At 42.9% G+C, this 144179-nt stretch overlaps 3 protein-coding genes across 5 annotated transcripts; 1 reads left to right on the top strand and 2 right to left on the bottom strand.

Annotated features, from left to right (window-relative positions):
* Positions 1-28362: 28362 nt before the first annotated feature.
* UQCRB (ubiquinol-cytochrome c reductase binding protein) lies at positions 28363-44192 on the bottom strand. 2 transcript variants are annotated; one of them, XM_006130571.5, is made up of 4 exons: positions 44068-44192; positions 40101-40172; positions 37671-37837; positions 28363-28595 (listed from the first exon to the last, which is right to left on the bottom strand). In XM_006130571.5, the coding sequence occupies exons 1-4, from the start codon at positions 44084-44086 to the stop codon at positions 28518-28520; spliced, it is 336 nt and encodes a 111-aa protein (XP_006130633.1). In that variant the 5' UTR covers positions 44087-44192; the 3' UTR covers positions 28363-28517. The 2 variants fall into 2 exon arrangements, with proteins under 2 accessions (XP_006130633.1, XP_006130634.1); XM_006130572.5 differs by having other exon boundaries at positions 44021-44106.
* A 2200-nt stretch (positions 44193-46392) lies between these two features.
* MTERF3 (mitochondrial transcription termination factor 3) lies at positions 46393-81763 on the bottom strand. 2 transcript variants are annotated; one of them, XM_075920342.2, is made up of 8 exons: positions 81636-81751; positions 79525-79876; positions 77498-77650; positions 74632-74821; positions 57914-58061; positions 56503-56574; positions 52398-52559; positions 46393-46838 (listed from the first exon to the last, which is right to left on the bottom strand). In XM_075920342.2, exons 2-8 carry the CDS (start codon positions 79853-79855, stop codon positions 46644-46646), a joined length of 1251 nt encoding a protein of 416 aa, XP_075776457.1. In that variant the 5' UTR covers positions 79856-79876; positions 81636-81751; the 3' UTR covers positions 46393-46643. The 2 variants fall into 2 exon arrangements, with proteins under 2 accessions (XP_075776457.1, XP_075776456.1); XM_075920341.2 differs by having other exon boundaries at positions 46433-46838; positions 79525-79879; positions 81636-81763.
* A 48-nt stretch (positions 81764-81811) lies between these two features.
* On the top strand, positions 81812-140557 carry PTDSS1 (phosphatidylserine synthase 1). The gene is made up of 13 exons (XM_006123930.3): positions 81812-82143; positions 89969-90060; positions 95587-95631; positions 100823-100947; positions 101861-102019; positions 110034-110185; positions 112119-112260; positions 116882-116994; positions 119031-119096; positions 129651-129750; positions 131376-131444; positions 131950-132019; positions 133513-140557. Exons 1-13 carry the CDS (start codon positions 81965-81967, stop codon positions 133620-133622), a joined length of 1422 nt encoding a protein of 473 aa, XP_006123992.2. The 5' UTR covers positions 81812-81964; the 3' UTR covers positions 133623-140557.
* The last annotated feature ends 3622 nt before the right edge of the window (positions 140558-144179 follow it).

The raw sequence follows: 144179 nt of genomic DNA, 5'->3' as shown, positions 1-144179 counted from the left end.
TACATGATTTCCTTTCTTTGAACCATCCTCTCTCAAGAATGGTTCAGCCTAGAAATGCCAAGTTTGGTTAATTTTAACCCCATTACCAAGGATTTGTGTCTTTATTTATATTTAGGAAGTTTGTGCTAATTAATTTTACAGGTGATTCCATCTTTAGGGAGATTTTCAGATTGATCCGTGAAATCTCACGAGAAGGTTGTAATCTCTTTGAGGTGCAGTGCACATATTTCTGTGTCCATCAGCCTAGATTATGGACAGTATTATAATATCAGAGGGGTAGTCGCATTAGTCTGGATCTGCAAAAGTGACAAGGAGTCCTGTGGCACCTTATAGACTAGCAGATGTATTGGAGCATAAGCTTTTGTGGGCAAAGTATGCATCTGATGAAGTGGGTCTTTGCCCACGAAAGCTTATGCTCCAATACATCTGTTAGTCCAGGGGTTCCCAAATTTTTTGACACGGGGACCAGTAAATCCATTCATGAGCTTTCGGAGGACGGATAACATTCATGTACATATTTGCATATTCATTAAGCAATTCATGAATATGCAAATACGGTGGTTTTGGTCCTCCCAAAGCCCCCAGAGCCAGCTTTAGCAAAGCTTTTGATACGGCCACCCACAATATTCTTACCAGCAAGTTAAGGGAATATTGATTGGAAAAATGGACTGTAATCCAATAAAACTCTGCACCACCACATCATGTATTGAAAAGGGGCTCATTTATTTTCAGAAAGCTGACACCATCTTTGGAATTTTTTATCCACAGTCTCATTCCGGATGGTGAATGCACCAGGTTCTCCATTCTGACACATTGCAGTGCCTTTAAACCTCACTGTCAGCAGTGGGGATATTTAAAAGGCACTGCTTTTACATTTTTATTTAGGCTCTGCATGCGCCCTGAATTGTCCTGCTCACTGCTGGCCGATTCTCCCCACCCGCCCCAGCCCTGCTGTCCTCACCAGCTGATTCTCTCCCGATCTCTCCTGGCAAGCCCTGCTGCCCCCGTGAGCTGGTTCCTCCCCCCCCCCCACGATCTTCCCTGGCCCAGCCCCACTGCTTCCGCCCCCCCCCCCAGCCAGCCCTGCTTCTGCAAGACGGTTCCCCCCCCCCCCCGCGATCTCTCCTGGCCAGCCCCACTGCCGCTCCCCCCGCCCCTCCCCCACCAGCCCTGCTTCTGCCGGCCAGTTCCCCAGCCAGCCCCAAGGTCTCCTCCAGCCAGCCTCACTGCCCCCGTGAGCCGGTTCCCACCCCTGCGATCTCCCCTGGCCAGCACCACTGCTCACCCCGCCCCCCCCGGCCAGCCCTGCTTCTGCCAGCTGGTTCTCCCCTCCCTTCCCCTTCCCCCCCCCCCCGCACGCGATCTCCCCTGGCCAGCCCCACCACTCCCACCCCCCAGCCAGCCTTGCTTCTGCCAGCCAGTCCCTCCCCGCGCGATCTCCCCTGGCCAGCCTCACTGCCCCTCCACCCGGCCAGCCCTGCCCCGCGATCTCCCACAGCCAGCTTCACTGCCCCGCCAGCCGGTTCCCACCCCCGCGATCTCCCCTGGCCAGCCCTGCTTCCGCCAGCCGGTTCCCCTCCCCCGGGCATCTCCACTGCCCCGACCCTGCTTCCTTGTGGCCCATATCCAACCCCTCCTCCCCCCTCCACAGCCAGCAATAAGAGCTCACCTGGTAACCCTCACTATGCCTCTGCCTGGAGCCTGAAACATACAGCTGCATCCCGCCCAGCCCAGCTGAGGGCTTGGGGAACCCGGCGCTGCACGGACAGTCCGGGAGCCCGGAACACCCTGGCAGCCACGCTGAGGCCCGGTATTTTTTTCCCGCGGCTCGGTACTGGGCCGCGGCCCATAGTTTGGGAAACGCTGTGTTCATCTATAAGGTGCCACAGGACTCCTTGTCGCTTTTGCAGTATTATAATAATTTCTTTAAGATATGTTGTACAACTTCTGTGATGCTGAGACAAAACAGGACTCAGGGGTGGCAAAATAGATATGATGCAGGTGCAGGGAGGCCTGTGCAGAAAGGAAGAGGTGTGATATTGCAATCAGTGAGCAATCAACTCAGACTTTACAAAAGCTGGCCTATAATCTCTGCACTGCTGTAGATCAGGCATATAAGGTAAAACACTTGGGTGGTCCCTGGAGGATGGAATCCCAGACCACATCCCAAAAGTCACTTTGATTGTTAGATGTAAAGAGTTGTGCTGTTCTTGGTCTAGAAGGTATTGCTTCTCTATCCACTTGATGGCAAGAGAAGAAGTGCCTCTATTGAAAGTGCTTGTGTCTGGAGATGCAAATGTAAGTGAGGGGATAGTCTTGAAAACTCTGCCTGATCAGGACTATGTGTCTCAAGACACAAAACAATGAAGACCATGAACTCACATGCCTGGAGTTTCCATTGCAGAAAGAAATATTGTGCTTAATAAATAAGATTTAAGACTAATGCAGCTGTAACTATAGTAATTTCAGAGCTACGTGCTGGTAAATTTTTATCACACAGTAATACATATGGCACCAGCAAAGAGAGTCTCTGATTTCTTTAGCATATAAAGTACCACACATTTATAAAACCCTGTTCATATTCTATAATGCTACTCGGCATGTGCTTGAAAAGCACATTAAAGTGTGGGGACGTGTCCAAAAAAGTTGGACTGGCCTGTTTTATGACTGACAGGAAAGGCCAAGCAGTTATTTGAACTCCTGACACAACAATTTTATTCAGGTGCATTTTGGGGCCACCAGGCCAGGACTGCATCAGAAAGACTACATTAAATGCACAGGATGTCCAAAACAAGGTCTGAAATCAATTAGGCTCAAGTATTTAAAAGCAAACAATGTACATGACTGGCATAGAATGTATTGTCTTCATACTGAAGTGTAGCCCAACAATACTGAGATAACTTACTTACAATAACATGACATACCAATAGTGTGTATGCATCCCTATGAGTCAGGTGAAAATATAGGACCACCAGGACCTCAGCTGGTGTAGATCAGCATAGCCCCATTGACTACTGGGACCAGTGGAGGATCTGGCCCATAGCTTCTAGATGGGCTGCAAGGCTTCTTTCCATCTGGAATGTTATTATGGTTGATTGGTTAGTTGGTTGGTTGATTGGTTTGCAGAGGAGGGGTGAGAGTTTCTGTAGAGTTTTCTCCTTTGCACTCAGTCCTTCAGTGGGCAAAGGATTGGGTCCAGTGAGTTCAGTGGAATTACTCCAAAGTTAGACAAATGTAACTCAGATAAAAATTTGTCTCAGAGGGGGAGCACTTGTTTCCTTTTGTAGCTAGTGAAGAAGCATGCGGCATTTTTTCTCCAATGCAGACTTTGCCACCGGTAGCCAAGTCTTTGTCACCTCCTTGCTTTTATGTCGAGTTCCCTCCAAAACTGAAACTAATGCAGACTGTGGTTGTCTATCTATTAAGCCTAGTCTCATGTCAGGAGACTGCTCTGCAATCTGCCTTGGATGCTGATAAGTTTGTAGGTGAAATTCTAGGTATTGATTTTAACTGCTAGAGTGCTAAATGGTTGAGAACCTGAGAGATCACCTCTTTCTACATGTCATACTGCTAAAGCTGAGATCTGCAGAGGTGCTTGAGCAGGAATGTCTTTGCTATAAATAGAAAGGGTCTTCTGGCACAGCATTTTTGGTGAGCTTTCAAATTCTCTATCCCCTCAGAGCCCAGATTTACTAACATCCAATGCAGACTACAAGAGCCTCTTTTCCCCCCACATGCTTGTGAAGGACTGTAGAGGGTTTGGTGTTTGCGGTGTGGGTTATCTAATCTGCATTATTTTACACTGAAGGGCACTGACAGGCAGCCCTTTGTATATGACATTTTATTATGAAACTGAATGTTATGTTAGCTCTGAACTTGATATGGGCTCCCAGTTATATACTTCCACTAATTGTAAAATAAATATTGCGCACGACTAGGTGAACAAACGTATCTTAAAGGCTTGAGGAATGCTTTTAGATATGGCATCCGGGCCTGGCCACTTGCTACTTTTCATTTACCAGGCGGTTCCAGCACTTCCTCTTGTGACACCTCCCTTTTGACACTCTTCATCTTTATTACTTGGTATAGGCCTTGTACCAACTTCCTCTTTGGTAGAGATCAATACAAGGAGCTTGGTTAGCTTTTCTGCAGGGTCCTTTGTTTCCCCCTTCATTTCCTGGTAGTTCAGCAGACACACTGATTCTTTTACAAGCTTCCTGCTTCTGATAGTTTTAAAGAACTTCTTGTTTGTTTAGATAGCTTTTTCTCTTTGCTCTTCACATTCCCGAAGGCATGTATATTATACTGTGAAATGGTTTTAAATGGCAATAATAATCACGATATTTAAAAATTAAGGTATATTAAGTTTGACACATGCTAATTATGCAGACTTCAAAGCCTAGGTGTGGTTTCTTTCTGCCACCTTTTTGCAGAGGAGTTGCAAAGGGTCCAGAAGTTGCATCAGGCTTTTAGTAGGACTCTATTGCCTGCTCCAGATTTATTACCAGTTAAAACTTAATCAAGGAGCCAAGAAAGGCTCGTTTTTCAGCCTTTTCCAGCATCGTCACCTGAGAGGTTCGGCTTCATTAAATCTTACTGGCATACCACTGAGAACGATCCCAATTTTTCACAGACTCCCAAAATATTCTGCATTGAGGTGGACCAGAAACCTGCTTTACTTCTTCTTCAAAACCAAAAAGAAATAAATTTGAGATCTAAATCCTCTATATGCTCATTTAATCTATGACAGATGTGCCCAAATATTCACATATCATCCAAAAGCAGGTCTTTCTCCCAGTTCATTTACAGAACAGATGCATAACAGAAACGGATTTATCAGTTGTCTTATCACTGATGGGCTTTATATCCTGAAGTGCCTCTGTGGACTAGTCTGCATGGGTAAAACCAGCTGTTAACTCAGCATTGGCACAAGTAAACAGAAAAATGCTGCTCCAAAGGAAGAGAGAATTGCTAGCAGTCATTCACCTCATGGAGATAGTGATGCATCAGGACATGAAATCAAATCTATTCTGTGCATTTCAAAGCACAGGGGACAAGTGCTGGCACACACACAAAAGTGCACTGCGTGGCCAGACTATGTGGTTTGTTTCTATGCAATAGCTTGAGCTGGAAAGGTGTCCTGGGTATGCAAATGATTACACAGCAGGCATCCCGTTTTGCTCCAGAATTCCCGTCTCCTTTACTGACAAGACTTTGCGGAGTGAAATCAGCTCTAGAGATCCTTTGGTTGAACAAATCAGTATGGTGTTGGCAGTGGAGAAGCAAGTCTAACGTGCCTCAGGCCTGACAGGAGAGACCATGTTAAGAAAGCAGGGCAGGATTCATGCGCAGGCATTATCCTCCTCTGGTGAAACAACCAACATGGGTGCTAATCAGTGCCATTGGGGCATGGGATCTATGCTTGAAACTGCATTGAGACCCCACACTCATTTCATATAAACTACAGAAGAGTTATCAACTGGTTCAAAGCTATTTGACTGAGCTAGGTTAGATTTAAACCATCAATCTGAAAGTAAAAGGCTCTATTGCCCATTCCCAGTCCCCGTAACATCAAGGCCCACACAATTCACAACCTCATACGTTGAGGAAGGATTTGCACATGCCAGGTGAGCATTCTGAAATAAAATGAAGGGCAGCATAATGTAGTCACTTACCGGCCAACACCCATTCCAGTGATGTACAATACAAGTTGACAAATGCCTGTGAAACAGCCAATCTTCCTTTGACATATGCTCAGAACTGAGATCAGTGGAGGCAACCAAGCTGGATACCCTTTCATATCAAATCCCTTGCCTTTAAGTGTCACTGTCCCCCTTCTGCTGAAACAGTCTGAATGGGTCAGCCTTTCAATAGACTGCAATGCCCATCCATTTGAGCAGACATTTAGGGAAGACTGAAGTATTTGTAGAGGACATGTTCCTGGTGGAGATGTGAGACATCATGTGAGGTTCAGATTCATTGCATGGCTGCTGATTGGGGATCATCACATGTTGGTCGGGGACGAGAGGGAGGGAGAATTGTGCGGATGTTTTTGCAATGATTTTTTCATTCTGTTTGCAATGAATGGGAAAAGGCAACTAGAGCATCTGATAAGTGATCTTTTAAGCCCTACATAAATTCAAATGAAAGGAAAAGCTGCTCTTTCCATACAAATGAGCACTTAGAGAGAGAGAAATATTTGTAAAACAAACCCTCAGAATTCATACATAATCCCTGACTTTCCATCTTCCCCAGGGTTGCAGAGGTGGGAAGGGCATAAAAGTGCTAAGTCTGAGTAACATGGGGAAAGGGGGCATCTTAAGGGTGTGAAAGTAACTCCAAGGTGTGATGGCCATTATGAGTTCATTTAGTGTACTCAATCCCCTCTAGGTTCTCTTCTCTCTCTCTCTTTTGTGGCTTCTTCTTACAAATTCTTCAGCCCCAGTAGGGGCACTAATCAGTGATCCCTGACCCAGCGTTCTGCACTGAGATTCCAAAGGCAGAGTGTGGGTGTGATAATATGTGTACTAATAGACACACAGACATCCATGCAATGTGAAGTGTGTTTATGATCAGAAGAGGGCTTCTGTACAAATAACGTATCATGGCTCCATATTTATTCACTCAGTTACATTTGTATCAAATGCACTCAAGTGTAAAAGGCAAACTCCATTTGTTCTGCCTCCCAGCCTTGCCAGCTCAATCTGAGATCTGAAAATCAAGTCACATTATTTCCATTCCACATATAATTATTCATCATCAGTAATAACAATTTGGAGGTGCACGAGAGAGAAAAGTGCATGGCTTCTTTCCCTGTATCTCTTCAAGCTCTGTGGGACTGACAGTAGTCCAGTTGGCTAGTAAATAATATAGAAACATGTAACAAGAGGGAAACAATATCAGTATTGGCTCCAGGTTAATACTGAGTGCCTAAAGATAAAACAGGGCAATATATTACTGTTGTTGTCTTTAGCTGCATTTAGAGACAGGCCAAAATAAGAAAACTGAATCCAAATCCCATGGAACTCTGAGGAATTTTGGATCTGGACATGGATCTGAAATTCACAGCTTGGAACCATCTCTGTAAGAATAAGAACATAAGCTATGAACCTTCTTACATAAGGTTCCAGATCTAAATCCAAATGCTGAGCGCTGTGACTAGCTATATCCTGACTGTTTGTTCTGTGTAGTATAATTAATGGTCTCGGCACTAAAGTGCTTTCAGTTTGGCCACTGTTACCAAACCAATTGTATGTGTGAGCTAACCAAGTGATTGAACACTACCATTCAGCCGTTCTGCTAAGCAAAAGGCTTCTTCTAGCCTGAAAGCGTTTGCACTGTTTGGGGAACAGAATGATCACATTGTTTATGGCCAAGACTGTGCCACCCTTATTCATGTTAAATTTACCTTGTTCTGAGTCCTGTATTTTCATTTACTGCAATGGAACTGCAACTGTATAAAGGCTTTCAGTGGGCACCTAACTCCCTTTTATGTCTTAGGTAAGACTCCCCTTAAGCAGCTGGCACATTCTGTCTCATAGGGTGTGTCTAGACTACTGAGTTTTGTCGACAAAAGTGGACTTTTGTCAACAAAACTATACCTGCGTCTACACTACCGCTGAGTTCTGTCAACATAACGTCGACAGAACTCAGCAGTTTTGTCGACGCTGGTAAACCTTATTTTACGAGGCATAACACCTTCTGTTGACAGAGTTCTGTCGACAGAAGGTGTTATTGCCTGTAGGGTTGAGTCTAGACTACAGGGTTTTGTCGACAAAGCAGCTTGCTTTGTCGACAGAACTGAATGTGTCTAGACGCTCTATGTCAACAGAAGTTTTGTCGACAGTATCTGTCGACAAAACTTCCGTCGACAAAACCATGTAGTCTAGACGTACCCTAAGAGGGTAGGTAAAGACTCGTTTGTATATTTCTCACATTTGAAAACCTTTTTCCAGGATAAAATAAAAAAAAGAACTGTAGCAATACTATAGTGACTACCTGTGCCAACTGGTATAATTAGGAAGCCTTTTTTTCTTTTAAATCAATATAGAGAACAATTATCACTCTGACCAGCAATATCAGCCTTTTTTGCTGGGCCTGCCATGCTGCTGAGTCAGAGGGTATGTCAACATAGCACCCTTAGCTCAAAATAAGCTGTGCAATTTGAGCTACAGAAATTACGAAGCTTATTTCAAAACCGTATGTTTTGAAATTTGGCACTGTCTACACAGCACCATATTTCAAAATAAACGGCTATTCTGAAATGCCCCTTAATCCTCATGGAGCAAGGTTTACCGGGACATGAGAATAGCAAGCCCTTTATTTCAAAAGATATTTCAAAATAACAGGTGCACTGTCAAGATGCGAAAAATCGCTATTTCAGGATACCGGAAGTATCCTGAATTACCGCCACACTGTAGACGTACCCATACAGACTCTCCCCCGATTCTCTCTACAAGTCATTTCCATGATGATGAAATCTTTGGATCAAATTCTACTCCGTTAAAGGAATGCAACTCCATTAGGGTAGCACTGATTAGAGGAGCCCACAGCAGAATTTAGCTTTTCTGGTAAAGGTATAGTGAAAAGACAATTCTGAAGAACAATTCTGAAGATAAAATTTAATTTCACTTTAGCTATGTAAGTCCTGGCTTTGTGAAGACGTTTTAAATTGTTGCATTTCTTTAAGCAAGTCAATATGCCAACTCCAATGATCAATGCAAAATCCTGAGATCATTATTCTCTTCTTGTATTTTAATGGCTGGAAAGTTCAATTCTGTTTGGATGGGATATAGTCCAAAATCCCATGACCACCCTGCTGCTGCAGAATGCTGAATTAGGATGTTCTTAGAAATATAAAATATAATTTAACTTTTACTGATACTGACGAGATAAAGTTCACAGTGTCTTTTCCTTGAATTGTTTATGCCTTCACAGTCATTTTTCCTCTGTGCTTGAAAAGTCTCTTGCTGTTCATTAATACAACAGTGTGGGGTGCACTGTGACACAGTCTATTTTTGTAATTATATTTCACGTCTGCAAGCCAGGTTTATACCCATGCATGGTGCTGTGCAAACTGCCTCGGTCCTGACCAGCATCAACCATGCTATTTCAATCCTGGCTTGTGCCTTAAAGAGACTGCCAGTGAGGCCAACTTTACTTCACTCTTCAGAAGTGAACAAATGTCCACTGGAAACTAGGCTGAGGGCATCAGACTGATTTTTGCTAGTAATCTAAATTAGATTATACCTGAGATTTCGAGAGCTAAGAGGTTTACTCCTCCACCTTCCTATACAGTTGCAAGCCTCGTTTAAACTGGTAATGGGGTTGTACAAAACACCATTTCATATTGGTGTAAGCAGGGTCTGAATGAGCTCCTCCCTTTCCCCTGCCCCCAGAAGGCAGGTGGGAGGAGAATAGAGGCTTCATAAGCAGACAGTGATCATCAAGATGCCCTCTCTGCCTGGTGTTCAGCAGACAGGCCTGCTTTGCTAAAGTGATAATTTTGGCCTGGTGTGGGGTTAGAAATCACGTGAGTAGAGTGCAGGGGTATTGGAATACCATTAGCCTTATTATATGAGTAAAGGGCAGCAGAACTACATTTAGCCAACCTTGATCCCACAGGGCATCCTACACTGAACCTCACTTGTTAAGATGGGGGCAGCAGCAAGATCCAGTGCCAGCAAGATCCTGACATTCCACCACCCAATACTGGGTGACGACCCGTAGTCTGAAAACCACTGCCCTAAGCTATTTAAACACTGAGGTAAGGTCCCCCACCCCATCTACTCTGAAGTTTGAACAGTTTCTGGAGCCTTTTCTCATGGGAACAATTTAACCATAGGACTGAGGTTATAAATTCAGTCAGTCCCCAAAGAACAGTGTCAAATAAAAAAATAAAAATAAACCATCAAATGGCAAATGTAAAGCTAACCAAGCCACATCGTAATTTAAAACAGTTGCATTCTGGCAATTAATTTCTTTCTCATTACTCATTTTTCAAAGAAAAAACTGGGTTAAAAAACTGGAGGAAAAATACCCAAATAGTACCATTTCTTTAGTGTTACACAATCTGGCCTGAACTGTGAGTTTTCTATGACAATTTATTATGAACACTCCTAGGTTATTTAAGTAGATAGAATTGCTTTATATAGACAGAAAAGGAAAGTAAAAATTATCTACCCAGTGAAAAATAATTGCTCCTTATTAAGCCCACTTGTTATCACCACCTAGGACTAGATATTAATAGCAACGCAGGGCAGTAACAAAGTATTGTTTCTTCAGCTCCCTTGCATCACTTGTACTACTTATGGTAGCCTTGTCATTGTCTGTTCAAGAAGGAGTTATCCCCTGAAAGAATTGGAATAATTTCCAACCCTTTAAATGTCAAACGCTGCGGGGATTTTACTAGCTTATGTAATTGACTTTAACAAGTTTGATATACTTGCACATTCATTTTACTCCTCCTTGCCTGTGCAACTGATGTGTGATTTTGTCATATTGCTTCTGCCATCATCCCACAAGATCAGAGCAAGAGTGTCTACGCTGACCCTGGGTGATTGGTGAAGCTTCTATTTGGGGAGGCAGTGGCTTCCCAGCCCAGGCCCCACCCTCTTCCCATTTTCTCCCTCCTCTCTTCCCTGTGGTTCCTGTGTCCCTGTTCACTGTGTGCTTGTCCCCTTCCAGCCAAATCTCTGAACCCAAGCAAATTATTTTTGAAAAAAACCTTCCACTTTTCTGCAATTTCTTACTCAACAAAATGGAGCATGTTTTGTACGATGTGCCAGATATGCAGAAGGTACCTAATTAACAGCACTAACTTTGGAAATAAGATATAGAAGGCCCCCGAGATGTGACCGCTCAAGTTCCAACCCCTCATACTTACAACCATTTTAGTAAGTGAGGAAGGGGCCAGAAAGCCCCGATTTACATCCTCGGCCTGTATTGACGACGGCGGATGGTGCCTACCTTAAATGTAGGTTTGAGTTACAACACCCCCGACTTGCGACGCTCCCTCTGGAACCAATCGTGGTGCAAGTCGAGGGCCTCCTGTACCCTCATAGCTGACATGCATGCAGCTTGTAAATGCCCCAAACTCCTCTCATGGATCTTGGGGAACACAGAATGGCAAGCACCAGTTAAAGCTAATTGAGAAATCTTTGTCCTTGCTTCACACAATCAAACAAAGTGTCAGGCCTCATCCTCAGCTGACATTTGTCCCCTGAAAGGAAGAAGATGACTAGAATCAGACTGCAAAAGTTGCTACCTCATTTTTACTTCTTCACACAAACAAGTGAGGGCTTCTTATGTTGATTCTTTCAACAGCAGTAAGCTCCTCAGATAATGAATAAGAATTGTCAAGGGACATGCCAGTAAAATACAGCGTTCACATATTCAGCTCACAAAACCAAGAAGGTAAAATATCCCACTGAGGCAGCATGATGGTGCCAGCTTTAGGTATCAGACTGGTAGTCCCAATATCCCCAGGGGTGAAGGAACCAAATCCCCAGCCCTGTTCTTACCAGACACATGTAATCTCCCAAACACTGAAGCGTTGAGACTGAAAAGAACTGAGACCTATCCCACCAATAACTTCTCTCTTCCTTGCCACCATCTCTCTCCTCCCTCTGCCCCCCCTTTTCTTCTCTCCACAGCCCTCTCTCCCCAGGCTCCCACTGTTCAAGATCACTACCCTCCCCAACCAAGTGCTCCCCCTGTCCTGCCCATCACAGAATTTGAACAAGTAAAACAACAAACAAACAAAAAACCCCAAAACAAATGGCCACTGCTTACCCGTGGGAAAGCTCTGAAGGGCTCTTCTGGCCCAGGTGGAAGGGGTAGGAGTGGGTTTGGGGAGTCTGTTGGATGAGTCCAGATGTAGGGGAGCAGGGCTTGTCAGGGTGTGGATTAGATGGACTGGCTTAACCAGGGAGCCCCAGCTGGTGCTGAGGGGATACTGCATGTCAGACTCCTGCTCCCCCCCAATTCCTCATCCCCTTTCCTTCTCCATCCCCCTCTCCTCATTCCCTTCACTCCCCATTCCTTCCCCACTGCCTCTTCTCCCCCTTCCCTCATTCCCATCCACCCACCCACCCAGCTCCTCTGCAGGGCACAGAAAACAGGGAAGCCTGTGGGGAGAGGACAAGGGGAGGGACTGGGCAGCTATCTCTGCAGGGCTTATTGGGCTAGGCAACCTGCCCACCACACTGCACACAAACAAGGGGGAGAGGGACTATGGGGAGCACATGTGGGGAGAGGGCAAAGGGAGAAGCGTTCCCAGCAGCAGGCTCAGTAGCACTTTCCCAACTGGTCTGGGAAAGTGAAACCAAACTCACCCCCACTCCATACACTAGCAAGGGGAAGCCAACTGAGCAGGGAGAGTGCAAAGGAGGAAAAGAGGGATCAGTAAGGAGACAGCCCACTTTACTCACCCTGGGCCGCAAGGTGCAGGGGGGAGGGAGAGGAGGGCTGGATGGGGTAAGGAGCCAAGCAGGGAAGGGGCTGAGCAGGAGCAGAAACCAGCAAACAGAAGAGGGAGCAGGAACACAGCAAGCTGGGTGGGCTGGTCTACAGAACAGGGCTAGCAACCCTCTTGGAGCCGGTGAGACGAATGAAACTGAGGCTGCTGCAGCAGCAGGAAGAATCCTTGTGACTTTAGTTGGAGCCTTGTGTCTGTGCCATGCAGGTTCAGGGGCAGGGTGCTAAGGAGGCTCCCTGCTACTCTTCCTTCCCAGCCACCCTGGAACCTGCCTGAACCACACTAAACATTCCACAGCAACCCCACGTGGCAGTTGGAAGCAGAGAGAGGCGGGGCAGAGCCAGCACAGCCCCAGCTTTGGGTAGGCTGCGCCTCTCTTTGCCTTGCAGACCAGAAGCCCATGACGCTGATGCTCTTATAACTATCTCGATCACTATCAGAACATGGATTCTGATTTCAGACTCTTCATGATTGTTTGCCAAACAGTACAGTACAACTTTAGGCCTTGCTTCTGCTCCCAGAAAAGCCAATGGCAACTTCTCCCTCCCCCTTGATTTCAATGAGACTGGAAGGTCTTTGTTTTGTACAGTATCTCATTTACAAACCCTATTATATTCCCAAATACTTTACAGAGTTAAATAATCAAGTCGCAGCATTCATGAATAAATAAAAGCAACAGGAGAGGGACTTGAGCTGTCAATTACCTAAAGGGATATGGCCAGGCTGTTGACAGGAGAAGAGAAGGCTCCCATACAAGAAGCATTAGACAAATGTGTCCCAGCTCTGTATACCTTCCCATGGAACTGTCATTGTGGTGCTGAAAAGCTTGGTTCAAACAATGAGATTCCTCCAATTTGTTCACTCAGCAGCAGAACAAAGTAATATTGTTAATGATAGTGGAGCAAATCCAGGCACAAGATCTAATATTTTCAGGACAGTTCTACTCCACCCTCACTGGCGTGCGTACAGGGTGTGCCGGGTGTGCCCAGGCACACCCTAATGTGTTAGGGTTGCCAGGTGTCCGGTTTTCTACCGGACAGTCTGGTTTTTTGGGGCTCTGTTCTGTAAAAAATTTAGAAAATACTGGACAGGTGCAATGTCTGGTATTTTCTGGTTTTCCGACTGGGCGCCCGGACGCCTGGTGGGGGGAGTGGCTGGTAGGCGGGGCACGATCGGCGCTGGGAGCCCTGGTTACATGTGAGGAGGAGGGGCAGCCTGGTCCATGCTCCTGCACGCAGGTCAAGCGCGTGGTGGAGCCGCAGCCGGACTGACTAGCGCTTTGCCTGGACAGTGTGGGGGGTAGGATTGCCCTGGGATCTGCACTGCCCAGGTCAGTTCCGCTCCCCACCAGCTGATACGCTCCTTCCCCCCCCGCCCTCTCCTGGCCGTCCAGTTGGTTCTCCCCCCGATCTTTCCCAGCCAGCCCCACTGCACCTGCTTCCAGCCCTGCTTCCGGCAGCCAGTTCTCCCCTTTTCTCCCAATCTGCCCCAGCCAACCCCGCAGTACACAACCCCCACCCCCACCGCCAGCTCTACCTCCCGCTGGCCGGCTCCTCCTCCCGATCTTCCCCAGCCAGCCCTGCTGCACCCCCTGCCAGCGCTGCTTCCAGCGGCCAGTTCTCCCCTCCTCCTCCTGAGCTCCCCTGGCCAGCCTCGCTCCGTTGGCCGTCCTCCTTTCCCCCTGATCTCCCCTGGGCAGCCCCACTCCACCCGACCCCCTCCCTCCACCAATCAGCTCTGCTTCCCGTCAGCCCCCCCTCCCTTCCCCTCTCTCCCCCGACCAGCCCCCGATCCCCCTCCCCTGCCAACTCTGCTTCCTCCCGGCCAGCCCCGCCCCCGCCGATCCCTCCCCCACCCAGCTGATCCCTCCCCCGCCCCCATGAAGTGTATCCGGTATTTTTTTTAAGACTACCTGGTAACCCTATAATGTCTAAAAAAAAAAGTGTCTTTGCATTTTAATTTAATCACATGATATGCTCTTTTCGTTTTAAAGTATGGATTGCTGTATTATGCAATAAGCACCGAATTGCACATGTAAAAAACAAACTAAGAATTACAATGTCCCATACTTAAGTTTGTATTTTTTAAGTAAAGTTTAGTTAAGTTTTAGTTTCTTTAGTTTTGTTTGATGAATAAAAATAATGTCCTTTATGATTGAGTATTCAATAAATGTTCGCCTTTAAAAAAATAAAAAATAAAATTCCCTGAGTGCACACCCTAATGAAATGTGCTGCGCATGCCTATGTCCACCCTCCATGCATCACATCCACAGTTTCTGGGGTAACTTTTGACTGTTTATGGAATGAAAGGACATAATTTGGGGTAAATGAAAAGTAGCTTCATAAAACTCTGCAGTAATAAAGCTGGCATACGTGAGAAGAGAATCAGGACCAAAATTCTGTATGCAACTGCTTAAATTGAAGGTGGCATTTACATAAAAATGGTTACAATTCCCAATCAATGATAATGTGATAGGCCAACTAATATTTATTAAATTATATATTCAAGCAATCGCTACTTAACTTGGAATATTAACACTTTAAACTTTTCACACAGTATTGTTGCAAGTACCACTGGCTGATTTATTGACTGGCCATGACAGAGGCAGTCAGTCATGTTATTTGATAGCTACGGTATATACTGGTTGATTCTGAGTTAGAAAATGGAACAAGAGAAATAAAAAATTTCAGTGCTAGTAGGATGTCTTAGGGAGACAAGATAGATGAGATAATACCTTTTTTGGACCAACTTCTTTAGGCAAGAAAGGCAAGTTTCCAAGTTCACACTGAGCTCATCTTCAGCTTAGAGCTCTGTGTAGCTTGAAAGCTTGTCTTTCACCAAGAGAAGGTGGTGCAATAAAAGATATTACCTCACCCACCTTGTCTCTATAATACCCTCAAACTGAAACAGCTTCATCGACACTGCATATTAGGATATCTTATTACGTGACCTTCCTGGCAAAAGCTATGCTAGGTTTCTTGAGGAAGGCTCGGTAAGAAAAAAAAGCAAACTTGCATTCAATGTAATTTGAGGAGGAGAATCAAGTCTGGGAGAAAGAGAATCTTTGATTGACTTCTAAGTTAAAAAAAACAGCAAATATTAAGTCTTACATCCTCTGTAGAACTTATGGAGAGCACAATTTGTTTCCTCTCACTATTTGCAAATTACAAGTAATGTTTGCACTTATTCTGTAAGATGTCTCAAAGGCTACAATTTTATGGGGAATGTAAAAAATACAAAATAAATGTATAACATATTTGCCAGAACATGTTTTTGAATGACATCTGTTAATAATACATAGCCAAAAACAGTTTTAAGAGCTATGTAATACCAAATGTAATAGTCATTTATTAAGGACCTAAAGGGTAAAGGGATGTGAATTTCAGTTACTCTGCTTTGTTTCAACTTTTCTTACATACAGAGTTATGGCAGGTCAGTTCAAAGGCATGTTCCCAACTATTGATAAATTGCCAAAACACTCTTAATGAAGTTAAACTCTGCCTTGTAACTACACAGAAGACATATTTTAAGTATGCTGGCCAGTCATTTCAAGTGCCATCTCCCTCTATAAGGTATGTCTACACAGCAACACTATTTCAAAATAACTTAGTCCACGTCTACGCAGCGGGCAGTTATTTCAAAATAATGTCAAAATACTGTCAAGCTAGAGAACTTCTTACTCCAATTCCTGTAACCCTCATTGTATGAGGAGTAAGGGAAGTTGGAGGAAGAGTGCTATATTTCAAAATAAGTGCTATGTAGACGCTTCAAATTTAAAAATATGCAATTCACGCAGCTCAATTTGCGTAGCTTATTTTGAGTTAAGCACTGCTGTGTAGATGCACCCTATCTGAATTGCCTCAGATTTGTCCCCAGGATCTTTCTTCAAAGGTAATATAATGCTCTTCATACACACCTCTTTTAAGTTCTTTAACATTTTATAAAAAATACAGACAGAGATAAGAACTTAAGAACGACCATACTAGGTCACACCAAAGGTCCATCTAGCCTGGTATCCTGTCTTCCGAGAGTGGCCAATGCCAGATGCCCCAGAGGGAGTGAACAGAAACAGGTAATCATTAAGTGATCCATCTCCTGTCATCCATTTCCAGCCCCTGACAAACAGGGGCTAGGGACACCATTCCTACCTATTTGTGCTAATAAGAATTGACAGACCTAAACTCCATTAATTTATCTAGTTCTTTTGTGAACCCTGTTAAAGTTCTGGTCTTCACAACCTCCTCTGGCAAAGAGTTCCACAGGTTGACTGTGCGCTGCACGAAGAAAAACATCCTTTTGTTTGTTTTAAACCTGCTGCCTACTAAATTTCCTCTGGTTACCCCTAGTTCTTATAAAAAATAACTTAAAAAATAATGAATAGTCCTGCAGCACCTTAAACTAACAAAAATAGATGGCATCATGAGCTCTCGTGGGCACAACCCATTTTTTCAGATGAATGGATTAAGGGGTCCAGGTTGCAAAATAAATAGCAGCGAAAGAGACGGCATAGGAAGGGAAAGAGAAGGAAAAACAGGGGGAAAATTGTCAGTGTCCCTGCTAAATGAAGCTGATAGAGTGGGTTCTAAGTACTATTAAGTACCCGATGCTTGCCTTTTTATGTCATTAGGATGTGGAATGTAACAGGTGTAATACAGTTAAGGTCTATGTTTAAACCTCTATTGCAGGTATCAAACTTGTAAATGAAATAACGTTCTGCAGCTTCCCTTTCAAAATGGTTTTTGAAATTTGCTTGTAGTAATATAGTAACTTTGAGATCCGGGCAAGTTAAAACGTTCACCAATAGGTTTGTGTGCGCTACCTTTTCGAATATCTGATTTGTGTCCATTAATCCTTTGTCGTAGAGCAGTGGTCCTTTTGGGGCTGCTGGGCGCCCGGGGGCGGGGCCGCTCACGTGCTGCACGTACAGGGCCAGAGCGGCTCACATACTGCGCATCCAGGGGTGGGGCCACTCATGTGCCACTCGTCCGGGGGCGGGGCCATGCATGCACCGCGTGCCGGGGGTGGGGCTGGCCCAGATCATTCCGCAAGTGCACATAAATACCCTGGCCAATATACATGGCAGAGGGGCATTGCTGATACTTGATAGTATAGATCACATCAGTGGATATGTGCAGTTATGTGGGTTCTGGATGAGTAAAATGGAAGTATGCTGCATAGTTGCTGGAAAGAATATGTTTGAGGTTAGGGGGTTGTTTGTTGGCAATGATTGGCCTGTCCCCCAAGACCTGTGAGAGTAAGGGGTCATTTTCTAGGATACATTGTAGATTGTTAATGTGCTGCAGGGGGTTATGTTGGGGGTTGTAGGTGATGACAAGCAGTGTTCTCTCTCTCTCTCTCTCTTTTTTTTTTTTTTTTTTTGGTAGGGCCTATCTTGAAGAAGCTGATGTCTAGTTACTTGTCTAGCACTGTCAATCTGTTTTCTTACTTCTCTGGGTAGGTATTTTAGTTTTAAGAATGCTTGATATAGCTCCTGTAGGTGTTTGTCTCTATCTGTGCGACTGGAGCAAATCCGGTTATATTTTAGGAGCTGGCGATAGACAGTTGATTGGGAAATGTCTTGGACGGAAGCTAGAGGCATGTAGGTAAGTGTAATGGTCAGTAGGTTTCTGGTATAAGGTGATGAAAATGTGGCCATCATGCAATTGTACTGTAGTGTCAAGGAAGTGCATCTCTTGTGTGGACTGGTTCAGGCTGAGGTTGATGGTAGGGTGGAAGTTGTTGAAATCCCAGTGGAATTGTTCAAGGGTCTCATTCCCATGAGTCCATATGATGAAAATGTCATCAATGTAGTGTAACTACAGTAAAGGTGCTAGGGGGCGAGAGCTAAGGAAATGTTGTTCAAGGTCAGTCAAAGATGCTGGCATATTGTGGGGCCATGTAGGTGCCCCATAGCTTACTTGAAAATATAAATTGTCCCCAAATCGGAAATATATGTGCGTGAGGACAAAGTTGCAGAGCTCTGTAACTAGGGGTACGTCTAAACTACATGGCTCCATCGACGGAGCCATGTAGATTTGTTGTTTTGGCAAAGTCAAATGAAGCCGCGATTTAAATGATCGCGGCTTCATTTAAATGTACATGGCTGCCGCGCTGAGCCGACAAACAGCTGATCAGCTGTTTGTCTGCTCAGCGCGCTAGTCTGGACGCTCCCCTGCCAACATCAAAGCCCTTTGTCGGCAGCCCCGTTATTCCCACTGTTTGTCAGCTGTTTGTCGGCTCAGCGCGGCAGCCATGTAAATTTAAATGAAGCTGCGATCATTTAAATCGCAGCTTCATTTGACTTTGCCTATGTGTCTAATCTACATGCCTCTGCCGACAGAGGCATGTAGTCTAGACACAGCCTAGGTGTGCAGTGGGAATCCATTATTGTGTGGAATGTTGGTGTAAATAGCTTCTACATCCATGAGGCCAGGATGGTGTTTTCAGGAAGATTACTGATGTTCTGTAGTTTTCTCAGGAAGTCAGTGGTGTGTCAGAGATAGCTAGGAGTGTGGGTAGCACAGTCTGAAAGAAGAGTTAATATAGACAGATAATCCTGCTGTAAGTGTGCCAATACCTGAGATGACTGGTCATCTGGGATATCCAGGTTTTATGGATCTTGGTTATCCAAGAAAACTCCTGGTCGGGGATGTTATGGGAACAAATAAGTAACTTTTTCTTATTCACTTTCTCTATACCTGTCATGAGTTTATAGACCTCTATCATATCCCCCTTTAGTTTTCTCTTTTCTAAACTGAAAAGTCCCAGTCTTTTTAATCTCTCTTCATATAGCACCCATTCCAAACCCCTAATCATTTTTGTTGCCCTTTCCTGAACCTTTTCCAATGCCAATATATCTTTTTTGAGATGAGGCGACCACATCTGTACGCAGTATTCATGATGTGGGCGGACCATAGATTTATAATGAAACCATGTTAATGAAAGTGAGAAACCAGATGGGCTTTTGGAGACACATCTTGGCATACAATCATACTGAAACAATTTTTTATTTCTACTTTCCAAGACCAGCAGGAACTTCTGTGACCATCTAACATGACCTCTTGTACACCATAAGCCGTAGAACTTCCCCTTAATAATACTCTTTAAATGGTTACATAATTTTCTATTGGAACTATTTTAAGGTGGGAAATCTAATCCCCAAACACTACAAGTTGGTTTTATGGGCAGTTACAATGCTAACTAAACAAATACAAAATGAAAAATTGAGACATCAGATCATGGGATAATGGAAACTGGCAACATTCAAAGGTTTTAGAGGGGCAAAACGAGAGGGTGTTGTAATTTTGTCATATTAGCTTATTGGCATTTTTCTAAGCTAAACAATGGAGCTGGAGGGATGATCTCATAGGGCAGTCATGACTGATATACTTGGCTGACCCCCCTCGGTAGGTACTCGGGTGATTAGTCCAAGCTACCTTCTGTGGTGCCATGCTATTTTTAATACAGGCAGTCCCCGGGTTACGTACAAGATAGGGACTGTAGGTTTGTTCTTAAGTTGAATCTGTATGTAAGTCGGAACTGGCGTCAGCCGCTGCTGAAACTGATCAGTTTCAACAGCGGCTGAATCTGGAAGCCAGTTCTGACTTACATACGGATTCAACTTAAGAAACCCAGGCGTCCCCAAGTCAGCTGCTGCTGAAACTGATCAGCGGCTGATTCCAGGAAGCCCGGGGCAGAGCAACTCTGCCTCGGGCTTCCTGTAGTCAGCCCCTGGTCAGTTTCAGCAGCGGCTGACTTGGGGACGCCTGGGGCAGAGCAGCTGGGGTGCTGTTGGGTTGCTCCAGTAGCGCCGAGGAGTGGCGCTACTGGAGCAACCCAGCAGCACCCCAGCTGCTCTGCCCCAGGCGTCCTGATTCAGCCACTGCTGAAACTGACCAGCAGCGGCTGAATCAGGATGCCTGGGGCAGAGCAGCTAGGGTGCTGCCGGGTTGGTACTGCCTGTATGCTAGCCTGGGTAGGGTTAGCACAAATATGTCTGCCTGAGCTGGGAATCACACCTCCTGATCTAGCTGCTGGTAACATGTATCCTAAGATGTAGGGCAGATATTATTATAATCTTTTTATTAGAGCTTCTTTGTCCTGTTTTTCCCTTGATATACTATAACTTCCCTTTCATTTCAGTGGGGACATATTTTTGCATAGCAGTAGCATGATATTGCCATATTGTAGCTGCAGGCTTTATGAAGTACAAGGCATCTATACTCACATATCAGGGCAGAAATTTACATTCTAACATCTCCTGATTATATTAGGTGTTCTCTATAAAGTCATCTGGTATGTTTAAAGAGTGACCAACCATATAAAAGTAAATATAGTCATAACTGATTGAAGTAATAAAATATATTAAAGTGGACAAAGGTCTTACACTTTGATATTTTATTCCATGGAGTTTATTATACGAGCTATCATAAAACCAATTTTAGACAATTTTCCATGAAAATTCATCACAGATTATAAACACACAAACAATATTAATAGGGAAATTTCAAATACTGATTATAATATAGTTTAAGATGGTTAATGACGATTTTATAATTGAATTATGGAGGCACTAGTTTGATCATATGTCTGTTACTCCACTTCAAGAGAGCACATTTGTGTAAGACCACATAGCTCTCTACATGTCAAATGATAGCCTTTTAAATGTAATGTAAGAATTGGTTTGGGGCAAAACTTAGGAGGAAATTCCAGGAGACTATGGTGACAGTTTTCATACCTCTGATTTTGCTGTAGCTTACACAACATGAAGGCTGATTTCCCTTTCATTGACAGTGGTATAAATCTGGAGTGAATTCAGTGAGTCACTGACAGTTCATGGATATAAATGAGAGGAGAATCAGGACAATAGTTTCTATCATGAATGGCATGTTTATAGTCTTTCCAGTTTCCTATTTAAAAAATGAAAACTATTTTCCCTCTTCACCTTTTTATCCCCAAACACTATTACTACCAATTAATAAGGTTTCTCAGTTGACATAGTTAAGTAGTACCATCCAATTATTTTCTATCAAAGATCTGACATGAAAACAGTATATACCCTGTTGGCATTAATATAAACAGCTAGCATTGCTACAATTAAACCAAATTTATGGCAAAAAATTAAAACATTTACATTCTAACATCTGATTTTATTAGGTGTTCTCTATAAAGTCATCTGGTATGTTTAAAGAGTGACCAACCATATAAAAGGAAATATAGTCATAACTGATTGAAGTAATAAAATCCTGAAACTAAGTAACATCTCATAATTCATTACACAGCATATATTAGATTTCATTACATCAGTATATGACTTAGTAGTATATTCTCTTGATGGTCATAAACCTCTCAGGTGTTGTCATCTGAAAAATTAAATAAAATAATATACTAATAATAAAAAGACAAAGTCAGGATATTTCTAGTAGTGCTTTGTAAGATTATGGTATAGATCCACCTAGTGTCAGGGTGAAGAACTAGTATGTAACAAGACACAGAAATGTTAACATAACAGCATGTTTATATGTTTGGGTTTTTTTTTTAAGTTCATGTTTAAATGCTTCTATAAATTAAAGATGATAATTGGAGGCTGATGGCATCACTGCTATAAATTATTAATTGGTATATTCCTGATGATTAATCTTGTCATGATCTCTGCATTTTAAAATATCTACTACAGTTTGAACTTTTCGTAGAATCATAGAACTGGAAGAAACCTCAAGAGGTCAACAAGTCCAATACCCGGCAAGACCATGTACAATCTAGATCAGGGTGAGCAATAATTTTTGCTGGGGTGGCCATTCCAAGAATTTGGAAAGTGGTCAAGGGCCGCACTCTTCCATATTAATAGAGGAGATGCGGGGTCTGGGATGGAGGTTGGGTGCAGAAGGAAGCTTGCAGTAAGGGAGTGGGGTGCAGGAGAGGGTGTGGGATCTGGGAGGGAGGTAGTTGTGACCTGGGTTAGGGGATTAAGGTGCAGGGGTTTGGGTTGTGACTTTGCGCAAGAGGGGGCTGTGAACTGGGGAATGGACTAGGGTGTAGGAGGGGGTGGAGGATTTGGGCTGTGACTTGGGGCAGGGGATTGAGGTGCAGGGGTTTGGGTTGTGACCTGGGGTAGGGGATTGAGGTGCAGGATCTGGGATAGGATATGGGTGCAGGAGGGAGACAGAGGGTTTGCGTTATGTGGAGTAAGGTGGCAAAGGGTTGGGGTGCCAGAGGCAGCTCTGGCTGGGAGAGACTTACCTGCTTAATTCTTAGCCAGCAGACTTCTCAAGCAGATTCCCTGTCTGCCCAGCCCGCACACTGGCTGCAGGGGCCAGGTGGTTTTTGAACAGCTATGAGCCTGAGGAGTGGAGGGGAGAGTGCTTCACAAATTGCCTGTTGACAACAGACAGCTCCCAATGGCTGGTTTCCAGCCAATGGGATTGTGCTGGGGGCAGGAGCAGCACCTGAAGCCACTCCTCCCTCCCCATGGCTCACAGCTGTTCAAACAGAGCCCTGTAAGTTCACTTCCGCCACCTCTCTCAGCAGTATGCGCAGGCAGACAAGGAGTTTGCATGAGGCTCTCCGCAGCATCTGCAGGCTGGATCTGGCCCATAGAGAGTATTTTGCCCATGCCTGGTCTAGACTTTTACCTGACAGGTTTTTGTCTAACCAGTTCTTAAAAATATCCAATGATGGAGATTTGACAGTTTCCCTGAGCACTTTATTCCTGTGCTTAACCACCCTGACAGTTAGGAAGTTTTTCTAAAACCTAAACCTCTCCTGCTACAGTTTACACCCACTGCTTCCTATCCTCTCATCAGAGCTTAAAGAGTGCCCCACGGCTCTGTCCTGGGGACAATTTTATTCAACATATTCATTAATGAGCTGGATGATGGGATGGATTGTACCCACAGCAAGGTCATGGACAACACTAAGCTGGGGAGAAAGGTAGATACATTGAAGGGTAGGGATAGGGTCCAGAATGACCTAAACAAATTGCAGGATTGAGTCAAAAGAAATCTGATGAGGTTCAACAAGGATAAGTACAGATTCCTATACTTAGGATGGAAGAATCCAATGCACTGCTACAGGGTGGGGTCCGACTAGCTACAAAGCAGTTCTGTAAAAAGAACCTGGGTAGATGAGAAGCTGGATAGAAGCACCACAGGAAAGATGAGGGGAAATTGGAAAAGGTCTCCCAGAGAGGCATAAGGATCTTGTGCAAAACGGGTTTTTTGCGCAAAAACCCACCGTCTACACTGCTTCTTTTTGTGCAACAACCCTTTGCGCAAAAAGAAACAGCAGAAAATACGCTAATGAGATCGCAACTCATGCAAATGAGTCCCTCATTAGCATATTTTTTGCCAGAAGATCTTGCAGTGTAGACAAAGCCATGGAGTACTGCATCCAGTTGTGGGACTTCCACAATGGAAAAAAAATGTGGAGAAATTGGAGAGCCCAGTGGAGGGCAACAAAAATGATTAGGGGGCTGAAGCACATGATTTATGAGTAGATGCTGAGGGAACTGGTCTTATTTCAACTACAGAAGAGAAGAATGAGGGAGGATTTGACAGCAGCCTTCTATTACCTGAAAAGTGGGGGGAGGTCCAAATAGGATGGAGCCAGGCTATTCTCAGTGGTGGCGGATTTCAGAACAAGATGCAATGGTCTCAAGTTGCAGTGGGGAGATCTAGGTTGGATATTAGGAAAAAAAACCTATTTCTGTAGAAGGGTGATGAAGCACTTGAATGGGTTGCCTAAGGAAGTAGTGAAATCTTCATCCTTAGAAGTTTTTAAGGCAAGACTCGACAAAGCTCTGGTTAAAATGATGTAATTGGGGATTGGTTCTGCTTTGAGCAGAGGGTTGGACTAGATGAGCTCCTGAGGTCTCTTCAACTCTACTCTTTTATGATTACAGTAAATCCAGTGAAGTTCTGGTGTCCCAGTGGCAAGGAGACACTAACCAGTTATCCTATTTAGTCCTTCTCTGATGGATCTATATGCCAGGACATTAATAGTTTTAGAGATTTAACTGGAGAATTTTATTTGGTTTCCCCACAGATTTTATAAATTCGTTTCCTTGGAAGTGTGATGTAACAGCTGTCACTTAGGACCACAATGTAATGATATGCTGTTAAATGTCTAATGATAGGGAGATTCTAACCTTAATTACCTGGATAGAATTTGGTTTCTTTTGCTATTTGGGGGATTGTCCATCATATTTCTTCTGTGTACTTGTAGTATGCTAGAAGAAATGTTCAACATAACCTGTGAGGAGTCCTGTGGCACCTTATAGACTAACTGAAGTGTAGGAGCATAAGCTTTCGTGGGCAAAGACCCACTTCGTCAGATGCATGTAGTGGAAATTTCCAGAGGCAGGAATAAATATGCAGGCCAGGATCAGGCTGGAGATGACGAGGTGGATCCAATCAAGGAGGATGAGGCCCACTTCTAGCAGCTGATCTGGAGGTGTGAATTCCAAGAGAGCAGAAGCTGCTTTTGTAGTTAGCTAGCCATTCACAGTCTTTGTTTAATCCAGAGTTGATTGTGTCAAACTTAAAGATGAACTGTAGCTCAGCAGATGCTCCTACACTTCAGTTAGTCTATAAGGTGCCACAGGACTCCTCGCCGCTTTTGCAGATTCAGACTAACACGGCTACCCCTCTGATACTCAACATAACCTGTTAGTTTATTAATGACAGTGTCATAGGGCATCCTACCTGGAGCACTCTTCTTCTGCAGGCCACATCATGACAGGTGTAGCTGCTTCATTTTCCTTCCTTCAGATTCCACAGAGTGAGTCTGGTGGGGTTCATTATTTACCAAAGTCCCATAACCACAGTCCAGAATTCCACCAGCACAGTGCACTCAACACACAGTGCCAGCCCTCAAGCATTGGCCTTATATCAGCACAGTTCTCTAGCATCAGCTCTGAGAGCCAACAGGCTTCTCCCTCCGCTCCTCTCAGCCTTCAGCCCTCTCCACCTTCCTCTGGTCCTGGCGCTCTAGCCTAGGAAGAACAGCAGGATAGCCTCAGCCACTTGGAGACTCCCAGTTGTAGCTTTGACTGTGGAAGGTCAGCAGGCCAACCTGTCCCTCCACTGGCTTCTTGATAATTTCTCTTTCCACTGGAAGACTAGAGTTTTCTGTTCTCAGGTATGTTCCCCAGAGATCTCCTCACTTATCCTAATTCTCATCACAACTCCTCCCTGCCTGAGTCTCTCCTGGACCCTTTATATAGCCTCCAAATGCTGTATGAGAGCACCTGCGCTAGCATGGGGGTATTGGACCAGCTTCATATATTAGGAGCCAATGAGCCTGTGACAGGCTTTATTATCCTGCAAGCCATCAATCTGCTCAATAGAGAAAGTTGAGACACTTTTCCTTTTCAACTAAACTCTTGAGAGAGATGCAGTGACATAACAGGATATTTTAAAATAGAAAAAGGCCATTGATTTTTCCCCCCAATTGAGACTATTTAGATTTACTTGTTTAAACATCTATTTTAACAACTTAGAACTTTTAAAAATATTAGATGGTCAGAACACCAATCCCACTTCTGAAACTCACGGAAAAGCAGACTAGACATTGCTGATCCCTAATATTTGAAGCCTGATAATCTTTAAGGTCTTTTTTAATAGAGGTATAAGGTGGCACATTGATCTTTCATTTGCAGATCTGTAACAGCAGGAAAGATTTAGTTAATACATTTTACTGTGACTTCAGTGAAGCAAGAAAATAGATCCTTTGTTGAAAGAATTTGTGTGGGATTGTGGCAGATGGAATTGCGAAAGCAACTTCTTCAGACTCCTAGTCTGAGAGGATAGCCACCATCCATCTGCAAACTGTGCGTGCCATTTATCCATCCACTTTTGAAATTATACCTAGCTCTTATACAGTGTTTTCATCCACAGAACACTTTACAAAAGGAGCATGATTACCTATGTTAAGATGGGGCAACTGAAGCACACAGATAATGTGACTTGCTAAAGGTCATACAACAGGCCAACAGCAAAACTGTGAAAAGAATCCAGGACTACCAAGTTCCAGCCCTGCGCTCTAGCACATTGGCCAAACTAAGTATATCACCAGCAGACTTGGCTTGCTGCAAGATTTCATAGTTAATGCCACTATAACTCAGCAACATACTGTAAAATTTAAAGAATCTAGACCAGTGGTCTCCAACCTTTTTAACCACAAGGTCACTTTTCCAATTTAAGTGCAATAAAAGATCTCTCTCAAACCCAAATACCCTTGTCCCACTTCCTTCCTGCCCCTTCTCTGAGGCCCTGCCACTGCTCAACCCCTTCTCCAAGGCTTCACCCTGCTCACTCCAAGTCACCAGGCTGGGATAGAGGGTTGGAATGCAGGCTTTGGTCTTGGGCCTAGGGGTTTGGAGTATTGGAGGGGCTCCAGGCTTAGCCCAGTGTGGGGGCTTGGGGTCCAGGAGTGATTTCAGGGTGCAAGCTCTGGGAAGGAGTTTGGGTGCAGGGGGACTCACATCTGGAGGCTGGGTATAGGAGGTTCAGGACTAGGACAGGGATTCAGGATGCATCATCTGGCTGGGCACCATTTACCTGAAATGGCTTCTGGCTGGTGGAGCAGGGGGGTTAAGGCAGGCTTACTCCTGCGCTGGCCTTACATCACTCCTGAAAGCAGCTGGCATGTACAACAATGGCTCCATGGTCCCATGTGCTGCCCCTCATCTAAAGGCACTGAGCCCACAGCTTCTCCTGGCCACAGTTCCCAGTTATTGTTCAATGGGAGTTGCAGGAGTGGTGTCTGCAGGCAAGGACAACATGTGGAGATCCTCTGATCTGCGTCTCTCAGGATTGCAGGGACATGTCAGCCACTTCCAGGAGCAGCAGTTACCATAGAAACAATTACTCCAGTCACAACAGGTTAGGTATTTCAGAACTCACTACCCAAATAATTACATTTAAGCATGAGAGAGAAAGGAAAACTATGAAAGGCACAGATCGTCCAAATCCAACATACTCTGCAAGCAGTAAAAGTAACAACAACAACACACCATGGATGTGTTGGGTCGGGAGATGAGTGAAAAACAGTGTGTGTTTGTGAGAATGACACACATATAATGTGTGAAAGTGACAGATTTGCACTGCATTGCCAATCTCCCTCCATCCCCTTCTCTCTGTGTGGAGATAAGGTACAGGAGTGGGGAGAGGCGGGACACCCAGACATCAGCATCTCTTCCCTCTTCGCCCTTCTACACCCTGCACATCAAGCAGGAGGCTCCCAAGGGGGCAGCTCTAAGGCAGAGGGCAGGAGCACCATGAGAGTGGATGGAGAGGCACCTGAAGTGCCAGCACTTGATAGCTTCCTGGCCAAACCAGTTAGGTTCACTTGTCAGTGGCTCCAAGATCTACTGGTAGATCCTGATCTACCGGTTGGTGACCATTGATCTAGACCCACACATTGTTACCAATCACAGAAGACAGTTATTCAAAAGTGTAGTTTAGCATTTAGTACATGAAGGGAGCAACTAGGACATTAATAAAACTGAGGCAATTATCTTTATTCTGTGATTAAATAGCATTCCATGTGCTTGGGTACACAGTTACATAATGCTGCTGAAAATCAAGCATGCATAATAGTATTCCTGTCTCCAGGGAAGAGATGCGATTGAAGGGTGTAAGCCTATCACTCTGTGCATAAGTATTCCCCTTTATAAATTAACTAGAAGAGTTGGCATAAACACTCAAAGACTTTTGCTTACCTACCCTCCCAGCTGCAGGAAGCAGCTGTTCTATGACAAGAGTATGAATCAAGAGGCTGGAATGAAGGCTACACATTCATGTGGTGATATGCAATATTTCTGACTGTAGGAAAGGTCTGAACGCTGGTTTGTTACAATTTGTAAAATAAAATCCCCAGCTAGATTTTGTACTTCAATATGTTTATTTTAGTTGGACTGAAAATTCAGCGAACAAAGTGTTTCTTCAGCCTCAGATTTTCCTCTTAGATTTTTACAATAACTTTCAAATATTTGTTAGAAAGAAATTTCAGTATTTTGCATGAAGCATCTTCCCAGCAATTACTTCTTGTCCCACTCTTCTCTTTCAAGTCGTTCACGGATTACCTCTTTCAGGTATGGCTCAAGATACTTGTGATCCTGAAAAAGAAAAGACTTTTAAACACCCAAGAAATTGCACACTAAGTGCAGCTCTAACTCTAGAAGTGAATCTGAAAATGGCATGGAGGGGGAAGGGGGCTCTGTGTTTCTCAAGTTTATATCAAAGTTTTCCTACTTTACAGGGCAAACACCACATTTTCTAGCCGCAATTCTTGAATATTCAACCTGTCAAGTTGTGTTTTACTTTTTCAGGCCACAGCATAATTAACAGGCCAAATAATGCTTTCAGCTACATATGTGCACTCCAAGCTATGCCCTGTTGCAGGACTTCCACAGCAAAGGCTCAGGAGTTTTTCAACTCATGGCTCAATACCCTAAGTGCTCTAGTGATATAGAAGGGTTTGATCATCATCCTACACTTTAGAGACTCCCCTCTTATTCAGATGGTTTTAGCTATTTTAATGGATAAACTTGAGTTCTAATCATTCGAAGGCCAATTCAAATAGAATAAAATTTCTTTGTATTTTACCTTCCATTTCTCCTAATCCATTCCTTGAGCTGTAGAGAGTGTCCAAGAAATAATTTCATAATTACATGCAACTGTTGTGAATCTATCCAGCTATGTTTAACCACTTAAGCAATCCATAATCTGTAGGAGTGTATGAGTTTAAAATATAATAATGTTGTCCATAAGAAAGATTAGAATTGCCTTCTCCATACCAAGTTATTTTCCCCTTGGATTACTATTGCACTGAGTGGAGAAGAAGTTATCAGTCTTGCACACCTTTCCAAATTGTGACAGCATTGCTTGAATCTCTTCTTTTGCTGAAAGAAACTCCCCAAAACTCTTGAAAGCAGGTCATGAAAGACCTGCCCATATTGGATAAGACCCACACATCTCAGATAAAATCCAACAGCTCCTATTGTTAACGAGAGATTCCAAGGCCAGGAAGGATCACTATGATCAATAATGATGATGTCTGCTACAGACATTTGGAGGGCATTTATTTTAAACTTTAAAAGTCATTCTCAAGCTGGTGTAACAACTAACTCTGGTTTCCTAGCCAATTGTTTTGGAACGAATTACCCTAACTAGACCATGCAACACAACGTTGTACAATGAACAGATCATTATTATTGGTAAGTATGCCAGGTGATTTGACTTTGACAATTAAGCTTTTTACCCTATATATATATATATATATCTATATATATCTATCTTATCCAGTACAGATCAGGAGATAGTATAATACTATGTGATTATTTTACTTTTAGACTTAAAAGAATAACCCTGCAAAATATAATGTCTTGTATGAATCTGGGTTGCAAGGTACTTTATAAAACATTTTAATTGTAGATGCAGAGCTACTTAAGCATTAAGAATTATTAGGTAAGTCACTGTCCTTCACTAAAAAGATCAGACTTCTGTTAAAACGCAGCAATAATACATAACTATTTATGACAGAAAGTGAAATATACATATCCAGTTGAGACTGAAAGGGAAATTTTGGTAGGCAGAATATAGACTTAAGTTGAAATTTAACGAAGGACAAGCAGCAAGTCACTACTAAATCACTGTGTCTTGTTCAAGTATTGACCATATTAGCTAGTGATATTCCAGAGCCATGGTCCCCAACCTGGTGCCCGCGGGCGCCATGGCGCCCGCCGGGCTCTTTACATGCGCCCGCGGAGCAATCTGGGCTGGCAGATGCCAGCCCCGGGCGCATGGCCGGTCCCGGCCCCGGGGGCGCCGCGTGTACCCTTGCCAGCTCCGGCCCCGGCCTTGGCCCCGCAGCGCTCACGGGGGGGGGGCCGGCCCCGGGTGCGCGGCGCTTACGGGGGGGGGGCCGGCCCCGGGCGCTTGCCAGGGGGCGCCTTCCCCAGGCGTGCAGCTATGGGGGGGCCCCCAGCCCCGTGGCTATGGGGGGGCCCCGCCCCCGGGCATGCGGCGGGGGGGGCCGCCCCCGGGCGGGCAAGTGTCCCCGCCCCCTGGCGCCCGGCCGGCGAACGGCCATGCCCCCTGGCACCCGCCAACCTGAAAAGGTTGGGGACCACTGTTCCAGAGGATTATAGCACAAGGTGGTATAAATGCAGTTGGCATAATGGCATGGTCATATGGACCATGTGTCCATATTGTGAATTGAAGAATTTGACATTATGACCTTTTAATAATTACCAATACCAAGGACAAGCTACATATTCAAAGAATGCACACAGTTTTAACCTCAATCATACAGGTGCTGACTCCATGGGTGCTCCAGGACTAGAGTACCTACAGAGAAAAGTTAGCAGGTGCTCAGCAATCACTGGCAGCAGTGCTCTCCTCTCTCCCCCTCCACCTACCCACTAACAGTTGTTTTGTGGTATGCACAAAATGCTGGAAGGGAGTGGGAGGAACAGTGATGGGAAGAGGTAGAGCAGGTATGGGGCAGGGAGTGACACTGAGTGAGAGCAAGATCAAGCATTCCCCAGCGAGGCTACATCTACACTGCAGAGTATTTCAGGATATTTATGGTATCACGAAATAGCTGCTCTGCGTCTTTTAAGCAAACCCGTTATTTCAAAATAATGTGCTTGCTAGTCCAATGTGTCTGTAAACTCTGTTCCATGAGGATTAAAAGACATTTCAGAATAGTGATTTATTTTTAAATAAGTGCTGCGTAGACACCGCCAAATTTTGAAATAAGCTATTTTGAAATTAACTCGAAATAAGCTACGCAATTTGCATAGCTCAGACTAGGCAGCTTATTTCGCGCTATAGATGCAGTGTAGATGCACCCCTAGAGGGGAAGTTGGCACCTATGATCTCAACTCTGTGTACATGTTTGCTCATTTAGACTGCAAGCAGCTTTGTGCAAGGATTTCTCTTCTACAGCAAAGAAACAATCATGTTTCAAATCATTTGCACTTGCTGGAAGACAAAATATTAACTTCAGAACTCTGCTGGAATTTCTGTTCCGAATTTTGGGATCTTTAGAAAATTCCAAAACGCAGTTACAGGTATTCTTCTAATTACTACACAAGTACAAAAATATAAAACAATTTTCATAACAGTTTCCCAGAATATCTGTCATTGTCTTAAAAGCTTCACATTCATTGCACAATCATGACTCTTGAAAAATTAAGCCCATCACTGCATTTCCTTTATGCTCCAGCTGACAGAATCCTGCACAATTGTAACAACCACCAGTGCCAAGCTGAGATATTTTGTTCCCTCTCAAACAAACTCAATGGCCAGTCATCTAGCCTAATGGCTTCTATTTAGGGTTGTGACACTACCCTCTAAATTCAAGCTTGCCTATATGCCATGCAATGTGGATAGGGATGCACGAAAGTCCAGTATGTAAAACTGGATAAAGCAGTGAAACAAGACTAAACTAGGGTTTCCAGCAAGGTAAACGCTGCATTTAAAAATGGGCTGAATAACTACTTTGATTTTTTTCCCTAAAATAATAAAAGCAAACATGCTTTAACAGGAGTACTGTGAGCAAGACAAGAGAAGCCATTCTTCCACTCCACTCTGCACTGATTAGGCCTCAGGTGGAATATTGTGTCCAGTTCTGGGCACCACATTTCAAGAAAGATGTGGAGAAATTGGAGGAGGTCCAAAGAAGAGCAATAAAGATGATTAAAGGTCTAGACAACATGAGTTATGAGGGAAGACTGAAAGGACTGGGCTTGTTTACTTTAGCAAAGAACACTGAGAGGGAACATGATAGAGGTTTTCAAGTATATAAAATGGTGTTACAAGGAGGAGGGAGAAAAACTGTTCTCCTTGGCCTCTGAGGATAGGACAAACAGCAATGGGCTTAAATTGCTGCAAGGGAGGTTTAGGTTGGACATTAGGCAAAACTTCCTGTCAGGGTGGTTAAGCACTGGAATAAATTGCCTGGGGGAGAGGGGAAGATGAGGAATCTCCATCACTGGAGATATTTAAGAGCAGGTTAGACAGATCATCCTGACAGGTGTCTACACAGTGCTTGGTCCTACTGTGAGGGCAAGGGACTGGACTCGACCTCTCGACATCCCTTCCAGTTCTAGGATTCTGTAATTCTTTTTCAAAACCAGAACTGACTTCTACTATTTTCAAATGCAGAAATTCTTTAAGTCTTACTCTGACTCTTGATAGTGGAAGCTTTCTGATTGCTAGTTCCTTTAGTATAGGGGGAACAGGTAGCAACTTCACAGTACTAGATTGTGATTCAAAAGCTGTAACACCTACACTGTCTAACAAGCTTTTGAAATTCTGCAGCAAGAAAGCCTCTATCTAGAGCAGTGTTTCCCAATTTTATTTGGCCACAGAACCCTTTTTAGCTTGAAAGAATTTCAAGGAAACCTTAGGTTCCAAACAACAAACAAACAAAAAGCCCTGCTGCGATTTTCTGTGGTGCACCAATTGGGAAATACTGATATTGAAGTGTTTTTCCACATGAAATTCCAAGTCACTTTTTTCTCTATTTGCATTCCTCTGGAAAGCTTGGGCAGAATGCCAAAGTAGTAGTAACAATCAACTTCTGGAACTTCTTGCCAGAGGATATGGTGAAGGCTAGGGTTTAATTTTAACAGGGTTCAAAATAGGGATGCAATAGTGTAGTCGATTAACCAATAAGCAAAAGCTTATAGGTTAACCTACAGACTACATGCATTCTCTCTGCCCCCCCCCCCAGTAAATTTTTTAGCAGGCTGGCCAGCAGCCCTGCCCAGTCCCAGCTTGTGCCGGATCCAGGACCTACCCCCATTGCAGCTCTGTATTTAAAGTGTATTAGCAGCCAGCTAAGTTCTGGCTCATGCCAAGTCGGGGAGTTCAGACTTCCCGTACCCCCAGGCAGGGCCTGCTGCCAACCCATGCTGCTGCCTTTGATAGAGAGGCAGCAGCACGGAATGGCGGGGGGCTGGAGCGCACAGGTTGCCAGCCCCACTCCCAAGGACTAGAGAATAGTTGACTGACATAAGAATTCAGTTAACCAATATTTAACATCCCTAGTTCAAAAAAGAGCTAGATAGATTCATGGAGGTTAGGTCCATCAATGGCTATTAGCCAGGATGGGTAGGAATTGTGTCCCTAGCCACCGTCTGGAAATGGGTGACAGGGGAGGGATCACATGATGATTACCTGTTGTGTTCCCTCCCTCTGGGACATCTGGCATTGATACTGAGCTAGATGGACCGTTGGGCTGACTCAGTATGGCCATTCTAAAGGCCAGCAACCATGCTGAGATAGAGGAGCTCTCAGAACAGATGTAGCACCAGAGAAAGGAGGACACACCCCACATTCACTCTGGCCACCAGCTGCTATAACTCTAGAACAGGGGTCGGCAATCTACAGCATGCGCGCCACTTAGGGTACACAAGCCAATTTTCAATGGCATGCAGGAAGGAGGTCAGCCCCACCCCACCCTTCTTATCCCATGGAGCAGCTATAGAGCACTCCCTCCTCCCTGCAACAGGTAAGACTGCAGTGGAAGAAGGCAGTGCTGGGGCTGAAGCTCCTTAGTGGTGCCTCAGCCAGGGCTGCTTCTGGACCATGTGGCCGTGGCAGCAGGGCCTCCAGAGCCAGTCCTGGCAGTGGTAGCGGAGCCCCCCTTTGTGGTGGCCCAGGACAGCATGGCTGCAGCCACTGCTACAAAGGGGTACAAAGCCAGGTAAGGTCCCCCCTCATGCCAAGACCCCCCCACACACACGCCCCAATCTCCTCACTCCCCTCTCTCTGCCCCTGCCAAGACCCCACACCCTAGCTTTCTGACTCTTTCCTTTGGTCCTGCACGCTCCCTTCTGACCAGACACCCCACCCTGCTCCTGCACCTTCCCCCCCGGCCTGGCAAGACCAGACACCCCCACCTGCATCCACTGTTGCTGCTACACCTTCTTTCCTGGCCATATACTGCACCCTCCCTGGCTCCTGATCCCTCCACCTGGCCAGACACCCCACTGCCAGCCTGCTTCTGTACCCTACCTCCCACACAGACCTCGCAACATCTCCCCCTTTTGCACCCTACTTCCTTCCCAGATTCTGCATCCCATCCCTGCCCTACTTATCATGGAATCATAGGGCTGGAAGAGACCTCAGAGGTCATCAAGTCCAGCTCCTTGCCCAAAGCAGGACCAATCCCAACTAAGTCAACCCAGCCAGGGCTTTGTCAAGCCAAGACTTAAAAACCTCTAGGGATGGAAATTCCGCCACCTCCCGAGGTAACCCATTCCAGTGCCTTACCACCCTCCCAGTGAAAGTTTTTCCTAATAGCCAACCTAGACCTCCCTCACTGTAACTTGAGTCCATTGCTCCTTGTTCTGCCATCCGTCACTACTGAGAACAGCTTCTCTCCATCCTCTTTGGAGTCTCCCTTCAGGAAGCTGAAGGTTGCTATCAAATCCCCCCTCACTCTTCTCTTCTGCAGACTAAATAAGCCCAAATCCTTCAGCCTCTCCTCATAGGTCATGGGCTCCAGCCCCCTAATCATTTTGGTTGTCCTCCGCTGGACCCTCTCCAATGCGTCCATATCCTTTGTATTGGTGGGGGTCCAGAACGGGATGCAATACTCTAGATCCGGCCTCACCAGATCCGAATAAAGGGGAATAATCGCTTCTCTAGATCTGCTGGCAATGCTCCTCCTAATGTAACCTAATATTCCATTCGCCTTCTTGGCTACAAGGGCACACTGTTGACTCATATCCAGCTTCTCATCCACTGTAATCCCCAGGTCCTTTTCTGCAGAACTGCTGCTTAGCCATTCAGTCCCCAGCCTGTAACAATGCTTGGGATTCTTCCATCCCAAGTGCAGGACTCTACGCTTGTCCTTGTTGAACCTCATCAAATTTCTTGTGGCCCAATCTCTAATCTGTCTAGGTCACTCTGGACCCTATCCCTGCCATCCAACATATCTACCTCTCCCCTCATCCAGGTCATAACAAAGATATTGAACAAAACCAGCCCCAGAACCAATCCTTGGTGAACTCCGCTAGAAAACGACCACCAACCTGACATCGAGCCGTTAATCACTACCCATTGGGCCAGACAGTCTAGCCAGCTTTCTATCCATCTTCCAGCCCATTTATCTAATCCACATTCTCTTAACTTGCTGGCAAGAATATTGTGGGAGACCGTATCAAAAGCTTTGCTAAAGACAAAGTATATCACATCCACGACTTTCCCATATCCACAGAGCCAGTTACCTGGATCATAGAAGCTAAACAGATTGGTCAGGCATGACTTGCCCCTGGTGAATCCATGTTGACTATTCCTGATCACTTTCCCCTCTTCCAAGTACTTCAAAATGGGTTTTTTGAGGATCCCCTCCATGATTTTTCCAGGTACTGAGGTAAGGCTGACTGGTCTGTAGATCCCTGGATCGTCCTTCTTTAAAGACGGGCACTACACATTTGCCTTTTTCCAGTAATCTGGGATCTCTCCTGATCTCCGCGAGTTTTCAAAGATAATGGCCAAAGGCTCTGCAATGACATTTGCCAACTCCCTCAGTACTCTCAGATGCATCAAATCCAGACCCATGGATTTGTGCATGTCTAGCTTTTCTAAATAGTTCTTAACCTGTTCTTTCCCCTCCAAGTGCTGCCCACCTGCTTCTCATACCACATTACCTAGTGCAGTAGTCTGGGAGCTGATGTTGTCTGTGAAGACTGAAGTAAAGAAAGCACTGAGTGCTTCAGCTTTTCCCACATCATCTTTCACTAGGTTACCTCCCTCATCCAGTAAGGGCCCCACACCTTCTCTTGATAGGTTTCTACAGATATGTTAGCAATAAGAAGGTTTTCTTGTTACCCTTCACATCCCTTGCTAGCTGCAATTCCAGTTGTGCTTTCATCTTCCTGATAACTCCCTGCATTCTTGAGCAAGATATTTATACTCCTCCCTAGTTAGCTGGCCAAGTTTCCACTTCTTGTAAGCTTCCTTTTTGTGTTGTATACTTGCTGACAGCCCTGGACCCCTCATTTTTGTCCCAATCCCAGAGTCTAAGGGGGTCCATAAAATCCACTAACTCCAGAACCCCCAAAAAGTAAATCTAGTCTATGGGAAGCCCTGAACCTCAGTCCCCTCCCTCCTTCCCCATGGACGCAGGGGCACCAGAAAAGTGAGGTGTCTCAGTTGGGGCCACATCAGTGTAGGCTGTTTTTTTTGCTTCTCACTTGTGTGGTCCCCAACTGATTTTTCTGAGAGTCAGTGAATTCCAACCACAAAAAAGTTCCCACCCCCTCAAAGAAAACATTGAAACCTTGTGTGTTGGAAATAATATTTTTCTTTTATTTAAAATGAAGTTTGATAAACTAACATGAGAAAGTTAAAATGCTTAATCTGTTTCATACATTTTAATTAAACCATTCTCCCTAGCTACAATTGGTTCAGAAAATATGGTCACCCTACCCAGCCTGCTCTTGCCTCTCTTCGCCCTCTTTCTCCCCCTCCCCCCGACACACAGATCCGTGAACAAGTTAAATCTTGGTACACTGCTTCTGAAAGGTTGCTGACCCCTGCACTGAAAGGTACGATCTGCATCTTTCTTTATTAATGAAGCTGCTGTAAGTAGGATCATCATTGACTTTAAAAAGTATCATCAGCACCCAGACCTGTACATAGAGGTGAATAAGTCAAATCTCGGCACTCTACCTCTGAAAGGTTGCTGACCCCAGCTCTAGAACCAGTAAGTGGTTTCAGCAGCTCATCACCACCAATGAAGAGTGGGGGTTAACACTTGGGGATGAGGGGAGTGAGATTGCCTGTTCAGGTTCTCCAAGATATACCACGTGGTGCCAATACTCTATCCCTCCCCCCCCCCTTTGGGGTAAAGACTTCAGTAACTCAGCCACAGGTTAGGGGATCTATTACAAGTGGGTGTGGTTTTGTGACCTGCAATATGGAGTAGATCATACTAGATCATCACTAGGGTCCTGTATGACCTTAGAGTCTATGATAACAGCCTTTTCCTGCTGCCTGCTAATGTGGTTATTTCTGTAGGTGAAGCATGCAGCCTTGCTGAAAGTTCAGGATTCAAACTCGAACACATGATTGTGATGGATATTACAGTTTCAACCAGAATTTGTGTTTACCTTTAGAAAAGGTTAAAATTATACTAAAATACAATAAACAATCACTCCTACACATACCTCTTCATATTTCATCCATTGATCTTTGGGAAGAATTTGATGTTTCATACTCAAATCAAGGGCTCTCTTTATGCGAAATAGTCTTTCATTATACATTTTTTCTGGAAGCCTCTTCAGTGCTGCTTTTACATCATCATCTTCATACAATGTATCATCTCGCATTAATCCTGTAACATTTTTCAATATTATTGAATTGCCAGTCGTAATATTAGTAGCTGTCAAAAATCTTAATTTTACTTGATATTTAAATGATTTGAGTTTAGAATGCAGTAGATGAATATTAATACTTAGAGTGTAAGTTTGATTAGTAGTAGTAGTAATAGGGAAGACACTCTTGTACGAAGCAGGTTATTAAACACTGATCTCTAGACACAAATTGCAATTTTGCTTTTTCTTAAGAATGAAAAGGAAGAAGAAAATAACTGGCTCAACGAGGAAAGTCACTAGAGTCTATTAATATGTAGTATTTCTCAAAATGAGCCATGAGCCCACTCTGATAAAGCTGCTAACAAGCCATTCCGGTTTGTTAACTTAATGGCTCCGCAGCCATGGAGCTTCGCAGCTTTCATGGGCCACAATTCACCGTGTTCAGACAAGGAGAGCCACGGGAAGTGGTGAACAAACTGGAGCAGCCTGTTAGATTTCTCAAAATGGGCCATGAGCCCACTCTGAGAAACACTGCTCAACAGTAACATTTCAGCTTCCTATTTTGTAACTGAACTTATCTTTTAAAGACCCTTTTGTTCCTGTGCTATGCTGTATTAAAGATTCTCCTGTATTTCATTTATTACGTAGTAAGCCAGGTCACTGAAGAGCGAAAGATGTTACATAATCAGACCATAACAAAAAAAAGGCAGCATATCAAGTTGATTCAATTACTCCCTTCTGAGTACAAACTAGGAGTTTGCAAGGTCTCATACCGTACAGGGACATAGTTTCCAATATTTCTAGGTTGATGCATCATGAAAGGTAGAGCACAGGATATCTCAGCAAGCAGCATGGCAAGCCAATCAGTTTTAATAAGGGGGAAATGGACCAAAAGAATCAAGCATAAATAGCAAAAACACCAATCCTTAGCATTGTCTCAATATTGCAAAAGCAAGAGATCTGATGAAAAATAAATTAGGCTAAACAAAGTTGTTCACTTTCAAGGCAGAAAGGATTACCCCGTGACAATATATTTATATTCTATATATAATCACTATTTTAATTCTATTTGAGACAGTACCCAAGGAAACATTTGCCTACTGCATCCAAGTAGACTGGGATATTTCTTAGCTTCAGTAATGTAACAGCAGTGTAAAAATCAGTAGTTTATTAAGGACCCACTAAACAGGGTCTACATAGCTTAATGGATTGTTGAGATATGTGGTTTCTTCTATTAAGGAGGTAAAAATTTATTCCAAAAGGTAATCATGTAACTGCTACAGGGCCACCAACCCTTGCCTTCTTGCTTCCGGGGAGGAGGCTTTACTGCTGCAGGATTCACTAACAGAAAGAACCTTGCAAATGCAGGGGCTTGACTTTCAGAGCCCTGAGGGGTAAGAGGTGGGGGAAGGTTATTCTGATCTGGAGGCTATTATGGCTTCTTCCATCTGGACTCGTTTCCTCCATTTAAATAACAGAGCTAAACAGGCATCATTAGATGCCTCTTTTTATGTTAATTGTGTTAGACTTGTGTTTTCTACCCTGCTAGCTAAGAGTTGAAATCACTGGGAGCTGAAATTGCTTGAGACTGATGGGCAGAAGTCACAGCCAAAAAATATATGGCAGCTATGGTGACAGAGCCAAGAGGTCAGCAGCAGAAAAGTCAGATGAATGACCAGCAAGGCAATGGCAGAGAGCAGTGAGCGGGTGAATGGTGAGTGACCAGCAGAGATGCTCCTTTATCTTCCTTTATCAGGATGCACCTCTGAACTCTGGGTCTGCACTGACCAAAGGCAACAACTGAGAGTGAGGTGCAGAGAAGGGTTGGGAATGTGAAAGGGACATTTACATTGCTGGACATAAGAACCTGAGAGAAAAAGGAAATTGCCCAACCTAACTGAGGTGGGACTTTTACTTGTGGCTTTTGTTTATGAACTCTATTTGTGGTGTTTTCCTAAATTATTTCCCTCTTTTTTAATAAAAGTTTTTCTACATGCAGACTCTGTGCTTGCAAGTGGGGAGGCACCCAAATGTGGTGTGAATTTCCCAGTTTATTGGGTGGGGACTCGAACCAGTTTTGTGTTGGATGGATGAACAGGAACACCTAGATATTGAACCTGGACTTAGCTGCTGCTGGGTCTACCTGGTAGAAGGATTACACCTGAATACAAATACATTGATTTGGAAATTAATTTTTAACATGTGGAAAGGTTCTTTACAGAGGAAAAGGATGCACACAAATGTTCACTGTTTTGGTCTTTAAAAAAAAATGAAGACACCTACCAAGTTGGTTGAAGCCAGCTGCATTGTAGTACCATTTGCGAAAGCCCTCTAACAGTCGACTGCTTGCTGAAACTGAAAGTGATCTCTATTAATTCTGGAATAATACAAAAAAACTCAACATTGGTAGATAACTAGCAGCAGGTTAACAGCAAAGTAGCTATTCAAATATTTGCATATTAATATTTATACTTTAAATTATGCCCTTAATCTAGAGTACACCATATCTAATTTTGTTTCCATCTTCCATGATGGAATGATACTGAGCACATAAGATTATAGTACTTCCACATTTGGACATCTGCCTTTATTAAATAAAGGGCCTGAAAATTATATTGACCCAAGTCCTGGACCAATATTAAAAACCTCCACAGGCTAATGCTGGGAACTAATGACAATATTAAGATTCATCACCTGACAACACACCAGGAATAAAACTATACACTAGACCGCTAAAAAGCAAAGACACACTGTTTTCCCGATATTACTTGTTTATATTTGTGCATCTCCTCTAAGCTTTGTGCTAGGAGATAAGTGTGTATGCGGGAAGTGTCTGCTTCCACGAGCAGTACTAGTTAAATATCTGAAAACTTAAGCAACTGCTTTCAACTTACAGTATAAAGACATGAGACATTTTAAAGCACTGATATTGTCAAGAAATTTAGCTGATTTTTACACAAGCCAATCTACAATCACAAATTAAGATTTCTGATAAGATAAACTAGACTGGTTTAAGTAGTGGTTAACAGAACAAAATTAATTATTTCAGGTGTTGAATAAAACTGGGCAATCATTGCTCTCCTCCAGCTCAAAGGAGGGTCAAACTGCAAAATGGAAATGGTTAGCCTCCAATTTCACTGGGAAAGAGAACAATGTTGAAAGTAAATATTAATACATTTTACTCAGAGTTTGGGAGACAGTTCCTCTCCTACAAAGTTAACATTGCACAATATATAAAGAAAATGATCAAGTGAGCCACAGGTGAATCAGTACAAGTATTTTTCTACAACTGTCTTCCTATACAATTTGTGATAGCTTGTTATACCACCCTCACATTGAGCACCTTCCAATAGTGCATTAAGCATTTACTTTCATCATGTTTGTTCTCATTCTCTTATGAGAGGCACATGTAGTTGAGCATTTTATTTTGGTAGGCTTGGATTTTTATTTTTTGTTCCTGAACCAGTAATGAGAACCTAACAGGAATCACAATAAGTGATATTATAGAATAGTTTTACATACTAGACCTGTACCTGACTCACATATATGACTCCATCTTTTTGGCACTGCTCAGTGGAAAGATTTTAGTGCTTAAAGGGATACTAGCAATTTGAAACTTAATCAGTTTCACAAAAAACAGTTTTAGGTACTACATCCATTCCTGACATTCTCTGCAAATTTTTGTGATTTTACAGTCAGACTTGTACATCATTTTTGAGTTTCTCTTCCCTATGCTCCTCTGTTGAAAGTCCCACTTGAAAACCAAATATACAAAGTAAACAAATGGAAAATGTGTGTCTAATTCTAGAGAGAGAGAAAAATCATGGCTCTTATGACCCTAGAAGAATTTTAAATATAACATGCCAATAGAGAAGCTTCCAAGGAAGTTAAGTTTGTGTGGTACAGGCAAATATGAGAGAGAATGCTGATGAGTGCCTTAAAAATACATGAAAAACTTGTGTTGCAGAATATGCATGAGCCTTTTTGAAGAAACCATGAGTAATAGAAAAGCAGAAAGTGTACTGTGGTAGTTAACAAGATGAGTTCCCTAGCAGAGGAAGGCAGATACACTCTCCCAAGTAGTCTACAAGGAAGAGCCCACAATGTGAGGAAAACAATATGTCACCAACTCCACTGATAAGCGGTTTCTCTGCCTGCACCTGGCAGACAGGGATCTAGAGGCTTCTATCTGGGTCCTGGTCTTGACATGCTGGGAATATGGCCTGTATATACCCACCAATAAGTCAGGCAGGGGACACCTCCCAACATGAGATGTGCCTGTTGGTGTACTCTCTTAAAGTGGTAAGACATACCGAGAAGGAGATGGCTCATCTGAAACCACAATGCTCATGAAGACATTAAGATGATGAGCATAGCTGACTGGAGAAAATTACAGCCATGCCAGAGGAGGAATGAGAACTAGCTACTGGCCAGCTCATGCAGTAAACAGTGCACCACTCCCCACCTGGGTCCTCTATACATCAAGGTCAAGAACCAGTAAGCAGTGCTTGCAGCATGAAGAGAGGAACAGACCCCACTGGGCTGAGGGAAAGGAGCCACCTGTTCCCAAAGCTGAAAGGCTTACAGCCACCACACTCAAAAGGAGGCTACAAAAGGCGGTGGTTGGGGGATTCATTTTGGAAGGGGATGGAGGCCTCTATCTACTAACCTGACTCAGTATCCCAGAAGGAACACTGCTTGTCTGCAGTCCATGTCTCATGTTATGGAAAGATTGCTAAGGTTCATCTGTACTTCTGACTGCTATCCCATGCTCCTTATTCACATGACACTAATGCTACCACAGGTATCACTGAAAGCATCAGGACTAACTCAGGGAGCAAAGATGAAGAAGTCTAAGTTGCAGGTGGGTATTCTTGTCCACCTTTCAGATTAAGGGTAAAGGGCACAGTTAGGGACACGTATACGCTGCAGATGAATGCATGGCTGTGTAGACAGCAACGACTGGAGAGTTTTGGCTTCCTAGACCATGGGATGTTATTCAGGAAAGGAGGACTGCTAGAAAGAGAGAGGGTTCACCTGACCAAAAAGGAAAAGGGCATTTCTGTGCACTGATTCACCAACATAGTGAAGTTAAGTTTAAACTAAGTCCAAAGGCGAACCATGATAGAAGCCTATAGGTAGGCACAAAAATGAATTGTACAAGATATGGAAACAGACAAAAATGAGTACAAAAGAATAGCACAGCAAAATGAGAAGAGCTAAGCCACAAAACGAGTTACATCTAGTAAGGGACTTATTTTTGCAAGAAGAGGAGGCTGCTAATGATTTACATAAGAGAAAGACAGGGCAGTGTGAAACCATTACTTAGCAGGGAAGAGGAACAATTAACATCCACAAGGGTGAGGTAAATGCCTATTTTGCTTCACCCCTCACTAGAAAATCCCTGACTACACACTTAAGACAATTAGTATTAACAAGGAGGAACACAGTTCAGATTAAAGAACACAGAAAGGTTAACACATTTAAATAAGTTAGAAAAAGTCAAGTCAGCACCATTTGACAAATTTAGCCCTAAGGTGTTTCGGGAGGAACTAGCTAATACAATCTAAGAAGATTCAAGAACCATTGGAGAATAAGTGAGGTTCCAGAGGACTGGTGAAGGGCAAATACAGTACCTACCCAAGGAATTTTAGACCAGTTACCTTAACTTTGTCTTTTCAGTTATCAAATATATTACAATCCATTTGTAAGCACCCTAATCACGATCAAATCGTATCAAACCAATTTTCTCTTACGACAGGATTACTGGCATAGATGAAGGGGCAGCTATGGTTGAGATCAGGTTGATTTTAATGAGGCTTTTTTAAACATGATATTTCCTAAGCAAACTAAGGAAATGGGAGGAGATGATATTACTCCACGGTGGGCGCACAATTCCTTCAAAGACTGTTCAATCATGGCTCGTTGTGCTCGTACTCCAGACGTTCATTAGTGACTCGGGTCCCGGGGCGGAGTGTACGCCCCGTGGCTGACACCAAGCTGGGAGGGGTCGGGAGCTCCCTGGCCCCTGCCCCCAGCGACGCCTGCTCGGGGATCACCAGGCAGGGCTGCCCGGGGCCGCGGATGGGGCCCGGCACAGAGAGAAAGGAGCCGCCGCCGCCCCCCGACAAAACGCCCAACAGCGCAAGGAGCCCGGCGCTGCCGCGTCCCCAGGCTCGCCCACGGCCTAAGGCCAGACGCACCCGAAGCCGGCCGGACACGCAGCTCGCGGGGACCAACGACTCCTCACCTGGTGCCCTCGCCGCCATCTTGGTCTTGACCTCAGAGAGGCGCGCAGGCTTCTGGGTAAACAGATTTCCCAACGGTACGTGAGGCGCAGGCGCGCTCACGTGACCTTCACGGGCTCTGTCACCGTGTGCACAATGCGCATGCGCAACGGGGCACGTAAGGCTGACCTTGTCCACTGTAGCGCTGTGGGCTGGGTAGAACGTTGAGGTCTCGGCTGGGCCTTTACCCCCAGGGGATGCTACTGCGCTCGTGGCCCAGTGCAAAGCTGTTTTGTTGCCGGCCATGTCACTCACATTGTCATCCGCATCCGAGTCTTCCTCTGCTATTCAATGCATAAATAGCTTAACGGCAAGGGGTGATGTCCTGAGCATTTGAACACAACGCAGGAGAGCAGCTTAGGATTCTTGATTTATCTCAGCAGATGCTGGAGTTTTCAAAGATTTAAAAAAACTTAAAAAGCAACAAGGGGTTTATCTGAAAAAGTGGATTGTGCCCATGAAAATTCATATTATATATAGTTTGTCTCTAAGGTGCTACTACACTACAGGACCATTCGTTTAATTTTTTTTTTTAAGTTACAGACTAACATGGCTATGAGATTTCCAAACACTGTCATTCAAGTGATGTAGAAAGTAAGCGTTTGGAAGCAAAGACATGACCGAAGGGACGTTTTGCACATTCCCACAATGCTTAGCACTGCATTACACCTTGTCACAATGCTTAGCAACTGAAGGCAATCCTAGGCACTGTAGCATGTATACCTACACTGCTTTACTGTTTCGGAGGGGGAGAGAAACCACTAACAATGTGATCATGATATGTTAACAGATGTTGGCAGCGCAAATATGATTCGTTGACTTTCTTTTTGGAAACTTATGAATACTAACATTTTCATAACCAAATCTTTCCAGGGTAGACAGTAAAAGCAGTGACACTCAGCCTATTAGGGAACATAGGTTAAAATGTGAGCCTTTTAAAAATATAAATATCAGTGGAAATATTTTCATTGTATTTTAATAAATTGGAATTAAAATGTCTAGTTTTTAAACTTTTCTTAAAATAATTTAAGACAAACTCTACACCACTGTGCAAGCATGAAGAATCATACTTTCTGATCTTGTTTAGTGAGTACAGGCAGTCCCCGGGTTACTACAAGATAGGGATTATAGGTTTGTTCTTAAGTTGAATTTGTATGTAAGTTGGAACTGGCTCCAGATTCAGCCGCTGCTGAAACTGATCAGCGGCTGACTACAGGAAGCCCTAGGCAGAGTTGCTCTGCCCCCGGCTTCCTGGAATCAGCCGCTGATCAGTTTCAACAGCGGCTGAATCTGGACTCCTGGGACAGAACAGCTGGGGCACTGCCGGGTAGGTCCCCGCAGGACCAACCCGGCAGCACCCCAGCTGCTCTACCCCAGGCGTCCCGCAGCAAAAGCCTGGTCTGCGGGGGGGGGGGGCGCACTAGCTGACCCCCCTTTCCCCCCAGCAGACTAGGGAGACCAGAGCAAAGCCGCGGAGGCGCAGAAGTCCCGCCGCCTCTGCGGCTTTGCTCCGCGGTAAAGGAGCAAAGCCGAACGGGCAGCGGGGTCCGCCGCCTGTGCAGCTTTGCTTGGGTCTCCCTGCTGTGCTGGGGAGTCCCCCCCCCCAAGCACACCAGGGAGACCCGGAGCAGCTTTTCTCGCCCCGGAGGACGCAGTGGTGGGACTGCTGCGCTCTGGGCGGTCCCGCTGCCCGCGAGCTCCGGGGCGAGAAAAGCCCCGTTCGTAAGTGCGGATTCGACATAAGTCGGATCCGCGTAAGTCGGGGACTGCCTGTATCTAATAGTTTCATTTAATTTATGTATTCAATTTGGCAGGTAGCAATGAAAGTGTTTTGTAATTCCGTATTAATGCAGTTACAATCACTTCCATCTGATTATTTTATATTACATTTTCCAACAACTGAAAGTTGTGGAGAAATACTTGTTTTTCACGTAACGGTATGCACACAACACCATTGTACATCTTTCACGCAGCAAAATGGAAAAGACAAAAAAGAAAAGGAAAATGGATGTAAAAGTACACTTATTGGCAAGTGAAGTATCAAGGTATTGCTACCTATTTTGTAAGTAGATTTAATTTGCTATCCTTTAAGAAGTCCCTTTGGTGTGAGAACCACCATATATAGATGATGCAATGGAATGGAATCAACCACTAGTGAAGAATTAATAATTTTGCTGCTTCATCATTATTCAGCTCATTCAGAAGGTTAAAATATGTCCATCCAAGCAAACTAAAAAGAGGATCAGTTTTTCATCTTACAATCTTGTGTTCTTATTTGGCTGCATTTACAATCATGAATTAGGATTTCATTTCAAGAATATCAGTTATTATACAAGTATTTGCTTAACCCTGTACTACTAAGAAATCCATTTTTAAATCAAATTAAAATACATATTAGTCTTTATACTTACACAATGCAGTAATTTCATAAGCAATAACTTTTTAAACCAGAAAATAAGCAGTTAAGAGACAGAAGAGAGACCATTTTTTGTAAAATACATTTATTTCATAACATTCTCTTTTTAACATGTGTTACTAATTAAAGTGTTTTTAAGAATTTTTCAAAGTCCTTTACCGAGGCCTTGGCAACCTCTGTACAAAACACCTCATCGGGCATGAATACTAGTTTGTCCAGAGAGATGTAGCTGTGCTGTGCTGGGTCATACTGTGCTCTTCCCAAAAAAGCAAGAAACATATGTCTTTCTTTGACTCTTAGTAGCTTTGAATTGAAAACCTAGGAAACAAACAAACAAAACAGTTGAGTATTATAAGCTTCAGGCACTATAAATACATCTAAAACTAAAAAGTTTTGCAACAAGAAAATAAAGTTCTAAATAAAAATGAACGTTTTGCACCTTCCCCATCCATTTTTTAAAACCATTCCTTATTAAGCATATGAGCAAGATCCTATACTACACCAGATTTTTTCTTTAAATTAACACTGTTGGAAGCAAACAAAGAATAACTGATAACTCTCTAAAAAGTAACTTCACAGTGGATTCCACTTATTAGGAACTGCTTGATTTCCAGCAAAAAGTTATTATCTGGAAGTTGCCAATAAACAGACGGCAGAATTGCAGAGCTGCAGCTAGGGAAAAAGCATTGGGACATGCCTTCCTTGTCTACAGCATTGCAAGCCTGTCTGCAGCAGTAAATGAGGATCAGAAACAGACAAGGGAATAAGTAGTAAGGGTGTGATAAATCTATTTTATTGGTTATGTTAATAATGGTTTTTTTTCTCCCCTCATTTCTTGTAAACAAGATGGCAAAACAGAGGTTTTTAGAAGAAATTTAAATGATGTGAGGGAAGTGGCTTCGTGAAAGATTTGTGGAGGTTGTTTCAGCATAAGCAGCAGCATAATAGAAGGAAAGTAGGTGTGTCTTGGGGTGCGTCTACATTGCAGGGCTTAACTAGAAACAACCTATGGAAATTGAGCTACGTCAATTGCAGCTTATTTCAAAATAGCTTATTTCGATATTGGGGGCATCTATATAGCAACTATTTCGAAACAGAGCAATTTTCCCCCGACTTCCCTTACTCCTCATACAATGAGGGTTACAAGAGTTGGAGTAAGAAGTCCTCCACCTTGACAGTATTCCAGCATTATTTCAAAATAACTGCCTGTTGTGTAGACGCGGACTACGTTATTTCGAAATAATGTTGCTGTGTAGACGTACCCTGAGATGAGAAAAAGAGGCAATAAGGCAAATGATACTGGCAGAGTGGACAGGGCAGAGAAGACCTAAAGAGAAACCAGGTCAGAGATGCATCTTCTTTCATGTGATATTGCAATGCTTTTTTGTTATTAGGTAATTGAGGACATCAGCTTTCTGTTTGCATAGTAGCTTGGTCAGCTAATCACATTTTTCAGGAGAAAGGCCCTTTCTACACTGAATTGGAAAACAGACAGATACAAGCCAGTATTTCAATGTTTGCCCTGAAAAGGGACATTTCACTTGAGATGCTTTTTGGACTACAAGACTGTCAGTGGTGTTTGGTTACCATGTTGATAGCTCTAAAGCACTTAACAGGTAGAACTGCAGAAGGTTGCCATCTTCCTCCCTAGAGGAATGCATGATGAAAGGCATTAAAAGCAAAAACATGACACTTGAACATTATGTCCAGCACAAGGAGGAGGCTGTGCAGCATTTTAACAGGGGGATTACGTGGTGGAAGCTATGAGATAGAGAACGGATTTTGGTTGCACTAAAAGCAGCTGCTAAATAGATCTGAGAGAAGACGACTAGTAATCGAGTGAGTAGTAAATTAGGGAGTGAATAAATCTGGATATCAGGACAGAAGAAGCAGATTTTGGCACACGGTTTACCTTGTGCGGGGGGAAAAGGGGGAGGGAGAGAAAGGGATGCATCAAAGGTGAGCGCCTGGTTATCATCTTAGTTGGCGGGGAGGATGGTAGCATCAATTGTGGAAAGTAGATAGCGGAGAGGGCTTGCGAGAAAGTTTGTATGTTCAGTTTTGCATGATACTTTAAATGGTGATGATCCATTATCTCACGAGATATTAGAGAGACAAAGAGGAGACTCAGCTACTGGAAACTGTATTTGTGACTCATCAGCAAAAAGGCAATAGTTAATAATGGAGTACATGGACAGAGCACAGGCAGAAAAATTAATGGATCAAAAAAACTGAGCTTTCAAGGATCCATAACAGACAAAAAGCCTTCAAAATGTAAGCAAAAAGTGCAGGGCTAAAGATGTAGTTAGGGGAAGAACCAAGAGGGATGGAGTCGTGAATCCAATGGATTTTGTGAATTTACCAATGGTAGCAAACAGGTCAAGGAAGATGAATAGGGAGAGAAGTCCAATGGCTGTAGTGTCTAAGGCCATGGTCGCCAACCGGTCAATCACGAGGCCTTCAACCAGTCGATCGTGAGGCGTTTGAGCCCCCCCATTTCCCCATCCCCCACCTACCTCCAGTGAAAATGGAAGTAATGCTGGCTTCCCGCGGGGTGGACGGAAGTCCTGCAGCTTTGCGCCACTTCTGGGTGTTCCGGAAGTGCGCTGGCTGCTCCCCTCCCTAAGTTCTTTGGCGTGCCAGGAACTTGCCTGGAGGGAGTCCCCAGAGGAGGCGCGTGTGGGGGCTTCCCTGATCTGCGGGAGGAGTGAGTTGGTCCCAGAGGAGGCGCACACAGGGGCTTCCCTGCTCCTCAAGAGGGGGAAGGGGAGGGGGAGGGCGAAGTCCAGGGCACCCTATCCCTTCCCCTGGCACCCTGTTCCCTTTCTCCTGTTCCCCACTGGCACCCTGCCCCCTGCTGCAGAACCCTGTCCCCTCTCCCCAGCACCCTCTCCTCTCCTGCAGTTCCCTGCTGCAGAACCCTGCCCCCACCCCAGCACTCTGTCCCCTGCCCCAGCACCCACTAGCACCCTCCCCCATGTCTCCTGCTCCCACCAGCATAGCTGGGGCCACATTAGTGAGGCGTGGGGTTTTTTTGGGAGGAGTTTTTTTTTTTTTTTTTTTTTTGCATCTCCCTTGTGTGGCCCCAACTGACTTGTCTGTGCATTAGTGACCTCCGACTCAAAACAGGTTCCCTGCCCTTCTCATAAATAAAGACAATGCAGAAACTTTTTGTGTTTAACACACTATTTTATTAAAAAATATGAAGCCTGGCCAAAAAAAAGCCCAGTTGGGGCCAAGACCCCATCTGGCCACGGCATTATAACACTCCTGCACCCCTCAGACCCTAGATCTGAGCCGATCATACACTGAAACCCTCTACCCATAGCCCCTCATGTGCCCCAACCCAAATTCCTGCACCCTCACAGCCACAAGTCTGTCTCTTGCTTAGTACCGCAACCCTCCATCTGACCCCAACACTTCCCAGCCCGGAGCCCCCTCCCCAAACCCACATCCCCTTCTCCACCTCCTCTCCTGCATCCAGATTTCCTCCCAGAGCTTGCACCTCTCACCGCTTCCCACACCCAAATCCCTCATTTCCACCCCAGAGCTCTCACATCCTGTCTCAACCCAGTGAGGGTAAGGCTAGACTGCAGGAGTTTTTCCAGGATTCCAGAGATATCCTGGAAAAACTCTTCCGCATCCAGGGATGCATTTGTTGTTCTGCTTTTTTTTTTTAGTGGAAGAGCAAACATGCTTTTTTGGTAACCCCTATATTCCTAGTTCCACGAGGAATAAGGGGGATTCCAAAAGAAGGGGCTTTTCTAACATTTGGTCCAGTCTAGACAGGCCAAATGTTGGAAAAACCTCTTCCTACATAGGAATTGGGAAAAAAAGTGGCAGTGTAGAGTGTATAAGGGCTGGGGATAGCAAGTGATGGAGAGAAGGAGAATAGAGAGGGCAGGGCTTCAAGAAAGGGGTGGGGGGTCTTGGGGGAAGGGTGGGGCAGTAGATCTTCCCTTGTTCTGAGATTTAAAAAGTGATCTTGGGTGTAAAAAGATTGGAGACCACTGGTCTAAGGTGTTAGAGAACGTTGAGAGAAAGAGAAGGGTGGAGATACAAGCTGTCATGAGAGCGCACACATGAGATTTTTCCCTCCAAAGAAAAGTGACAAAGGTCATCAAGATTCAGGGTGGAGAGACAGAACCCCAACACTGTCAGCTGATCTTTTCATTTGGTCTTGATTTAAGTTTAGTTATCCCATAACTTTGAATTAACATTTAGAATGTTAGACTCAATGCCATGGCTACAATCATTTCATTCCTTCATAAAACTGCCCCTTGCAGTTTTAAATGGTACATATTTTTCTTGTGAAAAGTTGTCATGTTCAACTCAGAGGTGACTGCATATTTAGGTAAAGTAAACCCTAAATATGCTGTTTACTACTGTTAGGATGAAAGGCAGTAAGGTCTAAAATAATTTAAACAAGGTACTGTAGTAGAAAGAAAGTTAATTACCAGGAACAGAACCATTTGTGCAATATCTCAATGAAAATTTTAAGATGTGTAAAGACATTTTGTTACTTACTTAATTTTGTTAAGTTCTAAAGCAGGGCTACTCAATACGTGACCCGTGGGCTGCATGCGGCCCAGATTTACATGGTGCTCAACACAACACGTGGCCCACAGATGGGAGCCAAAACAAAAACATAGTCAATATAATTGTCTTATGTTGATATGTGTTTTAGTAGTTAAATTCCTGGGCTGTCATTGCTCATTAAAAGTGCTGCAATATGGGTGGAAATCAGGTAAATATTGCTTTTTATTAATATCAGCAGAACTGACTTAAATGGGGCCTGTGTGTTGTGTAGTCTTGCCTTAATCTTTGTTTCATGCCCGTCAGTGTGAAAGAAGCTATTTGCATATATATTTGCATGTATATGCAGCCACACTTAAGTTGTGGCCCTCGGCATGTGCTGTAAGTATCATTGTGGCCCCCAGGGCTTCCAAAGTTGAATAGCCCTGTTCTAAAAGCAATACAAAAAATTACATTCAAGCTTATGTAATAATATTAAACTTCTGCCAACTAAGATACTTAACTTATAAAATGGGCAAATCTGAAAGGAGTCATTGGAAGAACTGCATTTTTAGATACTGGATAAGACCTGGATTTTTTAAATTGGATTTTCCAATAATTTAAAATGAACTCTCTCCAGTATCCTATTTTCCTCCTCAACTGATATGAAAACCTTAGGTCCAGTGATACTCAGGCCTTAGTGGTTTACAAGTAAAATTAGCCATCAAAATTATCCAAAAGAGCCACAGTAATGTACATTCATTGTTTCATTTGCTATTTTATACGTAAGTATTATTCTCAAAGCAAAATGACCAAGTATTCTATAATTGGTTAACAACACAGTAAACGCATCCTGATTGGTTAATGATTAAGTCACACTGTTTTAGTATCGTGATGAAAAGAGCCACAGAAGACACATTAAAGAATCACGTGAAGCTTCCTTGCCTCAGTCTAAGTATCGGAGATACAGATGATGAAGGCTCCAACAACAAACAGTGTTGCTGGAGGCACTTTAGATTGCACATCAGCCAGTAGAGGTCACCACTAACAACCACAGCAAACAAAGTTATTATATTGACTGAAGCAAGGAAGAAAATTGTGCTAATGAGCTCCCAAATTGAAATCTTTGGCACAGCTCCCTGTTGCTCCACTGGGCTAGTCCATGGGTAAATTTTTACTGATAAAAATGGTTCTAATTTCAACAAAGCCAAAATTGTTTTTTGCTGCCAGAGATCATTTGAAGAATCCACGTGGATTCTAGAGGCTGTATAATTTTGCTCTTAGTACAGGCCCAATGAAGAAAATCAAACTGCTTGTTTTGATAACAATTACACTTTAACCCACAATTCTTAAATCTCTTACTTGAGGAAAGTGAGTAAGGATGTGGTGGGGAATGCCCATTACATTGTGCAGGTAGTCAAAAGTTTCTGTAAGCTTTCTTTTGTTTGCAGTTAAAATCTTGGGGATTTTACATATGATCTGCTGAATTTCATTTCGTCGAAAACCAAGTTCAACCTGACACACCTGAAAAAAGAAATAATAAATCAGCTATAAAAATTATTTTTTCTTAACATACTGAAACTTGTTATTTTTGTAAAATAAGTTATCTATACTACTTAGATATTTTAGTCACTGGTCATCTAGCTGTGGGTACTAAAGCACAGGATGACAGGAAAGGGATCACATGAGGATTACGCAAAATGCAGGACAATGTAGCACTTTAAAGACTAACAAGATGGTTTATTAGATGATGAGCTTTCGTGGGCCAGACCCACTTCCTCAGATCAAATAGTGGAAGAAAGTAGTCACAACCATATATACCAAAGGAAACAATTAAAACTTTTTTTAATTGTTTCCTTTGGTATATATGGTTGTGACTACTTTCTTCCACTATTTGATCTGAGGAAGTGGATCTGGCCCACGAAAGCTCATCATCTAATAAACCATCTTGTTAGTCTTTAAAGTGCTACATTGTCCTGCATTTTGCTTCAACTACCCCAGACTAACACGGCTACATTTCTATCACTATGAGGATTACGGATTGTGATCCCTCTTTCTGGGACATCTGGTATTTGCCACTGTCGGCAGACAGGAAACTGGGCTAAGTGGACCTTTGGTCTGACCTAGTATGGCCATTCTTATGTTCTTCAAGTTCAGACTGTAAACAGCTTAGGGGTAGAGACTGAGTTGCTTTATGTTATAGATCACCATGAACACTGTTGGTGTTCAACAAGGGTATAAAAAGGCACATGATCTGGTAGGTTGTTGAACAACAAAACTTGCACTTTCTTACTGAAGTGTAACCAAACTGAGGATCTCAAAGCACTTTATAACCATAGTAAATGTAATCTTAACTCATGTCAAGTAGAAGAATTATTATTCCCATTTTACAGATGAGAAAACTAAGCACAAAGATCAAAAGATTTACCCAAAGTCACATAATAAGTCTGTTGGAGAGCCAAGTAAACATTCCAAGTGATTTAACTGTATTCATATTTACATTCTCAGATTTTTTAAATTGTATTAACTGTGTTTACCATCTGAAGCCTGTGATGCACAGGTTCATTAACAGGCAACTTTTTATGCCTCCACTTCCATCCTGATTAGTGGTTGATGACACAAAACAAAACAAAGGAAACACAAGAAACAATATTTTTTTCTTTTAACTTCAGAAGGTTATCAGTTGGGTGATAAGGAATGAATAAAAATTAGAGGGAAATGGTAAGACTTACTTCCAGATATACTATCCCTGTACAATATAACCACCTCCACTAGCCCAGAAGCAGAGTTCACAAGGCAAAGCATAATTCACAAGGTCAGGTCTACACTACAGACTTATATAATTGCATTGCTCAGTGTGGATTTTTTTTGTTCATCAACACTGTGAGCAATGTAGTTATATTAAAGAAGGCTAGATTAGTATTCTTCTATGGACATTATCTGTGCTCTGATTTAATCCCAATAAACTGTTTGAGTTTTACTTCCAGCTTTCATATAATAATTTCTACCTCCATGTCCTTATTTCCATTAGCCACCCTGCCATTACCTCCAATATCTTCATTAGCCTTATTAAAAACTGAGGCAATGTATTTGATGTGGCAGCGGGCCATGCCTAGATTATTTTTAACTGCCATCCCTCAGTGGATAGTGGAACCGCTTCTTTCCTAGTTTTTATTTATATGGCTATAGAACCTTTTAATATTGGCTGTAATTCCCTTTGCAAGGTCCAACGCTGTTTGGCTTTTTGCAGTTCTCATTCTATCCTTAACTTTCTGACCTCCAAGAGGTAGTTTTCCTTCCCATATTCTTTTCCCTGTAGGCTTTCTGCTTTCTTCTAATCATCTTACGTGTTTGTTCTTCCAGGTTGGCCTGCAACCCTTCCACATGAGTATTTCCCCCTTGCTTGAGATGTAAGTTTCAGACAATTACTGCAACTTTGACAAAATAATTCCAAGCCTCCTCCACATTAAAATCCTTAAGACCTTTGGCATAGTTCACATATCTAACTAAACTCTCTTAATTTTTTCAAGTCAGTCCTTCTGAAATCAAGGATCCTAATTATAGATAATTGTATTTATTCTCCCATTTAGATTACACTGAATTAACTCATGATCACTAGAACCAAGGCTTCCCCTTACCAGCTCTTCTATGAGGTTCTCATTACTCACCAGTAACAAATCTAAAATAGCATCACCTCTTGTTGGTTCAGTGACTGTTTGGTGAAGAAATCTGTCAGCTACCACATTCTGGAAAATCTGGATTCTGCTATTATTAGTAGCACTTGTCTTCCAGTCTATATTGGGGAAGTTGAACTCTCTCATAATCACACAATTCCCAGTCGTATTTATTTCATTAAAACATTAAAGAAGTCTCTATCATATCCAAATTGGATTCCAGGGCTCAGCAGCATACCCCAATCAGTAGCATTCTTCCCCAAAGTGATTTTGTCCTAATAGACTCTGTCTTATCTATTCCCTCACTTCTAATTTCTTTACATTCAATCTCATCAATAATATATACATATTCCACGACGTTTGCCTTTATTTCTCTTTCCTTAACAGAACATTTTTGACCACTAGTACTTCAGTCATGACTACTATTCCACTAATTTTATGTTATCACTATACCATCTGGTTTTACTTCCTGCACTAACAGTTCTAATTTCTCCATTTTGTTACTCAGGCTCCTGGCATTTCTATACAAACATCTTAATTGTTGCTTCTTAGCTTCACCAACATTCCTTACCCAATTGGGTACACAATCTATTACAAGTATTGCTACTTGACTGTTAGCATCATTGGTATCAATGCTATTTTTTTTCTTTAATGTTTATTCTTCTACCCACTACTGTTCCTTTCTCCATTGTTGTGTCTTTTCTTGATTTTTCTCCCTTGATGTTAAAATCAGCCAGATGACATAAGCATTCACCAACCATCTCCCCTCAGTTTCTACTTTAAAGCTCTTTTAATCAGTTGTGCCAACATCCATTCCGGACGTCTATTTTCTACCCTATTCAAGTGTAGTCCATCTCATGAGAATAGTCCCCTGTTCATGAATGCCTCCCCTTGTTAAAATATCCCAAAGCCCTCCTTATAGCACCACTGCCAGAGATATCTGTTGATTGTAATGTGGTCTCATTTCCTCTAAGGAGAGAGAGATTCTCAATGAAGATTACCTGAACCTCTATTTCGTAAGTGTCTTCCCCAGTCTGGTAAAGTCTCTCTTGACACTTTTCAGCAAGAATCCAGATGTATCATTTGTTCCGACATGAAGGAAATCAGTGGATTTTTTCCTGCTCTCATTAGGGTCCTCTTCAGCCTTAGGTTCACTTCCTGTATCTTAGCTCCTGACAGCACACCCTTCTATTCTCTGGACCAGCCTCATGAAGGAGAAATAGAGCTCAGGAATAGGTTTGCCGAGTTGGAGAATAAAGAGGGGGCAGAACAGGCTGGTCTTTTCCTCCAATTGGTTCCATGCTTCAACATGCCTCTTTTCTCATTCAGAAGTCTCCCCTTAGAGTTCTTCAGTCCAGCTTCCTTCTGCCAATCATGACTTTTCCCTTTAGCCTCCTCCTGCCTTCCCTCCATCAGTTGTGATGGATTTTCCATCACTGACAAGGTTTAAATAAATATGGGATTTTTTTGAGAGAGAGAGATTCTGGCAATTATTTCGAGGAAGTTCTGTGGCCTGTGTTGCACAGGAGCTCAAACTAAAGGATCACTGAGTCCCTTCTAGCCTTAGAATCTATGAAACTCTTGATCAGTAGGTTGGTAGTGGATAAGTTTTTACTATTGGACAGTTGTTAGATAGCCTGATGGTTATTAGGGCATCCATAACTGAAAGTCGCCCTGCCTCTGCCATGAAGGTTTCTTGCCTGTGCCTACTATTTATTAGCTTTTATGTCTGTGTATTTCTAATTAGAACAGCTATACAATATAGTGACTTCTTAGATGCTTTTTAAACTTACCTGCCAATTTTCTTTTATAGGCTCAAGACTGCCAGTCAGTAGCCTTGGAAGACTAATTACTAAATCTCTGGTCTGTAATTTAGAAATGGGAAAGATGATAGGTATAGAAAGCAAAACTGTTAGAAATCCATCCATGCAAATCAGATACATATTTTGCATTCACAAATTTTGTTTGTGTTTTTATGTACATATGCGCCTGAATTTCAATGTTAGTCTAAGGAAATTAATTCACATTTGAAAATCCATTACATTTCTAGCACCAGCATTAGAGAGTCTGAAGAAAAATGAAAAAAAATGAGAAAGAGGTACAATAAATAGTTGGAGTCACATTTCACCTTTTGGAAAAGGATGGGATTGAAAGGTAAGATAAAACAGCAGGAAAATGAGATTAAAACAGGCCTACAGACAAAGGCATTTTGAATTCCACATCCTTTGACTGTTCTTAACAGTTGTTCTTTTGTTAAGATAGCCAATCAGTTTTGAGACATTAAGGTGCAGGTACGTGTATGGACTTTATCAACTAGTACACTTTATTCCTCTACCTCAGTGGAGGCTTTTAGCAGCATATCCTGTATTGACTTGAAGACCATAAAAAGTAGGGATGGGAAACCTTCTTTGGGTCAGGGGCTGCTGACCCATAGAAAAATCAGTTGGGGGCCGCAGACAAATGAGAAGAACATAAAACAACAAAAGAAAACCCCCCTCTCTGATGTGGCCCCTGACTGAGAAGCAGAAAGACACTCCCTACATGCCCCTCACACGCAAAAGCCTAGTAGGGCCCAGGCTAGTAGATTCTGTGCGTGCCAGCCCCATAAGGAAGGTAGTGGGGTGGCGGGGATAGCAGAGGGCTGGAGAACCAGAATGAGCTCCCCAATGCTGGGGGGCAAGCCCTGAGCATTGGGGGCCACATCCAGCCCCCGGTCTTTAGGTTCTCCGCCCCTGCATAAAGCAAAGGGCCAAACATCTCATTTGGTCTCCTGTGCAACCATGCAGAATATATCCAATACAATTCTAGGCAAAGCACAGCACTAGAAGTTAATATTGGTATGGTATGCATATACTATGTGATGTACTTATTAAGGCTTTCAATATATTGCAGCATTTAAAAATGATGAAGTCAGTTGTCTTATTTATTGCTCTAGCACTAGGATTAAGCCTCTGATACGGCATCAGATAATAAAACTGTATACACATTTTAGTGGCAGTATTTTGGGATCCTTAGAGTGCTAAAGATTCATGGTACCTGCCTGGGGGTTAATGTCATAATTTCAACAACAGCATGAGTGTGACAATCAATAACCTTGAACCTACACTATAGGAGTAACTTGAGGTTATCTATGGGCATCTTTATTTCAGGTCTTGCCTATTTTCACTGACAAAATATCTAAGTTTGTAGGGGTATATTATTTACCTTTTGCACACTTAGTCCAAGTTCTTTTTGGAAGAAACCCAACCTATTATCCAGTCTTTCCACTGAGAAAGACAGTAAAAATGGAGCTCTGGAGATCATCCGTGCAATTGCTTCTTTACCAAATTTTTTTGATTTTAGGTAAGCCACTCTAGGAAAGAACAAAAAATAAACCCAGTGATAAACATTTTATCGTCTCCATTTATTCCTCTAGTTACTCAAATTCCTCAGTGATATCTTGCAAACAGACAGATGTTTTAATATTAACATACAACTATGCCAAAAATAATTAGGGGGGGAAATCTGCAGTTATCATAAAAGCAAAATACCATCCCTTCCAATTATCTATAAGCAAAATAACATGAGACCAAAATGTCAATACTGAAGACAGATTTTAATTCTTTCCAGCTGTACTTAAAATACAGGTTAACATAGTTATCTGCTTAAGTATCAGCCTGTCTCACAGATTAAGAATGCACTAATGAACATCATGGCATGTGGATATGACTTGCTTTAACAGAATCCATTTTCATTGCTTTGATCAAGCTGAACAAGGAGCTCAATACAATCCTCCCTCACACAATCCTATTATGCTAATACAGGCAGTCCCCAACTTACGCAGATCCGACTTATGTCGGATCCGCACTTACGAATGGGGCTTTTCTCGCCCCGGAGCTCACGGGCAGCAGGTCGCCACCTGTGTCCTCCGGGGCGAGAAAAGCTTCTCCCGGTCTCCCTGGTCCGCTGCGGGCGTGCTCCAAGGCTTTGCTCCCCGTCTCCCTGCAGACCGGGGGACAGGAGCAAAGCCGCGGAGCACACCCGCAGCGGGACAGCCCAAGCGCGCCTGGGCTGTCCCGCTGCGGACGTGCTCCGCGGCTTTGCTCTCCGTCTCCCTGGTCTGCAGGGAGACGGGGAGCAAAGCCTTGGAGCACGCCCGCAGCGGACCAGCAGACCAGGGAGACGAGGAGCAAAGCCTTGGAGCACGCCCGCAGCGGACCAGCAGACCAGGGAGACGGGGAGCAAAGCCTTGGAGCACGCCCGCAGCAGACCAGGGAGATGGGGAGCAAAGCCTGGGAGCACGCCAGCAGTGGGACAGCCGCGGCGCACCTGGACTGTCCCGCTGCCCGTGTGCTCTGCAGCATTGCTCTGCATCTCCCAGGTCAGCAGACCAGGGAGACGGAGCAAAGCCGTGGAGGACTTGGGTGGTCCAGCCACCCCCGTCTTCCTGGTCTGCTGGGGGGGGGGGGTGCAGCTAGTGCCCCCCCCCCCGCCAGCAGACCAGGCTTTTCTTGCCTACCCCTGGGGTAGAGCAGCTGGGGGCTGCCAGGTTGGTCCCGCAGCGCTGCTCCGGACCAACCCGGCAGCACCCCAGCTGCTCTGCCCCAGGCGTCCCTAAGTCAGCCACTACTGAAACTGACCAGCGGCTGACTACAGGAAGCCCGAGGCAGAGTTGCTCTGCCCCAGGCTTCCTGGAATCAGCCGCTGATCAGTTTCAGCAGCAGCTGACTTGGGGACGCCTGGGTTTCTTAAGTTGAATCTGTATGTAAGTCAGAACTGGCATCCAGATTCAGCCGCGGTTGAAACTGATCAGTTTCAGCAGCGGCTGACGCCAGTTCCGACTTACATACAGATTCAACTTAAGAACAAACCTACAGTCCCTATCTTGTACGTAACCCGGGGACTGCCTGTACACCAGGAGTAGAAATATCATACAATGCTGCACAGAGATAAACCTTCCACACAAAAAAAAAGAAAAGAAAAGAAAATATTTTTATAACAGTTGAAAATTATTTTTGTTGTAACAGATCTCTGCTTTTGGTCACTGGTTCCAGGATTTAGTTATAAAAACACCAAGCTGTCAGAAAACAGAAAGAATTGATCAACAGTCTTCCAAGGGAGCTGAGGTGGAAAAACCTAACTGGCTTCAAGACTGAGCTTGATACATTTATGGAAGGGATGGTATGATGAGGCTGCCTACAATGGCACATAGCTGACCTGCAACTCCTAGCAGCAAGTATTTCCAGTGATGTGATATTAGATAGGGAGGGTTCTGAGTTACAATGGAGAATCCTTTGCCAATTGTCTTGCTGGGGGATTTTGCCCACATTCTCAGGGTCTAGCGGATTGCCCATTTGGGGCCAGGAAGGAATTTTCCCCTGGATCAGATTGGCAGAGATCGTTGGGTTTTTGCCTTGTTCTTCAGCAGGGGGTTACAGGTCACTTCTAAGGGTTTAAACTAGTGTAAATGGTGGAGTCTCTGGAATTTGAAGTCTTTAAATAATTATTTGAGGACTTCAGTAACTTAGCTAAAAGGTAGGTATATTGCAGGAGTGAATGAGTGAGGTTATGTGGTTTGTAATGTGCAGGTGGTCAGACTAGATTATCATGATGGTCCCTTCTGACCTTAAATTATAAAAAAATGTTATTCATAGACTTTAACAGAGGTTTATGTCCTCTCCAACTCTTACCCTCCATCCCAGTTTGCTAAAGTTAATGAAAATGAAATTTTATTTAAAATCCTACCCAAACTCATGGTCCAATTTTACAGTTTCAAATGTTTACATCTGAAATTTTCACTGTCATATAACCTCGGGGATCCCAACCCAAAAGAAGATTGTGGGAAGTTACAAGGTTGCTGGGGGAAGGAGGGGTTTATGGGATTGCAATGTTCATTTCTGCACTACCTTCAAGAACTAAGCTCAACACAGTAGCCAGCTGGAGGAGGTTCCAGGGGTAGGTCTTACCCTCTACCCACAAAAAAAGCAGCCATGCAAGGGACAGTTTCCTCTGGGACTAACAGCTAGGAGCCACCAGCTGGAGTGCTCCTCACAACAAGGGGAATATCAGACCTATAGCAACTTGAGGGCCTGAAAAATCACCCCATGTACTACAGATCTGATGTGAGGCCTGAGACCTAGACAACAGTGGTCAAGACTTTGCTAATATAAAGCAAAGTTAAGCTTTGAGTAAGAGTAGGGCTTACTCTCAGGACTTGGCACAAAAAGGGTTGGTAGTGCAAAACCACTAATTGGTGCTAGGCACAGGCTGTATGCACATTCCAGAGATATGGTAACATCATCTCATTAAGAAACATCTTGGAACCCACATGCTCCTCACAGATAATAAGGATATACAGACCCAGGTTCAAGTCAGGGTCTAAAATGACAGCATGATAGACAGAGGGGTTTTGATCGAACCACCACGTGCAAGGTAATGCGAGGTGTTTAGGCAACGTCAGAGAGTGGCAACCTGATACAGCAGGAGTGATGCATAACTTATTTGTACCTGTGTGTAAAGATGCGTCTTGAAGGGGCTGTCTTTGTCCAGCCCAGGAGGCAACCAAGAATCTCACCGTTGACTAAGCTGAGTCCATTGTCCGAGTACACATGGGTAATGATTCAGTATAGTCTGCTGACAACTATTACTGTACTTTGTTTGACAACAAACCCGACTTATATACAGGAGGCCCATGGAGGCCTAGGGCAGGGCCGGGCAAAAGGGCTGTCAGAGGGCTGGATCTGGCCCGCCAAGCACTTTGATCTGGCCAACAGCAGCTCCCAGCTCCACCACAATGCGTTACCTGGGAGCCACTGGGGAAGTGTGAGCCCTTTCAATTGCTTCTAATTAAAGGACTCCTGTCTTCCAGGTGGCTGCCAAGCAACATGGTAGCAGCTGCCCAGAAAGCGCAAGCCCCTTAAACTGCTGCTATTTAAAAGTCTCACAACTCTTGGAGCAGGAGCCTGGAGCTCTTTAAATAGCAGCAGTTGAAAGGGATTTCTACTGGATAGTACCCCAATGCAGAGGGGTGAAGCCATCTTCCACCTTAGCTGTTGGACAGCAGGCATCTGAATACTAGAGACCCTAACTCAGAGCTATCTTACTTTCCTCTCTCAGGCCTAGTATATACTAGACCAGGAAGATCGGCTTAAGGTACGTAAATGTAAAATACGTACACTATGTAAAATACATAGCTGGAGTCGGCTTACCTTAAGCTGATCCTTTGTGGCCTTCCACTGTGTGGATGCCAACGGGACCAAACACTCCCATCAACTTCCCTTACTCCTTGTGACTGCAAGGAGTACAGATGCTGGTGGGAGCTGCCCTCAGCATTCAATTTATGGTTTATACTAGATCCGCTAAATTGAATGCCAGAAGATCAACCTCTGGAGCATTAATCCAGGGGTAACCTCAGAGCCTAGTCATTGTGTCAGTAGGAGTAAAGAGCCAATCGCAAGTTTCTCTCACACAACCAACTAGCTATCAGAAGAAAGAAGAGTCTCTGCTATCCTATGTACATTTTTTAATCCACCTCCCCAATTAACTGTTGCAACCATAATGTTATAGCAACTCAGAGCTTCCCCAAGCAACAAAGTAAAATTGACCTAATTCTTGATAGTCTGTTGCCAATCAGGTTCTAAAACAAAACTCATTTTTATTGTATTTTGCTTTGTTGTACTTCTTTAACTTGAAATTTGCTAGATGCTCAGTTCCTTGTAAAAAACCTAATATTCTACTAAAACTGATTGCAGAGGTCTCCCATTTCAGAAGAAATCTCCTATTTACCCCTAATAACTGGATTTTTCAAGTCCAGTTTAAATATATCATAAACTCAGAATTATCAATTCCAACATTTTAAAAGCACAAGATGGCTTTTAAAATGTCACCATGTAAGTAAAAAAACTTTTGGGTTCTTTTTCCTTGCTTTCTTGGAGTCATTAAGGTTTCATGTTTTCAAACTTTTCTACAAAACCACAAGAGCTAGAAAAATTAAATTTAAGAAAGTACAACTTACATTTTTATGTGGTCACCTGACACTAAGAGCTGGCACTCTTACGACTAACTTCTTAAATTTTGTGAGCACTGGCAACCCCATAAAATCCAATTCTTAGAGGGGTCAGGAGTTTTATAAACTATGTTAAAAGATTTAAGTCACCATTACCACTATTTCAAAATAAACATATCTGGTGCAGCTGCACTACAGACACTGATTTGCAACTGTCAGAATTGTTATGAATACGGAATGTTTTGACTTTTACAGTGTTTATCTCCAGTAATAAATGCCAAATCTATTGAAACTTTTGTTTTGTTTCCTGGCAACATGTGATCCATAACAATAAAACATTCCAGAGAGTGATGTAATCGATATTGTGTCCATCTGTATTTAAGTGTTTAAGCACAGGTGATGTTGCTCCTTTCATTCAAAGGAAACATTAGCTATTTATTCAACATACAGCTTGCTATATCGTCTGCACTACAAGCTTATTATAAAAGTGGCATGCAAGCATTTATGAATACCAAATAAAAGGATAAACTCACTCAGATCAAATGTTTCGTATATTCAAAATGAACCTTTTTTTTTTTAAAAACTTTGTAAGCCAGATGGCCTTACAGGACATTCACCAACATGAAAATCTGACTTCACAGCTCAGTTAGCCTGACTTTATAATCTTTTCAACATACCCTCCTTAGGATAATAAACAGCTACAGACCCTCCAAAATAAACATACTACCACACAGTTCTACCTGCAAATCTGAAACCAGTTTTAATGTGCTATAGGTGTCATTTCTGGATAGACATATTGCTGTTCCCTGGGGGAAAGGGTGTTAATCTTGTGGTAGCTACCAAGAGTGCGATAGTTACAGATCTATTAGCATGACTACTCTAAACTACACATATTCACAGGATAATTAGTATCAATGCAGGTTGGTGCATATCTCAGAATGCAACTCATCACTACCCAGGGCTTTTGGGAAATTTTGGCAATACATAGTGGGACAGAAACTAGGTAGGCAAGGGTGACTGAAAGCCACCACTGCCATAATGTCATCTGTATCACATAATTCTCATGCCTTTTTTTCCCCCCAAAATCCTACAGACATATGCAGTAGGGATGTTAAAGTGGGTAATTTGCTTACTGTGTAGTCAATAGAATTTTTATGAAGTCCACGATCAGTTGATAAGGGAAGTTAAAAAGCTCGGTCTTGCCTTGCGCAGGGTTCATGAGCTACTTCTTCTGCAGTTTAATAGTAGTAAGAGCCAGGAGGGCAGGCAGGCAGCCCAGCTCAGTCCCAGCTCATGACCAAGAGCCAGGTGGGAAGGCAGCCTGGCTTCTACTACCTTTTTGGGATGTTAGCGACTAGTTGACTAGCTAATATGCAAATGATTATCGGATAGTCAAGCAGCAACTCGACTAGTCGTTTTCCCTTCCCACCTCTATCCGTCTCAGTGGGGGGCAGAGGAGGCAGAGGCACAGTGGGGAAATGGCACGAGCCCCCACTCGGGCTGTTCCCACTGGGGGTGCTTCTGCTTTTGAAATGTATGACAGACCTCTGGGAAAAAGCAGTCCTGGTTAGCTGTGCCTCTGCATTTTAAATGTAGTAAGAGCCCAGTGGCTTAAAATGCAGAGCCGCGGTGTAGGTGGCTCCAGAGCCGGCACGAGCCATGACTGCTCAGTCCCTACTGGAATAGGCTCCTGGAACTACCCATACTGCGGCTCTGCACAGTGGCGCTTATCAACAAACAGTTGATACAATTTGTATCAACTATATGATTAGCCAGATAATTGCATTATAACATCCTTACTACATTTTAAATGCAGAGGTGCAGCAGGACTCTACATTTAAATGCATGTAGTTGATAGCATTAATTTATAAGCTTTTACTTATCGATTAATCGATTACTCAATACATCCCTAATATGCAGGCCTCCTCACTGTTCACCACTGACAGAAACATGAAGCCAGGGCAGCTCTACACTATTTACTTCTGGGGAAATTCTGTACCATGCTGAATTTTACAGAAATTAATGTCATGTGTGCAGAATGTTCTGTCCCCCAGAGAAATGGTCTGCAGTGTTGCTGGCCAATAATAGGGAGCTGCTGGACCCTGCAGAGCCCAGCTAACATTGGCAGGGGGTGAAGGGCAAGGGAGTTAGAGGTTCTGACAGCTGCAGTTCCCAGCATGCTCTGAGGGAAGGAGATAGGTTTTGTATGGAGTTGCCTGCACACTGAGACTGAACATCACCCTGCGCTCAGAGATGTCCAAGGAACAGGTGTCTAAAAGGTGAGAGTCTGGTCCCCAACTGGACTCATGGGGGGCAGAGAAACAAACTGCATTGTCATAGGGATCTCTCAACTCCCTATTCCTTTTAGGGTTTTCATTGTTGCAGACAGGTATTTTGAAATAAATCAAAACAACTGAAACTGCCATAATTACATAGTGTTATTTTGACAAATAAAATGGGCAGAATTTTAAAATATTACATACAGAACTTTTAATGTTTTGGCACAGAATTCCCCCAGGAATAATTAAGCATTGCAAGCACAGGCCCCGTGATCCTCCAACATTTGCAGAGCCACAAGAAGTGTGAAAATAGGAGGATTTCTTGGAGGACAAAGTGCAGTGCAACATAATGAGAACCAATTCAAGGTTGCTCATGGTGTTCTAGCTGCAGATGGTGGTGCACATGTTCTGGATCCAAGAAATGAGCACTGTTTATATCAGATGATAATGAAGACTTGGGATGATGATTAGTGGCTGTATATGTTTCAGATGTGCAATGCACCATTCCTGGACACATTCGCGTGCTGAGCTCGTCCCCTAGTGCAAAATGAGAGCACTGACAGAAGAATTGAGTGGCAACTGCACTGTGAAATCTTGTAGCAGATTGCTACTTATCAGTTGGAATCCATTTGGAGTTTGGAAATCCATCACAGGAGCTGTTGTCATGCTAGTATGGAGGGCCACCTGTTGTCTCCTGCTATGTAAGACTGATTATGGACAACATACAGGACATAGTGGATATACCTAAAGCTATGAGGCTCCTGAAATGCAGTAGAGAAACAGATGACATGCATATTCTTATTTTGGCACCAGTTTGCTTTGCCCATATCAGAAGAGACTAAATTTCCAAAGTTACGCAACCACTGATGAATCACCAGGAATGCATCTTCAGGAAAATATACTGCTCAAGAAAGGTTCATGATATGTGCATCTTTAAACACACAGGACTTTTCAGAAAGCCAAGATCTCCCAGGATCATTCTTGGCATTTCTGTGTTCCCAATGATAATTTGCTGGTTGAGAAAGATTTTCTGCTTATAGCTATCTGCTACCTTGGCTCATGAAACTGTACACCAACTATCTCAACAGCACCAAGGAAAAATTCAGTTATCGGCTCAGCAAGTGCAGAATGATAACTTAATGTGCTTTTGATAGATTAAAGCAACACAGATATTGTCTGCTCACAAGATTAGATCTCACTGAGAAAAATGCCCCAATGATTATAGCTGCCTGATCTCTTGCATAATCGCTGTCAAGAACGGGGGAAGGGGGAGGAGGAGGAGGAATTTGCTGTTGGGACTGGAAGTAGAGCAGCTGTCTGCTGAATTGAACAGCCAGACACAAGGGCTATTAAAAGAGCTCAATAGGGAGCTATATGATGCTGGTGCTGACAAGCGGAGGAGGCTTTGAAAGGAAAATAACAGTGAACAAGAGTAAAGCGTTGTGGTATACTGTGCTCTAGTTGGCCCTACTGTAAATTCCCAAACAACTGTGAAATGTTTAGTGCGTAACACCATCAGACACCATTTTATCACACATGGATCTATTAGTTGTGTCACACTATACAGTAACATGTAAATTGGTTTCTTTCAGTTGAATTTATAGTCTAGTTACATTTTAAAGACTAACAAACATATAAATCAGGCATGTCAAACTTGAAGCCTACTAAGGGCCACACAAATGGAAACTGATAGCTTTCAGGGACACCAAAGAAAATGTACTTCCATTGGAAAGTTGTAATTATTTATTATTATAGATTATGTTTTAGGTATATTTTATAATATTTTTTCAGGTCTTGTTTTAATATAATACAATAATTTGATGTGTAAAATTGTTATTTATTCAAATTTATATTTAAATTAAAAATTATTGTATACGGTACTTTTAAATTTTGTATATGATACATAACTTGTTTTGTTGAAATAAAAACAAGTATAGACCATGGTCAATCAAATAGAACAGGCTTCTGTGAAAATTTCAGATACTTTGTAAGTTTGAGATTTTGCATAAACATATAATTATTTGTGCAACTACAAAAAATGACATACATTTGCTATAAAATTAATATACATTTTGTGATTTCATTGGGAAATAAATATAAACCAAAACATTAACAAAATATCCCCCTTCACTCCCCCAGAACCAGGTACTCCCATATCCCCATTCTAACCCAATTCCCATCTGCTCCCCTAGAGCACCTGCCTCGCTCTAACCCAATGCCCTCAGACACTCCCAGCCCCTCTCCCCCATAACTAATGTCTGGGTCCTGGAGCCAGCATCTCCACCATCACACATTTCTTCCTCAGGAGCTGGGGAGGCGTGAGCATAACAGCCAGCTGTGAGCAGGCACTTGATGCTTGTACAGAGCAGCCCAGCCAACCATGATCTGCACTCGGCCATGTGCTCCGAGCGGCCAGTGGGCTGCCCTTTATTCTTTTATAAAATGTAGTGGAAGGCCACAAAAAATTTTGATTGGGCCACATGCAGCCCACCAGAAGCCTGTTTGACATGCCTGATATAGATGGTATCATGAGCTTTTGTGGGCACAACCCACTTCCACCCACGAAAGCTCATGATATCATCTACATAAGGGGTGGGCAATAATTTTTGCCTGGGGGCCACTTCAAAAATTTTTGAAGTATCCCTGGGTCACTGCGGAAGGTGCGGGGCCAAAACAGGAAGGGGTGGGACTACCCAGACCATGAATAGTCTGGAGTGGGGGAGTCCCTTTGCCCTCTCCTTCCCACTAGGCACCCATGTCTCTGGTAGGGCAGGAGGCAGCTTCGACGCTCCCCCACCCCTAAGCCAATCAGGGGTTGAGGACGGGGAAGCGTGGGAAGCCTCCTCTTGCCTTTTCGAGGAGTACGTGGCACGTGGAAGCACCATGTGCTGCTCGCAGGGTGGGGGCAGAGCAGAGAAAGCTTTACGTGCTCCCCCACCCCAAAACCCTAACTGGCCTGAGGGCAGAGGAGCAGCAGGGTCTCCATGGACTGGATCCGACCCATGGAGGCCCTTTTGCCTACCTCTGATCTACATGTTTTGTTAGTCTTTAAAGTACTACTAGACTGTTGTGTTGTTTTTTAAGTTTTTCCTGTTACAGACTAACTCAGCTACCCCTCTGAAGCTTATAAAAAAGGTTCTATACTATACCATTCCTTTTTGCATCCCTGTTTCCTTTCTCCTTTGGCGAGTTGGGCAGGCAGGAGTTTTTGTAAAAACATATCAGATGTGCACACAGTGCCCGCTCTATATCTCAGCTAGTACTGGATAATCAGAACCTCAATTCTAAAGAAGTTGGCATTACTGAAGTGATAGATCACCCCATGTTTTGTTGCAGATTTTCCATTTCCCAGTCATAGTAGAGATTTGGGAATAACATGGCTTTCTCAACTAAAAGTCTTATACGTGTTCGGATGTTGTGACTGTGAGCACCTGGAAAGGCAGTCTGCTCAAGGCAAAGTTGGCCTTGAATCTTGATATCTATGGCTTCAGTTGAATGGCTTGTGTGAAAATTGGAAGAACAGCTCAGAGAGACCTGTTTCCTGTTCTTTAGGATAGAATCTCATGGCAGCCTGAAGGAAAAAGTCCACATGGCAGAAAGAAAGCCAGGCTTGAAGGGTATCTTCAGCCTTCGGCTACTTACTGCTTCAAGTGCCTTCAAGAAAGTAAGGGTGATTCTTGTGTTGTGTGTTAGTTTTATTTAAAAGTTTTTCGAAGTATTATTTTAATAGGTAAGTTCTCTCATATGAATGTAGTTTTTTGCTGTGCGATAATGTGAAAAACAGTTAGGTTAACTAGCTAAGTAAATGGGCAGTTAGGAAGCATTACAGATTGCTTACAATAAATGTATTAGGTATCTTGTTAGTCTTTAAAGTGCTACATAACTTTTTTTCTTTTTGTTTTACCAAGATCAGATTAACACGGCTACCTTTCTATTACAATAAATTTGATATGCTCAAAATCTTTTTTACTTGTTATTCATTAAAGCAATGTGTTACTCATTTGCTATAGCTATAACAGTGGTTTTTAATGCTTGAATGAAATATAGTGATGACATTCATATTTAGGTTGTATAAAATTAATTTCTCTCGTGTTTTATAAAACTTACATATTTAAGAATTTGACATTTTTTATATAAAAGACATGAACCTAACGAGAATGGGATATGAACAAACTAAAGAAAAAAAATATTTAACAGAATATAAACCACAAAACTGGTAGGTAAGGTCCCATGGGAAGCAAGACTGAGGGGAAAAACAACTGAAGAGACTTGGCGGTTTTTCAAAGGGACATTGTTACAGGCCCAAAAGCAAGCTATTACGCTGCGTAGGAACGATATAAAATATGGCAAAAGACCACCTTGGATCAACCAGGAGAACTTGCAAGATCTAAAAATAAAAAAGGAGTCATAAAAAATGGAAACTAGGACAAATTACAAAGGATGAATATAGGCAAACAATACAAGAATGCAGGGGCAAGATTAGAAAGGCAAAAGTATAAAATGAGCTCAAACTAGCTACAGGAATAAAGGGAAACAAGACGACTTTCTATAAATATATTAGAAGCAAGAGGAAGACCAAGGACAGGGTATGCCCATTGCTCTGTGACAATGAGGAAACAGTAACAGGAAACTTGAAATGGCAGAGATGCTTAATGACTTCTTTGTTTCAGTCTTCACCGAGAAGTCTGATGAAGGAATGCCTGACATAGTGAATGCTAGTGGGAAGGGGGTAGGTTTAGAAGATAAAATAAAAAAAAGAACAAGTTAAAAATCACTTAGAAAAGTTAGATGTCTGCAAGTCACCAGGGCTTGATGAAATGCATCTTAGAATACGCAAGGAGCTGATAGAGGAGGTATGTAAGCCTTTAGCTATCATCTTTGGAAAATCATGGAAGACAGGAGAGATTCCAGAAGATGGGAAAAAGGCAAATATTGTGCCTAGCTATAAAAAGGGAAATAAAAACAACCCAGGAAACTACAGACCAGTCAGTTTAACTTCTGTGCCAGGAAAGATAATGGAGCAAGTAATTAAGGAAATCATCTGCAAACACTTGGAAGATAATAAAGTGATAGGGAACAGCCCGCATAGATTTGTAAAGAACAAATCATGTCAAACCAACGGATAGCTTTCTTTGATAGGATAACAAGTCTTGTGGATAAGAGAGAAGTGGTGGACATGGCATACCTAGACCTTAGTAGGGCATTTGATATGGTCTCGCATGATATTCTTATCAATAAACTAGGCAAATACAACTTAGATGGAGCTATAAGGTGGGTGCATAACTGATTGGATAGCTGTTCCCAAAGAGTAGTTATTAACGGTTTACAATCCTGCTGAAAAGAAGTAACAAGTGGGGTTCTGCAGGGGTCTGTTTTGGGACAGGTTCTGTTCATTATCTTCATCAGCAATTTAGGTATTGGCATAGAGAGTATGCTTATTAAGTCTGCAGATGATACCAAGCTTGGAGGGATTGCAATTGCTTTGGAGGACGGGGTGATAATTCAAAATAATATGGAGAAATGGTCTGAGGTAAACAGGATGAAGTTTAATAAGGACAAATGCAGAGTGCTCCACTTAGGAAGAAACAATCCATTTCACATATACAGAATGGGAAGTGACTGTCTAGGAAGGAGTACGGCAGAAAGGGATCTAGGGTTTATAGTGGACCACAAGCTGAATATGAGTCAACAGTGTGATGCTGTTGCAAAAAAAGCCAAAATGATTCTAGGATGCATTAACAGGTGTGTTGTGAGCAAGACACGAGAAGTCATTCTTCCGCTCTACTCTGCAGTGATTAACCCTCAGCTGGAGTACTGTGTCCAGTTCTGGACACCACATTTCAAGAAAGATGTGGAGAAATTGGAGAAGATTCAGAGAAGAGCAACAAAAATGATTAAAGGTTTAAAGAACATGACCTATGAAGGAAGACTGAAAGAATTGGGCATGTTTAGTTTAGAAAAGAGAAGATTGAGAGGGGACATGATAGTGGTTTTCAAGTATCTAAAAGGGTGTTCACAAGGAGGAAGGAGAAAACTTGTTCATCTTGGCCTCTGAGGATAGAACAAGAAGCAATGGGCTTAAACTACAGCAAGGGAGGTTTAGGTTGGATGTTAGGAAAAAGTTCCTGTCAGAGTGGTTAAACACTGGAATAAATTGCCCAGGGTGGTTGTGGAATCTCCATCTCTGGAGATATTTAAGAGTAGGTTAGACAAATGTCTATCAGGGATGGTCTAAACAGTACTGAGTCCTGCCACGAGGGCAGGGGACTGGGCTCGATGACCTCTCAAGGCCCCTTCCATTCCTAGTATTCTATGATTTAACAGAAAAATGACTGTCATTAAAGTGAAGTTTGCTTTTCGGTGTGCAGGGACACAAACACAGGGTGAAAGGCATTTGATAATACTACATAAAGGTGTAATCCACTGCCCATTGATTTAAATAGAAATCTGAAGTCTTATACTGCATGACAACTGTACTTTTCTGGGAACATAAGCACTATTATTCAATCTACCATTTCAGTTCTAATTTGGGCAAAAGAAGAATTAACTGAATGCAACATTTTCTGTCGTCAGTTTTCTATAGACTCACAACTGAATCTATATTGACTCTACAGGGATATGAGACATAACTCCTCAAAAGGACAGGGGAACCAGAGTGATACCATATGTTAGGAGAAACTCCCACTCTTGCATGCACATGGCATCTTTGGCTTTGCTCCAGGGTCTTTGATTTCCAGAGAAGTCAGAAACCCAAAAGCAATGAAGCCATCTAATGGTGCTATCCAGTCTACTTTGTATTTGTGATATTTGTAGTGCATTAGTGAACAGACCAAGACTAAAAGTAGTCTTTCCAAAGTAGGAAACTAAAAGGTTCTACGTTGCCAGAGACATCATGATCTTTTAAAGCTCCCATTGCCACCACGTTGCTATTCAGGACAGAATACTACGTACAAGCTGTTTATTTCAACTTATGGTGTCACTGAGGGCCACACTATGAACTTATTTAATTCAAGACATTCACATACTCTATTTACTTGAAAGGGTGAAAAAAAAGGACATTTTTATCGTTACGTAACTGAGGAGCTCTGCTGTCATATATATTACATAAAGCTACAATCAGAACCTATCTGGTCAATTTCTTTCACTATTTTGCAACAAGGCAAGCAAGCAATTCAGTTTTTTCAGAAGATGAAGGTATCATCCAGTGTACTGTTTCTTTATTAGATGCAAAGAATGGTCCTGTTTTGTTCTATATTTTAACTAGGGTGACCACATTTTCCCTTTGCCAAATTTGGAACAGCGGGGGGGGGGGGGGGAGAGGGAGAGGAGGGGAGCAGAGCAGGGCAGGGCTGCCAGCGCTCGGGGCTTTAGCCCAAAGGTGGGGGAGGGGGGCGCTGGCACTCAGGGCTTCAGCTCTGCAATGGGAGGGGAGCCACTGGTGCTCGTTACTCCAGCCCTACAGTGTGGGGGAGAACAGCCGCTGGCACTCATGGCTCAAGCCCCACAGTGGAAGAGGCAAGGAGCCACCAGCACTCAGGCTCCAGAGGCTGAAGCTCTGAGTGCCGGCAGCTCCCCACCCACTCTAGCACCACTGCAGGGATGAAGGGCAGCCCTGGCAGCATGCAGGGTGTGGAGGGAAGGAGAGCCACCAGTGCATGGGGCATCAGCAGCTGAAGTCCTGAACTCTGCTGGTTTCTCTTCTCTCCCTTCCCCCCTACTACAAGGGAAATGTGGGACAATATGCCCATTTATAAAAAAAAAAGTCAGGACACCAGGAAGAGTTCTTAAATATACATATAACACACCAAAAAAAACCCCTTTCAAAAAGACAATCTTTCTAGAAATGCACCAAAAGAGCAAAAATAAATGTTTCAGCTACCTATATAGGAGAAAGATTGTATGGTTAAGTACAATTCGAGGTAGTTGGTAACTGTTAGTCATCCAATCTTTCTGATGCCCGCCCCCCTCTCCCTGGCTCTGGGGCAGATGCTGGGGAGCTGCAGAAGCTGGTAGGGGCGGCCTGCCAGGGAGAGGGGCAGGAGACACGCAGCACGGCCTGCCACGTCTGCCACAGCAGGAGCCTGCAGGAGCTGGCGGGGTGCATGCGCAGGAGGGACAAGTTGAACATCCTGTGAGACAGACAAGAACGGTGACGGCTTAATAGAAAGACTGTCTAATAAGGGACTGTCCCGGTAAAAATGGGATGGATGATCACACCCTAATTTTAAACCTTTTTAATTCCCACTTTGGCAACTGCTATCTCTCAGCCACTTTCACTTTAGAGAGCGCAACTGTCAGCCCACCCTGATAAGGACAGGCTAGTGTATTGGTTGGAGTAGGAAGAAAGAAGCTCGAAAGGTGTGGACTACTGGCATCCTTTTAGTAGCCTGTTGGCAAGATGCAGGAACTAAGGTCAGAGCTGTAGTCAGTAGTCAAAAGTCAAAGCCAAAGGCTAGATTGGGGGCAGGAACCAGAGCTGAGGGTCAGAGAGAGAGCGTGTCAGCCAGTGCAAAAATCAAACTGAAGTGAGGAACTAGAGTGAGCAGGGTTGCAGGAAAGGAGAGGCTCAACACAGGGGCAGGACAGAGGCAACATTGAATGCAAGGCAGAAACAGTAGAAACAAGGTAAAGTAGTAACAGGAACAAAGTAGTCACAAGCCTTGAGAAGCTAGCAGCTGCTGGTGCGGCCTTAAGAACTTGCTGGCCTCTGCATCAAATCAGGCAGCCTGCTGCACCCAGCTGTACTAATGCAGGCTTTGATTCCTAACCACAATGTAGCAATTCTACGATTTATTCAGTTTCTGTTTTGAAATTACTTTATGCTAATAGACACAACCAATGTAATAATAATAAACTCAGAATTTCCCATTGCCAGTAAAATGCAGTTCTACTAAGTTTAACTGAATCGGTTTAAAGAATTGAATAAGCCATCTCAGCAGGTGGGCAAGACATAGAAATTAGGCTACTGATAGGATGCCAGCAGTCCACATCTTTCGAGCTTCTTTGTTTTGTGTTCTCTGCTAGTGCGACTCACTCCCACAAAATAGCCAGTTAAGATAATTTTATTGTGACTTAATTTGTGTTTTTCATTCTCAGAGTAATTTTGAGCGCATATTCCCACCTGTTACAACTGTAGGGTTCCCAGACTAATAAATCTACCTGATTTTTTATTCTACCTTTTTGAGCAGTGGCAGACTTAGATATATGTGACTGCAGGATTCCAACACTCACGGGCACCACAATTAGCCCACATAATTCTGATTCCCCTCCACAGTCTCTGGACTTAATCTGGTAACAGCAATGCAAACCAATTATAATTGCATCTCTCTGCACCCTATTTAGAAAGTTGCACTCTCTCACCCCCTCATATCCTGGTTCATGTAGAGGTGGCAGACATCAGCAGGTACAGATCTGCATGAGCAGCAAGTGAGCAGGGGAACAGAAAGGTATGGGGCAACCAACAGATTTCTTGCACAGATGCATAGATATTGAGTTGTGAGAGATGAGGGGGGAGGCATTTTGTATGGAGTTTCACTTAGGGCCCTGCATTTGAGATTTTAAATCATTTACATATTAGACTGAAAATCCCACTGTAGTATTTTACTTATTGTACAGATGGGTTAATGGGTCTAGGACTTCTTGTTTCATGAAAGACCTACCTTGTCTCCAGAGCCTCCATGTCTACAGTAAGAATGTATGGATTTTGGGTCAGGAATGGCCCCAGCTGATTATCTTCTACACCCACATCTTTAAGAAACAAAAGTATTTTTCGTATATCTTTTTCAAAATCCAGTCTCAGTAGGAGTTGGGCCGCATTTGGACGTTTTTCCACTTTGGATAAATCAACTCCTACAAGCAAATAAATCAGAGACCACATTAGTTGAATGCTTAATAGAGATGTTAAAATGTGTGTAATTAAGTAACAGTGTAGTTGATGAAAATGTCAACAGTTACACTCAGGGTGGCAGTAGGCTCCCTAGGAGCCAGTGCATGCAGGTAGCCAGCTTTTAAGCTGTCTCCCCACACGTACTGGCTGCTGTCTGCAGGGCGGCAGGCAGCTCCCCAGGAGCTGGTGCATGCAAGGAACTGGCTTTTAAATCGTCTCCCTGTGTGTACCGGGAGCCTACATGTAACTGTGAATGTTAACCGATGAGCCCAGGCTGATTAGTTAACTGCATACATGAGTATACAGGCAGTCCCCGACTTACGCGGATCCGACTTACGTTGAATCCGCAGTTACGAACACGGACTGCGGACTGCGTGGTCCCGCCGCCCGTGTACTCCCGGGCAAGAAAAGCTGCTCCGCGTCTCCCTGGTCTGCAGACCAGGAAGACGCGGAGCAAAGCCGCGGAGGGGCTCTGGCAGCGGAGCAGCCCAGGCGCGCCTGCGCTGCTCTGCTGCCAGAGCCCCTCCGCGGCTTTGCAAAGCCGCGGGGGAAGCCGGCAGGGGGGCAGCCCAGGCGCGTTGCGGCTGTCCCGCTGCCGGCGTCCTCAGAGGCTTTGCTCCCTGTCTCCCTGGTCTGCTGGTCTCCAGCAGACTAGGGAGACTGGGAGCAAAACCGCAGAGGACCCGGGCGGCGGGACCGCGGTGCGTCTCGGTCCGCCACCCGCGTCTTCCTGGTCTGCTGGGAGGGGGGGGCGCAGCTAGTTGCCCCCCCCCCAGCAGACTAGGCTTTTCTCCGTCACCTGTGGCAGAGCAGCTGGGGCGCTGCCGGTTGGTCCCGCAGCGCCGCTCTGGGCGCTACTGGACCAACCCGGCAGCATCCCAGCTGCTCTGCCCCAGGCGTCCTGATTCAGCCGCTGCTGGTCAGTTTCAGCAGCGGCTGAATCAGGACTCCTGGGACAGAGCAGCTGGGGTGCTGCTGGGTTGGTCCAGTAGCGCCGCATCGACGCTACTGGAGCAACCCAGCAGCACCCCAGGTGCTCTGCCCCAGGCAACCCCAAGTCAGCTGCTGCTGAAACTGACCAGCGCTGACTACAGGAAGCCCGAGGCAGAGTTGCTCTGCCCCGGGCTTCCTGGAATCAGCGGCTGATCAGTTTCAGCAGCAGCTGACTTGGGGACGCTTGGGGTTCTTAAGTTGATTCTGTATGTAAGTCGGAACTGGCGGTCAGTTTCAGCAGCGGCTGAATCTGGACACCAGTTCCGACTTACATACAGATTCAACTTAAGAACAAACCTACAGTCCCTATCTTGTACGTAACCCGGGGACTGCCTGTACTTCCATTTAATTAAACATTGGGGTTGTGAATTAAAAAGATAGTCAAAACAAACATAATCCATGTTGCACTGCAAGTATTAAGTGTTCACCATGACTTTTGTGCACATAGACAGAATATTTTGGTTGTTCATGAAACTATGATCACAACAGCTAGTATATCCAGAAAAGAACCCAGAAAAAAACAAGCTCCAAAGTTTTTTCTAACCCAAGTTTTAGTAGCAAAATTTAGATGTTTTCTTTCTTCAGAAAATAAACTAAGACCACAGGTTTCAGTATTGCGTCCAGAGAAGATAAGCACAGCAAGATGCATTTCACTCCATATTCTGAGCCCAGAGGTATGTGGGGGTGGGGCTCTCCAAACTCTCCCTTATTTGGGCACTATAAATTAGAGGGAAATTTTATTGCCAATTGTCTTTGGTTACCAACCCAAATAGTTCTCATTATTAGACCGTTAGCCAAAGGCAATTCTAATACAAAACCCACCCGCCCCAAATAATCAAACAATTCACTTATTTCTCTGGGCTTCTTTCTTGGGAGATTTATTCCACATTAGAAGGTGAAAATTTCAGTCTGCACTACTGTATCGTGCAATAACTAGCTCATAGAGACCCTGCTGCCACACACCAAAAGTTCCCTACCATGCTGATTTAGTCCCATTTCAAAAAGTACAATGTTAATATACACTAGAGCAGTGTTTCTTAAACTTTTTAAGACTGAGGAACACTAAACAATTTTTTTTAAATGGAGAACACCAAGGATTTTTTTTGTTGAGGAGGGGGGAAAAAAAAAAAAAAAGAGAGTCTTGCCCCTTTAAGGGCAGCCATTCCAAAGAGAAAAGTTGTTTTAAAAAAAATGCCCCCAGGGAAAAGTTGAGCAGAACAAACAAAAAAAGTTAAGCAAAAACAAAAAAAAAACCCCACCAAACAATTTGCCCTTTTATCAGGAAAGCAGGAATTGCCCTTTTAAGGGAAACCATTTTGAACTCTGTTCTCCATGGCCCACCTCCAACTGCCTCACGGCACACTGGTGTGCCATGGAACACACTTTAAGAAATGCTGCACTAAAGAAATTTTAATACATGGCAGCAGAGCCCACATGGACCAGTTAGTATATGTCACCTTAGAGAGGATTAAAACTTACAAACTTTCAGATATAGTGTAGACAAAAGTCTCAAATCTCTTTGGATTTCCCCTGCCACAAGTCACATTTACTGAACTAAACACATTTTAACACCACTAATCAAAATATAAACTAAAGAACACAACACATCAAGCACAAGTAATCTGCCTAAACATCATTACACTTACCCAAAAGCACTAATTTGCTCAGTGTTTCTGAACGATCAACATAGTCTCGAAGTGTGAAGGAACTAAGGGGAAGGGGTGGTTCAGCTACAATCTGCACAGCTTCTTCCTCAGAGATCTCATCCAGAGCAGATGAAGGCAGTGTATCATCCCAATCTAGAAGCCAGTCATATAGAAATGTTAATTGATTTTCTTCCCAGTCTGTCTCAAGAGCTAGAAGTTAAAGTATTTTCCAAATAAGATTTACTAATGTTGGTGCTTTCTTCCTTTTTTTCTTAGGGTGTTTCCTCCATGTGGCAACAACAAACATAATTAGCTGTAATGTGATGAAATCAATAGGATTCTTTCTAAGGATGTAAGAGTAAGCTTATCGGGTAGTTGAGTCAACTACTCACATTCTCCCCTCCTTGCTGCCTCTGTATCAGAAGCTGTGAGGGGGAAATCAGGAGCTGGTGCTGGGTGGGAGCTGGCTTAAAAAGAGTGTGTAACACTCCACTATCAGAGGCAGGGGAGGAGGAGGGAGGAGAAGAGGGGCAGAGGGAGGGCTGCTCCAGCAGCAGCCCCTGGCTGTGGGAACCCTCCACAGACATAGGCTGCTGCCGCGAACCAGTCCCCATCTGCAGGGATCCCAGCAGGGAGCTGGGACCCCTGTGGACAGGGGCTGCTACCAACTGGGAAGGAAGCCTAGCTCAGTCCCTACTCACACTGGATCAGGGACCAAAAGCCACGCAGGCTGCCCAACTCCTACTGCCTTTTAAATTGCAGAACTGCAGCAAGGTTTGGTCCCAGTGCATTCTGGGACTGAGTGGGGATGCCTTCTCCTATCAAGTAATTAAGTAGTTGATATGTAGAGGCAATGGGGCAGGGTTTACTTCAAAGCAGCAACGCCGCACAACTGAGCTGGGGATCAGCTGTGCAGCACTGCCCCTTTCAAATACAGAAGTGCCCTAGAGCCCGGGGTCAGCTGGTGATTCTGGGTTCCACTGAATTGCTGCACAGAACCTGGGTGTCCACCGCACACCCTAAGCAACATGGCTTTGAAATGCACAAGAGCCCCCGCTGGGGACCCTTGTACATTTCAAAGCAGGCACTTGCCTGCAGTCCAGAGTCAGCGGGACTTCCTGCTGGCTCTGGGCTGTACATGGAGTTTGGCATTCCTCCCCCAGTAGGGGCTCTTGTACATTTCAAAAGAGGAATGCAGAAGTGCCCCTCAACTACTCAACTAGTCAGTTAACTGCATTTTAACATGCCTACTTACAATTAAGTGTGTGTTTGCAGGACTTGTGAATCTGCTTGCAACACTGGGCAAGTCATGCAATCTTCACTTCAGTTTCCCCATCAAATGGGGATAACACCAGCTCCCTAGCTGGTGAAATGCAATTAATAATTGGAAGCGTGGATTGCAGGCAGAACCATCCCCCACATTCCCTTTAATTGGTTAAACATATTTAACCAATTAAACTGCATTTTACGTTCTGATAAGTAGACTTCACTGCTACTAGATTTAAAAGCAATCAATATGGTTTCTGGGATCAAGTACTTGTCTCTCATGAAATCCTATATTAATACTGGGGTTCAAACAATGAAATATGTAAAAACTGTCCAAATATGCCAGCATGAGCAAGACTGAATGAGTTAACAGCCAAAACTAAAGTTTCAAGTAGGCTTTTCAATACATAACAATGGAGTTTCTTACATCACAGCACCAAAATTAGAATACGAGGTGGGTGCTGGCTAACACGAGAGAGAGGCTACACAACAAAGAAATTTGAACCTTCACCACAAAAAAGCAGAGGGATATCATTGGAGATGAATGGGTCACATGACAAGGGACATGGAAATATGCTAGCTAGACAGCATACAAACTGTAGCTGTGGGACATGAGGAACACCGAGAAAAAGGTTCCTTGAGATGCTGAAAGACATGCAAAAGGTGGATATCAGCCTTACAGATACATTTGAGAAAAAATGCTTGGAGACAAAGAACCACTTATGGGACAAGGTGAAATTTAAGTTTTTAAAATTTCTTACCTTCATAAAATGTTTTTTCTTCTGAGGTTGGTATTACTTCTGCTTGATGCTGGTAGTGGTTAACTGGAGAAAGTAAGTTACTTTCTGAAGAAAAAATCTGTCCATTACTTGAGCTGGTGGACTGCAAACGGTTCCCCAAGGATGCAGATCCATAAACCTTTAATCCATTTTTAAGAAAGCTATCATCAGCACCCAGAAAAGATAGAACTGAAAGCTCATGCAATTGTGTCCATGTTCTCCGAGTTTTGCTCAGTCGCTGAACAGAACTAGCAACACTATTTGTTTTCACTGACAAGCACCATATGCATATTTGCCGAGTCCAAAAAGCCATCTTCTACATAAACACAGTACCCTGCTAAGAGAGAGGAGCAAGTTGTCAAGAATAAAGTAACTTATCTCACCGTTCACACAAACTAAGTCGAAAACTTAGTCATTGGCTTTGTCAAAATTCAAGTAGATCTGTGCTATCTGATGTCATTTGGCAGTAAATATACAAATGTGATATTCCTAGTAAATACATAACTCAACACAGTAAAATTATTTAAAATCTTAAATTGAAATTGTTAGCATTAAATGTGTTAACTCTCAATCTCTTTATACAAAAAGAAAATCAGTGCACCACAATGTCAAGGGTCTTGAGGCGGTTGTGTTTTTACAGTGTTCGGCAGGTGAGGATCTCGGTTCACAGCTAGGGTGCCAAAGCATCATGCTAATACACAAATTAACTAGAACAGTAACATGTTCAGTTTAGTGATAGAAATGTAGCCATGTTAGTCTGGTGTAGCTGAAACAAAATACAGGACTATGTAGCACTTTAAAGACTAACAAGATGGTTTATTAGATGATGAGCTTTCGTGGGCCAGACCCACTTCCTCAGATCAAATAGTGGAAGAAAGTAGTCACAACCATATATACTAAAGGATACAATTAAAAAAAATGAAAACATATGAAAAGGACAAATCACATTTCAGAACGGAAGGGAGATGTGGGGGGGAGAAAGGTAAATGTCTGTGACCTAATGGTATTAGAGGTGATAATTGGGGAAGCTATCTTTGTAATGGGTAAGATAGCTAGAGTCTTTGTTGAGACCCCCCCCCCCCTGTAGAGTGTCGAATTTTAGCATGAATGACAGTTCAGAGGATTCCCTTTCAAGTGCAGATTTAAAAGGCTTCTGAAGCAGGATGCAGGCAATTAAGTCATTGAGACAGTGTCCTTTCTGGTTGAAATGGCAAGAAACTGTTTTTTCTTTGTGATCCCGTCTAATATGTTTTGTGGGCATTGATCCTTTGGCGAGTTTCTTGCCATTTCAACCAGAAAAGACACTGTCTCAATGACTTAATTACCTGCATCCTGCTTCAGAAACCTTTTAAATCTGCACTTGAAAGGGAATCCTCTGAACTGTCATTCATGCTAAAATTTGACACTCTACACGGGGGGTCTCAACAAAGACTCTAGCTATCTTACTCATTAGCAAGATAGCTTCCCCAATTATCACCTCTAATACCATTAGTTCACAGACATTTACCTCCCCCCCATCCCCCTTCTGTTCTGAAATGTGATTTGTCCTTTTCATATTTGTTCTTTTTTTTAATTGTATCCTTTGATATATATGGTTGTGACAACTTTCTTCCACTATTTGATCTGAGGAAGTGGGTCTGGCCCACGAAAGCTCATCATCTAATAAACCATCTTGTTAGTCTTTAAAGTGCTACACGGTCCTGTATATTAAGTTTAGTTACGAGCATGCAATTAACACCGGAAGGCGCCTTGCGCTCGCTGTGGCTACAGCAGGGCTCAAGAGCCGCGCAGCGCGCCGTCGGGAGATCTCCGGGGAGCCGCTCTGAGCCACAGGGCAGAGCCCTCCAGTTAATCCGGCCCAACCAGCAGCAGCGACCTCGGAGGAGAAACTGGCGCGGCCGTACCCAGCCCAGGGCCTGTCCCAGCGGGGGCTGGGCTGGCAGGAAAGCGCCCCCCCGAGACACAGGCCCGGCGGCGTTAGGCTGTGAGCCCCGCCCCGGTACGGGACCGGCGGCCTTAAAGCGAGGCCCTGAGGGAACAGAGGCGGCCCAACCGCAGCGCCTCACGCCCCAGCCGCGGGGTCGCAGCCTCACCTCAGGCCAGGCCGCGGCTACTTCCCTCCTCCCAGCGGGCCTGTGCGCGTCTGCCCGCCCCTTCCCTCACGTCCCGCAGAGGCGCTTCCGGCCTGGGCGAGACCATCTGCTGGGAGAGGGGGGGGGGAGGATCGACACTCTTCTCTCTGAGCCCTGCGGTCCTGCCGTTCTCCCCACCCCCGCGCAGTGATTCCCCGGCCCAATCTTCCCCCTTCCGCCTCGGCGGGGCCTCCTAGCGCCTGTAGCCCCGCGCGCCCAGGCGGGCAGAGGGGCGCTGGGGCGGTGCGGGAGCAGGCGGCCGGGGTGACAGCGCCGCGCAGCGCGGGGACATGGCGTCCTGCGTGGGGAGCCGGACGCTGAGCAAGGACGATGTGAACTACCGGCTGCATTTCCGCATGATCAACGAGCAGCAGGTGGAGGACATCACCCTGGAGTTCTTCTACCGGCCCCACACCATCACCCTGCTGAGCTTCAGCACCCTCAGCCTCATGGCCTTCGCCTTCACCCGGTGCGCGGGGGCTAGAATGGGGTGGGTGGGGGGAAGGGCCAGAATCACTTTGGAAGGGAGGATGAAGGGGACCAAAATTAATTTTGTGGGGGGGATGAGGGGCTGAGGAGGGGGAAGGGCAGAATGAATTGGGGAGAGATGGCAAGGGGGTGGGGGGAGGGACGGGCCAGAATGAATGGTAGAGAAGGGCCAGAATGAACTGGGGGGGAGGGTGAGAAGTGGGGGTAGGAAAAAGCCAGGGAAGGTTGCTTGGCTAGGCATTAAGATTGCCAGGCTAGGTGACAGGCCGATAACTCAATGATTTGTGCAGGCACAGCCCAGCTAGGGCACAGCCACACGGGGTTTGGTTGATCCCCGCCATGTACTAGGTTTTCTCTTTTTAAATATTGAGCTGTTATTTTGAACATGGCCACAGAGGGGTTCTGCACCTCTAATGGAGTTTGTCCCTCTCTCTGGATGCTGTCAAAGCATCTCTGCCAAGTATTACTTCTGTCCTGGACTCCTAAAAATATCCATGAAGAAGAAGTATTTTTTTGCCTTTGGAAAGCAGCTGACTGCAGCAGGAGGATGCATCCTAGAACATCATGCTAGGGCTTTTTTCAAACTGGCATTCATTCTCTTTGCCTGTTGTTTTTTATAAACAGTGTAATTCTGAAGTACAGTCATTTTGTTTGCTCTGGGATTGGCTATATATCTGATATCTTCATTATCAAATATATATTTTGTGTCAACTTTTCATGTTCAGATTATTTTAAGTACTGAAACTGTAGTTAAAGAGAAAGCATCTCTTGTGATAGTGACATCAGTCCCCTTTTATCATGGCAAAAGGCAGTTGCACATTTCTCTCTCATATTTCTTGATGGAGAAGGTAATGTACAGTGAGGGAGGAAGGCTGTTTGTTTTGTTAACATATTCATTGGTAAATTTCTTCAGTTAACCATTTTAATTTAGGGCCTGCCACCCAACCTCACTGCAGCTGTCACCGTGGAGTCCTGCCAAGGGTCCCGCTGCCTAGCCTGCTAGTCCCTCTGTGGTTGGAGTTGCTCTGGCCTAGCACAGCTGCTGGAGTTCACTATCAAGGGTTAGTTAACCAGTAAGCATATTGGCAAGCCTCATGCTTACCAGTTAACAGTTTAACAGCTCTAATTTCTTCAGGATTAATGAGTGAACTGTAACAGATCTTATCAAACCATAGTTGTGACATCAAAACTTGCTCTAGTAGTAGTATCAACTAAGGTTTTGTTTAGACCTCATTCAACAAGGTTAATTAAAATTGCAACATGTTTTAGAAAGTAGTATATCTCTAGCAGCAAGATAACAGAGTGCTGGATACTAGAAATGATTTGTATCCTGTAAAAAAACAAACAAACAAAAAAAAACAACAACAAAAACACAACAACCCCAAAAGCTTCACTCTCAGGGATGTGAACAGGTAACTGATTAACCAATTACCCAGTAAGCATCACCCTTTTGTCTCTATCAGCTGCCACAGAAGCTTCCTTGGTCTGACTGACACCAACCTGCCACCTCTACTTACATTGCTGGGACAATACCCAAAGCATGTGGCTGGCTGTTTGAATAAATGTAAAGAAGAAAAGATTATTTCCTCATGTGTTTCCATTTACATTCCCCATTGTCTGTCTTTCCTGTTCTCTTCCTCATTGTATCTGAGATCACGTCTTCACCATCAGGAAGATCGATGCTGTGGCAGTCGATCTTCCAGAGTTCGATTTAGCGGATCAAGAAAAGACCCACTAAATCAAATGCTGAGAGCACCCCCGTTGATGCTGGCGGTACTCAATTTGTGAGGGGTAAGGGAAATGGACGGGAACGTTTGCTCCCTGTAGAGACAGTGCTGAAGATCAAATTAAGGTAGTTGGAGTTGCGACTCTTAATTCGACCTTTCAGGTAAGTATAGGCAAGGCCTGAGCCTCTACTGCCATGTTCTCATTTCCCATTCTTGGGCCATCCAGTCGCTCATCTGCCCCCTCAGGCTATACCTTCAGAGAGTCCCAGATTTCTTAGACCTAAACATAAATGATTCACTGCTGCTTTCATTCTGCAGTCACTTACTACCAATCCATGATAAATTCATATGTGCAATGCAGGCAGGTAATCCAGAATTCAGGCTTGTTGGCTGATGCATTTAATAGTGTTGTTATTAGTACAAGTGATTCTTCATTAGGCTATCAGGAGACTGAGGTCACGATCCTGAAGCTGGCAGCCAGGGGGTGGAACTCGAGGGACTGCTTCAATGTGGAAAGCCAACAAAGTAAATTTGAATGTATTTATTTGCCTATTTTAGGCTTTTCTAATGTATCTGACACTAGATATTCAAGGAAACTACTGCAGCTGCCTTGTTTTTCCTATTGGATAGGCAAGTCTCTGGCCTTCTAGCTCCAAATCTATTGTTATTGCTGGGATTCTTATTGACCCATGGTTTCCCTCTCCTCCTCTGCAGAGGAAGATATGACTTTCATGTAGCTGAGAGGTAACCAGAAAGGAGGCAAATGGCAACTGAGGGGCTGCTGCTGGAGGCATTCCTTTGTGAAACATACACAGCAGTACTTAATGGAGGTGACAGGCAGTAGCTCATAGGCTATGTCTACACTGGCATGATTTTCCGGAAATGCTTTTAACGGAAAAGTTTTCCGTTAAAAGCATTTTCAGAAAAGCACGTCTAGATTGGCAGGACGCTTTTCCGCAAAAGCACTTTTTGCGGAAAAGCGTCCATAGCCAATCTAGACACGCTTTTCTGCAAAAAAGCCCCGATCGCCATTTTCGCAATCGGGGCTTTTTTGCGGAAAACAAATCTCTGCTGTCTACACTGGCCCTTTTGTGCAAAAGTTTTTTGGAAAAAGACTTTTGCCCGAATGGGAGCAGCATAGTATTTCCGCAAAAGCACTGACAATCTTACATGAGATCGTCAGTGCTTTTGCGAAAATTCAAGCGGCCAGTGTAGACAGCTGGCAAGTTTTTCCGGAAAAGCGGCTGATTTTCTGGAAAAACTGGCCAGTCTAGACACAGCCATCGTGTCTTATTAAAACACAAATAGAAGAACATAGGATTGGGTTCTCCCACTGTCTTTCAAGTTTCCCCCTCAAAACACTGGAACAGTGCTGGTTAAACCAATATTTCCATGGCATCCTACCTCTGGGTTTCTGTTTTGGTTTTGTATAAGGTTACAGCTGCTTTTTTTTTTTTTTTTTTCAAATTCAAAATAAACAATAACCTCAACTTTCCTCATTGTAATTCAGTAACTTGCATTGGTTTGTTTTCAAACAGTTTAGAAGTGTTTTGCACTGGGCCAAGAAATATGGTGGAATTTACATTTCTATTTCTTCTCTTTTTGGCTAGTTTGCAGTCTTGACAAGAATGTGTGTGTAAACATAGGAATTTCATTTCCAGTACGTAGGCATTAAGTTCTCAGAAAGTGAGAGTGCAGTTCCCATCATCCCATCACTTCCTAGCTAATAGACATAGATGTCTATTTTTCATTAACTTACCTAGCTCTTTTTTGAACCTTGTTATAGTCTTGGCCTTCACAACAGCCTCTGGTAAAGAGTTCCATGGGTTGCCTATGTGTGCAGAATTTATATCCCTCACTAATTTCTTTGCTTCCCTACAGAAAAAATACTTTCTGATGGAGAAGCAAAGGGCAGTTGCATAAGAAGTCACACAGTCCTCCCTAGGGGTATGTCTACACTACCCCGCTAGTTCGAGCGGGGTAATGTATGCATACCGCACTTGCTAATGAAGCGGGATTTGAATTTCCCGGGCTTCATTAGCATAAGCGGGGAGCCGCCATTTTTAAATCCCCGCTGCTTCGAACCCCGTGTAGCGCGGCTACACGGGGCTCGAACTAGGTAGTTCGGACTAGGGTGCCTATTCCGAACTACCGGTACACCTCGTTTCACGAGGAGTACCGGTAGTTCGGAATAGGACCCTAGTCCGAACTACCTAGTTCGAGCCCCGTGTAGCCGCGCTACACGGGGTTCGAAGCAGCGGGGATTTAAAAATGGCGGCTCCCCGCTTATGCTAATGAAGCCCGGGAAATTCAAATCCCGGGCTTCATTAGCAAGTGCGGTATGCATACATTACCCCGCTAGTTCGAACTAGCGGGGAGTGTAGACATACCCTAGTAGTGTGGGCACGGTGTTTCTGGCCCCTGGAGCCACTGGCATAGAGGTAAATCATAGGTGTGAAGCGCAGGGCTGGGACACCTTGCTGGTGTCTCCTACCTTATGCCAGGCACAGCTGCTAGTCCCACCTGGAGTGCAGTGGGGGAAGACTGGACTTGTTCTTCCCTTACAAAGAGCAGCAGGGGCCGGGTCAGACCCACCCCAGAAACCTCCTCTGGCTGCAGGAAGCCCCACTCCCCCTTCTGCTTTCTGGTCCCATCTCTTCTTAGCCGAAGAGGATGTGAACATAAGAACGGCTGTACTGGTCAGACCAAAGGTCCATCTAGCCCAGTAGCCTGTCTGCCGACAGTGGCCAGCACCAGGTGCCCCAGAGAGGGTGGACTGAAGACAATGATCAAGCGATTTGTCTCTTGCCATCCTTCTCCAGCCTCTGACAAACAGAGGCCAGGGACACCATTTCTGTCCCCTGGCTAATAGCCTTTTATGGACCTAACCTCCATGAAATTATCTAGCTTCTCTTTAAACTCTGTTATAGTTCTAGCCTTCACAGGCTCCTCTGGCAAGGAGTTCCACAGGTTGACTACACACTGTGTGAAGAAGAACTTTGTTTTATTAGTTTTAAACCTGCTACCTATTAACTTCATTTGGTGTCCTCTAGTTCTTCTATTATGGGAACTAATAAATAACTTTTCTTTATTTGCCTATGATTATTTCTCATGTTTTTATATACCTCTATTATATCCCCCCTAAACTGAAAAGTCCCAGTCGTTTCAACCTCTCATGTATAGTGATGTGGTCACTATAAATAGATCAGCTCCCCAATATTCCAAACCCCATACATCCAGACCCCCCCATACCCAGACTGCCCTGCTGAGGTGGCTTCCCCTCCACACAAACCCCCAACCCTGCACCCAGACTATCCCCCCATTCTAGAATCCCCAATCTCCCTAATCCATCCCAACAACCCCCCCGATCCCTACCCCATGGAGCCTCAACCAGTTGCATCCAGACCCTCACCCACCAAGCCCCACCCCCTTAGCACCTGGACACCCCCACTCCCCCAGCTGAGCCACCCACATCCGGACATCCTACCCCCACTGAATCCCAGCCACATTCACGTGTACCCGCTGCAGAGAACCATTGGCCCCATATCCAGATCCCCTCACACCCTAAATGCCCCATACAGAATCCTCTCCCCCACACTAAGCTCCTCCACACTTTAGAGCATACTGCTTTGAGTCTCCTTGCCCACGCTTGGTGTGCCTTGCACGGAGGACTAGGACCACAGAGTGTTTCTGAGGCCTTTAATTGTGTCTGATTTGGGTGTAGCCTCACTGCTGGGATGAAGGGGGTAGGCTTTAGGACAGGGGTGGGCAATAATTTTTTGATGGGGAGTCACTTCAAGATTTTGGAAAGTTGTCAAGGGCTGTACTTCTCTATAGAGGGGGTGCAGGGTTTTTGATGGAGGTTGGGTACAAAAGGAAGTTTGGGGTAAGAAATTGAGGTACAGGACAGGGTGTGGGGTCTGAGAGGGAGTTAGGTGAAGTAGGAGGTTGTGACCTGGGGCAGGGTCTGGGAGGAAGTAGGGGTTCAGGAGTGAATTTTGACCTGGAGGAGGGGGTGCAGGTTCTGGGAGGGAATTGTGACATGGGGCAGGATGTATGTGCAGAAGATTTGAGTGGTGACCTAGGGCAGAGAGTTAGAAAGTGGGAGGGGCTTGGGTGCTGGAGGCAGCCTCTGACCAGGAGTCACTTACCTTAGGTGGCTCCTGGCTAGCAGCCCAACGGGGTCTCTGAGGCTGTCTTACTCCTGCAGCAGTGTTTCCCTCCATGTGCTGCTGAGGGCTGCACATATCTGGGGGGCAAGAGACTTCATGCACATTCTCCCGCCCCCGGTCAATCATCGCAACTGGGAGTAAGATCTGGGGGCAAGGGAGATTGAGGTGCAGGACTCTCTTGCCCCCTGCTAGAGTTACATGGTGCCTAGAGGGAACCACCAGCTGTTTTTAACAGTTCTCTCTAAGTGCTGCAGCCGTGGCAGTGAGGCAAAGGGGGGAAATTTTGTTGGGGGGATGCATTCCAGCCCACCTCCTATCTTTAATTGGTTAATCAGTTAAACAGCATATTTAACTGGTTAACCAATTAAATGGGATTGTACATCCCTACTCCACATTTGACAACTTTTACAGAATTTTGACATATTGTTTGCAGAATTATTTTTTTGGCACAGAATTCCCTCAAAAGTCTGTTTTCTTGATTATGGTTTGTAATGGTACCTGTCACCTGACAGTCATTATTCCCTATGCCTGCATCTTCCTCTCGGGTTTCTGAGCAAATATCATAGTCTATCTCCTAGCTCAGAAGAAGCAGTAACTCTTTTTTTTTTTTTTTTTTTTTTTTTAGTCGCTTGTGTACTAAGATAAATATTTGCTGCAACATTAAGCCAAACTTAAGTGACTTGGTCCACCCTTCTTTAACGTATGTGGCCAAGTTGTATTGAATTGTACAGCAATGTTACTTGATTAGTAAATCAGTCAGTAGCTTTCATTTTTATGGAAATCATTCTACCAGTGAAAGTAATGACTATACACAGCTATTTGAGTTGTAGTAGAGGAATATCCTCTCTACATGCTTATCCATTGTGAATCTGTGGGTTGGCTGTGGAAGGCAGGGCAGCAGCTCTAGGCAAGGTGGAACTCCTGGAGGTGCATGGGGAGCGCAATGCTAGGGCAGAATTCCTGTTCCTTAGCTAGTCTTGGAAGGACTCTAAGACAAGCTTGGGTGGCACTACATCTAGAAAACTGACACAAATTAATCTGTATGGGGGAAGATTAGAGAAAGGTCACTATCTTGAGGCCTCTTTGAGAGATAAAGTGGGTCAGATAAAATCTTGTATTGTACCAGCTCCTGCTCATGCAAGCTTCACTCATTTGTAGGACCCTACCAAATTCATCACCCATTTTGATTAATTTCACAGCTAGAGGGTTTTTAATTGGTCAGTTTCACACTTTCAGAAGTTTACCTATGAAATTTCACTATATTGTAACCCTGTGGTTCCTGACCCAAAATTAGGTAGTGCTTGGTCACAAAGCTGATGTAAGAGAGTTGTGAGAATGCCACCCTCACATCTGTGCTGCCTTCAGAGCTAGAGCTAGACTCTGAAGGCAGCAGCTGCAAGAGCTTTCAGCAGCCTGGAGGAGATTGCTAGAGGTACTGGTGCATCTGATCTTTCCTGTTCTGCTGGGAGCTTTCAGAGCTGATAGCAGCCATGAGCTTTATGTGGCATGGGGAGGAACTGGGGGTTGGTCTGATCTCCCCTTGAGATCTATCAATATAGTCACAATGGATGGGTCTGTCCCCTCTGGCTACAATAGAACAATATTTCTCCAGGAAAAAAATAGTTTAATGTTGCTGTTTCCCTCCGATAGTGATTGGAAGCTGTGCTCCTGGCATGTGTATACTGATTTTAGGTTTAGCTTCATTCTTGTATAAATGGCTGTGCAGGAGTGTCAAGTGAACCCCATTCAGTGCAATTACTAAGTTAGCATCTCTTAGTAGTTATGAACCACAATTGGTTTTCAGTGCGTATTTCCAGATGTATTTCATTAACTTGGCATCCAGAGTGTCTATTGTGATAGTCCTCAAAAAGTCGTGTTATTAACTTGATAATGTCTGTCTTTTCAGAAATGATTCTATACCAGAAGATAATATTTGGAAGGGTATTCTCTCTGTGGTTTTCTTCTTTCTAATCGTTAGTGTTCTAGCATTTCCAAATGGTAGGTATATTGATGATTTACCTTTATTTCACATGCATATTTCTTTTCACTTGTTGCTATGTACTTTCTGAGATGGAAAGGATCACTTGCTTTTAAATTTAGACAGGTTTTATTCACTCTCTTTACATTACATTAAATTAAGCTACTGCATAAATGAGTTGTGATATGCATTTTGTTGTATTTCAGTTCAATGCTAAGAACAGTCATACTGGATTGGACCAAAGATCCATTTAGCCCAGTACAGTAAAACTCCAATAGTCCGGCATCCAATAGTCCGGCACTCCTGATAGTCCGGCATCAAAATGGCAAGAGCCTAGTGAGTGAGCTTCGGCAAAAAATGAGTCACAAGGTAACAGCGGCAGCAGCTGAACTGAGCAAAAGGAGGAAAAAAAGGTTTAAAAAAACTAAAACATTACAGTATACTGTATACAGTATGTACAATAAAAAGGGTTAAGAACACTTTATATACAGTATATAATGTATACAGTATATATATAACCATCTTATAGTACCTCCTGATAGTCCGGCATATCTGATAATCTGGCACCACCTAGGTCCCATAGGTTCCGGATTATCGGAAGTCTACTGTATTTTGTCTACTGACAGTGGCTAATGCCAGATGCCTCAGAGGAAATTAACAGAATCGGTAATCTTAAGAGATTCATATCCTCTGTCCCATTCCTTTGACAAACAGAGGCTAGGGACGCCAACCTTGCCCATCCTGCATAATGGCCATTGATGAACCTATCCTCCTTTTTTGACCCCTATTATAGCGTTGGCCTTCACAACATCCTCTGATATAGATTTCCACAGGTTTGTTGTATGAAAAAAAATTTTTTTTGTTTTAAACTTGCTGCCTATTAATTTCATTTGGTGACCTCTAGATCTTGTGTTATGAAAAGGAGTGAATAACACTTCCGAAATTATTTTATCCACAGCAGGAATGATATTTTAGACCTCTGTCATATTCCTCCCTTAGTCATCTCTTGTCCAGCTAAAAAATCCCAGTTTTATTTCTTTCTCCTGTTAGGAAAGCTGTTCCATACTCCTAATAATTTTTGTTGCCCTTTCCTGAATCTCTTCAAAAAAGATATATTGGAATTGGAAATGGGATGAGCACATCTTCACACCGTATTCAAGATGTGGGTGTACTATATATTTATACAGAGGCATTTATACTTTCTGTCTTATCTATCCGTTTCTTGATGATTTCCAACAGTCCGTTTGCCTTTTGAACTATCACTGCACATTGAGTGGATGTTTTCAGAGATCTATCCATAATGATTCTAAGATCTCTTTCTTGAGTGGGAACAGCTAATTTAGATCCTGTCATTTTATATGGATAGTTGGAAGTATTTTTCTAATATGCATTACTTTGTTTTTATCAGCATTGAGTTTCATCTACCATTGTGTTACCCAGTTTTGTGAAATCCCTTTGTAGCTCTTCATAGTCTTCTTGGGACTTAAGTATCCTGAGTAGTTTTGTATGATCTACAAGTTTTGCCACCTCACTGTTTACCCCCTTTTTCCAGATCATTTATGAATATGTAGAATAGGACTAGTCCCAGTACCAACCCCTGGGGGACACCACTAGTTAGCTCTTTCCGTTCTGAAAACTGACCATTTAGTCTGTTTTCTATCTTTTAACCAGTTATTGACATGGTGGAGGACCTTTCATATTATTCTGTGACCGCTTACTTTGCTTAAGAACCTTTGGTGAGGGACCTTCTCAAGGGTTTTCTGGAAATCTAAGTACACTGTATTCACTGGATCCCCCTACTCCACATGCTTGTTTACCCTCCTCAAAGAATTCTAGTAAATTGGTATGGCATGATTTCCCTTTACTAAAACCATACTGACTCTTCCCCAACAAATTATGTTAATCTATGTGTCTGACAATTTTGTTTGCCCAGTACTGATGTCAGACGTGCTGGCCTGTAATTGCTAAGATCACCTCTGGAACCCTTTTTAAAAATTGGCATCAAATTAGCAATCCTCTAGTCATTTGGTACAGAAGCTGATTTAAATGTTGGGTTACAAACTACAGTTAGTAGTTCTGCAATTTCACGTTTGTGTTCCTTCAGAACTCTTAGATGAATACCAGCTGGTTTTAGTGACTTATTACTGTTTAGTTTATCAGTTTGTTCCAAACCTTCCTCTAATGCAGGGATGGGCAAAAGGGCCTCTGTGGGCCAGATCCGGCCTAGGGACAGGGGAGCCCATGGTGCTTTTAGTCAACCCTGGCAGTTGCCCTCCTTCCAGGATGGGGGCAGGGTGAGAGGAGACTTTGTGCGCTCCCCTCACCCCCAAGTCCTGACTGGCCTGGAAGCGGGGAGAGTGAGCAAAGTCTCCTCCTGCCCTGCAAGGGGCTCGGCAGTTAGTTAACTACCAGCTGCTACTCAGCTGGCAGATGACTAAGTGCTGTGTTCCCTTGCAGGGCGGAGGCAAACTTTGTATGCTCCCCATTACCCCCAGGACCTAATTGACCTGGGGAAATGGGGGGGTAGACGCGAAGTCTCCTCCCACCACTAGTGTTGCGGGTGCCTAGAGGGAACCTCCATTTGTTCAAAACAGCTAGTGGTTCTGTCTGGGAGGGGCGTGGGCAAAGATTTCACATGCTCCCTCACCCACAGATTAATCAGAGTCTGTTGGTGGGAAAGCAAGAAAGTGCCCTGGCCCTGCCCCTTCTGCCTGAGTCTTGGGGGGGGGGGGGCTGTGGGGGTGGAGCAGAGGAGGGGAAGGTAGTGCTGGGAGGAGACAGCTTAAAAGCAAATTCCCTCCAGCTCTGTGGGAGGGGGTAGGGACGCAGCAGTGACATTCCACCTTTGAAATGTACAAGAGCTCCACTGGGGACTCTTGTACAGTAATTACTCGTTTAACACGTACCCACTTAACATGTTTTCGCAATAGCACGATTTTATTTTTAGGGCACACTTTTCAAATAACACAACAGTCCCTGAAATAACATGAAAATAATCAAGTGGCGGACTACGGTATAAGTTGGTGAAAACAGTGGTAATTCACATGAGCAGATGAATACACGTGGTCACAGTGCTCCTCCGCTCACTCACATGTTTCTTTGTATTTTAACAAACCGCAGCGACTTGTGGTTTTAGTTATCTTGAGTTGCTAAATATCTAATGTGGATGCTGACGACCCAGCACCAACAAAAAATTGACTTTGCCACCACCACCTGAAACACAATCCCCGCCTTTTCCATTATTTTTAATGGGAAAATTGACCCCGCATAGCACGTTTTCGCTTAGCACAAACATTTTCAGAAATGCATCTATAGTGTTAAATGAGGAATTACTGTACATTTCAAAAGTGGAAGTGCTGCTTGGAATCTCTGGCTGCCCAACGGGAGACTAAGAGTCCCCCACTGGCCCCAGGCTTCATGTGCTATTTCAGTCTTTGAAATGCACACGTGCTCTTATCAACTAATCGAATAATCAATGGAAATTCCATCAACTATTCAATTAATTGATTAATTTTAACATCCCTAGTGCACATGCCATGGGATAAGAGGGAAGGTCCTTTCTTGGATTGAGAACTGGTTAAAAGACAGGAAACAAAGGGTAGGAATAAATGGTAAATTTTCAGAATGGAGAGGGGCAACTAGTGGTGTCCCCCTAGGTTAAGATGATTAGAAAGATTAAGATGATTAGAAAGTTGGAGATTAAATTATTGTTAACTTCTATTAATCTCTTAGGCAATTCATATTCATCTCCTGTAATTGGTTATGGGTGGATTTTTTTTCCCAAAAATATTTCTGGAGAAAATAAATAGCTCTTTACAAATTTAGGGATTACTCACATAAATCATAATTTCAAAATGACTTCCTCCAAATTGGCATCAACCACTGTTGACAAAAGGTAAATGTTTAATCCAGTATGCCTGTCCCATAGTTACACACTATATAATATCAAAGTAATCACTAATCTCCTTACCCACATAAATACGTTTATCACAGCAGACCAAACAGATTTCCTACTGGGAAGAGCAAATTTTAGTATGTGAAGAAGGTTGCTTAATCTAATCATCCCATATTTATATGTGATTGCCATTCAAGTATGGATTTAGTAAAAAAAAAACAGAGTGAAATAGGCATGGCTGTTCGCATATGGGATTCAAAGAGAAATCTGTATTGTGTATTAAAGATCTCTGTTTTCAGACTCTTCCTGCAGTCTAGAAGAATGGATTGTATTTAGAAAGTTTTCAGCTTTACCAGACAAAGATGGCCATTATCTCTACTTCAGTTTTTGCTCCTGTTGGGCATTTTAATCTAATAAATGAAATCAATCAATCTAATCTCTTTCTGCAAAATAAATCTAAAACAGAAGCAGTAATAAGAGGACTCCTCTCCTCAGGAATCCAGGCTCTTGAAATATCTTGCAAGTAAGCCCTTTTGAGCTATTTGCTTAATCAGGATTTGTCTTTGATCTTAATGTTGTCTTTAAAAGATATCAGTTTCAATTTTGTAGCCAGAAGGGCTGATTTTTCCACACACATCCAACATCTGTGTGAGAGATGCCTGATATCCTTTTTTATGTCTTAGAACTTTTAGTTTCCTGTTTGGAAATGTTTTTGTGGAGTCAGTACTCTTGGTTTCATTGCTAACCTGCAACAATTTGTACTTGATTACTTTCTCATTCCCAAGATGAAATGCCCCTGCAACTGTAAAAAGCTACAGAACAGAGGTAATATGGAAAACAGATCAAGAGATTATCCCAGTGATGGGCAGCCAAGACTAGTGAGTGGACTATAAGAATGCAATCCAGTAGTGGGCAACCTGTAGCTCACACTATGCCCTCTTTCTCCCCATACCTCTAGGACATTAGAGCCCCTCACTTCTACTCCTCTCCCTCCCTTCTGCTGATTCATACTCTGTCCTCACTTCTGCCCCTCCCTCTCAGCGTTTGAACAACCGCAAACAGCTGATTTGCAGCATTCAAGCTCTGGGAGGGAGGAGGAGCAGGGCCAGAGCATGAATCAGCAGATTCATGGCGCTCTGAAAGTCCTGGGGGGGAGGGGACAATAGGAAATGTGGGGCTCTAGTGCCCCAGTGCGCATGCGAGAGGCACATGGGGGACAGGGTCAGACAGGGGCTCCACAGGATACATGTGGAACCCCCTGCATGTGGATTGCAGGTTGCCTACCATACTCGATTATCCTGTTAGAAATAGCAACAGCTGGCATCTCAGCAGACATACATCCAAAATACATGCCATCATCTTCCCACCACAGAGAGAATGCCAATGAAATGCAATTGCATATTTCGTCCATGCCCCAGTAATGAATAAAAACCCTTCAAATCCTAGAAAAAACTGCTAGCGAACTTGTTTATTTAAATACAATATAGGCTCCAACCCAAACTTTCAAGTACACCGTAAGATGTGAAGGAAAACTGATCTTTGCTTGTTAACTTTTGCTGAAATCTCCCTGAACCAAGTTTTAGAAATAACATGGTATGGTTTTACTCTTTGTAATCATTCACTGTCATCTAACAAACATTTCTCCCCACAGGGCCTTTTACTCGCCCACATCCAGCAATATGGCGGATGGTTTTTGGTAAGTCTTAAATTTTTAATTTTTGTATTATTTAGTTTAATCAGAAAATGCTGGTTCATTGAACCTGAAATTTTTCAAGAAAGTGAATTGGATTCAATTAACTTCCACCAAATCACATGTTTGTCTCCTTCCCTGCTTGCCTCCTGAGTGGCTAGGCAGCCCTGCCATGTTCTTTGCCATGGGCCTGTAAATCCAGTGTTTGAATGGAGAGCCTGGGGAACCTTGTCATGCTAGAGTTCGCAGATTCCAAGGCCTGAAGAGACCATTATGATCATCTAGACTGGGATTCCTTGTAAAATAAGCTATATAATTTTCCCAAAATAATTCCTAGAGCATCTCTTTTAGAAAAATATCCAAATTGTCAGTGATGGAGAAGCCACCATGAGCTTTAAGAGTGACCTATCCTCCAATATTTACCACTTCCCTAATTTTTGTGTCATCTGCTTTTTTTGGCCAGTGTTGATTTTAAGTTTTCTTCCAGGTGATGGATAAAAACGATAAATACTTTAGGTGGAAAACCAATCCCTGTGACACCATGCTGAAAATAGACCTACTCAGTGATAATTCCTTTTTCACATTTATGCTTTGAGACCTATCTCTTAGCAAGTTTTTAATCCATGTAATGTGTGCCGAATGAATTGTACATCTTTCTATTTCTTAATCAGAAAGTTGCATGATATCAAGTCAAGTGGTTAGATAAGTTTAAGAAGCATATTATGTCAGCACTGTTACTGTTATCAATCAAGTTTATAATCTCATAAAAAAACTAGGTTTGTTTGATAGGATCTATTTTCCATAAACATTAATTACATTACCCTCCTTTAATTCTTTATTATTTGAGTCCTGTATCAACTGCTTTATTCTGAAAGGGATTGATGTCAGGCTGAGTCATTCTGTTTACTCTTTTAAAAAATTATCACAACTTTAGCTTTCTTTCAGTCTTTTGTAACTTCTCCAGCATGCTAAGACTTACTGAAAATCGGCATTAATAGTCCAGCAAGCAATTCAGAAGCTCTTTTAAAATTCTGGAATGCCAGTGGAAGATGGAAACAGGATGGCTCATGTGTTCTGTTTATTCCTTCTAAGGCACTTGGCATTGGCCACTGTCAGAAGACAGAATACTGGGCTAGATGGACCTTTGGTCTGACCCTGTATGGCTGTTATGTTCAGTTATCAGAACCTGCCAATTTAAAATGCTTAATTTTTCTTGCTTCTGTTTAACCTCCTCCAGAGTTACTAGTGGATTGGGGAAGCAAAATGCAGGACAATGTAGCACTTTAAAGACTAACAAGATGGTTTATTAGATGATGAGCTTTCGTGGGCCAGACCCACTTCCTCAGATCAAATAGTGGAAGAAAATAGTCACAACCATATATACCAAAGGATACAATTAAAAAAATGAACACATATGAAATTTTTTTAATTGTATCCTTTGGTATATATGGTTGTGACTATTTTCTTTCACTATTTGATCTGAGGAAGTGGGTCTGGCCCACGAAAGCTCATCATCTAATAAACCATCTTGTTAGTCTTTAAAGTGCTACATTGTCCTGCATTTTGCTTCAGCTACCCCAGACTAACACGGCTACATTTCTATCACTAGTGGATTGGAAAGAGTGTTAGCATTGTGATGAGACTGTATGTCTTCTGTTTTCTCCAAATACAAATCAAAAATATTTATTGAACACTTCTGCCTTTTGCATTATTGGTAAATCTACTATTTCTATCTAGTAGTGTATGAATATTATTGTCAAGATTATTTTTATTCCTTATATATCTAAAAATCATTCTCCTTAATTATACTGACCATATATTTATCCTTATGCCACTTTGCTTCTCTTATCAATATTCTGCAGTTCCTATTTTCTGATCCATATTTATTCTCATCATCTTCCCCTTCTTCCATTTATTATATATTTATAGCTGCCTTCACTTCCCTATAAAAATGTCATTTTTTTACCAATATGGCTTTTTTCCTCAGCTGTGGCTTTATAGTTTTTTGGGCTTCTAGTATGATGTTCTTAAATGAATTCTATATGATTCCCCTTTTTTTTATTACATTCTTCCAGATAATTTGGCTCATAATTGTTTTTTAGCTTTGTGAAATTGGCCCTGTTAAAGCACCCATATTATTGGTCTGGACTTTATACTTCAGGAACATTATAAATGTGGGCGAGTCATGATCACTTGTACCTAAGCTACTGTCAATTTCTACTTTTGTGGTCAGTTCCCCTTTATCTGTAAAGATGAGGGAATTCTTTATTAAACCTTATGTTGGCCATAGCAAATTTTGTTTTGAAAATTGTCATCCATACTTTTTAGAAGTTCCAGGATATTTTAGTATTGGCAGCATGAGATCTCCCACATGTCAGTCAGATTGATGTACCCCAGGGTTATGCAGTTCATGCAACGAAGACCCAGAGAAGATTGCTTGGATATTCTTCTTTAGTATGTTTCTGAGTTCCCTGAAGTCATCTAATATCTGTGTAATATCCCGCAATTCAGTTCCATTAGTTTCAGTAGGAGCTAGCACCAGTGTCTCCTAGCTTGTCAGCTTAAGAATTCTATTCAGTATTAGTTGTGTCTCTTGTTTTGGCTCTGGAAAGGCAGCATGCCATCCTGTTATCTGCTTGCAGAATGTTCTTTCGATTCTTCTGAGTATTAAATCTCGAACAAGAATCTTCTGTATTCCTTGAATGGTTTGGGAAATCTTTGCAAGCATGTTTGATTTTTTTACATGTTGGGCCAAGCTGCTATTGTTTTATTCATTGTATAAGATGTTTTGTGTATTTTTTTTCATTAACTCATTAGACACTGTTCCTGTACTGTAACCTGTCTGTATAAGGAGGGATGCTGCTCTGTTTCTACAGATAGAGTGATGACCTGTAGTATTCCAAAGTATCTTACAATTTTGCTTAAAACAATCAACTCCAGTGAAGCAGAAAAATTAAGAATAAGTTTTTATGGAATTTACACTGAAAACAGCCCAAATTTAAAATCTTTGCAGATTTCTGAATCATTTTTGAGGGGGCTGCATTTAAGATCTCTCACAGGCACTGCCCAATCATTCTAGAAGCATAGGGGCTTAGAGAGGAATGTTTTCATCTTTCAAGAAAAGCCGTTTTCAGATGTTCTGGTTTTATTAAATATATTACTCCTAAACATCATCTTTTGCTGAGGAATAAACACAAAAATTAGAACAGGGAATCCTTTTTGTAATACATGTAGCAAAAGTGTTACATGTTTTTTGAAAGTTGCCTGTTTAGTAACAAGATTACAAAAGTGAGGCAATCATATTGAAAGTAGGAATGTAATCGTGTAGTCAATTAACCGATTATCCGATAAGCAAAAGCATATACGTTAACGCTATAGACTACACGAATTTCCCCTCCCCGCACCAGCAGCCCGGCTCAGTCCTGGCTTTTGACAAGTCTGGGACCTACCCCTGCTATGGCTCTGCATTTAAAGTGTATTAGGCACTGGGAGGGCAGGCAGCCCAGCTCAGCTCCGGCTCACGCCAGATCCAGGAACTCAGAACCTCCTAGACAGGGGCTACTGCCATCCCATGCTGCTGCCTCTATATCAGAGACAGCAGCTCAGGGCAACAGGGAGCCAGTGCGCAAGCTGTTTTTTAAACTGGCTCCCCGCCTGGCACCTTGCACTGCTCCTTGGGAGTGGGGCTGGGAGCACATAGAATAGTCAACTAACCAATAAGAATTCATGAGGTTACTCTACTATTCAATTAACTGATATTTAACATCCGTAATTGAAAGTGAACAGCTGCCTCATCATAATCTTTAAAACTGTTTTTCGTTAAGTAATATGGTTAATATATGTATGTAGAATGTAACATTCACAATCTGTTGTGGTGGACAACTAATTTCCTGTTTTCCTGTGGTGGTTGTAAACTTTTCATTCAATGAGTGCACTATACTGAACTTCTGAGTGAGCATTCACCACCCCAATCTCGCCTGGGGGTGCCAGGAAATGGCTAGAGAGCGAGAATGTTCCAGACTCACCCACCTCCTATCTCATGAGGCTGAGCCCAGCTGTCTGCTCCAGTCATTACATCCTATGCATGGGGTTTCTGTATCACTTGGGGTTGGCCTGGCTGCCCCTCTATTGTGACAGAGGTAGGTAGACCAAATTCAATCAAATAATTTTGTGACCTGGTGCATGGGTGTTGCAGCATATGCAGCCAGGACAGAACTGAGTGGCACTATGACCCTATGCACCAGTTTGCAATACCTATAGCAGGCAGTCTGGCCTAACACCCTTGGACAGAGGCTGCCACGGTGACGTAGATTCAGGGTGGGTGGGCTTGGTCTCAAACCCAGCAGCACTCCCTTGTGACATAAGGCAGGAGGAGAGTATACTAACCTGGTTTTGCATCCTGGGGCTTATGATTTTTGTGAGTGAAGTTTAACGCATGCTACAGTCACTCATGTTTCATGCTTTCCTCATTGGGGAGCAACTTGAGTCCCATGTGTTACCATAACAATTTCCTGGAATTGTAATTATGCCAAAAATCAACTATTAAAACGTCACTGTCTTTTTTATTCTTAAATCACTGATATGTATTATCAGTCTTAACTCTTTTTTGTTGTTTTGTGGTTTTGAATTTCCTTAGTTTGTCTTTTTAGAATTAAACTTCTAATGACAATCTCTAGCACATCAAAGCAACTAACCAGTAAAACTAGGATTGCAGCTAAATTTGCATTTCCAGAGCAGGTGAATCAGTCACGTAGTATGCAATTTATTGGTTTAGAAGGCTATGTTAGAGAGGCCAGGAGAGAATGAAATTGGGACCGGAAAAGCCCAATCTCTAAGTCCCAATGTTTCTATTTTAAGACCTTCCCTTGTGCTCCTGCTTAAATGTTTTGTTTAAATTGCTCTTTGGATTGTTTTGGTTCTGTTCAGTCATGTCTACTTAATTGACTAACTGATAGGTAGTGGCATAAAAAGTTGTCTTTTTTCCAAAGATTGTCACATGATTTGTTTTTGCAAAATTTTTGTGTGCAGTTGTTGCATGGACAAAACCTGTATTTGTGCAAAATGGTATTTGTGTGCAGTTAACCACTGAGAGCAGTTTTTGGGGCACCACTTGGGAACCAACTTTTGGCCCAGACTATCTGGCCCACAGAATTGCCTCAATAAACATTCCATGTGAATATAATTCTACTTCTGACAGGTCTCAGCGTTCTCTATTTCCTGTTTCTGGCGTTTGTGCTCTTCCTTAACTTGGAGCAGGTCAAAGCAGTGATGTATTGGCTAGATCCTAATCTTCGATATGCCACCAGAGAAGCAGATATCATGGTATGTATACTTATCCTTGTGCAAGTTCCAGATATTTTCTATTAGCTGTCAGATCTCTACATTTGAATTAACTAGTAAACAAATATTTTTTATTTTGATTCAAGTTTGTAAAAATTGATCTGATGCACATATTAGAAATATTTGGGTTCACCTTTTGGGTTTTGTTAATCAAGGAAGTGATTCTAAATATTTGAACACTATCCATTGTTGTATCTGAACCATACCTGAGCAGCTTGGAGTCAGGTCAGAATAGGAGGTCTACCCTTGCTGTCAGACCAAATTTAAAGAGTGATATGGATTTTTTTTCCTGACAGTATTAAGCAATGAAACTTTGTTGCTTTTCTGCTTTTGCACAGACTTAATTTCTCTTATATTACTTACATAATAAATGACTAACACTTTATGTGAGGTCCTGATTGCAGTTGTATCAGTGCAGTATTATACAGGTAGGGGACAGAGAGAACAGAGAATCCATTCAGTATAGGACTGAGGCCCACCAAGAAAATTCTGAGCCCCAATCTACACCTTGCACAAAAACCAGCAGTTAGTGTACATACTTGAGGCTATACACTGAAGACAGAAATTGCCCCTTAATTACCAGCAATGATAACAATCAGCATTGCTTAACCAAATCATAAATGATAGAGTTGAAAACAAATAATTTTGCTCCTTTTGTTGTATAACTAATCATGGTTCAGTTTACTAGTTGCCCTTTTCCTAATCTAATTTCTTGGGCACGGAGGAGAAGAAAGAGAGCATTTCTGCTGTTGGTGGGAACAGTAATATGAATTTCAACGTCCAAAATATTTCAGTTTCAACCTTTCAGTTTATGCTGAGGTAAATATGTTTTACTGTTCTGTTGCTTCCAATGTAAATCTTATATGAGGATCTGTTGTTGCTGTTTTATTAACAGGAATATGCTGTAAATTGCCATGTTATCACCTGGGAGAGAATCCTTAGCCATTTTGACATATTTGCTTTCGGGCATTTCTGGGGCTGGGCAATGAAGGCCTTGTTGATCCGCAGCTATGGGCTATGTTGGACTATTAGCATCACCTGGGAGCTCACTGAGGTAGGTTAATATGTTAATCAGGAGCAAATTGATGGTATTGTATATTGCCATGACGTACAGGAAGGAGAATGGCAGTTTTACTTCAGCAGTAGCTAAAGACCAGTAAACATACAAAGTAAATTACAAAAAAAAAGTATAATTATTTCAGGAAGAAATGTGAAGATCAAATAGTTTACTACTAACTATTCTGATTTGCTAATTGTATTTAGTATAACCTATCACACGTTCATTCAGTGCAAAGCCTAACATGTTCCTGTCCACACTAAGAGATCAGCAAGAATTGCTAGGCAGCAGTGGCCAAGTAGGAGCTATTCCCTAGAGTAGACAAAGCCCTAGTTTAGACTAGTTTCTGTTTTTCCCCCACATGTAACAGTACTCTACATAAGCTGACCCCAGCATGCAGTAGTGTTTTGAAGTGGTATCCTAAAACACTATCATATAATTTTAAGGATTGCTGGGTAATTTCTGTGCTATTGATGTTCAAGGAGTTTGAAGTCACACACACATTAACTTCTGCAGCTGATTCTCTGCAGCTGATTCTCAGTTTCATACCCTCTGTACTTGATCATTGTTGACATCTGTGTTGAATTGGCCAGTAGGGACAACAGTCTGTGCAGTAGCCTATTGTTAGATGTGCTCTATCTAACCTATAAGTTAATCAGTAGAATATTACCAAACTTCTGAGGTCATATTTCTGTAAAATTGAATTCAGTTTTGTAACCTATGAATGATCAGGGTATGGAGGATGGCAGTTATAGGGAAGCTGATGTTCTAGAAAAGTGATCTCCATCCTTTTTATCCCCAAGATCACTTTCTGAATTTAAAGGCAACCCAAGATTACCATGCCCAACCCTGCTTACTAGATCCCTCTCTTTCCCTCGCTCACTTTCACCAGGCTGGGGCAAAGAGGTTGAGTTTCAGGGGCGGAGTGTGTGGGCTCTGGTCTGGGGCCAAGGGATTCACAGTTTGGCAGGGGGTTGCAGTGTAGGAGGGCGTGACGGGTGCAAGCTATGGGAGAGAGTTCGGATGCAGGAGGGCTCAGGGCTGGGGTACAGAAAGGTGTACGGGGGATAAGAAAAGCTGGCTCAGAGGGATTCAGGGCTAAGGTGGGGGGTTGGCTTCAGGAGGCGTTTTCTGGTGTTGGCTCTTTGAGGGGGTTGGAGCTGGGGCAAGGGAATGGGGTGCAGGAGGGGATTTGGACACTGAACACTCACATGTATTAGCTGTAGGAGGAGGCTAAGGGCTGGTGCTAGGGGTGCAGGAGGAGCTTTGGGCTGCTGGATACAGCAGGGAACTGGGGGGGGCAGCCTCCCACCAGACAGCACTTATTGTGGATGGCTCCTGGTCACTGTCAGAATAGATCGTTTTACAATGACCAGCATCTTTTCTTGCTCTGTGCACGAGGCATTTCTTGCCCCTTCCTCATATCTGACCCATTACATTTTTTCTGCTTGCTTCTGACATTGAAAAGATGTTTTAATGTGAAACTTTGGTAGAATGCAAGAAACTAGACAAGTCAATTGCTTCTATTAGCATTTAATGGAAGAAAATATAAACTACTATGAGGACTATCTGTTTTGTTTGGCATGAACATACACAGGAAGTGCTCAACATGCACATATCCCCTTTCTGACAGATTACTAAATGCTAAGCAATTTTGAGCCTTTGGGGACTTGGGGAGAGAAGTCATAATGGAGCTCAGATCTGGTTTTCACTTAAGCTGAGCAGTCCATTTCTAGACCTGAGTGAATCAGGTTTGTGTTTTTACTTAAATGTCTCAGTCCCACCATTCTGCCTCACTCACTCTATGAATGAAGATTATAAAGTTACTTCTTGAGAAGCAGGGGGCATATCTTGTTTCTGGACCGATGCCACACGGCTCTTGACATGAACATGGGGCCTATAGAAGCAAGACAGTGAGCTTTAGAATGAATGAGGTTACACTCTCCAATGGAAGTTTTATAGGAAACGAGAAATATTTGGAATATGGGATTGGTCCTGCCTAGAGCAGGGGGCTGGACTTGATGACCTCCTGAGGTCTCTTTCAGCTCTGTGGTTCTGTGATTCTATGAAATATGGAGAGATTGTAACAGCTCTTTTACCCCTATCTTGCTAGTTTGAATCTAACCTATAGTATAGTGAGTGACTGAAAGAAATTACTGTCTGTTCTGTCCTATATGAAGTAAGTAGTTGGTCTCAGGACATTTCTGCACTACCATGCTCTGCTGCAGTGTGTTCCATGAAGACTCACTATGCCGAGAGGAGAATGCTCTCCTGTTGACATAATTACTCTCCTTGCACGAGACACAAAAATGATGTTGGCAAGAGACGCTCTCCTGCTGACATAGCACAGAGTGGCCCAGCTCCTTGCATCAGTGTAACTTACATCCTGGGGGTTGCTGGAACTTAAAATTACAAGAACATAGAGCATTTTTTGAACAAGACCATAGAGCATTTTTTGAACAAAGGGATGGGGGAAAGCCGATAGGTGCAGAGAAACACACGGATTGGACAGAGACATCCCTTAGGGGAGGGTCTATTAGAGATTCTCTATGTCCTAATAAAGAGCAGAGGATGGAAGATGAGAAAATATGGGTAAGATCTGATGAGAAAGTCAAGTGAAAAAGAGTCCCATTCAGTCACATCATGTAATGGCAGCTAAATAGTGACAAGTTTTTAAAGTGCATATATACAAACACTAGAAGTTTAAGTTGAGTGAACCAGAGTGCCTCGTATTGAATAAGGATATTGATATAATAGGCATCACAGAAACTTGGTAGAATAAGGATAATCAGTGGGACACAGTAATACCAAAGTACAAAATATATCAGAACAAAATAGGTCATGCTGGTGGGGGAGTAGTACTACATGTGAAAGAAAATGTAGAATCAAATGAATTAAAAATTGTAAATGAACCAAACTTTTTCAACGACTCTCTATGAATAATTTCATGCTCTAATAATATGATATAGCAGCAAGGATATATTACTGACCACCTGACCAGAATAGCGATAGTGACTCTGAAATGCTAAGGGAGATTAGAGAGGCTATAAAATAAAAAACTCAATAATAAAAATGGGGGATTTCAGTTATCCCCATATTGACTGGGTGTGTGTCACCTCAGGACGGAATGCAGAGATATAGTTTCTTGACAAACTAAATGACTGCTTCTTGGAGTAGCTGGTTCTGGAATATACAAAAAGAGAGGCAATTCTTGATTTAGTCCTAAGTGCAGTGCAGGATGTGGTCCAAGAGGTGAATATGGCTGGGCTGTTTGGAAGTAGTGACCATAATATAATTAAATTTAGCATCCCTATGGTGGGAAAAATACCACAGCAGTCCAACACTATGGCATTTAATTTCAGAAAAGAGAACTGCACAAAAATGAGGAAGTGAGTTAAACAGAAATTAAAAGGCACAGTGCCAAAAGTAAAATCCCTAAAAAAATGCATGGAAACTTTTTACAAATACTCTAATAGAGGCCCAACTTAAATGTATACCCCAAAATAAAAAACACAGTAGGAGAACTAAAAATGTGCCACTGTGGCTTACGAATCAAGTAAAAGAAGTAGTGACAGGTAAAAAGGCATAATTGAAAAAGTGGAAGTTAAATCCTAATGTGGAAAATGGAAAGGAACATAAACTCTGTCAAATGAAGTGTAAAAATATAATTAGGAAGGCCAAGAAGGACTATGAGGAACACCTAGCCAAAAAATCAAGTTGTAATAGCAAACCCCCCCCCCCAAAAAAAAAAAGTTTATCAGAAGAAGGAAGCCTTCTAAAAAACCACTGTGGAGCCATTGGACGATCGAGATGCTAAAGAAGCATTCAAGGACAATAAGGTCATTACAGAGAAACTAAATGAATTCTTTGCATTGGTTTTCATGGCTGAGGATATGAGGAAGATTCCCAAACCTAAGCCATTCTTTTTAGATGACAAATCTAAGGAACTGTCCCAGATTGAGGTGTCATTAGAGGAAGTGTTAGAACAAATTGATAAACTAAACAGTAATAAGTAACCAGGACCAGATGGCATTCACCCAATAATTCTGAAAGAACTCAAATCTGAAATTGTGGAATTACTAACAGTGGCTTGTAACCTCTCTTTTAAATCATCTTCTGTACCTAATAACTGGAGGGTAGCTAATGTGATGCCAATTTTTAAAAAGGGCTCTAGGGGAGATCCTGGCAATTGCAGGCCAGTAATTCTAACATAAGTACTGAGCAAATTGGTTGAAACTATAGTAAAGAACAGAATTATTAGACACACAGAGGAACATAATTGTTGGGGAAAAGTCAACATGGTTTCTGTAAAGGGAAATCATGCCTCACCAATCTACTACAATACTTTGAAGGGGTCCAGAAGCTTGTGGACAAAGGGGATCCAGTGGATATAGTGTACTTATATTTCCAGAAAGCCTTTCACAAGGTCCTTGTCGTGGGATACTACAACTGCTCCCCCCCCGAGCGGGGCAGCTGTTGAGTCCCTGGGAGGTCTATAAATATCACCCAACCCCGCTCCTATAGTAACTCACGGTACATTTACACAGCACAGCTATTTCAAAATAAGATATTCCAGAATAATTTTTCCAAAATAGCTTATTTTGAAATAGCACATCTACATTAGGGAAGCCTGCATCAAACTAATTTTGAGGCTTCCCTGCAGTGTAGATGTGCTATCTTGATTTAGAACCCTAGGAGGCACTGGGGAGGAATAACTTAGAATGGATCTGGAGAGGGGATATTTTGAAATAGCAGCAGTGGAGCATCTACACAGTCCTCATTTTTGAAATAGGCATTATTCCTTGTGGAATGAGGTTTACAGAAGTCGGAATAAGCCGTCTGTTATTTCAAATTTATTTTGAAATACAGGCAGTCCCCGAGTTACACGGATCCGACTTATGTCGGATCCGCAGTTACGAATGGGGCCCTCCCTCTCCCTGGTCTCCAGCAGACCAGGGAGAGGAAGCAAAGCGGCGGAACACGTGGGCAGCGGACAGCCCAGACGCGTCTGGGCTGTCTGCTGCCCGCGTGTTCCGCCGCTTTGCTCCCCGTCCCCCTGGTCTGAAGACCAGGGGGACGGGGAGCAAAGCAGAGCAAAGCCGCGGAGCCTGGAGTTCTTAAGTTGAATCTGTATGTAAGTCAGAACCTGCGTTCAGATTCAGCCGCTGTTGAAACTGATCAGTTTCAGCAGCGGCTGAATCTGGACGCCAGTTCCGACTTACATACAGATTCAACTTAAGAACAAACCTACAGTCCCTATCTTGTACGTAACCCGGGGACTGCCTGTAGTGGAATTGCTGTGTAGACACTTGCATTGTTATTTCAAAATAACGGTGCAGTGTAGACACACCCTCAGTGGCTGACCTAAACACCTCTCCCTGTCACTGCAGCAGAGGAGCCTAGTCACCAAAGTCTGTAACAAACGTCCGTTCTGCCAGGGCAGTGTGACCTAGTAGCCGAAGTCCGTAACAAGTGCCTGTCTCGCTGGGGCAGCATGGCCTGGAAGCCAACGTCCATAACAAATGCTCCTTCCACTGGGACAATGCAGCCTAGCAGCCAGAGTTCATAGCAACAGGTGCAGGCCCCATGGGTTGGGAATTGAAGAGTAGGGGGACCCAGGCCCTCCCTATTCCATCAGGTTCCAACCCAAGGCCCTATTAGCAGTGGTGCAGTCCATGGCTCACTCAGCAGGGAATCCCACTGCAACACACTGAGCTCCTCAGGACCCAATATCCCTACCCCTGGGCTACTTCCTACCAGACTCCTTCCAGGGTCCTTCTTCCCGATCCTCAGCAGTATCTCTGATGTCTCACTGGCTGGTCTCCAGGTCCAGTCCCACTGGTACTTTGCCTCCAAGGCTCTAGCTGTATCTCCGTCCTACTCAGCAGCCAGGCCCAGACTGAGCCTCTCTCCAGGCCTTTATACCTGGGCTACAGTCTGAGCATGCCCAGCATGTCCCATGAGGGTGGGACTTCTTCATCCAGGTGAGTGTGGTTAGGCCTTGCTTCCCCAGTGTGGGGCTGGCACACCTTGTCACAGTCCCTCACCAAAGGCTCTTAAGCAAAGTAAGCTGTCATGGGGTAAGAGGGAAGGTCCTCTCATGGATTGATAACTGGTTAAAACTAAGGAAACTAAGGGTAGGAATAAATGGTCAGCTCACAAAATGGAGAAAGGTAACTAATGGTGTCATGCAGGGGTCTGTACTGGAACCAATCCTATTCAACATAGTCATAAATAATATGGAGAAAGGGGTAAACAGCGAGGTGACAAAATTTGCCGATAATACAAACTGTGAAAAGCTCCAGAAGGATGTCACAAAACTAGGTTACTAGTCAATAAAATGACAAATGAATTTCAATGTTGATAAATGCCAAATAAAGCATATTAGAAAAGTATTTCCAACTATACATATAAAATGATGAAAACTAAATGAGATGTTACTACTCAAGAGAGAGATCTTGGAGTCATTGTGGATAGTTCTCTGAAAACACCCTCTCATGTTCCACAACAGTCAAAAAAGGAAACAATGTTAGAAATAATTTAAAAAGGGATAGAGAATAAGACTGAGAATCTTATTTCCTCTTAAAAAAAAATCCATGGTATGCCCACATCTTGATTACAGAATGCAGATGTGATTGCCTCATCTCAAAAAAGGTATCTTGGCATTGGAAGAAAGTTCAGGAAAGAGCAACAAAAATGATTAGGGGCATGGAATGGCTGCCATGTGAAGAGAAATTAAAAAGACTGGAACTTTTCAGTTTAGAAAAGAGGAGACTAAGGGAGGATAGAGGGCTACATAATCATGATGGGAGAAAGTGAATAAGAAAAGTTATTTATTTAGTTAGTTGTTCCTATAATATAAGATGTAGGAGTCACCAAATAAAATGAATAGGTAGTATATTTAAAACAAAAAGAAGTATTTCTTTACACAACGCTCAATCAATCCATGGAATTCCTTGCCAGAGGATGTTGTGAAGGCCAAGTCTTTAACAGGGTTCAGGAAAGAGCTAGATAAATTCAAGGAGGGATAGGTTCATCAATGGTTATTAGCCAAAATGGGCAAGAATGGTGTCCCTAGCTTCTGTTTGTCAGAAGCTGGGAATGGGTAACGGGATGGATCACTTGATGGTTACCTGTTCTGTTCATTCCCTCTGGGGCACCTGGCATTGGCCACTGTCAGAAGGCAGGATGCTGGGTAGATGGACACTTGGTCCAACCCAGTATGGCCGTTCTTATGTTCTTAAGTTACATTGACATAAGTGGTAGAGCAGACCAGCACTTAGTGCTGTGAAGGTGCTATTAAAAAGAAGACTATCTCAGTTGACAGTTAGTAGACATTTAAAGGATTGAAAGCATGCAGAAAGTAAAATATCCTCTTGCTGCTGCCCCCCTCCAGATTAAGGGTGAGGCAGTTTGGTAGGTGAGCATGGCAAAGCTCACATTGCCACTGTCTACGCAGTATCTATGAATAGTAAAATTGCATCATATAGGTTGCCAGCCGATGTGTTCAGCTAGAAGTCTTGAAAATTCGAACATGCTTCAATATTGATGTTCATGATTAAAAATAAACACATTCCATTGATTCTATGTTGACTTTTCAAGATTCTTTTTAATATATAGCCTTTTGATTTTAGACAAGCACAAACCATCTTCCTGTCTCTCAAAAAAATGCAGTTGTTCTGCATGGTTACTGCATTTTTGCAGGAGTTCTATGTTTATTACATTGAATTATGTTTAAGGGTTTCAAAACTCTGCACTTGATTATTATAGATAATTACAGCACCAGAGGGAAAAGGTGAGAAGAGGGAATTTTCTGGAGCTTTTGTAGGATGTGATCCAGAGTTCACTGGAATCAGTGGAAAGATGCCTGTTGACTCAGGCTCATAAAATGTGGCAATTTTTGTTTGTTCAACTGTTGTTGTTGTTTTTTTTTTTTTTTAAAGAAAATTGAAAATCTTTGTAAGAATTCTATGTTGTTCCTCACCCAAAATCTTTTTGCTGTATTCTGTAGCTGTTCTTCATGCATCTTCTGCCTAATTTTGCTGAATGCTGGTGGGATCAAGTCATTTTGGACATCCTGCTATGTAACGGGGGTGGCATCTGGTTGGGCATGGTAGTTTGTCGTTTCTTGGAGATGAGGACCTATCACTGGGCAAGTTTCAAGTAGGTTTAAAAAGCCAGTAAGCTTCATGTTGAAAATATTGCAGTGTAAAATTCTGAATTATTAGTTTCTTGTGAAATGTCTTTGTATGTGAAATACACGTGCTATACAAATGGAGTATAATCCATATACATTTACAGTGCTCTATATAAACAATATCTTGTGTCAATATTTGTGTATGAATTGAATTCCTGATTATAATTTTTAAGAATTTTGCTTATATTCTTAAAGGTGAAAGTTAAGACCAAATAGAGTACAAAATGATAGAAATATTTGCATTTTTAATCTTTTAATTCATAGCAGCAAAGTATTGTTTTAAGAAAAAGGAACCAAATACACACATACATCAGAACTGTTTAACTTGTAACATCCTTTTAATAGTGGATTTGGGTTCAGCCTGTTATGCACTAGTGTGGTGACCCAACAATAATACAATCAGCACCTAACATCTGTAAGACCACATAGTCTCATAATGTTGTATGTTGTATAGTACTTTACTCCACAGGTGGTCCCATTAAGATAAGATAAAGCATTTGCAGTATAAGGTAGTAGTCAATGTGACTAAAGGTGGCAGAATCTGGCCTATAGTAAATTTCATCCATCCAACTCAAAGATTTAGTTTCATCCACAGTTTTACAAAGATGGTGAAACAGAAAGAGGATAAGTGACTTCCTACAGACAGAAGAGAGCCCAGATCATCTGCCTTCCAGTCTTGTATCCTATACACTAAACTATACTATCTTTCTTAACTAGAAATGTCATTTGCTAGCATGTGAATTCCTAATATTCTGAATTTATTGGTTTGTGACTTTTCAAAGGTGAATTGCAAGGAGAAAAATGTGCTTGTGTCCTTTACTATTCTTTTCTGTTGTGTAAACATGGATATGAAAATTAAAAGAAACCCCCCTCTCCGTAAAAAAAAAAAAAATCAACCCCTTTAAAAGAAATGACAAAACCCAGAAATCTCAAATATCTGTATCTCCTAGAGGAGCACAGACCTACAGCGGGATAGTGACACTGCAACAGGCTGAAATCTAATTTCCCTGCTTTCAGCCAGAGGAAAGGAGATTTGGAGGGCTCCAGCAACAGCTTTCCTTCCGTTTGTTTTGTTAAACATTCAAGTAAAATGTTACTAAAACCAAACTGCAGTCCATCTGACCAATTCCCCTTCCATAGTCCTGTATTTTGTTTCAGCTACAACAGACTAACACGGCTACATTTCTATCACCTTCCTTTAGAGGTGGGAGTGGGGAATGTACAAAGCAGGGGTAAGCTTATGGCTTACATATAGTGCTTAAACATCCACGTAGGACTCCCAAGTTGGGTCTAGTACCAGGCTAGCTGGGGCTGAGAATCATATAATAGCAACACACCGAGACCTGTGGACTAGGAGTCCCACATTTCTAAATAGCGAAATCTTACCCATCCTTTAGGGAGTGGTTTTGATTAAGGGTATTACCATTCATCCATACCTTGTTGATAAGGCCAATGAAGCTGTAAATAGGGAGATGAGGAAACTCTCCTCCGGATTCTGTGGGAAATTTATAGAACAGCATTCCTCTTGGTAATTTTTCCTTCAGTGAAAGAAAAATATATTTTGGAACTCAAACTGAATAACTGTACTTGAGAGAGCACTGGGAGTTGGACTTTAATGTTTTGAAGTTTTTGTTTTTTTGCTACTGACTGAAGTCTGTATATAGCTTTGCTGTAAGAAGGTTATTTCTAATAATAGCTGTTTGCCTCTTCACTGAAACACTCAATAAATTCTGCAACCTGTGCTGTAATACACACACACACACAAAACCCATTACTCTCAAGTACAGATTTATGGGAAAGAATACTGTATCATGATTTGTTATAGAAAAACTAAAATGCAGTATCAATTTCCCCCCTTATCTTTTCTTTGTCTTTACTGCAGCCATTCTTTTCTTTCAGAGACATTCATACTACCACAGGGAAAATCAAAAGAGCTGTATTACAGTTCACTCCAGCTAGCTGGACCTATGTTCGCTGGTTTGACCCCAAGTCCTCATTTCAAAGAGTAGCTGGAATATATCTTTTCATGATCATCTGGCAGGTAAGAAAAAACTTTTGTGATATCAAAACTAGTATCAGCTCAGTTTACTTACTGGCTGAGTTTGGTTAGAAGATATTATATTCTTATCTTAGTTCATCATTGAAATGTACAATTAAATGAATTTATACCACAGATTATATACACCTCATCTGGACTACTCTTAAGGAGTGAAATTTCAGTATCTGTGAAAGAGACAAGTGGCTGCAGATTGATTTACTGGTGTGGGGTTACTGTATGCAATAGATAGTTATAAGAACTGTAGAAACAGATGGGTAGATTTTTCCAGCTGCTGGTGCAGGTACCAGTATGATATTCAGTCCCCAATTCCCCAATGTTCTTCAACATGTGCCTAACTTTAAGTGCATATGACTTCAATGGAATTATTCATGCACTTAAAATTAGGTACTTGCTGAAAAATCTTATAGCATTTGCGATGGTACTCTAGCCATGGATATTCTCTCTTCTTCAGGAATCTAATCCCATTGCCCTTAATCTGTGTTCAGTTGGGCAAAATTTAACACAAGTGGCAGCTTGGTTTAAGTGACGCCCATAATAGCCCCTAACAACATAGCCTTTAATGATTTTCTGAGCGCTTATGTGCTACTGCTACCTGCCTCTCTTTCAGTTTTGCAGTCTGTAATCTGCCTGAGTTGTTAGGCACTACCTAAGGCAACTCTTAAACTGGTACATTTTGACCTGAAAGCTCAGGAACCACTGGTATGAGTTAAATCATTTTTGGTCAGAAGGAAATACAGCAAGAAAGTACAGCTTTGCTGAGTGACTGCAAACTACTTAGTCATTGGTGTCTGGCCCCACTCACATTGGTGCCACCAAAGGCTTTTACTTTAAGGGGAAAAAAAAGAAAATGAACTGATGCAGTGAATGTAAAATGGAGTAGAAGGAAGCCTAATTTTTATGGGGAAAGAATAATTTCTGCAGTGTCTACAGAAATGTTGTAATATAATCATTGTAGTACCTGAGAATATTTACCCCCCCAAGATAGCATTCAAATTACTTACTTATAATTTTGCTAATTGGAACTAGAGCTGTCAGGCATCCAGTTTTTGACTGGAACTCCTGGTCAAAAAGTGACCGGGGTAGCTCCAGTCAGCACCACTAACTGGGCCTTTAAAAGCTCGGTCAATGGAGCAGCGGGTTCTATGCCAGGCTCCCTGCCTGCCCTGGCTCTGCACCAGTCCTGTAAGTGGCCATCATGTCCATTCAGCCCATAGGTGCAGGGTTAGTCAGGGAAATGCCGCATACTGCCCCTACCCTGAGTGTCAGCTCTGAAGCTCCCATTGGCCAGGAACTGCAGCCAATGAGAACTGCTTTAGCTCTGCTGCACCAGGGACTAGGAGCCTCCTGAGATAAGTGCCATCTGGCTGAAGCCTGCACCTTGAACCCCCTCCCACATGGTAACCCCTGCTTCAGGTCCAGAACCCCTTTCTGGAGCCCAGAGCTCACACCTCATATCCCTTCCCACACCCCAACCCTCAGCCACCTCCTGTATCTCCAACCCCTAATTCCTGACCCTACAATAGCACAAACATCCCCTGCTGGTGCCTGGACCCCAATCCTCTGCCTGGAGCTCCCTTCTGCACCCTGAAGCCCTGCACCCCGGAATCCTCATCTTCCACCCCTCAATCCCCTATGCCAGCCTAGTGGAAGTGAGCGAGGGTAGGGGAAAGCAAGTAGTGAATCAAGGGAGATGGAGTGAGTGGGACTGTGGGATCTCAGAGAAATGGCCGAGTCAGAGACCAAGTCTCAGGAAACAGAAGTGCTATGGTATTCAGTTTTGTGTGATTAGAAAGTTGTCCCTTCTAATTGGAACAGACTTCCTTCGTGAGAGAACGATCTCTTGTTTTGAAATGAGGCCCACAGGGACACTAGTCCGACAATTCTTACTCCAAAAATACTTAATATAATACAGTATAGGACACAATGTCTAAAATAACAAATGATCATACTGAGCAGTCACATCCTCATTTCATGTTCCACTGTGAGGATTCTTAAGGGATTAAAAACTTCAATACAATTGAACAGGAGGAATTGTTTCAAGGAAACAGGTGGTTTATTCCAGCTGGTCAGAGCTCCCACCTCCAATACCATATTTTCATATTTTATTTTAGCTATATTTTCATAAGTGATAGACTGGTTTAATTATTTGTGGTTTTGTTGGGATGAGAGCATAAATATGCTGGTACTAAAATATGAATATTTTGTGCATATTTCAGCCACTTGTCCTAAATTTACAGTCACTTTAGATCTTTATAAGGCATTTCATTAAAAACATAATTAAAACTAAACAGATATATATAAAGAACTCTTGGGGGGGAAAGAAAAAGATCATCTGGTTTTTTTTTATTTGGAAGGAATCCAGTGAGCTATAGATTTTATAGACTTGAACACTTTCTCCTCTTTCTACATTTGCATCCTTGCACTGCTACAAGAATTGTGCTGTTACTCCAAAGTGCAACTTCTATATACTATTAACTGAAACTTTGATGGGATACTTGATATTCAAAGTGTTGGCACTTTTTCTTTTTTTTTTAAACATTGTGTTTTGGTTTTTTGATTTGGTATACAACTTTGCCTGTTCTGAAGATTGTATTTTAAAAGTTGTTAGTTCTTAATCCCGTGGTTCTCAAACTGGGGTCTGCGGATACCTTGCAGGTGGTCTGCAGCTTGAGCTCAGTCCCTCTCCCTGCAACGGGGAGTTCGTGCTGGCGTTCCAGCCTCGCAGCCCCTCCCACGAAGTTGGAGTGCTAGTGCAGCTTCCTGCTGGAGGGGAAGGAGGGAAGAAAGCCCTGATCCTCCCTGCCAGATCCTCATCATGGGGAAGAAGCAGAGCCGGAAGCAGCTCCGTGCACTACTGCTCCCCCTCACCAACTGAGGGAACAGCAGCACATGACTGCTGCTCCAATTGGCTGGAATCCACTCAATAGGAACAGTGGGAGGTTGTGCCTGGGACATGGTGCCTGGGAGCAGTGCAGGGCACAAAAGAAAGTAAGGAGGACCCTACCCTCCTTAGTCACCACCTCCCACTGAGACTTCGTGTCCCCAGCCTGCTCCTTCACCCTTCTCCCAGAAAGACACTCTACCCCCAGCCTGCTTCTGCACCCTCCCCTCTGGCCAGACTCTCCATCCCCAGCCTTCAATACAATCCTGTATCCCACCTCCACCCACATCCTGCATACACATCCCTATCCCACTCACTGGCAGCCTTGTCCCGCACATTGAGCCTAAGCGGGGGGGGGGGGGGGGGGTCTACAAAATCCACTAACACCAGAAGAATTGGAGTTTTTGGGGTTGTTCTTTGTGTTTGGATGTTTTTTTGTTTGTTTATTATTTTGGTGGGTTTGTTTGTTTCTCACTTGTGTGGTCCCCCGATCCCAAAAAGATTCCCCACCCCTGACATAAATAAAGATAATGTTAAAAGTTTTTGTATTGGACATAAATTAATATTTTTACTTTATTTAAAATGAAGTTTGGTAAACTAACATGAGAAAGTTAAAGAGCTTAATCTGTTTAATAATTTCAATTAATATTTCCTTTCTTACTAGTTAAATTAAATTATTCTCCCTAGCTGCGGCACTAGGGAGGCTCAGGGGTAATTATATAATTAACGGAGAGTTTTCATAGAAAGGTTTGCATTGAGCCAGGTGGGCCACCGGCCAAAAAGTGGTCGCTAGGATTTCCATCAACTACTCGACTAGTCAGGAGGCACTTCCGCATTCCTCCTTTGAAATGTGCAAAAGCTCCAGCTGGGGCTCTTGTATATTTCAAAGGAGGAATGCAGAACTCCGCATGCATCCCGGGGCCAGCAAGAAGTCCCACTGACTCTGAGCTGCACATGGGTACCAGCTTTGAAATGCACAAGAGCCCCCAGTGGGGGCTCTTGTGCATTTCAAAGCGGCAGTGTAGCATGGAGCCCAAGTGGACTCTGATCCCGCTGACTCCAGGCTCCACACTGCGATGCTGATTTGAAATGCCACGCAGAACCACTGTCTAGCTGACCACAGGTTCCGTGCAGCATTTCCCAAGAACCCCGGGTCACCTGAGGACTCCCCAGCTGATCCCGGGTTCCTCAGAAATGATGCGTTGCAACGCTGCACAGCTGAGGATCAGCTGTGTCTTGCTTCCCCCTTGAACACTGCTTTGTGTTTCAAAGGGGCAGCCGCACAGCTGATCCCTGGCTCAGCTGTGCAGCACCATCCCTTCAAACACTGAGGTGGCATTTCAAAGCAGCAGCACCACACAGCTGAGCCTGGGCTGCCGCTTTGAAGTACCACCTCACCCCCCGCCCCTTTGCTGCCTCTATTTAGTAGAGACACCAAGCGGGGGGAGGGGATTGACTAGTCGACCCACTATCCGATAAGCATTTGCTTATCAGATAGTCTATTAGTCAACTAGTCCTTAACATCCCTAGTTTGAGAACCACTGTTTTAATCCAACCTACAGAACTACTTACTTGAGCTGCAGTGAACCATAAAACATTCCCTCTCGTGTATTTTAGTTATTGTATTAACCCTAACATATTACATATCGGTGAAGAGACTACATGTGCAAGGGTTTGTTCTGAAAAACAGAATCTCATTAATGGACTCTCTTTTATTTCTAGCTGACTGAGTTGAACACATTCTTTTTGAAGCATATCTTTGTGTTCCAAGCAAGTCACCCTTTAAGCTGGGGTAGAATTCTCTTCATTGGAATTATCACAGCACCTACTGTAAGGTAACTTTTTTTTTCTAATTGTACAGTAGTTTGATACTTACCAGCACAAGGAAGGACATGCAGGGTTCATAAATAAATAAAGTGTATGAAAAGAAATTATGTATGTAAGTCTCCAAAAAGGGCAAAGTTATTACTTTTGCATTAATAGGTTTAAGATTAAGGATAAATTCAGCAGTCTGGGTGTATGCTACTAATGATGAGATTTGATAAGAATGCATCATTCTCTCTTCTGATGGCATGGCAGTTGCCTATAGGGGGTAGATTAGTTCCATATTCAGCTGCCCATTATTTAATATAAGGTTCTTTTGTTGACATGAGCCTATGATCATGATAGCATGCAGATTAGAGATTTTACACCTGTGGGTCTTTCTACACCTGCCTCTAGCTACCTCTTTATCTTTGAGATGGAATATATTACAATGTGTTATAAAGAAAGGTTGTAGTTTCTTGTTTTGAATAATTAGTGGAGCTGCAAAATATGAATTTTGATCAGGACTTGAGAACTAATCAATCCTCAGGTCACCTCACAAAATTATTTCATCAAGTAATTTTGTGAAGCACTCAAAATGTCTTGCAGCAGGGTTTGCATCCAAATGGAAAAATCAGAAATCCAGCTATTGAAGTATATATTGTACTTGTGGTTGGTTTTGGGTGGGGTCTGGTAAATCTGTATTTTAGTATGTATGCGCAAATTGTGTAGGAACCGTAACTTTTCAATATTGTGTGTTCTGTCTCTCTTAGGTACTTATATGGACCCCATTACCATAGTATCTGAGCGCCTAACGGTCTTTAGTGTATTTATCCTCATAACACTCTTGTGAGTAGGGAAGTGCTATTATCCTCCTTTTACTGATGGGGAACAGAAGCACAGAGAAACAAAGGGTATGTCTACACTGCCAAAAAAAAAAAAGTAAAGCCCATGGCAGCGAGTCTCAGAGCCCGGGTCAACTGACTTGGTCTTGCGGGGCTCATGCTAGTGGGTTAAAAATAGCAGTGTAGACGTTCCCACTCGGGCTGGAGAATACTTTAAATGACTTGGCCAATGTCACACAGGAAGTCTATGACAAAGCAGAGAATTGAATCTAGGTCTCCAGAGTTGCAGTTAACACCTTGAACCACAGGGCTGTTCTTCCCCATTATACTTCCTCTGCTTAAATTCTTAACCCTGATGTTACAGCAACATAAGACTTTTGAATTTAATTTCCTTTGTATTTGGGAAAGAATAAAAAGACAGTTATGATACTGTGTGTTCCATTGTGTTGGCAAATGGCATTTCCCCTAATTACCATATCACAAATACTGCTCTTCCTTCCATTCACATTAAATAACCATTAATCTGCTATCCTCAAAATACAGTCACTGTCACAAGTAAGTATCCTTTATTGGCAGTTTCTGTAGAAAAACCATCAGTTGAATGGTTTGGAAATGGGGTTATCCCCCACCCCTAACAACAAGCTGTCCAGATCAGCACTAATACAGGTTGGCAGATTATCAGAAACCTTGCATTGTGCTGCTGCCTGTGCTGTGTGTGTTCTGTGAATGGAGGATAACAGTCACCAAGGCTGCCGGTGTAGTCATGTAAAATGTATTCCATTCCCACTTAGACCCAGTGTCAGAATGGGAGCCTTTCAGAGTAATGTCAAAGCAAGAAAAAGAAGCACATTTTAAAACTATTAATATTTAAACAAATCTTTGGTTTCCTTAGCCTGTTTCCCCACCCCCGAGACTAACCTTCTACTGACACGCTTTACCTCCCAAGCCGTAAGTGCACACTCAGGAACTAGAATAAAATGAAAAAATAACTTTAAAGTTTAAAGCACAGATAACTTTTTTAATCCATTTTTTTCTTCCAAGAAACGGGGAATGATTTTTTTCCCTGTGTGATCATTAGTCCTAACTTAATGCATGAGAAAAGCCTTAATTGCTCCACTTTTGATATAGGGAATATGAATGTTAATTATTTATTTTAAGCGTAAATGTATTTCAGAAGCTTTGGGCTTCATTAAAGAATTTTCATTCGTTGTTTCTATTTCCAGGCAATATTATGCCTACCTCACAGACACACAGTGCAAAAGGGTAGGAACTCAGTGCTGGGTGTTCGGGTAAGTGTTCTCGACTGTTGGAAATGTCACAAATGTGAGGCCGTGTTCTGTTTTTGTTGTGTTAAGTGTTGGCAGTGTGCTCAGTGCAGTGCCACGTTTGATATGAAGCCAGTCCTTGTCCCAAATTCAGTGTAAAAGACAGGTACAAAAAAAATCCTTGTAAGAAATGCAAGAGAGGAAAATCTTCAACTTGAGCAGGAGATAGGATGGAGAAGGGAAGGGAGAGTTATCAATGCTACTGATTAAAGAAAGAAATATTAGTTGGAGCTCCTGCATTCTGTTCCCCACTTGGTAGTGCTTTTGGTGGCTTTAGCCAATAGCTTAACCTCTGGGACATTCATTTAAACAGTGCAAAATGATTGCCAAGGAGGGATATTGTGGAGTGTAATTAAGCTAGGGCTAACCTCTGCCTTCGTATATGAGGGCTCAATTCCTATTGATTCCAGTGATCATCAGCTAAACTAGAATTTAATTCTAGGTCCTTAATAAATAATTACATTTCATTGTAGTAGCATCTAGAAGCCCCGGTCATGGGCCAGGATCCCATGGTGCTGGGTTCTATACAATTTTTATAAAGCGCACGTTGTAAAATATTTCACCATTGTCCACAGATAGATGCCATGCAGCAGATTTTATTTTTAAATCAGTATAAAAATCTAATCTAGCTCGACTGTATTAGTCTTGATTTATTAGTTGGCCTTTGAAATGGTAGCTTAATAAAATTCTAAATGACAAAATCCTCTTCAAATCATAGGAATTAAGAGATGGAAGAAACCCCTAAGCAGAACTTCCAGTCTGGGTTAGTGCCTCCCTCCCCATAGCATAGAGCTTATCCATGAAAAAGGATAATACTTTTTTTTTTTTAACTGATGTTTTTTTCAATACCCAGTGCCACACTAGAACAGGCCCATACAAATAATTGACGTTTCTTTTTACATCCACTTCCTAATTCGCTTACAGTGATTGCCACCAATGAGAGAAAGTGACACAGCAGATATAAGTGCATGCCTAAAAGAGGCCAAGAGACTGGATTCAATGGGAGGAGAGGTTTATTCTGTGTCTTCCTCACATGTGCGTGTTGTTAATCTGCAGGTATTTTTATCTAAATACAACTTTGTGAACTGAGACATGACGTCCAGATTGATAGATAAATTGCCTGAGGATGCAGTGGAAGGGTTTAAGAAGGCTTTCCTTGCAGAGAGCCCGTTAGTGGCTATGACATCACTTCAATCAGCTCTCAATGTGGTGGACACTAATCTAGGATTATGGTTTCAACTGTAACAATGAGGAGAGCTCATTTGCTATGTGGCTGTGGCTGTGACTGTTTTCTGAAAATACTCATGAGACATTACATTATTGTAAGGATGCCAGGGTCACTTTGCAATCCTTTGGGGTTTATACCACAACAGTTAAGACATCATTTTGGGGATTAGGAACAATTGCATTAGTACTTGCAACATTATTTCAGGCAGCCTCTTATTCTGCAAGGCAACAGGACTTCTCCAGGAGGAAACACAAGTTGCACTGAAGAAGGCTTTTTTTTTTCCAGTTCAGCTGGCCAGCTCATAGTCCATCAACTAATGGCAAGTAGCCAATTTGACCCTCCCTTCAAGGGCAACAAACCAGTCATGGCTATTTCCGCTCTGTTTGGGGTCATACTATCTCAACTTCCACAGGGCTTGGGATTCAATATCCTCAAACAAGTAGGTCCTAAGCACTTTGCAGCTGGATTATGCCATCCAGTTTCTCTCTGTTCCTTCTTCCCATGGCTGGAATCACAATGACTGATTGGCTGCTCTGTGTCTCCACAATGCCTGTTCCCATTTGCTTATTTTCCTAAGCCACAGGAAATTTCTGAGGTTTCTAGTTGCAGATCAGCATTAATAATATACAGTTCTCCCCCTTGTCTTTTTGTAAGTCCCATACTTTTTACCAAATGCATGTCGGCGATAGCAGTCTATCTCAGGAGGAGAAGAATTCATCTCTTCTGGTACCTAGATGATTACTGGGAGCAGAACTGAAGAATCCGTCACAGTGGATCTCTTTAATTGACTAGGGCTGATTTTGAACAAAACAAAAAATCAGAAGACTGTCCGGGGGGAGAGAGGAGGAATGTCAGTGAAAAACAGAAATCAAGTTAATTGGGGGCCTGCTAGACTGAGTTCTGGAATCTGTCTCCCACATGAGCAATTCTAGGCAATTTGACACCTGTGTCTAGACTTTCAATTTTAGTCTTCATCTATGGCCCATGTATATCTGAAGTTACTAGACAGTGGGCCATATGCATTTACTTGGTCTAGAATGCAAGACTGCATCTTGTCCTCTTCAATCATGATTGAAGTTGATCTAGCACTCCAGTTGTCAGTCATTGGACAAGCTTGTCTAAATGCCTGAACTCTCTACAGTGGTGAACAGAACAGATCAATGTATGCTAGGGTATGCCCTTTGCTTGTTCTCCCGTGACCAGGACCGTAGTCAATGATGCCTCCACAACGGGTTGGAGATCACGTCTAGAAATACTGATAATTCAGAGTTTGTGGTCAGAACAGGAAGCATCCTTTCATATCAATATCCTGGCATTTCAAGCCACTTATGTTGCATGTGGATCGTTTTGGGGTCAGATGGGGTGCAGTGGCTTACAGTCAACTCTAACTATCTTTGACAGGAAGCAATAAAGTTCACCAAACAAGTGTTGTTTCCTTATTTATTTGAGCACTATTTTGTTTAGCCCAGTACAAAACATTAGAAGAGATGGTAAATTAAACTACACAACATGTTTCATCCTACCATTTAGGATGTTCTAGAGCAGTGTGTTTCAACCAGTGGTTTATTTATATATGTGCCCCCAGTACCCACAGTTTTCAGACACACAAAAATTTTTTTCTATCATTGCAACATATTTCTTTAAACAACTTAATCATGGCAATGAAATTTTTGTGTGTAAAAAGTACAAAAATAATAAAGCACTGTAAAACTTGAAACAAAAATTCAGTTTTCTCCAAATTCCAGTTGTATTGACGTACCCCTCAGACTTCTCTCGAGTACCCCTCAGGGTTTCACTGGTTTCTTTTCATCTCATTAATATAAAAAAAATTGTATGCTTGTAGTTGACAGTCCTATAAATTATATAAAATTCTGATATGGCTAGATATAGGAATGGTTCAGACTTTGAACTGTATGTGGATATTTGGTATAACAAACACTACAGATTGGACCTCCCTGGTCTGGCACCCTTGGGACCTGAGCTGTCCCGGACCAGGGAGTTTTCCAGACCAAGGAAAGTCGATGCTTCCCTGCTGGCTGCCTCACTCCTGGGCTCCTCTCTTAGGGGCTCCCTACCTGCCACTGACCCCCCAAACCTGGCCCAACATGGCTTCCCACACTACTGCCTCTCCACTGCCCCAGAGTCTCCTGGGGTTCTCGATGGGGACTGCTTGGCCGCTGCCACAGGTTGTTTTCAGGGGTTCCTGGCTTGGGTCACCCAATGCCACCGGCCCTGCTGCTGCCGGGGGTTCCCCAGCCAGGGTGCCTGGCTGCCCTGCCCCCACTGCAAGGGCCACCCTGCTGTTGCTAGGGATTCTGGCAACCCACCTCCACCAGCCCGGCTTCAGCCAGGGGGTTCCCCAGCAGAAGATGCCCAGTCACTCTGGCCCTGCTACCACCAAGGATTTGCTGGGATTCAGGTGGCCCTGGCTGTGGCTGGGACTTCCCTGTCACCCCCGGCTGGGGCTGGGGCGGGGGCTCCCCAGCTGCCACCTGGACCCACTAACACCGGGGATTCCCTGGCCAGGGCAGGGGCTCCCCAAATGCCACCTGTCTCCACTGATGCTGGGGTTCCCCAGACAGGGTGGGGGCTGCCCAGATGAGCCCTCCCCAGCCACTGTGTTGCTCCTGCCTCCTCCGGGGCTATTTTGGTCCAGCAACATCCGTGGCCCTACAGAACCACGGATGTTGCTGGACCAAAGAGTCCCGGATTTGGGAGGTTCGATCTGTAATAATATAAAGACGTTAGCCAATTATTCTGATTCTCGTTTATCCCTTTCCTGATACCTGAAAATCCCACACAAAGTTGGTGGAACATTAAGCAAAAGTCTTCACTGAAGAGCTATTATGTGTTCAATGAAGGAACCTTTTTATTGTATTCGTACATTTTCTGAAGAGTAGTGCAGACTTCAATTTAGGTTCTGAGATTTTGGTTGCAGGTTTGAGGAATAGAGCTTCTTGATGCTAAATGTATAAGTTCAAGTTTTCTTTTTCTGTAGTGGGTCTTACATATGAACAAATGTGACCAAAAATATAGGAAGATAAAAGGCAGTTTTTGTCTGTATGTCCTTGATTCTTTGCTAAGAGAAACTGACTTTCTTCTCTGCAGAGAAAGCTGTTTAATCTTTCACAAGATGGATTAGGTTTCTTAAAGAATGGATCAAGAAGTGGCATGAATGTGTGCACACTAATGGATCATCCACTAAGCAGTGTGCTTGTACATTTCAGACCAAAGGGAAAGGTGTCAAGAAACTCCCTTTACTGTTATGGAGTAGTTTGTAATGTTGTGCCTCTCGGAGACTGAATGGGAACACTAGTTTAATTGGCATCACTATATCATTTTGTGAAGTGGAAGAATTTAGCAGGATATAGTCCATTAGAGCAATACTTTATTAAAATAATGAGAGTATTTGGACCAGTAAGGATTTGAATAATTGCTTTTAGGTAGAGACCAGGATTGAAATTCTGGTCCCACTGAAGTGGAAAGGTTAGCCAGTAACTTCAAGACAGCAATGGACCTCCTGAAATAGACATTTGAGAAAGACCAGGAGTTAAACTAATTGCTTCTTTTTGTACACAAAATAGATTTACTTGACTTAGTTGGGGGTCTTTTTTGTTCTGTGTGATCATTTGATTTATTTATTTTGGAGGAGAGTTGGCTTCAGAATGTATTTTCAACCACTGTTAGACTAGCTTCTGCCTGCTTCTCGTAGAAAAAGGTCTAGTGTTTTTTATGTACTACTGACAAAAGATGAGAAACAAAATAACTACAGTATCTTATTTGCTATTCTTTCTCTGTGCCATTGGATGGTATCATTTTAGTTAAGTAAATATCTACATTCTTGATGTAAAAACTCCTGTCTCCATGTATTGTTTGAGATTTGAAGCTTTATGGGAGCAGTGCAGACATTCCTCTGTCAGAGAAACACAACCAAACATGCTCAGTAGCAGCCCTTCTCACCAACTAAGGAGTGGTAGTGGGGGATTCCTTTCATTTTTCTTCTTGGAGAACAGAGTGGACACAGCTGGGGTCCTTCAGCAAGTCTAAGGTATCCTACACAGTCAGGACTGTATTTTAATGTACATCTCCAGATATTTAAGCAAGGAACACTCATCAATGTCAAATAATAGATTGGAAACATGCACTTTTGTACATGAATCCAAAGATACACTTTACAGTTTGTAGTGGGCTAGAATATTCATCATTTCCTCAAAACCTGTGCTAATGCAATTCTGTATGGTTGTGTTATCTAGCTCAGAAGGAAAAGTCTAGTTTTTTCATTACCATTTTAGGGCAGATTATGCAATTACGAAGAATAGTGTTGCTTTGACAGAATTTTGAAGACAAGTTGGGTAATTTCAGTTGGTGTTGAATGCAGCTCCCCACCTACTTTCCAGTACTTCCTGCAGGAAGCACATTACACTGCAGTACAGACACTCTACAAGGGATGTGAACAACTCGTTGAGTAGTCGACTATCTGATAAGTAAATATTTATCAGATAGTCAGTACAGTAGTCGACTAGTAGTTCCCTTGCCTTGCTGTCTATCAGAAAGAGGCAGCGGGGGAGGGGGAGGAGGGAGATGAAGATGCAGTGTTTCAAAGCGGCAGCATTTCATGAAGCCTGAGACCAGCTGGGGAGTCCCCAGGCTGTACGCAGCGCTTTCAAGCAGCAGCGCCCTGTGGACCCCAGGATCAGCTAGGGACTCCCCCCACTGATCCCAGGCTCCATGGGCGCTGCCTTTTTGAAATGCTGCAAAGAGCCTAATGCTAGGCTCCCCGCGGCATTTCAAAGCGGCAGTGCTGCACAGAGCCAGGGGTTAGCAAGGGAGTCCCCAGCTGACCCTGGGCTCCACATGGCGCTGCCGCTTTGAAACACCACAAGGAGAACAGGGCTAGTGGGGGACTACTCGACTGGCCCTGTGTTCCCCACAGCACTTTCACCTTTGAAATGTAGCAACAGCCCTTGGGCTATTTCTACACTTCAGAGATGGAGGCACCCTTACTGGCTAATCAAATAGTCAATGCAACTTGCATTGACTATCTGATTAGTCAGTTAATCGAAATTTAACTTCTCTAGACTCTACAGTCTTCCTTTAGGCATGTCAGTGTGTGGATGACTACATGATTAACCAATGAGATTGAGCTTATCAATTAATCCTGTCAACTACACGCCTTCCCCCCCTAACCTTGCTGCCTCTGCCTTTTATGCTGGCTCCCTAGGAGCACCAGATCCGCCTGCTCCCCCTTACCCTCTGTGGTTGCATCTGATAGAGAGGCAGCAGTGCGGAGAGTGAGGGGTGTAGGCAGGAGCTGATACAAGGAGCTGGCTTTTAAGGTGGTTCACTGCGCATCTCAGCTCCACAGACCTGCTGCCCCTCCCCTTGCTGCCTCCTACAGAGGTGCAGAGACAGGCAGAAGCCAGTGCTGGGGGAACCTGGCTTAAAAGATGGTTCTCCTTCAGCACTGGCTCTGTGGAACCACCTCCCCCCAATGCTGCTGTCTGAGAGGCAGCAGCACTGAGTGTGGGGACCAGAAGAGGCTGCTGTGGAGCAGCCTCTGTCCGTAGAGGCCCAGGCTCACTGTGGACAGAGGCTACTCTGCATCCCACAGAGCAGCATCCATGGCAAACCTGGGCCCACTGCAGACCAAGAGTGCTGCGTGGCAGGACATCCTGTTCGTGGCGGGGGGGGGGGGATCCAAGCTCTCTGCAGATGGGCTGCTCGGACAAGGATGGCGCTGCTGCCATTCTGCGCTGCTGCTTCTGTCCGCAGTGAGCTTGGACCACACGCTGACAGTGACTGCTGCCATCCTGCGCTGTTGCCTCTGTATCCCTACACGGGGAGCTGGCTGCTGGCCCTGCCTCTGGGAGCTATCGAATAATCATGTAACCACTAAAATTTGGTGTGGTTACAGGACTATTCAATTAAACGCTATCTAACATCCTTAACTTCCTTTTCATGGAAGTCAGGATGTTGGCATTGATCTATAAAGCTCTATTTGTATTCCTCTCCTCTTGATTTTTAACCTAGAGGTTGCAATGAGATGCTCAAACTGATAAGCTGTAAAATTCAGCGTCTGAGAGAGAGAAAGATGAAGTTCACAATAGAAATTTCTCAAACTCTTTTGGTCTGAATCAGACCAGTTTCGATCTTCACGACACATTGCAAACCCTGTTATATCTAGACTATTTTCAGGATTGCAGGACTGAGTAAACGTGAGTAGATTTGACTTGTTTTATATGGGGTTTTTAAAGACAGCATTGTGTGTACATCTAAAGTGTCAGGGTAGGTATCTTTTAATAAATCAAAATATATGTATAAAGAAGCTCTGGACATGTTTAGAGATTTCATAGTGCCAGTCATTGATATCTGTTTTGTAAAAAGATAATAGGGTGACTGACAATCAGCAAGAAAATAGTCTTAAAGGAAATTTAAATGGAAGTTTCTTAGTTATAAAGACAGATGTCTAATAAATAAATTACTATGGAAGTGTTTAGACCATAGTCAGATAATATCAAATGATTAAAAATTGCCAAAAAGGGACATATTTTAGGAAGTCTGTGCTTTTGGTCTTTATAAATCTGAACAAATCTAGAACACAGAATAGTGGTTCAAACTTCTTCCCAATGCTTTCTAAAGGCAAAATGTATCTCAGGATGCCTATTGCCATGGAATGTAAGAGCTTCATGCACACCAAGTCTTTCAATGTTTTCTGGTAGCTGTGATGTTTTCACAATTATTATTCACAGCGTTCTACTTAATAATGATTTGATAAGGACTCCATTAATAGACTTCATACTTCACTCTGGTCCTGCATCGAGTCTCTTGTGAAGTCTTCAACATCATCTGCCCTCTTTTCTAAAGCATCAGTTTTAGATCCCATCTGAATGAAGCTTACACTCGGATGAGTAAGGGTGATTCAGGATCATGATTACAGAAAGATTTGCATTAAGCTGGATGTTTGATACCCTCTTCGAAGAGAGGATAAATGAGCCTTTTCTGTTGAGCAAACAGCATCTGAAACAGTTGCAACTAGTGGATACTGAGGTAGCTGACCAGAACTAAGTGTGCTTACTCTTGTGTATTCTCTGCTTTAGGAATCTCCACTGCATGAGAACCTGAGATTCCATTAGACCAGGGTTTCCCAACTTATGGGTCGGGACCCAAATATGGGTTGCCATTACATTTCAAAAGAGTCACCAAGTGTCTCCCCAGATGGCTCTTCCCTCCCTCTTCCCCCTGTTTTTTAATTGCCTTGGGTCACCAAGTCTTCCTGAATTGTCAAAATGGGTCCCTACCTGGAAAAGGTTGGGAACTGCTGCATTAGACTGATGCTCACATGTCTTTAGCAAGACAAGTAAGCCAAGTAATCTTATTGCTCTGTTCCAGAACTTCATTGCCTATGCATCTTTAACTGTCTTCTCTGTCCCATTAGGCACATACTGTAGGGCCAGCATACAAAATCTGCTCTGACCCCTCACCAGTATCCTCTCAGATTTTCTAATAACATCTCTTTGGAGTCTTTCCATTCCTTAGTGAGCATACTTGTCTTTAAAGAACATCAGCCATAGTTCTTTCTGGGCACACTTTTGAGGAGAAAATTTATTTTTATTGTGCTGAGTGAACCTCATTTTCAACACATTAATAAGAAATTCTAAGGTACCAACTGCCTCATGCGCTATAGATTGTATATAACCTTTATGGTAGTTTCTCACCAATTTCCCATGAGCTTTTAAAGATTTAATTATAATTTGACTAAAATAGATGTCCTTAATAACTGGTGACCAATTTTAAATAGCCTTTGTGTAGAATATTTTTCGTATAAGAATGGCATCTGAAAAAGCTCTTGTTCCTGCACTGCAGTCTTTTAAAAGGATGTTTCATAATGTCTGATGCAGTCAGTACTTGACCCTTTGTTTTATAGAAAAGTATTTGGATTTATTGTTGTGTCTAAGTTGGATTTGTGTTGATGAATGTACAATATTCAGTATCATTTGGCTCAAACAGTATTTTACATGTGAATAGCTGCAAATTATATATGCAAATTATAATAGGAGCCATCATGAGAAAAATTACACTCCATTGTTGTCCTACAGGTTTCATATTCATCTACATAGTATCTTCCAGTAAAGAGCAAAACAAAAAAAAACCACCTTTTCTAAAGCTCTGTTTTTTGTCTGCAAATTTACTTTGCTGGCAGGTATCGGCACTGCCTTGTCTTCTCTTGCATATGGCCTGATCCATGAATTAATCATATATGTCAATGATATTGTCACCTGCTGTTTAGTAAGTATGGAAGCTTTGCTTCCTGGGCTGCATCATTAGTATCATAAATATAAGAGCCAGTCTCTTCATGTTTATAGAATTAAGGTTGTTTCTCTGTTTTCAAACATATAGGACCAGGCCCTCGCATGGTCTAAATGACTGCAGCTCTCTTGACTGCAGTGGAACAGCACGGATTTACCAAGCATCTGGTCCATAATTTTTAATGGTTTTTATATGTGTCTTTGGGGCCAAAATTCTGGAATCTCTCCTTCTGCTAGTAAGGCATAGTCTCAGCTTTGTGTGGCCACTACTCATGTTCCAATGTATGTTAGTTAGGAGAAGAAACTGGCTGGTAGACAGTAGTCAGGTCTACCTCTTCTTCTTGCTGCCTTTCTTCTGCTCTTCACGTCTGACCACTGGAAGGAGAATTCGAGGGACACACCAAAACGTTCACATTCACATGTCTAGCAAACCTCACTACTAGAGCAGGCACTTGGGGACCCAACCAGAGTGGCTCAGGGATTGGGAATGGCTTTTCATCTCTGGCTCCGCAGCTGAACCCATTCTAGAGTGATAAAGTAGCAACCAACTACCTTCTAATGACTGTTTGGCCTACATGAAATGAGTTGGTGGTGTCAGTTCAGTGTGGAATAGTCAGGTGTCCATAGTACAGATACCTCATTGTTGACTGTCTCAGTGAAGAACCTCTGAGCTGAGTGGACATAAAAATGGAAGGATCATCTTATCCTTCCACATGAACACTGAGGTGTGTGAGCAGAGAGTGTGGGGAAGCTTTCACTGTCACTGAACCCTTTGTGCCCATTTCACAGATAAGCAGACTATTTCAGCCACGAGGACTGTCAGCCAGGTTTCATATTCTCTACACTAACACTCCTGCTAAAGAATGGCATGCTCAGTAGAGATCTGGCCAACACTACTGCTTATTATTTACAGCTGATAAGAATCCAGACTCTTCAGCTCATCAGGGTTTATAATCTCAGCCTCTTTTCTTTCTCTATCCACAGGGTCATTGGTTTCCTTGAAGCTATTGTGTGTATAAAGTTTGGTCAAGAGCTCTTCTCCAAAACACAAATATTGTATGTTGTATTATGGTTTCTTTGTGTGGTAAGTGAGACTTCTCTCTCCTGAAACATAATGCCCAGCAATGTCTTGAGAGCCCTGGAATAGCCTCACAAACTAAAAGCTGCCTGAAATAACTTAGGTTAGGGCACACATCTCTCAAATAGTGCAACTTTGCTGTTTTGGCTGAAACTGACAGGATGATACTTCCTGATTACTAGACATCATGGGGAATGCTTAAGAAATTTAGGTGATAACCCTGATTCCTGCAATGCAACCAATCTGTGGAATGGCAGATTCTTAAGGGGATCACACTGTGGGGAAAGGAATGGTGAAGAGCTTCATAATGAGGAAGATGAAGAGTAAATGTGAGCTAATTTAAAATTGTTTTTTTAAAAACCTGGACTAATCTTTTCTTCTGTCTGTGATGTACAGAATACAGGCAGTCCCCGGGTTACGTACAAGATAGGGACTGTAGGTTTGTTCTTAAGTTGAATTTGTATGTAAGTCGGAACTGGTACATATTGTAGGGGAAACTCTAGCCAAACATTTCTCCAGAGCTCAGTTTTATTCTCCCACACCTCACTTCCCTCAGTCCTTTATTCTCAAGCTGAGGTATCTGCTGAGAAAAGCCGCTCCGCGTCTCCCTGGTCTGCTGGCGGGGGGGCGCTAGCTTTGTGTCTCCCTAGTCTGCTGGGGGGAAGCAGCTAGTGCGGGGTTGCCTCACCCCGTTTGTAAGTAGGGATCCGATGTAAGTCGGATCCATGTAACCCGGGGACTGCCTGTATAGTCATTCTACCAACACTTTAAAAAGTAGTGAGTCAGGCACTGGTTTTTATTTCCTTCCTTCCTTCCTAAAATATGCATGGGCCTAAACTAACAACTCAAAGTGAAACACACAGTCCAGCCCAAGTGTACTCTCCAGTTCTGATTGCTCCTAATACAGTACTGTATAGTACTAATACAGCACTATATTGGAAAAGAATTACTGACATGAGGCCTCAATTCTGCTCAGGAAGTGATAGCTTACTCATGTAAACGGTTAACTAATGAGCCTGGGTTCATCGATTAACCTTCACAGTTACATGCAGGCCCCTCCCCCACTCTTGCGCTGCTGCCTGTATGTCAGAAGGCAGATGGGAACTGGTGCTTGTGGGGAGCTTGCTTTTAAGCTGGCTCCCAGTGTGTACCAGCTCCTGTGGAGCCATCTGGCTCCTCCCTGCCCCCATGTGGCTGCCTTTGGTACAGAGGCAGCAACGGGGAGTGGGAAGGAGCAGATGGCTCCATGGGAGCCACCTCCCCGCCATGTGCAAATGTTTAATCACTGAAAATTTCAGCAGTTACATATTTACAATGCATTTTAACATCCCTCTATTCTGCAGACCTTATGTATTTGGGCAGTCTGTACATATACAAGAACTGCTGAATTCATTACACAAAGGCTTCTGAATCCCATAAAAGTTGCAGACGTGCCCTAATACTCTGAACATTATTGATTGTGCTATGCATTTGTAAATATTCTCTTTGATAAACAGATTGGATTTTCTGATATTCTCTGAAACAAAGGACAAATTCTCTCAACTGGAGCATCAGCATTGACTTAGTACAGTTAAATGAGTAGAGATCTTAGCCCACAGTTCTGTAAACATTTTTTTTCTACCTTCTTGCAGGCTTTTATAACTTTCCTGTGTTTATATGGAATGGTGTGGTATGCTGAGCACTATGACCACCGAGAAAAGGTATCTTGGCAGGGATGCAATTTTTATTTTAAACCAAAATTAAACTGCAACACGGCCACCTCAGTATAAGTTCTTGTAAAGAGAACTCTGACGTAGGAATCAAGGGCATGATCCAGAACCCTTTGAAGTCAGTTAAAATCACTTCCATTGAAGTTAGTGGGCTTTGGAGTGGACCCAAAGTGTGTTGTAATCTCCAAGGAGCACTGTAATCCTAGCTGTATGAAATGGGGCTGGAACTTTATCAAAGACTGGAATAATAAATAACTAATACCACCACTGTCTAGGCAAAAAGACAAGGAGAATACTAAAAGTGTTGGGAAAAGTGTTGTTAAAGGACAGACCACCTCTCAGCTGTTTTATTTCCCTTTTACAGGTCCTTTATTTCCATTAGCATTTTTCTCAGAATTCTTGCTGCAATTTTAATGCTACAAAGTCCTAACTGAAAATATAGTGGAAAGGAGAACCCTGGATTCAGCTTCCTGATATGTTCTTCTTGTCTTTACAGACCTTGTCAGAAAGTGAGGACAGCCCTTACAGCCCAGATGCCTCATGGCTTCATTCTAAATTCACTAAAGGTACAGCTGCTCTGCACGCACCTTCTCAGTGTTGTATCATTGGGCATACAGCTCAGCCCTAACAAACTTAAGAAACCCTCAGTACAGATAATGTGATTTACTTTCTGACCCCTGCAATTGAAGTGCATTATAGAAATAAGCTGCAAAGCCACTTCTGTTTTCCACCACTGATTTTCTTTCAGTTTGTTAGAATGTGTTGTAATTTTAATGGAGCTAATGGCTTTTGCTCCTATTGATGTTCCATTCCTTCCTGGTAGCAAATGTTTCAGTTTGGAGAATTTCATAACTTTGTTGGGCAGGTTTTCTCACTCAACGTCTCCTCTGTGGGGTCCAGGAAACATTTGAATGTGAAATTTGCTTTCATGCCTGCTTGTTGTTAAGCAGGCACAAATGTGCCCAAGAGCTTATGTTCCTACTGACACTTACTAAGGGCTTGACTACATGAACATTGAGTTCATGGCAAGTTGGGGTGCCAGCCTATCCTGCACTAGCCTGCCACAGCCTAACGCTCCATGTGGACCCTACAGATGTGCGTTTTGTTTCAAAGAGAACTAGATCAAAGTATATTAGTTAATTAGCTTACTGCAGGTCACAGGGTCCACACAGACAATTAAGTAGTCAGCTTTTCTGTTTTCCTTTTTACTGCAATGAAAGTCAAGTAGGCAGCCTGTTTTCTCTTTCTCACACTTTAGTGAGGGCTTTCCTGTGGAAAAAGGACAAGATTAACATCTGGAAACTATCATTCAGAGGTTACGCTCCAGGTGTATTTACATCATTAAAACAATATTTTCTGTTCATTGTAACTTCCTGGAGTCCCGACACTTGAAGCACTTACGTTTTCTTCAGTTGCATGCACAGATTTCCCAGGTTGCTGGTATTGATTTCTCCTTGCTTGTTATTTAAAGAATAGTACTAGACTGAGTACTTTAAAAGCTATCTACTTTCATATACTGTATATTTTTCAGGCATAGAAATAAATACTTCATCAGACCTATTTGCCCAGTTGCAGACTTTCTGCTCAAGTATGCAAGAGGTTAATGTCAGTGGGACAGTGTGTGACAAAAATTCAAAATGAGAGATACTAAACAATTATTCATGCAGGAAGTTTGGTGATGTGGAGATTCATTCCATAACTCTCTCAACCTCATTTTTGAGAGTCTTAATTTCTAATGTAAATTATTGTCAACAGTCTGAGGAAAGGGATACCAAATTTATGCATTAAAATGAGTGACATCCGTTTAAGTGGGGGACACTTCAACATCATATTTTAATTAGCTAAGTTTTTGAAGCTGCCTGGAGAAAGATGTTTTCTTGCAGAAGCAGAGAGAATAAATGCTTCAATTTGACCACTAGATGGAGTGCTAGTATCAAACTATTAGTTTCAACTTTCAGTACTTAGCTTACATTTTACATATATAAGGAAACTAAAACAAAAAATGAAAACAGCGAGTAATAGCTTTCAACAGTTAGCTCCAAATTTGATTTCTTTGTAGGTACTGAAGATAGTCCACCAAAACATTCAAGCAACATTGAGAGCCATTCATCTAGAAGAAGGAATCGTCATTCCAGAACAAAAGTAACCAATGGAATTGGCAAGAAATAAGTTCAGTATCTAAAAATGTTCCAGAATGTGCCTAGAAATGAGAAGGAAAACTGGACCCAGTTCTTACTTCACCTTTAGAAGGTTAATGAGAAAACAGGAGAAGAGAGGGGAAAATGTTTGCAGAAACTGAAGGATCTAGTACCTTTTAAGATATAGCCATCAATGTATTGCCTGTTGCTATGTGCCATTCACTGACTTAAATAGAATTTCTTCAGCACATGGCATTCAGAAACAAGTAGTAGTGTGCTGAAAGGAAAAACAGTTTGCTGTTGGCAGATGTTCAGGTATCATGATTTGCATTTTTAATATCTTTGTTAGTGAGACTATTAACCCAAAAGTTAATGGACGATAAGCAGATGTTTGCGGTGTTTTGTTTGATTGGGGGAGGGGAACACAGAGGGATTGGCTGGTTGGTTTTGTGTCTGTTTTGATTAGTTTCTTTATTTTAAAATATACATAGTCTTTGATTAAAAGCAGTTCTGCCCTTCATTCTCAATCTGACAACCAAATTTTTCAATACTAATGGTTCTTTTTTTTTTAAATAAATCCAAACTCGTATCCAGTTGCTCATTTCATGACACACTCTCCACTTGGTGGCAGGATGTTACCAACTGGGGAATGTGTCAGGGATCTTGTAAAAAAGGTTGCAGAGTTAATTTCAAATGTTTCCTTGTTTAAGATTCTGTTCTCTAACCCATTTGTTCAAGCTTAATTCAAATGCATATATGAACCCTGCTACACAGTAGTGAGGGCTATACCTATTGACCCCAGGGGCAGATGTAGTATAGTTCATTTTACTTACTTCCTGCCCCAATTTACCACTGTGTATTTATTGCCGTTAGCTGCGTGTAGTGTTGTGTATAGTAGTAGTGGATATTACTCTTTCTATTGTGCCTGCTTTGTAAAATACTCGCCCCTTGATTCGCCTACATTTCAGATGTGATCAGATTGTAAGTTTTAAATAAGAATTGCATTGAAGGTTGCTTGGCGGCCTTCAGTGCCTGAGCATTGTGGTGATCAGGCAGCTTCTTCATGAAGCAGTGCAACTCACTTTTTTGTGCATTTACAATCCCTTGTAAAGCTTCAGTGTTGCCGAGAGCAGAATGAGTAAGGCATTATTACTGTGTTTATACATCTTTTTCTATTTCCTAACATGCTATCAAATAGTAAACAGCAAATAAATCGCATATTTGAAACATCCATACTAATTATGATCTCAGGGTGAGTGATTTGCTCAAACTGTAGCTAGCATAATGATTAATCTTTAAGTAAACCTTTGAGATCTATCAGTTGCTATACTATCAGATTTTTTTTTTTTGTGCCAACTAGGTTGTGGGGTCTATATACCCAGAGAATTAGCACAGCAGACAAGTTAAGAAAAATAAATAATACCTGTATGAGTCACAAGTCCATATAACAACTAAGATTTAATTTGTGCGAAATGTTACTGTGATTTAGCCATAGGTTATATACTATAAAATGATGTAAAGATTTTATCATACAAATGTATGACACTGTAAGTAGAAAAATTATCCTATGTGTATTCTATGATGATTTATGTGCCACAAATTATCAATGCTTGGAATGCACTTATTATGCTGCTGCCTAACTCTAGCCCTTTTTATTTTCTTCAGTCCAACACAAATGTACAACTTGAGAACTAAATTGTATTGAAAGCTGCTATAAATTTTTTGCTGCAACTATGAGGCGTTATACAGGAAAAAATGTCTGGAAAAATGTTTGGATTTTTCTGCAACTATTCTATTTTCATTTGTATTACCAATGCTGTGGCATCTTATTGTTGAATGTATTGGCAAGTTTCTTTGGCCATTCAAATTTGTTACTTTTGTATTTTGCTTGTTTATAATGCCGTCAGTGCAAGACTGAGGATGATGTTGTGAATTGTTTTTCCTATTGCTTCAATACCAAAGCAAGAAGTTGATGTTTAACATTATGTTTACATTTTGTATTTTAGGTGTATCATTTTAAAGAACACTGTTTTCAAAGGTGAGAGCCTGTTCTGTACTTGCAAAATGTGCACACTCGCATTGCACATGTAAACACACCCTTGCTTGTGTAAATGGGGCTTCTGTATACTGTTATCCATTTCCCTCACACAGTGGGTAGATGCAGCCTTTTGCAAGTATAGAATTGGTACTCAAATTTGTGAAGTAGACCCTAAAAATTTAGAAAAGCAAATAAGAAAGTTGAAAGTTCATCTGCTGAAGTTTCTGACTTCTGTCTTCTGTTACAATAGCGTAGGTCAGACCAATAAAACACAGGTCAGGACCTTTAACTCATAATGCCCAGGGGAAAGGAATGTTCAGAAAAAACATCTTTTATTTGTTTTCCCTAATGTTTTTGGTGTTACTTCTTTGAAAATTAAAAGCAGAGTCGGGGAGACGGGGAAATTAAGTAGAGGGTTTTTTTAGGTATTTTTTGAAAAATGGCACTGTTCACCCTCAGCCAGCAATCTCGGTTACAATTGACAAGTATTCTGACAGTTCATCTGCTGGCTGACAAGTGCTCTTGCCACTCTGTTTTGCATGGTACTGGGCCTTGTATTGGAACAAATTGGAAGGAGCTTTTGATCACTGCTTTAAATCTGAAGTAATTATCGTTCCCTCCCCCCCTTATTGCTGAATTCCATACAGTTCATGTGCAGTGGCTAGTGAGAGTGATGAATAATGTGCTGTTATATTAACTAATTTCCTTGTATCAAGAGTTCTGCTGCTTGAATAGTTGTTGTTACTGTTACCAATGCACTGTCCCTTTTTACCCATTCTTTGTCTTTCCATATCTTCCCATTTCACCTTCTTTTAGTTTATTCTCTCTCCTGTTATTATCCACAGCTACGTCTACACTGCATGTCTCTTGCGCAAAAGCCTATGCAAGTAAAACATGGATTAGCATACTGCCACACTTCCTTTGCATAATTAATTAGAGGCCGTTTTTGCGCAAGAGGCTTTTGCGCAAAAAGGAGCGGTGTAGACCGCTCCTTTTTGCACAAAACCCCCCTCTTGCGCAAGAGCCGTTCTTCCTGAAAAAATGAGGAAGAATGGCTCTTGTGCAAGAGGGGTGTTTTGTGCAAAAATGCCCCCAATTAATTATGAAAATGAAGCGTGACAGTGTGCTAATCTGTGCTTCATTTGCATAGGCTTTTGCACAAGAGGGGTACAGTGTAGACATAGCCCTCCAGTTTTAAAACAAACTACCCCCTGCCACTGAAAAATTTGCCCTCCAGAGACTGTACTTAATGTCAGTCATTGAAGGGAGGCAAATTCAGTCCAGCATGGCATAAGCAGACGGTAGTGGTGGCAACACTTCACAACACTGAGTGTATTGAATAGCAATAGACAGTTTTCAAGATGGAGAATGCTGGGAGGGCATAAAGTGATCTGGAACCACCAATAATGAACTTCACTCCCAGCTTATCAGTATTGAAGCTGGATGAAGAGTTAGGTAAATCAAATACAGTATCTAATAAAATGCATGAAGGAGCTTGATTTCTGCTGTTCTTTTGTTCCTCATTTGTGAAGAAAACAGTTTGCAGTTTCATCTGTTAAAGCCTCGGTACTTACTACATTATCATGAGATAGCACAGGCTTGCCATATATTTTACATTGTTTTCAATAGAATTGCTCTGTACTAAGTGCGAAGTATCGTATTTTGCAGTAACTCAGTAAACCAGCCTATGTTGCTATGATGTGTTTGTCATCTGTATACAACAGGTTGCAGCATGTGACCTTGCTAGCAGCTGTTAATTTTTATACTACTAATTGCAGACTGGCACATTCATCCAGTTATCACAGAATCATCTGAGGCTATAATACTCTGAGGTGTCACTGAAAACTGCAAATTGGGAAGACAGCAGACTTTTAAAATACACAAGTAATATTGCAGCATTCTGTTGCTGCTGACTTTCCTTCTCAGGGTTCTAGCAGGCAGGACACATCATGAGAAGCTTTCTGAAAGATGTACTTGTAATGCTGATACTCACGGTCTGCAAAACTATGGCCTGTTTTACATGAGAGATACAGGACTTGTAATTTACAACCAGCCATGTGCATTGCTACCTCCATTTAATGAAGGGTAGCCGTGTTAGTCTGTAACTTTAAAAACGAGTAGTCCTGTGGCACCATGTTGGTACATTAAGATTGGATTCATCCTCAGTAGAATTTGTGTAGTAATAAATCCTGAATTTCCTCATATTTTAACAAGTACGGTGTACTTTAACGAGTACATGTTGAACCCTGAGTTAGTTGTATGGACTTTAAGTGATTTCATATCCCTTTGTCAGAAACTCCTGATGTCTCAATTGTGGATCTTATCCCAGTGTTTCATTGTCAGTCTGCAGGCCTGGTCTCCTCAAGCGTGGGAACAAGTCTCCTAACGCAAGGGGGCAGTCTTTAGCTGCCACTGTGTTCTAGAGTGATTTATGACCTGGCAAGAGCATAAACCTCAGCTCTTCACTTAAAAAAGAAGAAAAAAAGCAAGCCTGGGAAAGAATGCAAATTATAAACACTGAATTCCTATAATCAGCAATAATGCAAGCACCAGACTATACTGCAGTGTACATATGGATTTAATTTTAGTATTTGTTCATACTTTTAAGGTTGCAGATAAAAATGAAAGGTCCTGCTGACTTATTCTGTGGGGGTAGTCTGTTTATTTTTTAACATGCAATAATTTTATGAATTTTACAGGATTTTTCAGATAAACTTCCCTCCATCTAATTTAAGACCTGGTTAAGTGCTTTGTGAGTTTTTTAAAATGCACATTGTTAAAATCTGCATAATTTCATCTATATATCTCAAGTGTATATTTTCAACAATATGCTTGATATCAACTTGAACTGTTGTCTCTTCTGTGCATTAGTAGTCTCCCTTTTGTATGTACATATTACCTGAATTTTTAAAAGTTGCTTTGTAATTTTGGATGGCCAACTTCATTGAGCCCTGGCCTGATGTTTCAGAGGAATCTACAGCTTTCCCATTGACTTAAATTGCATGTACTGTACACACAACTACACACTGTTACTGTTCTCAAATAACATTATACTTATTGAAAAATTATAGAATCCTAGAGTCCTAGGGCTGAAAGACTTCAGGAGGTCATTGAGTCCAACTCCCTGCCCAAAGCAGGACCAACCATAAATCGTCCCAGCCAGGGCTTTGTCAAGCCAGGACTTTAAAACCTCTAGGGATGGAGATTCCACCACCTCCCTAGGTAACCCATTCCAGCGCTTCTCCACCCTCCAGTAAAATGGTTTTTCCTAATATACAGCCTAGAATTCCCGCACTGTAACTTGAGACCATTGCACCTCCTCATCACTACTGATAACAGCCTATCTCCATCCTCTTTGTAACCTCCCTTCAGGCAGTTAAAAGCTGCTATCAAATCCCAAAAATAACCATAGCTTTTTGAAGTGTTTTAATTAAAACATTAAATGGTAGCTTTCACCTTGATAGCTTAAAAAATAGTCTTTGGAGAGAGACTTGTATTGAGTTTCCAGAACAGAGCCATAATCACTAGTTTGTTGTCCAAATAGCTTTCCTGTTGGAAGGGAGTACACCTCTCCCCAGCAGTCCTTTGGGAGGGGATCTATGGGCACGGTCCTCCTGGCTTCCCTCCCATTACCAACATGCGTTGGGAGGGATATGGAGCTAGGAGAATGACTGCTATTTGAAAAGGCTATTCAGTCTAGCTAAGGAAAACTCCCTTGATATGGCTGCCTATAGTGTGCCATACCATGACCCACAATGCTTTGTGCTCTTTCACAGGAGCCAGCATGTCTGGGTGTGGTAACGAGGCTGCAAGCTTGCTTGCTCAAAACTAATTCTCTTATTCTTGTATTTCTGGTCTTGTTGGAGGAAATGAAGACAACTAAATACAAAATATTTCTTTCTCTATTATGTGCACTGGGATTGGTGAAAAGTCACTAAATCCTAGCAAATTTTAGATCTTCTCACACACCTCTAAATAATTTTTTTGCAGTAAAGCCAAGACATGTTAAAAAGATTTTGAAAATGCTATTTATAACAGAAACCTCAATGACAGCTACTTTGTAGGAGTTAGTGTTGCAACACGTCCACGTATTAATGTCTAGGTGATCCTGGCTGTTTGGAGAGAATCCATTTCTGTTCTGATTGATAGATGATCAGGTGTTTCATAACCTGATTCATCAATCAACACTCCAGGGTTCTGAGAAAAGGAAAAAACCATTGTCACTAACTCTTCTGTATTGCTATATCACAGATGGAAAGGTACAGTGTTGCTTTTTTGGTTTTAATCTGACTTTTAGCAATTATTATCACCAAGCCTTGAATGGAGGAGAAACAATACAGTAAAGGAACTAAGGTATATTTTTGTTAACCAAAAATATATTCTGCCAAAACTTGATATACCTTTTATTAAATTAGTCAAGATGATGTGGTTTCTTTCTCTACATGTGCTGGAAGCACAGTAGGTGTCCCGAAGCACACAGTGTTGCCATTTAAATGTTTTCTTTTATATATATTTAGTTCTGCATGTCAGCTTGTTTTGCCACATTTGGATCAGAAGTTTGCTGGGATCAGCGCATTCCATTTGACCGCATTTAGAATAAGTTAAAGACTAGCAGGGAAATAGATTGGGGAAAAAAGCTAAGGAGCAATGGAAGTACTGCAGTTTATGAGCAAAAATGATGCTGGTAGCTTTGCTGTTGCACTGTCAGGTACTCAGAGTTGTTTTGGGGGTACACCATCTCATCTAGATGTTGGCCTAGTTTTACAACAGGCTACATAAAAAGTACTAATGAAGTCAGGGCAAACTACAATTTCAGACAATGACATGTTTATACTGTTCCATATCCTATACACTGAAATATAAGTACAGTGTTTATATTATAATTGATTTATAATTGTGGTAAAAATGAAAGTAAACAATTTTGCAGTAATAGTGTGCTGTGACAGTTTTGTATTTTTGTGTCTGATTCTGCAAGCAAGTAATTTTAAGTGTTGTGAAACTTGGAGGTGTGCAAGACAAATCAGACTTCTGATAGGGGTATAGTAGTCTGGCTCAGATGATCATTAGCTAAGATGATCATTTTGGGAGGCACATGAGGAGGTGGCTGGAGAGTAAGGAATGCATGCAGCCCCAACAAAATGCTTTTCCTCTGTTTTAGTCCATCTTTGTACGTATCTGAGGCTACATCTAGACTATAGTCTTCTTTCCGAAGAAGCTTTTTTCGGAAGAGATCTTTTGAAAAAACTTCTTCCAAAAGAGAGTGTCCACACTGCAAAAGTGCATCAAAAAAGTGATCTGCTTTTTTGAAAGAGAGCGTCCAGACTGAATGAACACTCTTTCGCATACAAGCTGTGATTGCTGTGAACGGAATGGCCATCAGGGCACCTGTGCTTTTTCCTCTTTCCTCTTCTTCCAAAAGATCTCTCTATTTTGCAGAAAGGCTTCTTCCTCGTAGAATGAGGATTACCAATGCCGGAAAAACCCCTCTGTTCTTTCAATTCTCTTGCGGAAGAACGCAATTGCGATGTGGACGTTCCTCAAGTTTTGTCGGAAAAATGGTAATTTTTCCAAAAAAACTGTAGTGTAGACAATACCCTTAGGAGATTATGCTCTGTGGCTGCAGCCAGTTTCAATAGCCCCAAAAATACCCCATCAGTCTTGGTATTCCATTTTTTAAACATGTATTAAAGACTTCATCCTTCATGTAGTATACATACCAAAACGTTTTACAAAAAAAGCCTATGTAATTAAATGTATAGTCTTTTTCCTTTTGCGGGCAATATCGTAATAATAAAATTGCTTTTTAATGCAATCAGGTACATTTCTATCCCTACCTTCCATCTGAGACTCTTGAAACATTCTGCTTCAAAAGAAGTGAATTAGGCCTCCCCACCACCCCTGCAATGTTGAATCATTTCCTGTTCTAGATTGGAAAGTAAGACTAAGGTCGCAAGGGAAGCTGGAAGCAGAGACCAGAATAGAATCCAAGGCCCCCATGCCCAGGCTTTAAGCACACAGCCCTCTTGGAATTTGTTTGTTGTCCCTTTTAAAGTAAACAAACTAATACTGTCCACTTCTGTATAATACTGAAACAAAACCAGCTACCAATACCTGCAAAGGAAAAAAGGGGGAGAGGTGCCCACCGCATTATATTTTCAATTCAATCGGTTGTATTTTGCAGGGTTGTATCAATTAACTTTCATGTGCTGATAGGGTATGTCTACACTACAGCACTAATTCGAACTAACTTAATTCGAATTAGTTAATCCAAAATAAGTTAATTCGAATTAGTGCACCTAGACCTAAAAACTGATTCGAATTAGCGTTTTGCTAATTCAAAATAGCATGTCCACATTGAGTGGACCCTGAATGGAAGTTAAGGCTGGCCAGAAGCAGTGCTGGCAGGGCATCAGGTTAGAACTTTGAGTGTGGAGCTGCTGCCTCAGGCTAGCTGAGGGCTGTGCTTAAAGGGACCCGACCCCCACCCTGCACAGACAGTTCTCAGGGTTCCCCGCTCACTTGTCTAACTTGATGAGGGACAGCAAAGCAGTCCTGTCTTGGAGTACCCTGAGTGCCCACACTTGGCACATCACAACATTCGGCCATCAGCCTGGCTGCACTTGCCGCAGGCTGCCATCGGGGGGGGGGGGGGGTCAATCGGGGGACTGTCAGGATCCAGGAGGCCCTGCAGGAGAGCTTCCACCCTGAAGAGCTCGCAGAGCCACTCCAGTCCTCCCCATCGGGGGCTCGTGCCCCATTCCTCGCTCACCTCCTTCCACTTACCCCTCCTTAGCCCCCCTTCCTGATGTAAAAAATAAAGGACACGTGTGTTCAAAAATAGAAACTTTATTTAACAAAACTGGGGGAGGGGTGATTAGTCTCTGGGGAGACTGGTAAAAGGAGGTGGAAGAGGGGAGGGGGAAACCTGGGAGGAGGGAGCTGGAAGGGGAAAGCCAGAGGAAGGAGGAGGAGGGGAAGTATAAAACTACGGTACACCATATCTTCAGTACTGTGTACAGATGTGGTCTCCTCACCTCAAAAAAGATATGTTGGCCTTGGAAAGGGTTCAGAAAAGGGCAACTACAATGATTAGGGGTTTGGAACAGGTCCCATATGAAGAAAGGCTAAAGAGACTGGGACATTTCAGCTTAGAGAAGAGGAGACTGAGGGGGGGGGGATATGATAGAGGTATATAAAAGCATGAGTGGTGTGGAAAGGGTGAATAAAGAAAAGTTTTTCATTAGTTCCCATAATATAAGGATTAGAGGACACCAAATGAAATTAATGGGCAGCAGGTTTAAAACTAATAAGTGAAAGTTCTTCACACAGCACAGAGTCAACCTGTGGAACTCCTTGCCAGAGGAGGCTGTGAAGCCTAGAACTATAACAGAGTTTAAAGAGAAGTTAGATAAATTCATGGAGGTTGGGTCCATGGAGTGCTATTAGCCAGGGGGTAGGAATGGTGTCCCTGGCCTCTGTTTGTGGAAGGCTGGAGATGGATGGCACGAGACAAATGGCTTGGTCATTGTCTTCGGTCCATCCCCTCTGGGGTACCTGGTGTTGGCCGCTGTCGGCAGACAGGCTACTGGACTAGATGGATCTTTGGTCTGACCCAGTACGGCCATTCTTATGTTCTTATGTTCTAAGCTCGGGGTCAGGGGTCTCACTGGACCAACCTGATTTTCATGCAAACCTGCTCCTGGGTTCACATGTGACCTTTGGTGGCCAGGCTGGCAGCTATCCTGCCCTAGACTGCTGCTTTCCTGTGCCTACTGTGGAGATCGTGGACGTTGGAGGCCTCCCCCAAACCTCGATGAGGTCCACGATCTCCGTGCTAGACCAAGCAGGCGCCTGCCTCTTGCGGCCCCGGGCAGGCTCCTGGGAGCCACCAGCCTGGTCCTGGGAAGAGGCGGAGGGCTGGGTGGCAGCGGGTGGCTGGCTCATTCCGTGCCAGGTGCAGGGTCTGCTGGCTGGGTGCTGGCAGGCTTACAACTGGCAAAAGCACTGTAGCCAGACTGTGCCTCTTTAAGGGCTCCGGGGCCGGGAGGGGGGCAGAAGAGTTTCCCTGGTTTGGCCCAGAGTGGCCACCAGGGCAACCTGGGATGGGCTAGCCTCCCACTAGTTTGAATTAAGTGGCTACACAGCCCTTAATTCGAACTAGGTGTTAGTCCTCGTAGAATGAGGTTTACCTAGTTCGAATTAAGCGCTCCGCTAGTTCGATTTAAATTCGAACTAGCAGTTTGTGTGTGTAGCCCCTATTAAAGTTAATTCGAACTAACGGCTGTTAGTTCGAATCAACTTTGCAGTGTAGTCATACCCATATAGTGGTATAAAAGTACTAATCATTTTAAGGTCCTGGTCACCTCCTTCTGGGGAGGGAAGGAGAATAAATGTCAGACTCCATTTTAAGCATCCTTTCTTCTAGCTAGAACATGGTTGGACCGGTCATCTTGCCTTTTCAGCATGATTTGCACTTTTTCATTCCCATGAAGCATGTCAGACCAGTATGGCTCTGAGTAAGTGTAGGAGTTCTAAATGCTTTGTAAAAGA

Source organism: Pelodiscus sinensis, chromosome 2 (assembly GCF_052426305.1).
Source record: "Pelodiscus sinensis isolate ZL-2025 chromosome 2, ASM5242630v1, whole genome shotgun sequence".
NCBI lineage: Eukaryota > Metazoa > Chordata > Testudines > Trionychidae > Pelodiscus > Pelodiscus sinensis.
Note: the sequence above shows the minus strand (reverse complement) of the source record. Positions and strands in the feature narration are given on the sequence as shown.

What these genes read in the sequence shown, in the direction of transcription:
- UQCRB (XM_006130571.5), bottom strand. An exon ending in AGCTGGCTTCAACCAACTTG is followed by an intron (nt 37,838 to 40,100) that starts GTAGGTGTCTTC and finishes AAAATGTTACAG; the next exon opens with GATTAATGCGAGATGATACA. An exon ending in AATGGATGAAATATGAAGAG is followed by an intron (nt 28,596 to 37,670) that starts GTATGTGTAGGA and finishes TTTCTTTTTCAG; the next exon opens with GATCACAAGTATCTTGAGCC.
- PTDSS1 (XM_006123930.3), top strand. Translation starts at nt 81,965, where the DNA reads ATGGCGTCCTGCGTGGGGAGCCGGACGCTGAGCAAGGACGATGTGAAC. An exon ending in TTTTCATGATCATCTGGCAG is followed by an intron (nt 112,261 to 116,881) that starts GTAAGAAAAAAC and finishes TTTTATTTCTAG; the next exon opens with CTGACTGAGTTGAACACATT. An exon ending in ACTCAGTGCTGGGTGTTCGG is followed by an intron (nt 119,097 to 129,650) that starts GTAAGTGTTCTC and finishes CTCTATCCACAG; the next exon opens with GGTCATTGGTTTCCTTGAAG.
- MTERF3 (XM_075920341.2), bottom strand. Translation starts at nt 79,855, where the DNA reads ATGGCTTTTTGGACTCGGCAAATATGCATATGGTGCTTGTCAGTGAAA. An exon ending in TTGGACTAAGTGTGCAAAAG is followed by an intron (nt 56,575 to 57,913) that starts GTAAATAATATA and finishes TCTAAATTACAG; the next exon opens with ACCAGAGATTTAGTAATTAG. An exon ending in TCCTTACTCACTTTCCTCAA is followed by an intron (nt 46,839 to 52,397) that starts GTAAGAGATTTA and finishes TTTGTTTCCTAG; the next exon opens with GTTTTCAATTCAAAGCTACT.